General features: G+C 40.0%; 9 protein-coding genes across 18 annotated transcripts; 5 read left to right on the plus strand and 4 right to left on the minus strand.

Moving 5' to 3' along the window:
- The first annotated feature begins 8,662 nt into the window (after positions 1-8,662).
- On the plus strand, positions 8,663-16,234 carry LOC122660561 (tRNA:m(4)X modification enzyme TRM13 homolog). 2 transcript variants are annotated; one of them, XM_043855925.1, is made up of 9 exons: positions 8,663-8,844; positions 8,954-9,019; positions 9,144-9,512; positions 9,589-9,853; positions 10,066-10,123; positions 14,920-15,006; positions 15,189-15,323; positions 15,497-15,635; positions 15,820-16,234. In XM_043855925.1, the coding sequence occupies exons 1-9, from the start codon at positions 8,768-8,770 to the stop codon at positions 16,049-16,051; spliced, it is 1,428 nt and encodes a 475-aa protein (XP_043711860.1). In that variant the 5' UTR covers positions 8,663-8,767; the 3' UTR covers positions 16,052-16,234. The 2 variants fall into 2 exon arrangements, with proteins under 2 accessions (XP_043711860.1, XP_043711861.1); XM_043855926.1 differs by having other exon boundaries at positions 15,823-16,234.
- A 7,220-nt stretch (positions 16,235-23,454) lies between these two features.
- LOC122658908 (probable beta-D-xylosidase 2) lies at positions 23,455-26,667 on the minus strand. The gene is made up of 7 exons (XM_043854060.1): positions 26,344-26,667; positions 25,956-26,261; positions 25,593-25,762; positions 25,385-25,485; positions 24,929-25,276; positions 24,405-24,827; positions 23,455-24,157 (listed from the first exon to the last, which is right to left on the minus strand). The coding sequence occupies exons 1-7, from the start codon at positions 26,644-26,646 to the stop codon at positions 23,541-23,543; spliced, it is 2,268 nt and encodes a 755-aa protein (XP_043709995.1). The 5' UTR covers positions 26,647-26,667; the 3' UTR covers positions 23,455-23,540.
- A 457-nt stretch (positions 26,668-27,124) lies between these two features.
- LOC122658909 (ATP-citrate synthase alpha chain protein 2) lies at positions 27,125-36,246 on the plus strand. 2 transcript variants are annotated; one of them, XM_043854062.1, is made up of 13 exons: positions 27,125-27,144; positions 28,543-28,693; positions 29,221-29,397; positions 29,486-29,647; positions 29,763-29,843; positions 31,076-31,127; positions 31,392-31,506; positions 31,634-31,715; positions 34,852-34,947; positions 35,165-35,266; positions 35,385-35,501; positions 35,588-35,704; positions 36,110-36,246. In XM_043854062.1, the coding sequence occupies exons 2-13, from the start codon at positions 28,595-28,597 to the stop codon at positions 36,173-36,175; spliced, it is 1,266 nt and encodes a 421-aa protein (XP_043709997.1). In that variant the 5' UTR covers positions 27,125-27,144; positions 28,543-28,594; the 3' UTR covers positions 36,176-36,246. The 2 variants fall into 2 exon arrangements, with proteins under 2 accessions (XP_043709997.1, XP_043709996.1); XM_043854061.1 differs by lacking the exon at positions 27,125-27,144 and having other exon boundaries at positions 28,352-28,693.
- Positions 36,247-41,961: 5,715 nt separating this feature from the next.
- Positions 41,962-53,080, plus strand: LOC122658351 (protein GFS12). Of its 5 annotated transcripts, none has more exons than XM_043853270.1 (16): positions 41,962-42,218; positions 42,407-42,492; positions 43,240-45,417; positions 45,494-45,821; positions 45,906-46,121; positions 46,232-46,304; positions 46,395-46,600; positions 46,687-46,749; positions 47,285-47,493; positions 47,605-47,716; positions 47,800-48,336; positions 50,857-51,152; positions 51,265-51,505; positions 51,602-51,675; positions 52,248-52,383; positions 52,753-53,080. In XM_043853270.1, exons 1-16 carry the CDS (start codon positions 42,093-42,095, stop codon positions 52,900-52,902), a joined length of 5,031 nt encoding a protein of 1,676 aa, XP_043709205.1. In that variant the 5' UTR covers positions 41,962-42,092; the 3' UTR covers positions 52,903-53,080. The 5 variants fall into 5 exon arrangements, with proteins under 5 accessions (XP_043709205.1, XP_043709204.1, XP_043709207.1 ...); XM_043853269.1 differs by having other exon boundaries at positions 41,963-42,218; positions 52,750-53,080; XM_043853272.1 differs by having other exon boundaries at positions 41,963-42,218; positions 47,815-48,336.
- Positions 53,081-55,252: 2,172 nt separating this feature from the next.
- LOC122658060 (autophagy-related protein 8i-like) lies at positions 55,253-58,295 on the minus strand. 3 transcript variants are annotated; one of them, XM_043852932.1, is made up of 6 exons: positions 58,228-58,278; positions 58,070-58,125; positions 57,253-57,305; positions 55,616-55,734; positions 55,408-55,496; positions 55,253-55,370 (listed from the first exon to the last, which is right to left on the minus strand). In XM_043852932.1, the coding sequence occupies exons 1-5, from the start codon at positions 58,265-58,267 to the stop codon at positions 55,408-55,410; spliced, it is 357 nt and encodes a 118-aa protein (XP_043708867.1). In that variant the 5' UTR covers positions 58,268-58,278; the 3' UTR covers positions 55,253-55,370. The 3 variants fall into 3 exon arrangements, with proteins under 3 accessions (XP_043708867.1, XP_043708865.1, XP_043708864.1); XM_043852930.1 differs by lacking the exon at positions 55,253-55,370 and having other exon boundaries at positions 55,380-55,496; positions 58,228-58,295; XM_043852929.1 differs by lacking the exon at positions 55,253-55,370 and having other exon boundaries at positions 55,380-55,496; positions 57,253-57,301; positions 58,066-58,125.
- Positions 58,296-69,325: 11,030 nt separating this feature from the next.
- LOC122659546 (WD repeat-containing protein 6-like) lies at positions 69,326-85,121 on the plus strand. The gene is made up of 11 exons (XM_043854649.1): positions 69,326-69,407; positions 69,808-69,890; positions 70,305-70,528; positions 70,638-70,833; positions 73,061-73,143; positions 74,071-74,283; positions 74,820-75,176; positions 75,701-75,872; positions 78,516-78,707; positions 84,439-84,552; positions 85,065-85,121. Exons 1-11 carry the CDS (start codon positions 69,383-69,385, stop codon positions 85,119-85,121), a joined length of 1,716 nt encoding a protein of 571 aa, XP_043710584.1. The 5' UTR covers positions 69,326-69,382.
- A 12,471-nt stretch (positions 85,122-97,592) lies between these two features.
- LOC122658057 (CRS2-associated factor 2, chloroplastic) lies at positions 97,593-116,991 on the minus strand. The gene is made up of 7 exons (XM_043852925.1): positions 116,260-116,991; positions 116,004-116,131; positions 115,281-115,506; positions 114,351-114,478; positions 112,991-113,141; positions 110,401-110,833; positions 97,593-97,602 (listed from the first exon to the last, which is right to left on the minus strand). The coding sequence occupies exons 1-6, from the start codon at positions 116,936-116,938 to the stop codon at positions 110,439-110,441; spliced, it is 1,707 nt and encodes a 568-aa protein (XP_043708860.1). The 5' UTR covers positions 116,939-116,991; the 3' UTR covers positions 97,593-97,602; positions 110,401-110,438.
- On the plus strand, positions 103,914-108,523 carry LOC122658058. Its single transcript, XM_043852926.1, has 7 exons — positions 103,914-104,028; positions 104,137-104,217; positions 104,298-104,383; positions 106,324-107,061; positions 107,925-108,078; positions 108,182-108,255; positions 108,350-108,523. Exons 1-7 carry the CDS (start codon positions 103,934-103,936, stop codon positions 108,370-108,372), a joined length of 1,251 nt encoding a protein of 416 aa, XP_043708861.1. The 5' UTR covers positions 103,914-103,933; the 3' UTR covers positions 108,373-108,523.
- Positions 116,992-117,868: 877 nt separating the features above from the next.
- LOC122658059 lies at positions 117,869-122,102 on the minus strand. 2 transcript variants are annotated; one of them, XM_043852928.1, is made up of 6 exons: positions 121,986-122,102; positions 119,604-119,606; positions 118,582-119,406; positions 118,270-118,506; positions 118,080-118,181; positions 117,869-117,970 (listed from the first exon to the last, which is right to left on the minus strand). In XM_043852928.1, exons 3-6 carry the CDS (start codon positions 119,395-119,397, stop codon positions 117,911-117,913), a joined length of 1,215 nt encoding a protein of 404 aa, XP_043708863.1. In that variant the 5' UTR covers positions 119,398-119,406; positions 119,604-119,606; positions 121,986-122,102; the 3' UTR covers positions 117,869-117,910. The 2 variants fall into 2 exon arrangements, with proteins under 2 accessions (XP_043708863.1, XP_043708862.1); XM_043852927.1 differs by lacking the exon at positions 119,604-119,606 and having other exon boundaries at positions 118,582-119,403; positions 121,972-122,057.
- Positions 122,103-129,131: the final 7,029 nt, after the last annotated feature.

A 129,131-nucleotide genomic window follows, 5' to 3' on the forward strand; every position in this document is an offset into this window, starting at 1 on the left:
CGTACTTTCAACCATTAGATGAGCATGACCGTGTACGATACACTGCTTCTCATCCCCATCCAATGATTGATAGTAGGGTTGTGCACCATACACAACCGTGTACGAAACCTGTTGCTTATTTATAATTATATTTTGTGTAGTTATATGATGGTCATTGGGGTAAATTTGTAATTACAATATTACTATCACTTAGATCAGATGAACATCTTGTAACTATTGATTTAAACGCTTCTGCAATTTATGATTTTACTTTATGGAAATGTATATTTTCTTGGTTTTCAAACTCTAATATTGATATGACATTGTATTAGTTTGACTGTGATTCGAAGCCATAACATCGAGATCCTAGTGATGTTGATTGGATGACACATGTCGTCCTAACCATACCCGAGTTTATTGTTATTTTATCCCTTGTTGGGATGAGAATGTGACACACGGAGTCAAGACACGGAATTAATTCCCACTTAAGAAGATGCCTCAGACGATGCCATCTAAAAAGAGTCTTAGACTAGAGCAGCGTAGGTCGTGACCCAAAGCAAAAATGATGGAAGAAAGCTCCATGGCGTTTGCAACGGCACAGATTAGCAATTAAGAATGAAAAGCAGGTTTAGCAGACGAGAAGCCATCCTTATATAAAAGAAAGAACGGTCAAGATAGAGCATCCTGGAACGGTCTGGATTAAAAGATAGTCAAGCACCTGGTGAAATCCTAGAGGGCATAACTGCCGCAGATGACATGACAATTTCCCATTGGAAATCTACTTAGTCCAACGCCCGGAAACCTACAAGTACAGCGGCATTTTCGAATAAAGGCATTGATGGCATTGATGAAGATTCACTGAAAAAGAAGGCCGCCCCACGTGAAACACCAAATTCTCATGGATTCAACGCCTGGGAACCCGCAAACATATATAGAGGAGATAGAGACCGTCCCGCCTACTGAGGTCTTAATGACATGACGGTTACACATCACACGAAGGGTCATCGTAAACTCCACCACCACTCGAACCCCAAAAAGAGAATCCTACTCGGCCTAATAAAGGGGATCCTAAGCATGGAATTATACCAGCCTCCGTAAGGTGGTTGCCCAGCGATCGGCTAAAAGGGAACGAACATTCTTACTCTACTCCAACGCAACCCGAATCGACTCCATTGGAGCGGGGGTCTCTATGTTATACCATAAAATGGTCACCTAATAATGACATTATAAGTGACCCTTAAGGAGAGATCCACACGACAAGAATCATCGAGTCTAGCACATGCCAAAACCGACCGGTGAGACAAATACGCAAACCTACTCTGACCTAGTAAGCAAACACGCCCATGCCTAGGCATATTGTCACTAGCTGGTATGGTTATCCGGTAAGGAAGCTATACCCCACACTACGACAACATTAATGAGCTATACCTTATCAGATTGGGACTCTCCATACTCTCCATTTGATAAACGGGTACAATCCACCTCCTAACGACCAAGAGGGCCCTTTAACTGTCGGATCAAGATCTTCTCCATCAAACCAATCCTACAATTAGGAAAGTAATACCCCTTGCAAAGGGTTCACATTCGAGAAACTCTAATTGTTTCATCTGTCTCGCCAGAACCCACTGGCCTTTATCTCCCTTATCTGTTTGTTTTTTTGAGCAGGTCCACATCACGAAAGACGCCTGGAGATTTCTTGACGCAATACGATCATCGAACACGAGAGAGAGAGCTGACATTGCTCTCCAACTCCAGTACCAGTAAGCTCTCTGCCATCTCCATCTCTGCCTACATTGCCTCCCCAGATGCCAGTGCCATCACTAACAATCCCGACCAGCACCCATGCCAAGCAAGGAGCACTGTTTTATACCAGCCTCCGTAAGCTGGTTGCCCAGATAATAACGAATGGAGAGGGATCGGTGCTATTCGGGGGATAAAATTATCCAAATAGAATAGGATTAAGTACAGGAGCACTGTTTTGTCTATTTTGTAACACCTATCGTTGTTTAAGGTATATTTGTTAAACAAAAGATTTAAGTTGTTAGTTTTGTAAGATGAAACCCGATTCAAGATAATCTGATAATTTTCCCAAAAAATTAAAAATCAGATTTTACTTTTTTTTTTTTACCCTTGGTCCATACGGATCCACCAATATGAGATCTCCTTGGAATCTGTATTGCCATCTGACGATTCCGATTTATACAAATCGCCCAAATTCAGGCGATCCAATATCAACTCAAATCATGGGAAGCAGGCCACAAAGAAATCTATCAAAATCGCATACTTCAAAATTAAAAATAAAACTTTCCAAATCTATTGAAACTTCTACAGGTCTCAAGATTTTTCGTTGACTAAATCAAAATAAGTAAGAAGTATCAAAGAATATCGGCTTCACATCGCAAGAAAGCCATCTGTTTCCTAATGGAAATGAGCTTAATATTCTATACAGCCGTCGTCACCCACAATATAATGAGCCTTCCCATAGTACCGATTTATGAAGGGGCTCTGCTCCGTAATATCATTGACAGAATTGCTCAAAATTAGTATTATCTCCACAGCATACAATACAAGATCTCAATCAAAAATGCAACACAAACTCTTATCAATATATACAATATATAATGCAAGAATTAAGTACTAAAAAGCAAAACTAAATACTTCCATTCCATTCCATTCCTATATCCCAAAGAGAATACCTTCTGCAAGGTAAGCTCGCTTATTTTCCAGAGTATCTAAATCTCGACCACTGACCATACACTAGACGAACCTTTCTGCTCAAAGGGTTCTCAGGGTTTAATTCACGGTATCAGTCTCCACAGATATCGATACCAATACCGATACGTATCAGGATGTATCAGTACAGATTCCATATCAAAACAGCATTGTTCATCAAAAAAATACATCCGTCCCATATCGACCAAATCGTATCGGTCAGGCAGCCAACACTGAATACGGATCGGTGGATCTGATACCGATTCGCAAAACCGTACTCGACCAGTTCCACAATTATAATAGTAAAGCATATGATCATATTCACTGAAAGTAAATGTTGAAGGGCATGGTCATGTTTTAGCCTCAAACCAGAACAGAGAGGAATCATAATTAATAACATGTATTATAAAGAAACAATACATGTATACATGCATGAAATGTATGGTTGGGATTGGTTTCACCTCAAAAAGAAAGTTAAATATCTGTACAGATTCTTCAAACCTAAATCCAACTGAATATTCAAATACAGTTTACATATGCAAGTAAAGTAAAATAAATAACAGTCACTGGAAGTCTGGAAGAACAATTAAATAAGAACAAAGAGACTGGACCTCCTAGTTTACATCCAGAACGGCATTAGAGATACAAGTACCCTGATTGGTGGTCCCCCAGAGGGTATGCCAAATCTTTGCCAGAAACTCTCTGGGAAATCAAGCCCATCAAAAGTCAAAGATTCTACTAGATTGAGCCATTGAAGATGGATCAGTAGCTGGAGCATATTAAGGTCTTACTGGGGGGGAGGTGACACTAATTGTGAAGAATTACTACCTTTGAGATTCGGATATTTTAGCTAACTGAAGATTTGCAAAGGCAATAATGGAGGGGACTCAGCCAAATATCATCAATCAGACGATAATACCACCTATTGACATGTGTAGGTTATCCCATTTCATTAGACATATAACATTGCAGCTGAACTTGTACTAATGAAACCCTAAATCAACAAAGATGGCACATGACTTGGGGAAGCAAGTCCTTCGGCCTCAAATTTGTTTTGGGGACTATTTTATAGTGATAATTTGTCTGTGATATATCTTTTTATTATTGACAATTTTTTTCTATTGATGTGGTCTTGAAAGTGGATTTGATTGACCATTACTTCTTTAGAGGATTGTGACACCTACAATTTTTTTAAAAAGAGGATGTTTATTGTCAAGTGTTATTAGGTGTTACAATTATTCTAAGGGTATCTTTCATAGTATATGGTGAACTATGGGTAGTATTACAATACTACCCATAGTTCACCATATACTACCAAAGATACCCTTAATTGGACTTGCACATCTAATTTTCTATTGGGAGTGTCTGAATGCCACCTTTATAGGTGTATTTAGAACATGGCACATTGGCACCTTCTTTTAGTTCCTCCTTATCTTATTCCCAAAAGTTCTTTAAGCTAGGGATATAAAAGGGTTTTCAAAAATAATTGTAAAGTGATGAATCACTTGTCATTATCGAAAGAGGTCATTGTCGTGCACATTTTTCGAGTATACATGTGAAATGGCTCTATTGCCCTCATTAGACGAAAAAAATTGTATCATACTAAAAGGGTAAAAAAGTAAGGTTACAAATTATTCGACACCTTTAGGGGTGTCAATAAGAAAATCCTTTTTAAAACAATTTGGGTTTCGGCTAGAGGATTATTCTAGCTGAGACACTTCTTTTCTCTCTGTCTCTCGGTTTCCTTCTTCTCTCCTCTTTCTTTGGTTCTTCTCTTCTTCTTTCTCCTTTGGTTTTTTTTTTTTTTTTTTTTTTTTTTTTTTTTGATGAAACAACAAAGTGAAGTGCAATCACACAAACCACACACCAATCCCAAAAGATTAACCGACTCTTGGAACCGTGGAATGGCGGATATACACAACACATACACCACACACACACCCGATTTCTCCTTTGGTTGTTGTTTTATTAGGGTTTGATACTATTACATGGTATCAGAGCCTAATTAATCAGCCCTTCTTCTCTTCAATTACTGTTTTGTTTGTCTACTAAGGATCCTTCCTTTGTGGTTTGCAGCAACCCATGCTGCCATACCTATTTATGAAACCCTAGTTTGATAATATTGAAATAAATTGGAGTTTCCTACGTATATACTGACGGCAACAGTGATTTCATGGGTTAATCTGGTTGCAAGAATCAAATCACTTCAATATAGCTGCTGGCAGTACTCTGTTTTCGGGGCTTCTTCAACAGAATTTTGATCTGGCCAAATCTTTGCATCTAACCAGCAAATTGCTCTGAAGTTTTAGGGCATTATTGGCCCCTCTGGTAAGAACCTTTGACCCTTACTTGAGGCTGACCTTAGCCTCCAATCTATTGAAGAATGCCCATCCAAAATACTACAGATACCTCTGTCTCTTAAGGTTTTTTGTCTGCTTGGGATTCCCTTTATCTGGGAATCAAACTGTTGGGTACTGATGATATTTTGGGGATTATTTCTCCTATCAAAGATGCTTCTTCGATTCTAGTTTGGTGTCAATCTAACACCTTGATAGTCTGATTTCTTAAATCACCCAAATTTTGGGGGTGTGATTTCAGAATTGATCTATACTACTGCTACATCAGAAAAGGTTATCCTAGAATTCTGTTGACTAATGTTTCTTCCCAGAATTTGATTCTTATTGGCTCTCCAGTGTGGTTGTCTATTGGTAATTGGCTGCTGGTATATTCTGTTGCCTATATCGGGTATCCTTCATCTCTAATGGGTGCTTCAACCCCCCCCCCCGGTCGACTTTGTCAATGTCCAAATCACTTCTATTAAACTTAATGGTGTATCAAATTATTTACTTCAAGAACAGGCTTGATAGAATTTATATCAATGCCAAATGGAAGATGGATTATTTGACTCTACCACCCCCTACTATGACTTCTGCTGAATATAAGGAGTAGACAACAGAGACTGCCACCGTACTTCGTTGGTTGTGGAATAGTATGGAACCTTTAGTGGCTGCCAATGTGATGTTTCATACCACAGCTAAGGCTGCCTAGGATAACCTCAAAGAAATCTATTCTCAGGGTAAACATGTCCAAGGTATATGATTTATATGAAAAAATATTCTCTTTTAAGCAGAATCGCAAATCTGTCGACGACTACTAAAGTTCTTTAAAAAACATGTGGGAGGAACTCAATGTGTACCAACTTCTCTTTACTGATATTAAAGTTCTTTATTCTCAATGTGCAGAATTCTTGGTTGCTAATTTTTTGTCCGGTTTAGACTTTGATCTTCAATCCGTCAAAATCCAGAAACCTGCAGGCGAAAAGATACCATTTATGAATGAGGACCTTTGTTGGATTCAACGGTATCGTGTCTCCCTCCACTACAAAATCCGACTCGACCTTATCTAAGGATAATTCAGCTCTTGTTTAAACTAATGGAGGACGTGGCCATGGTGCTGGTTTTCCTGATAGAGGTCAAGATTCCATGGGAGGCTATGGGGGTGGTGGAGGCCGATCCTAGGTAGGTAGGAGACCTACTAGGAGCCAAGCAACCAAGACCTAATGAGCTGCTGGCTCGATGGGGGCAGAATTAGGGTTTTAGGTCAAATTCTAGGGTTAGGGTTAGGGTAATGTGTATGAGTCTTATATGGTAAAGCTAGGCAGGTGTAGGGGAGTCTAATGAAATAGGTTTTATAAGTTTTGGATGGTTAGAAGTAGGTTAGATGTGTTTGGGCAACAACTAGGATTAGGGTTTTGAAAGGTGGAAGATCGATGGAATTTAAGGTTTATAATAACAGGAAATCAGGGGGTTGAATGTGCTTAATATTTAGGATGAGTGTGGGTAGGGTGGAGGTGAATATATGCTAAATTTACAGCTAAATCAGATGGTTAAATCTGGAGTTATGGAGGTTTCCTGGTAGAGATAGGAGAGAAGGGTAAAAGTGTAATTTTAAACAATTAGCTGGGTGGATTGTACATAAATTTGGATCGAGTCTCTCTTAGGGTTTGAGGAAGACTTGATCAAAACTTTAGCAAGTTCTAACGGTTAGATTTGGCTGGGCAGAATTCTCGCGAAAAATCACCTTGTATGTGACCTTTTAGAAGGGAAGAAAAATAGTTGCAGGTTTTAGGGTTTTAATGGATCTATGGTTTTACTTACCAAAAAAAAAAAATCGTAAATGATTTTCACCCAATGATGCCAATTTGTATTATTCGGTTCTTATGGATGAGCTTTGAGGGTCAATATTAAAGGTTAGGATCGACTCCAAACTCACCTCTCTTAAGACGGTGACGGAACTAAAATTAGGTACTAACACTTTTATTGAAGGGTCAATGCAATTGGATGGTTTGTAACACTATTTGTCGGCTGTGGTTGTACACATCAAAATGGATTCCTATGATACTCCATTATCTACATGGTACAAGTAAAACCTGAAAATTTTCTAAAAAACTAAATCCTATTATAATTGGTTGAGGAATATGGGGAATAAAATGATTGCATTTGGTCCTAATGCCATCTTTTATGTGGCATGTTAGTGTTTAGATAATATGGGTAATTATCACCTCCAATTCCTCTAATATGGGGGAGTGGATCCCACCTTGGACAGTCTTTTTGAACAAGGGATAGGGTGGTCATTTCTGCCCCCATATGAGCAATTGGAGGAATTGGAGGGGATAACGATTTGTATTATAAGTTGTTTGAGGAGTTATAGACATGTGTAAGTAGGTCTTAAGTGTGTGTAAATTGGCCTTGAGTGTTTTTGTAAGGGAGGGTGATTTGATTCAGATCAAATGAGCTAAAATAATAAGGGCAAGAGATTGTTGTTTGGCCGTGTGGCCCTTGTATCAATGCAAGGTCAATGAGAGCATGTGCATGGGTATCAACATGGATGTGATATTTGATTTCATGTGAGGTGGGGTTGTAATTTTGCACGCTACTATGTCGGAGAGTGGGTTCCATGCGGCCAACAACATTCTTTTTTCCCTAGAGAAATTCTAGAAATAGCTTCGAATAGAACTGATTGACATTGTTATAGGCGATCATTGGTCGACTCATATATCGGTCGTGACTGATAGTGATTCTTGATTGATACAGATCAATTGATATGATACAAATGTGATATTTTTTCAAAGAAAAGTATTTATTTTTTATATGAAATCAGAATGGATACAACTCGATATGATCGATATGTATTGGTATCAGCGGCTGCATACCGTTGTAGAGATTGAACTAAATCCATGTTGATAAGCTAACTGGAGAAAAGGATCCATGTTCTTGAGCCCAGATACAAGGGTGGTCACTATGCGCATATGTCTGGGCACAGAGGTTGCATGCGCTACGCGAGAGGGTGGTGCTCTTTCTCCTGTAGTCAAGATATTGACAATTGAGTTCAGTTGAATTACGTAGGTCATATAGGAAGGTGTGCGCAAAGAAGTGACAGAACCGAGACATCCGCTTCAGCAGTGGCCAGATAATGTGTGGCCAAAGTTGGAACTCTTCTCTCATACGTTCTATCTTTCTACCCACAATAGCCCTTCAAATCCTTAAAATCCTCCAATTTCCCTTGACAACCCACTCCCATGAGGATTTTCTTTTTTGTCCTTTCACAAAATAAGAGATCCTCACTACTAAAGTAGCAACTAGGGTTTTATCCTCCCCTTCTTTCACTTCTTCTTTTCCTTCCACATACACTTATAAGGGACTTTGGCGTATGATGTGGAATCTCAAAGTATGAAAAATTATTGTCCCCAGTACTGGGGGTGGCACGATGGGCACCCCTCAAAGTACACCCAAAGTTTAAGCTGTTCCTTTGAAAGGCACGCGTAATATCTCAAGTCATTTCCTAAATATTTCGGATCAATGTGTTTTTTGTGGATGGCACAGTGAAACCCCATGGCACTTATTCCTTTCATGCGACATCTGAAAACATACATTTCCTCAAAATGACGGTATTGGGACAGGGAAGCAATACATATGATATGACCAAGTACAGACTAGAGACTGCGGAGGCGTCGTTGTGAGAGTGAAAGGGAAGCGCTGCTTACCAGCGTCGGTTTCTCAGTAAGCCGTCATTGAGAATGGAGGAGGGACGCTGCAAGTTCTGGCTCCCCAAGAAAAATCGATTCTGTTCGAACAGACGTCTCAGCGATTCCCTGTAACTCCTCCACTTTTATCGCTCCTCTTTTTTTTTCAAATTCAAATTCCTTGATCGTAATGTTTGCTTATGCTTCTTCTTTTTCTCTTTTTTGGATCAATCTGTGTAGGTTCTGCGGAAACCACAACCCTAAGTCTGAAGAACAGAGGGTTACATGTCCACTAGACCCCTCTCAGTAAGCTTTCTTTTGAAAAATATTTTTTTCCCTCTAGTTCTTCGACCTTAAGTCCTTTTTTTCCGACTTTCTTATGCTTTCCGCAATTATTAATTTTTCACCCCCCCTTGTTCATCTGCTGAAGTTCTGTACTGCAAGAAAATTTAGAATCACATCTGAGAAGATGCCCGTTTCTGAAACAACTCCAATCCTTGAAACAACAACCTTTCTACAAAAAGGGAATCAATGGCGGAAGAGATGATGACGTTGATGATGTGAAAGTCAATTCGAAAGATGCCGAAAACTTCACCTTTTCAAATAAAGAGCTGCCTCTTCCCTCGGATGACATTACCTCAAACATGAAGAGGAATGCAGTATATAACATGACCGTCCCAGAATTTTCCCAACTGATGAGAAAGATAGAATCGATTCACAGTTCTATCAGTTCGGAGATTCACGAGTTGTATAACATACCTGAAGTTTGTGGCATATGGATTAATAAAGGAATAGATCGGTACGAGGATTTCCTTTCTGCTAAGTTTTCGTTTGATTGGAAGTGTCCTACGGATTAAATGATTTCCCATTTGCAGGAAGTTGCCGTTCCAAGAGAAACATGTTCTGCAACAGGCGTCGATTCTCGGGAACTTGGCAGACTTTGGAATATTGGAAAATCCTGTTGGGAACATAGTTTGTCCAAACATTGCAGAACCTTTGTACTCCAATGGGTCGTCCGGGGATAAGGTCCCAGCCGTCGTTGAGTTTGGGGCAGGGAGAGGATACCTAACACAAATACTTGCAGACTGTTACGGTATCAAGAAAGTGTTTTTAGTCGAACGGAAGTCTTACAAGCTCAAGGTTAGTGACTCACAATTATAATAACGGCTTTGATTACTGATGTAATACCAGTTCTTCCAATTGGCTATTTGGGAAAATTTGGACTCGTCTTTGATTAGATAAACATATGCGAGCTGTTGACAAAGTATGAAGTACTTATTATGGGTTTCACCAGAACTTAGATTAATGTATAATAAAATTTTTCATTACTGATCTACTAATGTAACTTCTAGGCTGATCGAAGTCTACGACAAACAGAGAACTTGACTTTAGAGCGTTTGAGAATTGACAGTAAGCCATTCAAAATCCTGTGGTTTGGATCTTTTGTATGATACTGATTATAATGATTTACTGTGGAACTTTCTTTTATACATATCTCAAAGCTGTAAAACTGCAGCGATGCAGTAATGTAGTTGAAAAGCTTATACAGGACTCATGCATGCGAAGGTTCTTTCCTACATTAAGCATTACCACATCTTACTATGTGTCGTAGACATCAGTGCCATGCTTAGAAGCTTGGCAGATGCAACTGCACTAGTTGCAAGCACCCATGTGGTACTACATGTCATAGACATCACCACCATGTTTAGAAGCTTGGCAGATGCAACCAAACCAGGTGCAAGCACCCATGCGTTGCTACATGTCATAGACTTCAGTGCCATGTCTAGAAGCTTGATGCAACTGAACTAGGTGCAAGCACCCATGCGTTGCTACATGTCATAGACTTCAGTGCCATGTCTAGAAGCTTGATGCAACTGAACTAGATGCAAGCACCCATGCGTTGCTGGTTCCTTTTGTGCAGACATCAAGCATCTACCCTCAATCATTTGTACATCTTTTGTGCGGACATCACCTTCCTGATCAGGAATATCATTGCACACTAAGTACAGCTTGCGAAAGCTCGGGTTGAGGTGACCAGAGCTATTGAACTTTCAAGAATGAGACAAGTTCAAAGGAATATTGAGGCCACTTAGCCGGGTTGTGAAAACTCCAGCTATCAATGTCCAATTCACAGCTCCTAGAATCTGGTCTATTTTTGACATTGGACATTTGAGTATACCACCAGTGCACTGGTGACTCTTGAGAATAACAAAGTAGAACCTGTTTATGCATCTTCTGAACTAACATTTGCAGTTCACTTTACAAAAGATCTCTCCAGTGAAAACAATGGCTTCTAGGAGCACTTATCCTCTCCTATTTTTATTTTTTTGCAGTCTATAAAAACAAAGAATTCATCGGGATAGCTATAATTTTTTATTTGTTTCTTGCTTCTTACATTGGCATCCCAAATGGCGGTAGCCTCTATGGGTTTTCGGTATGGGTGTGTTAGCTTTAAAAATACTTATGTCTGTCTCCTTCTGCTTTCTTGTTTGCGTGTATCCATCTGCATCATTGAGATTCCCATTAAAACTCTCCAAGCATAAAACAATAATGAGATTGGTTATTGTGGTGGACAGGGGGTAAAATGTCTTTAGTCCTGACACCTTTTGTTTCTCTACAACAACAACAACAAACTCAGCCTTATCCCAACTTAATGGGGTCGGCTACATGGATCTAAACAAAACAAATTAGAGAAGATAGAGGTCAGCACCAAAAAAAGGATGGAAAAAGAGATGACAAATGACAAATGAAATATAGAAAATAAAAGAAAAAGAATAAAAGATGAAAGATGTAAGTTAGAGGAAAGAGGCACAACCCAATAAGTTAGGATAATCTCAGCTAAATGGGGTCTACTACATGGATCTTTACCCTCCAATAGGCTCTATCTGAGGTCATACTTGGTACAAGATCTAGACTGTGCATATCCGTCCTCACAACTTCCCCTATGATCATTTTAGGCCTACCCCTAGCTCTTTTAGCTCATTCAACCGGGATCATATCACTCCTCCTTATTGGGGTGTCCTTAGGCCTCCGTTGAACATGACCATACCACCTCAAATGACTCTCTCAGAGCTTGTCATTGATTGAGGCAATTCCCAAGTCAACTCTAATACACTCATTCCTTACTTTATCCTTCCTAGTTTTTCCGCACATCCATCTTAACATCCTCATCTGTGCTACACGTAGCTTATCAATACGACACTTCTTAACTGCCCAACATTCTGCCCCATACATTATAGCCGGTCGTACAACAGTCCTGTAGGACTTTCCTTTAAACTTTAAAGGAATACGTCGGTCACATAGCACACTGGACACACCTCTCCGCTTCATCCATCCCACTTTAATTCTCTGTGAAACATCATCCTCTATGTCACCTTCTTTATTTATGATTGATCCCAGCTATCTAATGTCACTTTGTGGTATCTCTTTTTGCCCAATTCGAACTATGTCGGTATCCATTATAGTGTGACTAAAATTACATATTATATACTTCGTCTTCGATCTACTGATCTTAAAACCTCTTGTTTCCAAGGTTGATCTCTATAGCTCAAACTTAGCATTGATCCCCGCTTTTGTCTCATCCACCAAAACGATATCATCGGCGAAGAGCATACACCACGAGACCTCATCTTGGATGCTCTTAGTTAGGTAATCCATGATAAGCACAAAAAGATAAGGGCTTAAGGTTGATCCTTGATGTAATCCTATCGTAATTGGGAATTCCTTGCCTTGACCTTGTATCCGTAATAGTGTGACTAAAATTACACATCATATACTCTGTCTTTGATGTACTGATCTTAAAACCTCTTGTTTCCAAGGTTGGATCTCCATAGCTCTAACTTGGCATTGATCCCAACTTTTGTTTCATCCACCAAAACAATATCATCGGCGAATAGCATAAACCACATAACCTCATCTTGGATGCTCTTAGTTAGGTCGTCCTTGATAAGCGCAAAATGATAAGGGCTTAAGGCTGATCCCTGATGTAACCCTATTGTAATTGGGAATTCCTTGCCCTTACTTTCCCACAGATCTCACACTAGTCACCACTCTCATACATATTTTTAATTACAACAACAACAACCATAGCCTTATCCCAACTAAATGGGGTCGGCTACATGGATCCAATAGATGCTAAGCCAATAAAGGATGCAAGAGAGATAAAAAGTGAAAAAGGAAAATAAGTAAAGGTAGGAGTCAAAGCAATAGTCAAAGCAACATCCTAGGAACATCCCCCTACAAAGGGTCGGCCATACGGATCCTTGTCCTCCAAACAACTCTATTCGCATTCATTCTAGGGTTGAGCCCTACCACATGCATATCCTTTCTTACCACTTCACCAATAGTCATCTTAGGCCTGCCCCTACCCCTTTTAGCTCCATTAAGCTGAATCTGGTCACTTTTCCTTACTGGTGCATTCATGGGTCTCCGTTGGACATGACCATACCACCGCAGGCGGCTCTCCCGGAGCTTGTCTTGGATTGGTGCAACTCCCAAACCAGTTCTAATTCAATCGTTCCTTACTCTATCTCTCATGGTCTTGCCGCACATCCACCTCAACGTCCTCATCTCCACTACACTATCTTATTTATATTATTCTTCTTAACTGCTCAACATTCCGCCCCATAAGTCATAGCTAGTTTTATTATTGTCTTGTTGAATTTTCCTTTAAGTTTAACAGGCATGCGTTTGTCACATAACACCCCCGATGCGCCTCTCCACTTCATCCATCCTACTTTAATTCTGTGGGAAACATCATCCTCTATATCACCCTCTTTGTTAATGATTGACCCCAGGTATCGAAAGCGTTCACTTTGTGGTAGCTCTTGCTCCTCAAGTTTCACCACTTCATCCCCCCTCCTGGTCTGACTGAAGTTACACATCATATATTCTGTCTTTGTTCTGCTTAACTTAAACCCTCTTGATTCCAAGCTTGATCTCCATAATTCCAATTTTGCATTAATCCCTTTCACTGTCTCGTCTATCAAAACAATATCATCAGCGAAAAGCATACACCAAGGAACCTCATCTTGAATGTGTCTGGTTAAGTCATCCATGATGAGTGCAAACAGATAAGGGCTTAGAGCTGATCCTTGGTGTAACCCAATTGTAATTGGGAATTCACTACTTTGGCCCTCTGCAGTTCTGATACTCGTCATCACGCCCTCATACATGTCCTTAATTAAACTTACATAGCTACTTGAGCTCATTCTCTTGTTTAGGACATGCCAAATAAGCTCTCTAGGGACTCTGTCATAGGCCTTTTCTAGGTCTATACATCCCACATAGATACACGATACCCCTCTCTGCACCTTTTGTTTCTCTATGTCCCAGAAATAAAACTCCTTTTTAAGGATATGGAGATGTTGTATAGTATATCACCTCAAAGTTGCTGGCATTGAAGGATTTTGAATCTGGAGGATGCCTTTAACATGATTTGAATAATTTTAGGGGGGATATATCTGTAAAAACTGGAAAAAAACGAAGAGAAAATATATCAAAATCCAGAAGCCTCCAGATAAACACACAAAATAGGTTAAATTACATCCAGTGAAAAGGTAAAATACCTGTGAAAAGTTAATTTTTTTGAGGATCACTGAATTATATGATGGATTTATCAATTTTACCTATGATAATCCTGACATTTATTTCAGTTTGAGATTCATATTTCCGAATTCTAATGTAAATTATCTAAGACTTGTTAGATACAATATGTTGTTCAGTTTATTCTATATTTGATTTTACAATGATTGAAAATCTTTCTGTAATACTGAAGCATGGCCTCAAATTATATTGCATCTTACTTTTGGTACAACCCATACTTTTCTGCTGCTGTGGTATAATCTACGAGCCAGGATTGCCTGCCTCTATTGACTGTATGAGCCTCTTGGTTCCAGTATTGTTTCAGAAAGAATGTGCACTGTAAATATTTCTGTCCTTTGACTTCAGCAAGAGGTGCCTGGTTCTGCCAAAATAAATTGCATGTCTTGAGTGAAAGACCCCTCCATGCCCTCCACAAAGTTCCTTTGGCCTTCTTGTTTTCTTGTGTATTGTAAAAAACTCACAGAAATTAGGTCTGTCAGCTCCATTGTTTAACATATGTTTACAATTATTAGTTGTGTAGTAATATTTTTGTGATGCAAGTGTATTTTACTTAATTCATGCAATTAAAATTCCTTTTCACTCTCCAACACCAATCTCTGCAGTAGAGGATTTGAATTTGGATGCTGTTGAATCTTTGAGGGGAGTTCCTTACCTGGCGATTGGGAAACATCTCTGTGGGCCTGCAACAGGTGCTCAAGCTACTATAGTATTAACTTGATGTAAAACTGAAATTACATAGCAATTGTAGTCATTTTCTGAAATATTTATATCCTTCAACAGACAAATTGTCTTTTATGGACAATCTTGTGGATATATGATTGATGACATAAGGATTTATTGCAAGTTTTCAACGTCTCAAGTATGGCTGCAGATTTGACCTTAAGGTGTTGCCTTCCTAAACAAAGTCAAGAAGATAAAGCTACACATTCAACTTGTAGTCGTTACCTGAGAGGCCTTGCTATTGCGACATGTTGTCATCATCTTTGTCAATGGAAACACTACATAAGTTGTCTCTTGATCCCTTTCCGTACCAAAAATATAAATTATTGTTTCATATAATGTTTATCTGATATGTTTTATTTAGGTTTAATATTCTCAAGGTTGTCTGACTGGTCATTGTCCGGCAATGTTATTATTTGGTATGCGCTGAGAAATTTGATTGCTTTGGCTGTCCTGCAGATAAAAGATATTTTTTAAATCTGGGGATCAGAAAGGATGATTTTCATGCAATCACGTGGTTTACCAGCTGGGCAGTAGATGCAGATCATGGCTCAGATCTTTCTAATTCATTAGACCATGGATTACACCCACTTTCCATGTAATAATACTTCACCCTTTCCATATGGATTTACACTTATTATAGATTCAAGGAAAGAGTATAAGAAAACTCAGAACCCTAATTGGAAAATCCTTTGAAATTTGTTTTAAATGAGTCAAATTTGGTGCTGTTATTATCGATGCAATGATGCTTATTTAACAAGTGTATTTTGCTCACCACGTAGCTGCGTGAAGAAATATTGTGGCGTTGGTGCTCAGGGAGTTGAAGAGATTGTGAAAAATATGGAGGCGATGGACAGGGCAGTGTTGGGTTTGATGTGCAAGGAGATCATTGACATGGGGCGGATAATGTGGCTTAAGGAGCAGGGCCTTGCAACGAAGCTTACCAAGTATGTACCATCCAATATCTCACCAGAAAACCATCTACTTATTGCCAAGAACAGATATTGCTTGTAAGATATGGAGGCGATTCTTCTTTCTTTTGCTAGTTTTATAAGCTCATCCATGTTGTCATGAAATTAAATAACTACAATGATTCGAATTTGAGAAGGAACTAACCATTCATATTTTGAGAGAAGTAAATGAAAGTGTTGAACAGAGCTTTCTGTGTTGGTTAGAATTAAAACATTCATTTCTCGTGTCTCATTCTTTTTTGAATTTTATTCAGCATGGGAAATGGTGCAACTTATCAAATAAAGTGACTTAAATAAAAAGTTAAAAACCATCAGGCAAATGGCAGGTTTGGAAATAGTAGAGGCACGAGTCAGAACTCTTTGATGCCAATAATGGACAGGGTCACAGGAGAACAAACTAAACTATCCTATGAAAATTAGGATTTGTCAATTATGAATGTCAAAAACATATTTTTGAAGATGTAACAGGTTCTCTAAGTGGGGAGCCATTTCTTTTTGGTGAAGCGAGCAGGTATTTCTGGCATGTTTGGGGGGGGGGGTGGCTAACTGGCTATTGTACCCAGTTACACTGTTGGATAAATGGAATACCTCATTGTTGGTCTGCATGTCGGATTTCATGCCTACCACAATTGTATTGCCACCATCAAATGGATTTTGTCTTCTAATTTTAGTCATAACAATAGGATGGTTGATGGAGAGGAAAGCTAGTCAATTGTGGAGCTATCTACCATGTCTGGATGGAGAGGACTATGAGAAGATGGACATAGCTCAACAAATTTTGGATTACCTCTCGTTGAAATTCAGGACAAGCTTGTCTTCATGCTTTGATTCCCTAAAACCTTTATTTAATATTCCCAATTAGAAAAACTTGCTGGAAACATAGGAATTACCTTACAGCCATTAAATTATTTTCAAGCCCCAAGTAGTGAGTTCACTAGTTTCCCATTTCCTTTTCTTGGTCTCTCTCCGGTATGATCTAGACTGTGACTTTTCAAAGCTTGAAGTCTCTCCCTCTCAATGAAAGTGGCAATCTGCTGCCACACGTGAGTAGCTAGACTAGAACACCTGACTAATAGACAGGCCATTATCATATTTGGCCTGTTAACATAGTTGTTAAGTGGGTTGGGCTTGGTTATGGCTTCTAAGTCAGCAGTACCGACCCTACAAACCCACCTAATCCATCTGATTGCCCTTGCACATTCTATAAACTAAGCTCCTTTTACCTTGTTTTGATGGCAATCTTTCTCTAATATTGTTAGTAGAGTGCAGAAAAGGCTATCTAACTTGAAGATTAATCTTGGAAGCTAGGCTGGTAGAACAATTCTTAGAAAGTCTATTGTATGTTCTATTCCTATTTATCTGATGTCTTGTTTTTCATTCTCATCTAAGACTTGTAAACAATTGGATGCTATTTGCTCTCATTTCTGGCATGGTCATTTTGGTACTAAGAAGAAACCTTCATTATCTCTTGGTCTACTACTGTATGTCAACCTAAGAGTACCGGGGGGGGGGGGGGGTGGTGTTTGGGGATTAGACCTAGTCATGTCCACAATAAAGTTCTTCTAATCAAACTGGGGTGGAGATTGCTTGTAAATCCCAACCAAATATGAGCAAGAGTGTTCAAAGCAAAATATTTTAAGTCTGATAGTTTGCTCCATGCTACACATAGGGGAGGTTCTTGGATTTGGTATAGTTTGCGGACTATTCTTCCAGATCTAAGAAAAATGGTGTGCTGGCATATTGGGGATGGTTGTCAAGTTAATATATAACATGATCCTTGGATCACTAGCTTACATAATTACTGTACCCCATCTACCATTGTTCGCCATCCCCAGTTCAGTCATGTTGACTCCTTGATATTTAATTGGGATTGGGACCTTCTGTTCCTTTTATATATTTTTTCCTCAGCATATTGTTTCTCATATCATTAAAGTTCCCATTAGTAGGAGGCATTGTGTGGATCAATTTATTTTTGTTAAAAATAAAACAGGTTTGTTTTCTACTTAAACTGCAGCCTTTTTCCTTTTCCAACAAAGTTCAGATCTTCTGTCTTCTCCACAACACTGTAAACTTTGGAAGTCTTTATGGAAGTTAAAAATCTATCCAATATTTAAGATGTTTCTTTGGAAGATTTTTCAGGATGGGCTTTAAACTAGAATGAAACTTAATTGAATTTTCCAGTTGGATTATACATGTGCTCTGTGTCAAGTTGAACCTGATTCTACTTGGCATATTCTATTTTCTTGTAGCTTTTCTAAAGGAATATGGGCTGCAGATCCTTTAGGGCTAAGAACTGAAACTATAGAAGCATCTGGTTTCCTTGAACTCTTTTCTGACTGGTTATCTAATCCCTCCATTGATAAATGTGTTTTTGAACGGATACTATCAATATTTGCTATTACAACTAACTTCTTATGGAAAGCTAGAAATGATTTTTTTTTTCTGATCCCTGAATCCAGATCCAAACAAAATCATGTACAATTTTTCCAGGTGAATTTTGGATCTTAACCTCATGTTCTCACCTCAACCTCAATGAGATAATGTGGTCTCCCCATCCCCCCCCCCCTCACTGTCCTATGCATTCGGTTGTAACTTGTAAGTACTAACGATCATCCACTTATAATTTATGATGGTAGTTTTAACCCTGATTTTGAGGAGGTAGGATGAACTTAAATAAATTATCTTAAAAATAAGGTTGTTTCTACAAATTTAGACTTCAGGTTCACAGGTTGTCCACAAGAAGCAGAGACAAGAGGAGTATTTCAAGGACTCAGGGGTGTAGTGTTGCTAGGAAACAACACCATAGAGGTCTGGACTGCTTCTAAAGAGTTGGACATGTGATTGGCAGTGGTCAGGAAGGATGTGATTACAAAAAGGGATGCATGGCCATGGGAATGCTTTCTAATTTTGCTGGAGATTACTAGTTGTAATAAACAGTTTAAGCTTGTGTATATTTTAAAACATGATCGGTTGGATGTTAGTATCGTGCATCCTTTGGCAAATTATGCCAGAGTTTACAAGTTTAGTGGTGCTATATCAGGTTGTATGCTTGACTCTGCTTAATTAATTTTCTCCTTTTCATCAAACAAATTTTTTTGATGAAAATAACAGATGTAGAGTCCAGCATACTGTCTGTTACAGACCGATGAAATTGTTCGTTTTGGCATAGTTGGCTAGATAACGAGCTCTACTAATAAAAGGCCTATCCTGTTTCATAATTACAACATGCTTAAATTGTTTCGAGGATGAAAATACATTGAACAGGAAAGAAAAGAGTTCCCAAGGTCATGTATTATGCATGTCCCTCGATGGTCATTTCACAAACTCCATAGAATCTATCCATGTTTCTACGGATTCACTTCCCATCAACATTGCTCTTATGATTCTTGAAGTCCCCTTGCCTCGGCTTCTTGTAGACTTCCTGTATTCCCATAGTCTACATAAACAGCAATAATCTTGTTTTTATAGAAAAAGATGTAAGCCTATCCTTCCTCTTTAGAAGTAGAGTTAAAACTACCATCAGATATGATGAGTGGATGATCCATGGTATATAATGTAGGATGCAATGGGTACTGAATTGCTGTGGGTTCTTCGTGAATATACATTGTGTGATGGTGATAGAATATTATGATTAGAAACCATGTGGAAATATTAGTCATTGTAGTATTGGCGTTTGGTTTTTGGGACTTAAAAATAACTTAATTTGTACCTGTCTTGCCATATATAATAAGCAGTGATAAAAAAAAAAAGGCGTAAACATACTTAATTCAACTTTTCTGAGTAATGATGTATGAGGTCAATAAAAAAATTAGGGTAAATTATACGTCATCCCTTGGTTTTTTAAAATATTCATCCGTCCCCCTCTACAGTAACGGTGTTAGTCTGTTGTTGTTGTTAGTTATTGGTGTGAAAGGATTATTTTACCCTTGTACTAAAACATTAGAATTAAATTTATAATACTACATTTCCTTCATCTTCAAGGGTAGTTTAAGGATTTAAATTTATTTAACTGGCTGACATCATCACTTAACAGCATAAAATTAACGATAGGGACTAATTTGTTATATTGGGGTCTTATATAGGGGGTGATTTGAATTTTGTTTGAAAATCAAGGGGTGACGTGTAAGTTACCCAAAAAAATAAAGAAAGCTAAGATGCTTGGATTTTCTCAGTTTTTAAGCCCATTGACTCTGCTGTCCATATCCTTTTGAAGAAAGAACAAGAGAATAAGATGTGCCGTATAGTCTCATGTTATTGTTTACAAAAAACACATGTGGTGTTTTGGGTAAGAATGTGGCTAAGTTTCATCCTAGTGGAGAGACCATCATGTAGAGCTTTTGCTTCATTGTAATTTAAAGTTTCTTTTCATCTGTATTTTTTTACCTTATAGTAAACTTTGGCTTATATATATCAGTTGTCTTTGCATGTAAATGTCTTTTGAACACATGGGTGTTTTATTTATTGACATGATGTATATATTTCTAGTTTTAAAGTCTTAAAGAATGTGTTAACCTTAAGCAAAGGCCGGGGTAGGGCATTAAGTTATTAGCCTAAAGATATGTCTTGTAACAAATAAAGTATAACTCGAGTTATTCAAGATGAGACATACAGATTCGTTGGAATCAAAGATTATTTCTCTAGTGAGCCCATGCCACTTAAAGAAGAGAAATTTTAGACTGACAAATAAATAGTACATAAAACATCACTATGTGAATATTATCTTGTTGCCACATTATCACATTACATCCATGTTAGTAGAGTTGAAGGCTCTCGTGATCATGGAAGGTTCTATGTCGCTTGATCATAGATGCAGTTACCGCCATGATTTGGTGTCTAAAACTTTATGGGACAGGATTGATTTTCTAATACGACCTCTAGACCAATTTGTTTTTTAATAATTATTACCGCAAATTGCTAAATGAATCAGATAATAATCGATCGGATAGGGGGATTATCATATTCGTATTCAATTAGTTTTCGAACGGATTCGAACACGGATCGAGTACAAATTTTCGAATATCCATTGACATCCTTAGTAGAAGGGAACTTACAGAGGATAAAAATCTAGATCACCTACTTGTATGTGAAGAGTAACGATTCTTTGCATAAATTGACCAGCAAGGAATCAGAATCAGACGAGATAATGGAATTTTCACATAAATTAACTGAAAAAACACTTCACCTTGCATGACAAGTGTAAGTGAAAAAGATCCTGTGCATCCAAGCAGCCGGATTGCATGTGTAGTGCAAAACTCAAGGCGTTGCGCTTTGACTGCCTTGGATTCACATCCTCTACTTCCAGTAATTGTACTTCTATCTTACTTCTAAGCCCTATGAGAGTGCCACCTGTCTTTATGAGCATCCAATGGCTGACAGTAGCCAAATTCAAAATTTTTTGAATTTCACCATGTCATGATTGAACCACCTTAAATCCCCATTCAAACCGGTTTATCCTCATTCAAACCAAACCCCAAATAGATTTGCCTATTCTTGTCTTCTTCCCAAAAAACGCAGATTAGGTCAAGCTTCTCCATCGTCTTCGTCCCAAAAAAAGGGGGAGCAGAGCAGAAGAAGGATTTCATTGAGGTGTTCTTCATTCGTCTTCTTCCCAAAAAAGCAGAGCAAAAGAAGGATTTCACTGAGGTGCTCTCAGACCTCTCAGACCTTTCTTCTCCCATGAACATCAAACCGCCGTTGCCTTTCGGACTATTCTTCTTCTTACCCATAAGAACACTAATCACTGGGAAAGCTAAAAAATTCCCAAAAAAGGAAAGATTGTAAATGAAAGAGAAAATTTTGTTAACGGAAAGGGAGTATAAAGAGAAAACCCAATTCAATTTTTTTCATTCTGTCCTCTGCATCGTCTCTTAGTTTTTGTTTTTTTTTTTTTTCATTTCTTTTGTTGAACAAACACTGTACATCCAACACAGATATAATACAATTCAGTTATTCTCGGCCTCTCTTTCATCGTAAATCTCAGATATTTCTTTCAAGGGTTTAACGCTTACAAGTTCAGATTCGTAAATTATGTCCTTCAGTTTATAAAAATTGAGAAGAGGGTTGTTCAGAATCAGCTCTGAATGTGTCAAATTGAGAGCTACTCCGTTCCTCTCTGTCAATGGAGAGGTCTTCACTGGGTTTTCTCTAATGGGTCTCTTCTTCGATGCGAATCCTTTCTCATGGTCAACATACTCACAGACTCAGAGTCTACTGCTTTCTTCTCTTCTCTTCTCCAAAACACACTAAAGTCTCTCATGCAATGGCCAGCATTATCTTAGCCAAGATGTACGCTAACACTTCTCTCTTTCAGACCTTCTGCCTCTCCTCTCTCTTTCTCTGATTCCTTCATTCATGGCGTCTCTGCAGCTTTGCTCACTCTGCATTGGCCTCTGCTACTCCCTTTTCTCTACCGCTCTCTCGCTCTCTTTGCGTCCTCTTCGGACGTTCGCTTGTCTTGAGAAAGATCAAACCTTCACTACAGGGTAATATGGAGAATATAATGCTCTCTTCTTGGAGCTACTCCGTTCCTCTCTGTAAATGGAGAGGTCTTCACTGGGTTTTCACTAATGAGTCACCTCATTTTGTAAACCTGTGGGTTTTTCACACAAATAAGGGGAACGGAAGAACACAAAGCTGAACCTCTGCCTTTATGGGAAGAAGAAGAGAAGGAGGCAAATCTATTTGGGGATTTTGGGTTTGAATTGTTTAAACCCTAGATTGGTTTAAGGGTAAGTTGGGTTTGGTTTGGTTTGAGTGAGGATGAATCGGTTTGAATGGAGGTTTAAGGTGGTTCAATCATGCCATAGGTGATATTCAAAAATTTTTGAAATTGTCTGATGTCAGCCGTTGGGTGCTCGTAAAGACATGTGACGTTCTTATAGGGCTTGGAAGTAGGATGGAAGTACAAGCAATGGAAGTAGAGGATGTGAATCCGACCGCTTTACCCCTGCTCGGGCAAGGCACTTGGGCAGGGGTAAGGCGGTCAAAGCGCATTGCCTTGAGTCTGGCACTGCACATACAGCCCGGATGCACAGGAGCCAGGTCCCATGTGTAAGGGGATGAATAAAAGATTAACAAATTAATAATTAATCCCACATCCTTTTGACACATGTTGTGTAAACAAGAGAGATTCCCTGTACTCGAATCTGACTTTTTTTTTTTAATATATATAATAATACAGGTCCCGGCACATATGACTAGAGCGTTCGACTGGTATTTCTAGGGTTTAAGTTGATTTTGGATGGATAAGAAATTAAGAATTAGCATCGGTGGAGGCCGATTCTGCTTCCCAGAACCTCATTGCCACCAAACAGCTTGGGCTGCTTCATCTCTCTATAATATACGTATGACATACAACAAATATAGAATTTGAGATTAAAAGACTACACGAGCTGAAGAAAAGATAATTGGTGCCATGAGATGAATTTCTTCATTGGAAGTATTAGCACAAAAAATTACATTAATAGATCAATAACATTGAAAGAAGTGGTAGAAGGGACCCCAAAGAATAAAGTTACACATATTGAAACTAGCTAATTGTGGTTAAAACCAACAGTAATTTGAGCTGAAACTGCATCTTTTCCATCTCCCACAATAATCGTATGTTGTCCAGACGGCAATAACTCATAAGCATCATCGGTGACAATACTGAAATCACGACAAGCATTCAACTTGAACGACACTACCTGTGACTTTCCTGCTACTACAAACACTCTCTTGAATGCAACAAGTCTCTTGATGGGTGCTCTGACGATGCCTGAGGGTGGGACGGAGTATATGAACACAACGTGTGCTCCATTTCTTTTTCCGGTGTTGGTCACCACTGCTTTTACGGTCACCACTCGAGTGCAACGTGTCTCATCCACTAGGACGGCTGGGCAATCTGTCTTCCTACCATCCAAGAATTGGAGTTGCTTGCATTGTTGGAACTGTGCCAGATTCAACGTGACCGGATTTGTTGCAGACTTAATGGCATACCTAAAGGTGGTGTAGCTCAATCCGTAACCGAAGGGATAAATGGTTGATCCATTATAGAACTTGTATGTCCTTCCTGGGTAATTAGACTCAGGGACTGGTCGCAGTGGCATTGATGTCATCGGTAATTGATCTACATAGTTTGCCGGGTACCATGTAATCGGAAGACGACCAGCTGTAGAGCAACATCCAGGTCATTCTTAAATTCTAATCCAGAATGTAATAAGAAAATCAACTAATCCACAATTCCACAACATTTATAAAGTTATAGTTGTTTTGATTCTATAAATAGTGTTGGATTCAATTATCTCACATTGGATGTGACTAGCTTCTCCTTAATGGCTAACTTTTAAGGATAAGTTCTAAGCCAAGTCTAACGGTATTTTCTTCATGAATTCTTCATAATTTAACTAGATTCTCACCTGGATTGTACTTGCCAAAAATGACATCTGCGATGGCACGGCCACCCTCGGCACCGGGGTAACCTGCCCAAACTATGGCTTGAACCTTGGGGTCTTGCTGCAAGAAGGAGATATCGATGCCTCCTGCAGAGAAAATGACGACAATGACTGGCTTGGTGGCAGCTTCACTGATTTGGGTGATGAGTTCCTTCTGAGAGCCAGGGAAGTTGAGATCATTTCGATCCAAGCTCTCCGCCTCAATTGAGAGGTCCAGTCCAACAAAGATGAAGGTTGCATCGGCTTGCTTTGAGACCTGGACTGCTTCACCGATCCCATCACCATTTGGGCATTTCACGCCTTGGCATCCAGCTGCATAGACCACATCTCCATACTCGGCTATCGCGTCCATTGGTGTTGAATAATGGCATGTTACACCATTCTTTACTGTGGTGGTGGTGGAGGATAATTAGGAATTATCCATCAGCAAGAAGATTCATTCAGAAATTATATATAGATTTGTAATTATAGAAATTGGAAAAACTTACTTGCATAGTTACCGATCATTGCTTTAGTGGCATTTGCATGGGGTCCAATAACCGCAAACTTGGGCTTTCCCGTTCCAATGGTCAATGGCAAAGTGTTGTTATCATTCTTGAGCAAGACAATGCCCTGCCTTGCCGCCTCGGCCGAGAGCTCAAGATGTGCTGGAGAACATATGTCGTTCTTCCCAAGTCCTGAGTACCCACCAGGGTTACCATCGAACCATCCAAGCCTCATTAGAACAATGAAAAGGTTCTTCAGAGACGCATCGATTTCAGACTCCATCACCTTCCCTTGCCTCACTGCTGCTGTCGCATAATTTGGATAGTATTTCCCGCAATCCAGATCCATTCCTGGTAATAATAATAATAATAATAATAATAATTAAAATTAAGCATTGTCAACTTAATTATGTGAGAGAAAAAGATAGGGTGGAGTGGTTTATGTATCGAAGAACTTACCAGCTTTGAGTGCTTGCCCAACAGCCTCAACTGGTGTATCGCCGAGGAATTTATGGCCATTAACCATAACATCAATGGAATCGCAATCAGCGACAATGTAACTATTTATGTATATATTTAAGAGTCAAGTTAGTCGTAGTAGTAGTAGTAGTAGTAGTTGAGAATAATGTGATGGAAGTTGGGAGAGAATGAGGAGATCCGAACTCACCCATTGAGATTCCAGTGCTGCCTGATTGTCCCATTCAAGAGCTTAGGATCAGCACAGACTGGTATGCCATTGACTCGATTATATGAACACATTACACTGGCTACGTCTCCGTCCTTTACGCACATCCTAAATGGTTCAAGAAATGTCTCCACCATATCCCTCTCCGTCACCTAATAATTAATTCACAAGATCATCATTAATTAATTACTATTTGTGTTTATTGCTACTGTAATAACTTGTTGGGGTTTTATGGCGTGGAAATAATAATCTCATATCAGATGTGAGTAGCCCGATGTGAAAACTTATAGGTACTTGCAGTGACATCTTGTAATTTCTTCTAAGTATATATAATTAATTAATTACCTTGGCATCGAAATGGTAGCGATCAACACCCTTCCAATTATCAACATCATAAGCTGCAAAATGTTTGCAACATGCAGCAACCTTGAGAGGCCTTGAGTTTGGATTCCTAGTTTTCTCATAGCCTTTCACATCTTGGAGACCTCTCACGTAATTGACGGCATAACGCCCAACCACAAAGGGATCTTCCCCAGGTGTTTCTGTAATTCTTCCCCACCTTGGATCTCTAACAACGTTAATGGTTGGGCTCCAAAACGTCAATCCAGCCAATCCTAGATTGTACATAGCTCTTGCTTCATCCGACACCACCTGATCGAAAGAGAAATTAAGAAAATTAAAACTAAGTAATTGAAAGAAAGAAAGAAAGAAAGATGAATTAATTATGACCAACCTCGCCTATGGTTTTCCACAAAGTCTCATTGAAAGAAGAGGTGGTGAGGATAACAGTAGGAAAGCTAGTAGCAGAAGGCACGGTTTGATCGAAACGAGTGCCCGGACCGACATCGGAGACACCATGGAGTGCCTCCGACCACCACTCGTATCCTGGTAGGTTTAGGCGCTGCACTCCCATGGCTTTGTCTCCAAGCTGTGCCACTTTCTCTTCCAGTGTCATTCGATCTATCAAGTCCTTGGCTCGCACCTCGTAAGCCAGGCTCTTGTCACAAAACCGTAAGCTGCCCATTTCAATTTTCATTTGCTCAAATGTAGTACTATCGCAGACAATGAATTCTGCTTTTACGCCAAAGTAATTATACGTTGACAGAAGCAAAAGTATCCCCAATCCGATTTGAACTGCCACCATGGTTGCCTTTATCTCTAGCTAGTTGAACTGCTTAATTTTCTTTTTCTGTTCTTTTTGCTAATAGAATGCAATGGAATGGAATGGGTAAGGAGTGGATAATTTATAGGTAAATGGGATGTTCTCTTATCTTACACGAGTAACAGAGACAGCAATTACCACTTATCTTAGCTCTATATTTGGTTATAGACAGTTCTTTTTTAACCAAAAATACTGAATTTTGATCTATTCCTACATCCTCTCCACTGAAATGTGAAAGTTGTTACTTTGCTTCCATCTGTTCTTACCTTTAGGGAAGACGCTGGCATGCATTATCTCTTTTTTTCCATCCCTCTTTCTTTTTTTTGTTAACGAAATTTAAGGAATGGGTATAAAAGGAGAGAGAGAGAGAGTTTAAAATTGTTCTCTTCCCAACAATGAAACTTATCCATTATCTATTTTTTAATTCAATGTAGGGATCACTAGGTAAGAAGTTTGGAGCGACTACTATTTATAATCACCCTACATTTACTCAAAGTCCACTATCAATAACTTCTTTTCTTATTTCACATAAAAGCAAAGTCCCACCTCTCATTCTCTTCTGGTTTTTTAAAATTCCAATATTACACCTCTATTCAGATAAATTGTTGTCTCTAATTGGCTGTCCTATCACACCTCCTTCCTTGGGATTATTATCTTCTCCAATTCCTTAAGTTTGACAGCACTAGGTAGAGATAAGGGTGTCAAAATCAAACCGAAATCGAATCGAACCATTTAAATTGAAACCGGCAGACCGTTTAGTTAAATGATCCGATTATGGTTTTAGAAATGACACCATTTATTTAATCGATTTTGTTTGGTTTAGATCGATTAATTCAACGGTTTCAAACCGTATAATCCAATTAAAATCGATTATTACCAAACCATCTAATTGTTTAAAAACCTAACAAAATTTTTTTTTTTCATAAACAAAAAATCAAAACCTAACAAGTAGCAACTATTAAGTAATCATATTTCTTCATTAATGATTTCATTCCTCAAAAAAAAAAAAAAAACTAATAACTTAGTATGTAATAAGTAATAACTAGTATTAATAAATAGAGTAGTAAATGTGTATAGAACTGTCTAACTGAAACCATATAAAATCGTATAAAATCATTTAACTGAAACCATTTAAAAATCGTTTAATCGAAACCGTTTACTAAACGATTTAGGTTTTGATTATGAGATTGTTTAGTTAAATGGTCTGATTATAATTTCTATCCTCAAACAAATCAAAATCAAATTGAACCAAACCGTTTAACACCCTTAGAGATGCCGACATGACAACAGGCTGATGATTTTTTTTATTCAACAACTACGATTAAAAAGTGAAAAAATAAACGACTCCCATTAAGCTGTTGCGTTTAACAAAAATACCAGTGACTCTAATTTCTTAACTTTCAACTGTTTCAATTCAGACCAATGATCGGGATTCGGGAGAGGGCAAATCTAATAAGCGGGACCCACTTCCTGGGGCCGGCATTTCATCGAGAATAGCGATTACTCCTTCGCTCGCCTCCTCCGATGCAAGTTCCAACTTCCAACTACTCAAATCATAATAAGATCGATGTAACAAAGCAAGTTCACCAACCCACCCCTCTCTACCTTTCTATCTCTTCCTCCACCCCCTCGTTCAGCGCCGGAGTTTGGTGAGCCTAATCGTCTCTCAATTGCCACTTCCCAAATCAGCAAATCAGCCTTCTTTTTTAATTCTCCCCAGACCTCCTTACCTCCGCCTTCTCACTTCCTATATTCAGATTCCGTGAGAGAATCAGAATTCGGATTGAAATTGAGGGGAATTGAGGGGAATTGAGTGTCAGTCATGGCGAGGAAGAAGATTAGAGAGTACGATTCGAAGAGGATTCTCAAGGAGCACTTGAAGAAACTTGCTGGGATCCAGCTCGAGATCTGTTCTGCTCAGGTAATGCTTCTTTTAATCCCCTCGACGGCTCGAGCTTTGAGTTTCATACTTGCTGGACTTGCTTTTCCCATTTTCGGTCAGAAATGGCCGTGTAGTAGTAGTAGTTTCCAGTAACGGGAAGATCGGTGTTTTCTTAAATTTTCGTTTTATCTAAATTTTGAATCTGCTTTATGTCTCGGGCTTAATTTATCCATTGACCTGTTCTGTCGTCTTTGCTTTCGAATGATTAATTTTGTGAAGAGAACGAGAATTCGTACTTCTTCGCCGAGAATCGTGTCCCGATGGAACGCTTACGAATTTATGCTTCTCAAGCCACTGTGTTTTCTTCTAGTTATTACTGTCTTCTTTATTGTTTCTCCAGTGCAAATGTCTTCCTCTAGGTGTTCTGATTGTAAAAGAGAAGGAAGCCTCCCTTGATTACAGCTGTTACTCAATTTTATTCTGTAGAGACTTTATTGATCTGAAGAATTTTCACCTATTGTCTTTCTGTGAAAGATTTGTTAAAAATTGTGTGTTTTTTATTTTAGGTGACGGAATCCACAGACTTCGCTGAGCTAACGAACAAAGAGCCATGGCTTTCGTCCACAAGATTAGTTGTGAAGCCTGACATGTTGTTCGGGAAGCGTGGAAAGAGTGGTCTGGTAGCTCTGAATTTAGATATGGCCCAAGTTGCATGTTTCGTGAAAGAACGCCTTGGCGTGGAGGTGATTCCTGAATTAACATTACCTGCACTTGCTCATTTCTGTTTCTGTAATTGCACTCGCTTTACATCTAAATTGGTTACTTCTTTAGGTTGAGATGGGCGGATGCAAGGCTCCAATAACCACATTCATTGTTGAACCATTTGTTCCCCATGAGCAAGAATATTACCTCTCTATTGTATCTGAGAGGCTTGGCTGCACCATTAGCTTCTCAGAGTGTGGTGGTATTGAAATTGAGGAAAACTGGGACAAGGTAAGTTGGTCATCAAAAGGATATTTGAAGTTGGGATTTTCCCTATTTTTCATTCATTTGTTGCTCCAGTTATGTGATCCCATGTTGACTTTTGTTTCCATGTTGGACTGTATAGGTTAAGACAATATTCCTCCCCTCTGAGAAGCCTATGACATCTGAGGCATGTGCTCCACTAATAGCCACACTTCCCTTGGAGGTATATTTTATTTCTCTCATGGCCTATTGCATTGTTCATATTGTTCGTGTTATGGTATCTAGATTGTATCATGCATTATACATTTGCTCAAATATTTGACAATCCAAACTGCTGTGAAAGTTGATAATTAAATTGGATCAGATAGGGAGGTTTAATTGGGTAACATGGGAATTGCTTCTGTTTATCTCCCGTGTAATTCCCATGGGTAGTAGGAAACATCCATCTAAAACTGTGGTGTTGAGTTCAAATGAAACATAAAAACAAAAATTTTATTGTCATCGCAAGAATCCAATCTGACTACTCGTGTTAAGCATTCTCATTATTTATTTTTAAGCTACCCTGAACTGATAGGAGTTTTTACTCCCACAATCTAAGCATAATGTAATATGAATTTAGAGTTTATTTATGTATTCTTATTATAAGCATGACTTTGTGTCTTATTCTACATGGGATGGGTGTGGGTGTGGGCATGTGTGTAGGAGTAAGATCCATCTGAATATTAAATCTTTGATTTGGGAGATTCGGCTAATATGGATTGAACTGGATTTATACACACAGCAATCTTTTTTCATATAATTTTCAATTAAGAAAGCAAATAAATAATTTGGATGCACTCATGATTCATATCTGAAATTGTGAACATGTAGCAATAAAAATATGCAATTATGAACTAGCAAGATAGCAATAAGAACTCTTAACGATACTATTTAAGCCGAATGAGCATGGATTTTCATAATTCAAATCCACAGTTTATGTTGACTGCATGTGCATATAATAGTTATATACTCCATCCAGAAGAAAGTAAAATTCAAACTGGTATGGATTTGGAAGACCATACTCATGCATCTGGAAACTTGTTTTAATGGTTCATTACCTCTGAAAATTTTTCTTATGTTTAATATTTTAACCACCCATGTAGATCAGCGAGCAGATATTTGAGGCACCAAAAAGGAAGATAAGTGAAAAAAGGCTTTAAGGAAAAATTCAATTGTTTTAACAGGTCAAAATCTTTTATTTTGACTTCTAGCCTTCCTCCCATCCTGCTATCCAAGAGTTTCCCATTGTTATTAGGTGTCCAGATACTGTACAAAATGGATGCCAACAAAAACAATTTTTAACAGAACAATAGAACCGTCGCTTTATTATTGTTAACTCATGCTTTTTCTTTTTATCACACATATGGCTAGGTTAATGCTATTTGATTGCATCATCGTGTTGTTTACCTGACATAGGTGCGAGGGAAAATTGGAGACTTTATAAAGGGTGTATTTGCTGTCTTTCAAGGTAAGCTTAACTTTGCGATGAATAACTTAGTTTAGGATATTTTCTTGTGCATTTTGCATTTCAAAACAGATAATTGACATTTCATATCTTTTTTGAAAGGGAGGTTTTACTCTTGATCTTTCTTCTTTCATCTTTTTTACTTGAAATTATTACATTATAGTTCACATATTTTTCTGGGCCCTTGTGTTATTTTTACGGGAATTTCTTGCTGAGTTTCAATGTTGACATTGTCAGCTTCAATCTTACTGATTATTCTCTGCACAGATCTGGACTTCTCTTTCCTAGAGATGAATCCCTTCACATTGGTGAATGGGGAGCCATACCCATTGGATATGAGAGGAGAATTGGATGATACTGCTGCCTTTAAGAACTTTAAAAAGTATGCATATATTACTTTTTTAAGATTTACTAGATACAGATTGTATTGTACAATTTTTTTTTTGGAGGGGGGGGGGATTAATAGAGTGTATTGTACATTCATAATTAACAAACGTGTCTCTTTGCAGGTGGGGAAACATAGAGTTCCCATTGCCTTTTGGTAGAGTTCTGAGCCCTACAGAAAGCTTTATTCATTCATTGGATGAAAAGGTAGCCATGTTCACATGCTAACTCATATTTTGAATATTTGCTAAAATTTTATCTTACTAGGTGCTCTTGATGCTATTACTTACATCCTTAACTATCACCAATGAAATATTAAGGGAGAAGGCTTGGATAGAAAACATTGTGGCAAGCCCTCCCCCAGATCCACATGGAAACAGCCTACAAAAGAGGGAGGATTAAGTCTTTTTTTTTTTTTTTGGTAATAGAGGTTAATTCTCAGGCATCAACGCAAAATGAACATGGTCTTTCTGCCATATCTCCGGAGACAGTTCTTTCATTATTTTCAACATGTCCAATTCGATTCCAAATGATTATTTGTTCGTGGGTGGGGTAATGAGTGGGCATGCTTGATCACTCATTTTTGATCTTGCTTATTTGAATGTCTTCTATATCCTAATGTTGGAAGACTCATTAACAGAGTCATGTTGACATGGAGATGAAGAAATTCCTTAATTTGGAAGATAGGAAGGCTTGATTATATTGTAATATCTTAGCTACTGCTAGGGATGTAAGGGGGTTGGATATGGAGTGAATATACCTATATCCATACTCAGCCCGAATATTTAACCACATATCTGTTATTCAGCTAAGTATCTGATGGATGTGAAACCACTTGATCTATATTGGTCTTGTTGAGTATCCAAATGCAGATCTGGTTAACAGTTATCTGATTAAACTGACTGGACTCAACTAAGTGTTATCCCAGTTAGATGAAGCCAGCTACATGAACTCATGGTTCACCTTTCAGCGTTATTCAGCGTCATATTTCTTGTCAATCCTAAGTCATGCATGTCTTTTCTCACCACTTCTCCCAGATTCATTAGTCATGCATGTCTTTTCTTACCACTTCGCTCAGATTCATTTTAGGTTTTTCGTTCACTTCTTGTTCTTTTATCTCTGCTAAACTGCCCAGAGATTTTATCAGCAAATATTATGCGCAAAATATTATATTCCTGCATAAATAACTCTTATCCGCATGCGGAATTTGACAGCAGAACAAAACCAAGAAAATAACAATTACTTCTTATGTGCACATTAATGCGAAAATCTTAGATCCAACAGTGCTTCTTCTTCCACTGAATCCTCCAGATCCACTATGATCCTTGACCAACAAAGCCAGTCCGGTAATGCACATCCAAACCCACTGTGGGTTTGCAGCACAAAACCCCTATGAGGGAAAAGGAAGAAAAGAATATTGCCTTTAGTTCCAAGTGAAATAAATATTTCTAACTGGAAACAAGGTAGAAAGTATAGAGGGAACAAGGGCTTTAATAAACAACAGCAGATCAGAGAAAAAGGAGCAAATGAATGATGAATCTAATGAGGAGCAGTGATGCAGGGCATCCTATTGGCCCACAATGCCCAGCCCAACTGAGAATTAATGTGTGCAGGCCTAAGCCTGGCCAGCAATAGTAGGCCTAGCCGATGGCTAGTCCTCCTGGGGCTAGGACTAGATCAGACCACTCTTAATCCACCTTTCTTAGCCTTCCTTATTCCCGTCTTTTGAGTTTTCCTAAAGTGGCCTTATTATATTGTGGCTAAGTCCTATGACTTCCCCCTCCCTAGATTGTATTTAAGACCATGTAAGGCTGATCTATAAAGCCACAACAGAATTTAGGCATTTATGGTTGTAACCTAAAGTCAATTATGGTTATAACCTAAAGTCATTTGTGGCATTTATGGTTGTAACCTAAAATCATTTGTGACATTTATGGTTGTAACCACCTAAAGTCAATTGTGGTTATAACCATAAATGCCTAAATACTGATGTGGTTTTATAGATCAGCCTTACATGGTATTAAATGCAATTTAGGGAGGTGGGAAGTCATAGGACTTAGCCACAATATAATAAAGCCACTTTAGGGGAAACTCAATAGACAGGAATAAAGAAGGCTAGGGAAGGTGGATTAAGAGTGGTCTGATCTAGTCCTAGCCCTTGGAGGGCTAGCCGATGGCTAGGCCTGCTGTTGCTGACCAGGCTTAGACCTGCGCACATAAGTTCTCAATTGGGCTGGGCTTTGTGGGCCTATAGGTGCCCTGCATCAAGCAGCACAACTAACACAAGAGTAACCGGAAGCACCTGACTGGGAAGAGGACATCCATGAATTGCAGCCAGCCCTCCTGTTCCATACCTACCATTGGACCATGCCGGCACTGGTGATCCTTTTAATGGATGGAATCAGAGTTGTTTGAGCAGCGGGCTTCCATGGAGCAATCTCTACTGTTCCATGCCATCCCTTTCTGCTCAGTTCTAGTGAGGAACTGTAGCACTCAGAGATAAGAAGAGGGTTTCACATGTTGCGCCGGCTGCTGTGGTTGAGTTTCAGCGAAAGCCCTCCTCTCCTAAGCTTCTCCTTTTTAGTCAACTTAGGGTTTTGCAATAGCCAAGAGAGAAAAGGGAATCTCTATGTATTTGATTTGTTCTAATTACTTGATTCCCCAATTACCATTAATAAACTACTAAAATTATACTATGGTAAATGAGTAAAAATTGGGGCAGTAGAAGAAATCTACATATGATTTATTGCTACACATTTGTTAATATATAAGAAAATAATTGAGTTGGATGTTAGCTGGATCAGCGATGGGTGTATTGGATATTTGACTGATTAATGAGGACATCTTTAATAATCGACCTGGATTTTAAGCAGATTGGATATTAATGTATCCAAATCCAAGTTAATCAGAAGGAATATGAATTCAGACCTGGATAAGCTTCAGCTCATTGAGAGCCCAAGCTACCACAAGCCTGTATTTTGCGATATAAGAACTGTAATAGTTATTAAGAAACTTGACGCATGAAGCATGCCATTTCAAGTTAAGATTGGATGTTAAGACATAAAAGTTCTTTATCAGCTACCATCCTTTCCCCTCCTACCTCAGGCACCACAAGCTATCAGGAATTAGTAAGTTAAGATTTGAATCATAAACGTGCCCATTTTCAAGACACTCTCAGGTCTGCCTTAATGATGATGAATATATTTTCTTATGTTAACCATTTTCTTACAAACACATCATTCTGGTATTGTCAATCTAATCTAGGTTCAATTTTAGAAGCTGGAGCCTGCCTCCACTACTGCAGGAGCAAATTGCTTATTAATAAATCTGTGTTATATTCCAGACAAGTGCATCCTTGAAGTTCACTGTTTTGAACCCTAAGGGGCGTATTTGGACTATGGTAGCCGGTGGTGGAGCAAGTGTTATTTATGCTGACACTGTAAGTATAACTGCTTCTAAAAATTTGCTGTGCTTCTTTCTACGAGTATGCTTGCTTACTGTAACCGTGTTCTAAGCTTGTAACCGTGTTCTAAGCTTCAGTGCAATGTATTGGCGTTCTGATTTTTTTATCTTGCTCATAGTGCTTGGAGATCAAATCTCTTGTTGCTAAACCTCAAATTTTTGGGGTTTTTTTTTTAATTTTTTATGTTTATTAGGTTGGAGACTTGGGTTATGCATCAGAGCTTGGCAACTATGCAGAGTATAGTGGAGCTCCAAATGAGGAGGAGGTATTACAGTATGCCAGAGTTGTTATCGATGTAAGAACTTGTCAATTTTGGCTTACTAGAAACTTTGTAGCTTCTTTCTTGAATGACTTGTCAATAATTACTCTTTGAATTTACTGTAGAACCAAGTTGTTATTTTATGATGTTGCAGTGTGCGACTGCAGACCCTGATGGTCGTAAGAGAGCCCTTCTTATCGGAGGTGGCATAGCTAACTTCACTGATGTGGCTGCTACTTTCAATGGTATCATTCGGGCCCTTCGGGAGAAGGTGGAGTAGAATGATTTTTTCCAACTGCAGATTTGATGATAACCATTTCTTTTATCCATATTGAAGCGTGTGTTCCTCTGATTTAGGAATCCAAGCTGAAAGCAGCAAGAATGCACATCTATGTTCGAAGAGGAGGTCCAAACTATGAGACTGGTTTAGTGAAAATGCGAGCCCTGGGTGAGGAACTCGGGGTTCCCCTTGAGGTATGGTGTTTTAGTCTGTTTTTGGGTATGTAACCACTTTAAGTCAGATGCATTCATTGAAGTTGGACTGTAATTGGGTGAGAGTTCTAAAATTTATGAACAGACACTATGTTGGTGCTGCTAAGCCTAAAGCTAAAAATGAAAAACTCCTAAGTTGCTTCTTTTCCTCAAAATTTGGAAGTACAAAGCCCTGCTCATGTTTCACTTCCCTTCCTCTCCCCACTGCCATGGAGCTGAACAAAAGAAGGGAACGAGAGACAGAAATCTTGCTTGTGGGAATAAAAAGCTGGTTTTTTCATACTAATGCCTGAAGTTTTACCTCCAGTTTGTCTTATTCGTTTTCTAATAATAAGGATTTCAATTTTCCTGACTATGGCTTGACTGTTTACTGATTCATTGTTGCAGGTTTATGGCCCGGAGGCCACAATGACTGGAATTTGCAAGCAAGCAATCAACTGCATCATGTCATAAATCTCATTCCCTGTTCAGTGACCTTTGAACAATGTTTGTCAACCAAGTAATCTCAAGGCTTGGTTTTAAAAGGGCAATCTGGATATAGTTGCTGCGGAATTAGCACTATATATTTCCGAGTTTTGACCATTTACTCCAAGGGGGTTTGTTTTTTTTGGCTTTTAAAGAGTTGATTTCTGTGCACTAGTGGCTATCATGATGTTTACCTCTTGAACTTAGCATATGCAATATGGTGACAGTAACTACAAAACCTTATGCTCTCCAACTTGGTCATGGTGACACCAAAAAACAAGTTAATAACATGGACTTCAGGTCCAGAATTTGTATAATTCGGGAATTAAATTGCTCTTATTGGTTTCTTGATATTTTTTGTGCCAAATGTAGTTTGACATGAATCTTTTGTTTGCACTAATGGTATTGAAAGGTAGAGTAATAGTGAGAAACTGAGAATATAATATAAGGGACGATGTTCTCTGTACTGCAGCGCAGCCTGTGCCCAGGCACATGGGGTGGGTGCAATGACCATCCTGCCCCCTGCACAGACTGCCCATGTGCCTGGGCACAGGCTGCGTTGTGGCACAGAGAACATTCTCCCATAATATAATAAGCCAAGATGATGGTCATACCAAAGGATGTCCATAGATAGGCTAATTAGTTGATGCAGACTTGCACGTTAGTAAAATGATGAAGCTGAGGCTACTGAAGTGTTAAAAGCATAGCCTTGGGGAAAATCACTGAAGGGGCGAGATCTATTGTCCTATCCCAAGTCATTACCATTTGCAAGTACTGCACAATGAACCTTAACGGTAGGGCTATCCATCAAACCTGCCCCTCTGTAGTTACATTTGGCCTTCAAGGTTTCCTCCTTCGTTGCTCTGTTTTCATGGTCCATGTTGGTTTATTATGGGAACTGGCAATTTGGTTGACCTCATTAGTGTTTGGGAAGCTACAATCAAAGATTAAGACACTGGTGCTCTTACTATGAACTATGGAGTGTAAGGATGTCAAACGGTCGGTTTGGTCCGGTTTCGATCAGTTTTTTCACATATCAGTTCAGTCTGGTTTTGGGCCCGATAAAGAATCCGATCTACAAAATCCAATCTGAAATCAAGAACTTCGGTACAGTTGATTTCAGGCTGTTGTCGGTTTCTTCTATCAATCCCTTATTGGTGTGATTTGTTTTATTGTGTTTTCGGTCTTTGCTGATTTTGGTCTATTGGTCTATCAGGTCGGTTTTGGTCTTTTAACAATTTCTAAAAATCAAAACTAAGATTGAACTAATAAGAAATTTGGTCAGTTGAGTCGGATCGGTCTTATTTCTGACCCCCTTAATTGGAGTTGAATGAATTTGGTTCATTCAAATGTGAAGGAAATTCATTGTAAAGACCTTTGTGGGGGGGGGGGGGGGGGGGCCTTCCACCTTTATTGATCTCTTTTTTGGCCACATGTTAGTCCCAACAACCAATTGCAAACATTTTATCTTTGTCATCATCCAACATCACATGAATCTTTCTAGGAGTCATGCTTCACTAGAATGTTTATACGGAACCAATTTGCTCTTCTTCTTTTTTCAAGTCCCTCAAGCTTCCAATGCATCAAAGGATTGGTAGGGTGGGCCTTGATTGGGGGCCATCAGTCATGGCATGCAAACATCTGCTTCAATGGCATAAAAGTAAATATAAATACAATTTCTCAGACCTAGACAGGACATCCAAATGAACCAGTTGACCCAAACACCTAGGAGACTTATATTGTCCCCACTCAACTCCATTTTTTTTTAGATGGAAACCAAAAAAAAAAATCAAAAGGAAAAATAATGTTACTTGGTCGTGTGGCTCGTGTGACACAGAAGTACATATGAAATTCTATGATATAACATCCACACTTTCATTGCGGAATCATACCAACATTCTTCTACATCCTAGCTTTGATACCAATGAAGTGTCACAGTCCACGGTAAGCCCCACATGCCATGATACTGTCCGTTTTGGTTAAGATTTGCCACACAACTTTAAAATGCGACGTATCATGTGAAGATTGGCTGCCACTTATATAGACATTTCCATGACTAAGGCACTACCGATGTGGGATTAAATTCCATGGCACAACAAAAGTATCGTGTGGCCCCATGGAAAGGCAAAAATCGCACCTAGGGCGATGCTTGCGTGCGCACTCCCATTGGCCAACACATGTGTGTTGGCTCTAGAGGCCCAGCCAGTGATCTCTTTCTCAAAATAAAAATAGAAAGGTGCATACGACATCCTATCATGTATAACAATACCTAAGTTCAAAGAGCGGGCTTTCATCACAGTCCTACATGCAACAAACATAACCAAATTATCTTTAACCTCCTATATGCAACAAACATAACCAAGTTATCTTTAACCTAAATATGGACATCCATAAGTTTAAACAAAAATGACACATCCAAAAGAAACTTAAATAACTCCATTAGCCACCCATTCTACAATCCCTGAGTCAGCCATCTAACCAAAACCTTATCTAATCCACACTTCTACTTGATGGAATCCTTGTCTCAGTGCTTGTTGTATCCTTTGCAAAGTGATTGTGACCTTTGGTACCGATAGGTTCCCTTAATTTCCACAATGTATCATAATAGAGTGAAATTTAAATTTATAAAGAACAATTGAAGCTCATCCAATTATAGATGTACTGGAGGGAAAAACAACATCACATATCCATATGGGCGTAACCTCTAAAGGCACAATCAAGTAACCTTTTAGAGACATGCTCCCCACACCCCATAATAAGGGCTAGAGTTGGCACTTAAACAGAGAAACAAGGGAAAGATGAAACCCACTGATTAACAGTGCTGATCACCACATAAGGAGAAATGGGGAGATTTTATGCACACAATTATTCTAAAATAATCATAAATAATAGAGCGTAATGATAATCACATACATTATATGAATTTTATCAAAGTAAGACAGAGCAGGATCATAAATCAAAGATACAACAATATCAATAATAGAAGCAACTTGAAAGTATTTGGTAGTAACCCTAATGGCCCAGCAAACCAAATAAGCATAGAAAAATGACAAGAAAAAAACAAGTGCCACAATGATTCATTAGGTTGTCTACATAATGGACAACAAGAAGTTAAAGGAAGAAAATTCTTAAGTTTGTCACCCATCGCAATACCATAACACAAAACTTTCTAAAAGAATACTTTATATCTAAGGAGGACCTTAAGTTTCCAAAAAACCGACTTTGTTGAGATATATTAGAACCAAACTCAAACACCCCTTGAGTAGTAGTGACTTCAATCCTGAAAAAGGGACAAAACCAACTGGAAGAGTTCAATAATTGATTAAATAGGAATTTGATCAATGGCCTTAGCAAGGTGGGAGAGACAAATTGAAAAGATCAACCTATGATTCCATTCCGCTTTCCACAATAACTAATTCACTTTGACTAAAACACTGAATTCGATAATAAGAATGAGGACTTTACCAAAAAAAAAAAAAACAGATAATAAGAATGAAGAAACATAAATCCCTTAAGAGAAAACACCTAATAATCATCCCAAATAGACAGTGTGGAGCCTTTGACTACCTTAAGACACACTAAGTTTTTCAACAAAAGAAGGGTTAAGACAATACTTGGCCAAATAAGAGAATCTTTTTTCTTCAAAGTACGAGGATCAAGAAGAGATAAACTATTAAAATATCTAACTTTTAAGATTTGAGGCCTTAAATCATTAGTATTAATTAACAGCCTCCAAGCTAACTTAACCAATAAAAGTTTGTTGTGGAGCTCACTACCGCTAAATCCCAACCCTCCATAATCCCTAAGTTGACACAATCGACCTCATGAGATAAACGACCCATCTATACGGTGATCCTAGAACTGACTTTGTCTCTCGATCAACGGGGAACCAAAAATAAAATCAAAAGCTTAGATGCTGGTGGGTATATAACCATAAGCCGGTAGAAAGGCAACAAAGAAGACAACACTGACTTTTCAACAGAGGCTAGAATTTCCATAAGAACCGTATGTCGGGTAATTTCTTTGATAGACTCGAAGGCTCAAAAAGGGGTTGTGAGATTTAGACGAAGGGGAGGGTAATTAAATACTGCCTTATACCTTATAACATGTGGGCATGCCCTCATTTACAACTATGGTGGGTCCTTTGAGAAGGAAACTTGCTAATTTATCTCAATCGCACTTACCCTCGCTCTATAGTCTCATAATCCTGTGTAGAAGGAACTAGATGATGGAAACAATGTTTGTCATGCAGACTTGTATTCAGCTAATCCTTATGCATCAGATCCAAATGACAACTCGAACATCCCTCTTGCTGCATTAGCGGACTGATTGATTGGTGAATTCTGCGAAAGAAAGACAAGATAGTCCAGTTAGAAACAATCATATTCATGCCTACTAAGGAAGGCAACTTTGGGAATTCAGATTATGGTGGGGTCATAAGATGGGAATGGCGTTATCATGTGAAAATTTTCTGGTCTGCTCTAGGTACCAAAGATCCAACTACTCTATCTGAAGCCGTCTTCCCCCACCAAAAATGAGCACACAATGAATCAAATGTCCTACAACCTAAACTGCTAGTTTTCCCATTCCGAAGGAAGGTATGAGTAACGTTTTGGTTCTTTGGGATTTCTCCAATGAGACTTAACACTTGATGACCATGAGAAATAGTCAACCCAAGACTTGAGGCTAGTTGAGGGCCAGATCAGTTTTCATATAATTGGATGAGTAGCACGAGAAGGGAGATGGTTCTTTGAGCAAGTGACGTAGAGGAGTGCACCAACAAGATGTGGCAAAACAATATCCTATGGTTTAGAGAACATTTCCCATAAAAGAAATAAGAAGTTGTCCTGTAAAAGGAGATTAAAGAGTATCATAAATGGTGTATCTGTTTTCCAAATCTCAACCCATTGGAAATTTGAAACACCTTCCATTCTTCCCATTAAAAGGGAGGTAGGTAGGAAATGAAAAAGAAAATAGCGAATCTATAATCCATTTTCACGTGTATAGGGTACTAGCTAGCCACGCGGTTTCTTTTTTTTTTTTTGGAGAAATTACACCTAGGTACTCAATGTATATAGAAACTCTTACCCCAAAAAAAAATGTATATAGAAACTACATTTAATATATTATGTTTGTGGTAACTTTGCTCATACGGTGACCTTTAGAAACTTTTTCTCACCAATGGGGAGATGGTTTGACCTATACAAGGGTTACATTTAGATTTGATTTGGTTTATTCTATTTTCCTTATTTATTCCTTTTTTTTCATTTTTTTTTTGTTTTTTTGGTATAACTGAGTACTCCTCTTTTTTGTATTCCTCTCTTTTTCCTACTGTAGGTGTGGCTGATTTGTCAGAGACTGAGGGGATACAAATTATCGTTAAACATAAGTAAAATTAAAAATATGAAAAAAGGAGAATGAATGTCACTCGACCACATCACACGCCACCCCTACACCCTGACACAAGGGTGCATGAAATGACCACCACACCCAATGAACAGGGGTGCGGCGTGTCTAGCACGACCGGATGGCGTTCTCTTTCCTCATGAAAAATGTGAGATAACCCCTAAATATCAGGGACCCTAGGTGTAATTAACTCCTTTTTATTCATTAAAGTCGCATCTCAAATGCGCGACATTCTTTTGTTAAGGAATAAACCTCACTCCAAGGATGCCGGAATCCTGAGTGCCGTGGTTTAGATGCTTCAACGGTTAGCAGTAGTCGGAGCTCGGAACGCTGGGTCAGCTAACTCTAGAAGAAAATCTAATAGCTACTCTCTCCTCCAGTCCTCCTTACCAAGGTCGAACTGCTCAACCTGTAGGCCCGACCAAGCTAAAGGTTCGAGACGAAAATTGTCGGCTATAATGGAGGGAAAATGAACGATTGAAGTTTCGATTCTCGAAAAATGGAAAATCAACTGTGCTTCGAGTGCTTGCAACGTCATATCCTGACTGATTTCTCAGATAAATTGATCTTTTGTTATGGGTTATCGGATTCAGCTCTCCCCTTAGGCTCCAGGGCTGTTATTCAGGTACCGATTCGCACTCTCTCTTTGAATCTCCATATTGCATCCACTATTGCTTCTTCTTTCGTTGAGTTTGATACTGATAAAAATCACACATAACACTTGAATCCCAAAACCATCTAGTTTGCTCTACTTTCTGTGTTTATTTTAAGATGGTTTTTAAATTTTAATGTATTTGAGCTTCAACAATGCAGCTGCCGAATTCCAATGGGGAGATTCCGGCTCAGTTTGAATTGGTGTGCGTGCCAAGACATGAAGACGAGTGTTTCACAAGATATGTGTAAGAGCTATTAGTACAACTTGTTATTTATTTATTTATTTTCCCTCCTTTTTGGGGCTCTCCTACAAAATTGTGATTTAGTGGAGCTAAACGGTACAATTTCTAATAATTAACACTTTCTTCTAATAATTAATGTTTGTAGGGACAATAAATTTAATGTGCAAGAGTGTAATAAGGTCAGATGCTTAATTTACTGGCATTGCAATAGAAGAATGAGAGATCCTGGAAAGTTGCATGAACTCTAATTCACTTTTTGAAAATATACAAAGTAGTACCATCTGGAAAGGGTTCAAAATTAAGATATGCCCAGAGCAGGAAGGAAAAGTACTGGAGGTTCCTAGAAGTGGTTCTGTATTTCTTTCAGATGATTAAAAAAAAGGGGAAAGGGGGTTCCCTTCATTTAATTTATTGGGAAAATCGGCCTTACTTCATCAAGATCACTGTATTCGATTCAAATTCATCCAAGAGCATCATAACCACTCGAAATCCTGCTCCTTAAATTTTGCTTTATATGTCAACAAAGTGGTAAAACTGTTCCTTTGAAGCATTTTCATTTTGCAGTATAATCAATAATGCTTGAGTGCCTCACCTTAAAGGTGGGGAAGTGACGAAAGAAAGATTAAACTATTAGTTCACATTTTTTAAAAGAAAATAATTTGATTTTATGAAATTAACCATGAATATGTGTTATATATCTTTGGAGGCCTGTTTCTGTGATATAAATAGATCTTATTTTATTGTATGCAGTGATGAGTATTCTTTGGAAAACTTGGAGGCCAGTATCATATTTGGGTTAAGTGATATTGCTTCAGCTAATGTTGGTCAAGATCCAGAAAATGTCAATGATGGAGCTGTTGGCAGCAAAACTGTTACATTACATTCTGTCGGGAACATGTCTGAATGTTCGCTGAACTTTGCCAGAAGAGATGCCCTGGCTGGAGAACAGTCCAATGGTTCTGGCAGTAGCTATTTAGGAAGATTTTCATGCTTAAGGACAATTACTGCACTGGCCCCCATTGCTCATGTTGGTTTGGGTTCATACTCTATGATCGAAGACCTTGCTTGCAATTTCTTATCTGGATCAGTAGAAGGTCACATTCTGTCCTCACTCATTCTCTTTATAGAAGGAAAACCAACAGGACGAGATGGTGTAAATTTTCTTAGTTTAGTGGGGTTACCATCATTTGATGAGAACAATATTCCAGGTTGTGTTAGGCATCCTAATATTACTCCTGTTCTAGGGATGCTAAAAACACCCGGTTATGTAAATTTGTTGCTTCCAAAAAGTCCTTATACCTTGGAAAACATTCTGCATTATTGCCCTGATGTGTTAAGGACTGAGTGGCACATTAGGTTTTTAATCTACCAAATTCTCTCTGCCCTAGCTTACATTCATGGCTTAGGGGTTGCTCATGGTGATATTTGCCCTTCCAGTGTGATGTTGTCCAATTCATGCTGGTCTTGGCTGAGCATGTGCGATAAGCCCCTGTTAAGAGGTAAATTAAGCTCAGGGAAGTGGAACATGGAAATGTCCTGTCTTAATTATTCCTCAAGCATGAGTAGCTGTACCAAGAATTGTGCCTGTCAGGCTCTTTACGCTGATTTGAAGCTTTCCCCCACTATAGATTGGTTCTCAGATTGTTTCAAGCGGTGGTGGCAGGGTGATTTAAGTAACTACGAGTACCTCCTTGTCTTGAACAGATTAGCTGGGAGACGTTGGGGTGACCATACATTCCACACAGTAATGCCATGGGTAATAGATTTTAGTGTGAAGCCTGATGAGAATACTGATGCTGGTTGGCGGGATTTGTGCAAGAGCAAGTGGCGGTTGGCAAAAGGCGATGAACAGTTGGATTTCACATATTCAACATCTGAAATCCCACATCATGTCTCCGACGAATGCCTTTCAGAATTAGCTGTCTGCAGTTACAAAGCCAGGAGGTTGCCTTTAAGTGTATTGCGCATGGCTGTTCGTTCAGTCTATGAGCCTAATGAGTATCCTTCTAATATGCAAAGAGTTTATCAGTGGACCCCTGATGAGTGCATCCCAGAATTCTATAGTGACCCCCGAATTTTCACTTCCCTTCATTCAGGTATGAGCGATCTTGCAGTACCTTCCTGGGCAAATAGTCCCGAAGACTTTATCAAATTGCATCGAGATGCTTTAGAAAGCAACCGGGTTTCACGGGAAATTCATCACTGGATTGATATCACTTTTGGCTATAAGATGTCAGGCCAAGCAGCTCTTGCTGCAAAGAATGTTATGCTGACCGCAATAGAACCTACATTGCCAAGGTCAATGGGACGTCGACAGCTTTTTACTCGATCACATCCTAGACGTCGAGCAGCTCTGGAACCGTGTGATGTCTCTGAACAACAGGCATTGTTAAAATGTCAAACAAATGGAACAGACAAATCTATCCTTTCAACAACTGCTTATTTGCAAGAATTAGAAGAAGCAACTTCATTTTGTGAACATGCTTGGCATTTGAGTCCACATTATCATTACCATCAAAGAGATCTCGTGAAGAATGTCTCTTCTGTTAAAGAGTCACAGTGTGAGAATTCCAGAACTGAGATGCTTGGAACAGTCAGAATCACTGGTGATTACATGGAGTCACTCAATATTGATATAAACAGTCTTCTTGAATATTTTGAGTCAGATGATGGAGATTCCATGGGGTTTCAGGAGTTGTTGCTTTGGAAGCACAAATTATCTTCTATGGGCCGCTGTTCCCTAGATGTTGCAGATGACATTTTTTCTGTTGGCTGCATCCTTGCAGAACTTTACTTAAAGAGGCCTCTTTTCAGTTCATCCTCATTAGCTGCGTATGTTGAGAGTGGTATTTTGCCACAATTGATGCAGGAACTTCCTCCTCATGCTGCTGTACTAGTTGAAGCATGTATCCAGAGGGATTGGCAATGGTACGGGGTTCCAGTTTCAGTAAAAGTTTTCACAACTGTTAAACCTGTTACTGATATTCTTCCTCTTCTTTATTAGGAGGCCATCAGCTAAATGTCTTCTGCAATCGCCATATTTTCCTTCGACGGTCAGATCCTCGTATTTGTTTCTTGCCCCACTTCATCTCTTGGCTAAAGATGAGTACTGTCTTCAATATGCTGCAAATTTTGCAAGACAAGGAGCCTTGAAGGCTATGGGGTCATTTGCTGCTGAAATGTGTGCTCCCTACTGCCTATCACATGTCTTACCTTCTTTATCGGATACTGAAGCTGAGTGGGCGTTTTCCTTACTGAAAGAATTTTTGCAGTGCTTGAAACCTCAAGCTGTAAAGACATTGATTGTCCCCGCCATCCAAAAGATTCTTCAGGCTAGTTATGAATTTAATACAAATTTATTAATTGTACTTATTTATATAAATTGCTTTCTTAACTTTCTACTTTCTCATTTATAGGCTACAGATTATTCACATTTGAAGGTTTCTTTCCTCCAAGACTCATTTGTGAGGGAGCTATGGAAACGAATTGGTAAACAAACATATTTGGAGACAATACACCCATTAGTCATCTCAAATCTGTGCATTTCACCTCATAAGAATTCTGCTTCAGCTGCCTCTGTGTTGCTTATTGGCTCTAGCGAGGAGCTTGGCGTACCTGTTACAGTTCATCAGGTTAATTTTATTGAGTGATTCCCTAATTATTGATTCAATAGCATGGTCAATTTATAAAAGAAACAGAACATGTCTTTAATCATAGCTTACTAACATTTGAATCTCTCCAGACAATCTTGCCTCTAATTCACTGTTTTGGGAAAGGACTCTGTCCTGACGGAATTGATGTCCTGGTTAGAATTGGTATCTTCAGTTCATTGGGTTGTGGAATTGATACACTGCTTTGTAATGCTTTCTTCAGCATGTGAGCAGTTTCTTCTTTGACTTCTCCAGGTGGACTTTTCGGCGAGAATTTTGTTGTCAAGCAACTTCTACCATTACTGAGGAATGTTATTTTGTCTTGTGTTGATGTTTCAAATGTGGATAAGCCTGAGCCCATGCAAAGCTGGAACACTTTAGCCCTTATTGATAGTCTTGTGACACTAGATGGTCTGGTTGCGCTTTTGCCAAGGGACGTGATCATCAAGGAGCTGATTCAAGTATGGATTTGATTTGATTTTCATACACTATACTTGTTAGCTGAATACTTAAAACTGATGAGAGGACATACACTATAATCTTACAGGACAAAAGTTGTCTCCATGTTAAGGTTCTTATGCAGACCCATTTGGACCTTCCAGTGCTTCAGGTATTTACATCTCTCTGTTTTGGTTGTTTCTTTTGCTTATGCTTTTTTTTATTCTAGTTTGATGTAGTAGTATACCATCTTATTGTAGTCTTTATAGACCATCGTTCTGTCAGTTTAAATTTAAATCCTTGTAATGCAGTTGTTTAAAGAAGACAAGACTATTCAACTTCATAGTGTAAGATACAGAATATAGATAAAAGTAACATTAGTTGTACTTATCCATCCAATTTAACTAAACGTAAATGAAAAGATAAGCCATTTCCATCTTGTTTAGAATCAACAAAAAGCTATTAGCTCGTGTTTCCTCACTCCATGGTTGGAAAGGGTGAACTATCCTAGCAAGACTATTAATTGAAGAATAAATTATGCCAAACTTCATTACACTGCTAACTGATTCTTTTTTAATTGCACAGGCAACTGCACCCATTATATGAGAAATTTGCATCATATTTATGCCATAGATCCTGCTGACTCTCTTTCACTTTAGTGCACAGTACATGCTGGCTAAAACATCTTGAATCCCCTTGTCTGTTAGGTTGCAGCTACTGCTCTTGTTGCAGTTTGTCAGAGGATTGGACCAGATCTCACTGCATTACATGTCCTGCCACAACTCAAAGAGCTATTTGATGAACTTGCTTTTTCTCAGGAAAGAGCCTATGGGTCCAGTTCTGTTGGCAGAAGCTTAAAAGTTTCTAGGCCAAAGCAAAATGAGGATGCTCAGATCGAAAGCCGCATGGACCTTGTGTGGGTGCTAGTTTTATTAGTTTTCGTATGCTCTCCCGTTTTGTGTTGAATAAGTTAGCACTGTAATCATTCTTGTCATGCTGTAGTGTGAGTTTGCTAGAGTTTATGCAGGCTGCTTTTATATCCTCCGTTCGCTTCCCTTCTTGGAATAGAGAAACTTCGTCAGTGCTGTGCCACATGGTTGCTTCTAGAACAATTCCTTCAACGGTCTCATAACTGGAAGGTATTATTTTCTCTCCCATTCCATCTAGAGTATGCCTGCATTATTACTTTGTCAAGATCCCCATCTTCTTTACTTTTTCTCAGACTGTTGTGGTTCAGTGGGAATATATAGGTGAAACATCCAGAAGTAGTTCAGAATATGTAAATGCTCAAAGGCCTGTATTCCGCAATATCTCAACATCTGAGTACAATCCAGCTAAACTGTTGCTCAATGGTGTCGGGTGGTCAATACCACAATCACAAGGTGTTCGAGGTTCCAAGAACTTGTTTTCTTATAAACAGTCAGATGATCTTCAAAAGACTCCAGATATGAGGCAATCAGCAGCATTGAATCTTGGCAAGCGTGAACCTTGGTTTTGGTTCCCTAGCCCTGCTGCTAGTTGGAATGGGCCTGATTTTCTTGGTCGTATTGGAGGCCTAAAAGATGAACTTCCATGGAAGATCAGAGCATCAATTATTTATTCTGTCCGTGCCCATCCTGGAGCATTGAGATCTTTGGCTGTTACCAATGATGAGTACACTGTTTTCACCGGCGGAGTTGGTCCAGGATTCAAGGGGACTGTTCAGAAGTGGGAATTGTCAAGAATGGATCGTGTTTCTGGTTATTATGGCCATGAGGAGGTTTGTTTCTTCTGACCTTAATCCTCCTAGGTAGGAGCACCGAGCAAGTCTATATATTGTAGTTTACGGAAATTCATTTCTTTTGATTTCAGGAAAGTTTTCGTATATTTCTAAAATTAAAGTTGCGTTTAAAAGTTATATGGTGAAAACCATAATGGGGCTTGCATGGTTTCTTTTCAGTTTTTAGGGGGAAAAAAAGCTTTCCCATATTACCTGGTAATAGAGAAATTAAAATTTACAGTAATTTCGCTGCCCTTTACAATTCTGCTTGATCTCCTGATAAATGATTGCCTCTCTGGAACTTAACCAAGATTTATTGGGTGTACTCATTATATTTGAAACCGAGTGATCCCAAATCAATTAAATTGAAAATTGTTTTAAATTCTGATTGCTTTCTAATTTAGTTGAATCTTATTAGCTATCTACTTTTACTCTGGTGGCTGTCTATTCCTCTTGAAGGTGAGCCAGTCTGTAAAGAATTTGGTTTTAAGTAGGAAGTAGTAGCAGCTTATCAGCCATATTTTTACTGCTATCCTAAAGTACTGGTTCACTGGTTGCATTTAAAAATATAGACTTCATGCTTTAAAGCATAATCAACAATGACCTCTCTCCTAAAACAGTTTTAAAGAGATCCGCTAACAGAAGTAATTACTTACCCCTAAAGAGTGTCTAATGTAGAGCTATAACCTGGAGGACAGATTAAAGGCTCCAAACCTACACAGGATCACAGTGAACAGAATAATGAACCAAACAGAACAGAGTACAAGAGTATCCAATAACTTACATCCAGCAATAGGATGGGGCTGGAAATCAAGTCGAGTAGGTTTTATGCCCTGCTAAGTAAGTTCTCCAAGATGTGAATAACCCAATGGATAGATCTGTCGAAGAAGGTAAAGAATCAACAAATTAGAAGCTAAGAGATATTTAATGTAACTGCAGATCCTCAAGGCTCAAGTCTTGGTCGAGTGTAGGGACATTAGGGAGGATTGAGACCCCAAAATCTGAGCCCAATCCAACGGCTGGATAGGCCATAAACTATGGCTGAAGTCTGAGTTCAGAATGGTGGACTTGCTGAAGTTGAAGACTGGAAAAACCTGAAGAGAACTCTGTAAGAACAATAGGAGTCAGTATCATTGATGGACAGAACACCAGAAACAAGGGCAGGGGTTTAGACACGTGCGTGGCCCTTCAACAGGACCAACAGATCAAGGAAACTCAGACCTGCAGAACCGAGAGTGACTGGCAGTGAGAGAAACCTGCAGGAACTTGTATGGTAATATAGCAGCAATAACAGGACACCAAAACTAATGAAATATAGTAGAACTTAAGGAAAACAGTATCGGTTTACCAAGCTGGAGTTGGTTGACTGAGAGACAGAGATGTTCAAGTCTCCCACTTGAATTGCAGAGCAGGCCTCCCACCTGACTCCAACCTAGTCTCCCACCAGGATTCTGCATCTCACAGACAGCTGCTGCATCCACAGGTTAAAGCAAAGCTTATTTTTTCTTAAACTCAAACAACTAAACTTTCCATGTGCATCCCATAGGAAGGCTGCCAATCCAAATCAAATCCCACCTTTTACAAAATAGAAACTCCTACTTTTTAAAACTGAAAACTGAATTAGAAACCACTTAACTAACTATTAATTACAAGTAAATAGAAGATAATCAAAATAGAAAGTAGATAATGATCTAAAAGATCTCAACAGAAGGCTCCATTCTCCCCCTCGCAAGCTGTATCTGGGTCCCACAAGATCTTCTAAGAGTATTCCACTGCAAGTAACAAATACTCCGACAAAACCTCCACGCAAGCTGTCCATATGGGCCCGCACCGGTGCTGTTCATGTGAACAGCAACACATGAACAGTAATTTTCCTGAATTATATTTTGGTCCTTTTCTTCTTCATGCTTCGATCTACAGCACTGTCATCTTATTTCCTATTCCTTAGCAGAATTCTATATGTCATCTTATTCATTTATTCTTCCATAACCTTCTGTATATTGTAGATTTGACAATTTCATATTTTGATACCCATTTTCTGTTGCTTGTTAGAAAAATGCACATACATTAAGAAGGAATAAACATTCCCCAAAACCCTTCCCCCCCCCCTCCCCCTCCAGACAAAAAAATAAAAATAAAAGATTGTGTGAAAAATGCCTCATATTCAACATTTATGTACTCTGGTTTAGTGGTGTATCATATGATTTTAACCTTGTATGATTGTATTTTATTCTTGGGATTGAATTCCGCTTTCACCTTTTTTTGGGGGGTTAAAATCCCCCCCCCCCCTTCACCCTTGAAATGCCACAGCAGTGGTAACACACCCCCCCCCCCAAAAAAAAGTGAAGTTTTATTTGCAGCATAATGTCTGAATGTGTTTCTTTATAATGTGTTGAGTTGTGTAGTTGTCTAATTGATAATGTATTCTAATTATTTTGTGCATACTTGATGTGTATATGCATTTAATCATTATTTTTGCTGATGCCTATGGCATTTTCTTCAATTGTGTCCAAATTTCAGGTTGTAAATGACATTTGCATCCTGTCTTCAAGTGGAAGGGTGGCTTCTTGTGATGGAACAATACATGTCTGGAATAGCCAAACAGGGAAGTTGATATCAGCTTATGCTGAACCATCAGCAAATTCCTCACATCTTGTGGGATCGAGGATTGGTGCTGATCAGGCCAACATGCTTAACTCCAATACATTATCTGGTGGAATATTGACCAGTGCATTTGGTGGGAGCTTGTACACCTGCATGCATTATTTAGAATCTGTTGATAAGCTTGTTGCTGGTACTGGAAATGGTTCGTTAAGGTACATTGCACCTGTGAAATAATGACTATTTCTGGAGTGAATTTTTGCATTTGTATGATGGGAAAAAGATTGCCTTATTCTGATGCAGTAGTCATGTTATTATATCATGCAGATTCATTGATGTTGCTCGAGATCAGAAACTTCACCTGTGGAAGAGTGAATCAGTTGAATCCTCTTTTTCTTCTCTAGTATCTGCCATTTCCTCATGTGGTTCTGACAAAATACAAGATAGAACTCCTGCTTCAACATCATGGATTGCAGCTGGACTAAGTTCTGGTCATTGCAGGCTGTTGGATGCAAGGAGTGGAAGCGTTGTTGCTTTTTGGCAGGCTCATGATGGATATATCACTAAAGTATGTTCAAGTTTCCATAGTTTATACTGTTCAATGGAAGTGTGGTTTTATTTTTCCCCATTGGATGTAGTTGCATTAATCCTTTCATTTGTGTAGTTGTCTGCACCGGAGGACCATTTGCTTGTTTCCAGCTCTCTTGATAAAACTTTGCGAGTTTGGGACCTGAGAAGGTATTCCTAGGACTAGTCCCAATTTAATGTCCATCTAATATTGCCGTTCACTTGGTTTTGCTAACTTGATTTGAGTACTTTAAGAACTATGAACATAAAATTAGAATGCAGCTCATAATAATGGAAGATTTCAGTGTTCTTGGTTTTGAAAGCAAGAATACTGAAATAAAAACTGAATGGCACTTGGATGTTTATGAAAGACATGAATAAAACTTGAGCTGGCAACTTGAAGATGCTGGTTCTGAATCAGAGGGTGGTCACTTTGTGCTAAAAAATGACGAAGATTAAGGCTGTCTTCTGTTCCACCCCTCTTGGGAGCCTGCACAGGTGGGAATTGTATGGGCTTGCTTTTTTCTCATCTTGAATAATCTGCATTACAAAATGTAGTAAAAGTAAAGTAAAAAAGTAGTTCTCTCTCTCTCCCTCCTCTTACAAACACACACACACACACACATACACAAAGAGCCAGGATAACCCTCTTAAGACTTAGTGGGCATGTACAAATTCCAAATTTTCAGGAGGATTTGTGTCTCTTCCATTGGAACCAGGTCCTGATGGTATTTGCATTGCAGGAACTGGCCATCTCAGTCAAACGTCTACAACGGTCATTCAGATGGTGTATCTGGCTTCTGTGTATGGGGCCAGGATGTGATTTCAATTGCCAGAAATAAGATTGGTCTTTTCTCTTTATCAAGATGTGGAGATGAAGTAAGTAAACTGAAGTGATCTTTATAATATGGATGAGTTTCAGCTAGATACTTGCATCCAAGGATGGGAATCTGTCTTCCATGCATGTTGCCTAAATTGGTCTGATATATTAGCATCAAACGATGAAATTGACCTGATCAGAAAATCCTAGCAATCTGATCTGATGTGGTCTGTTGAACATCAAGAAAATATTATAATAAAACGTACAACTCTGTTAAGGCTCATGCAGGGAGGGGCAAGTTTCTAGTTGTTTATCTTCCTCCTGCTAATTCCATCTGTTCTAATAATTTGGATTACTTTCTGTTTTAACTACTTTTGTTGCGGTGCTTGTATTTCTATTTATCTTACTGCATTTGGGTTATGCAGCAGGGTGGGCAGCAACGCATTCTGTCCCAGAAATTGTACACAGCAGATCGTGGGACAAGAAACCTTTCAGTATTGTCAAGTATAAATATTCTACCATTCTCGCGATTGTTCCTTGTCGGGACTGAAGATGGTTATCTTAAGATCTGTTGCTAGATCTCATTTTAGTTTAGTTTATTATTGTTTTATAGCCATCCATGTTTTTTGTTATTGATCCATTATGCATATGCAGTCACCCCAAATAACCCTGCGGCCCGAGAGAGAGATCCAGTGCGTATATGCTTGTCTGGACTCCCTCAATTGAAATAATTGCTTGGTTCATTGCTTGTTTTCATCATAGTTGTATTATATGTATTTAATAAATGACCTTCAAAATGATTTTTTTTCCTTCTCAGATTTAGTTTTCCCTCCCACAGCTTGCTCTTTTGTTCCAAGCTTTCAGGCGGGCATTAGGTTTTCCATATCTGAGAAACCAAGAGTGTTGAATTTTGATAGAATTCAGCACGTCAAGGACTGGCTCAGACTGATTGAAGTAGAAGAAATGAAAGAAGGGAGACTGCAGGTTTCAATAATTTAAATTAATTGAGACAGCCAGACACTTGAGAGTCTTACAAAGTTCTTTTCTACCTGGAAAATAAAAGAGCCCAGGTCCCTTTTGTTTTATTGTACGATCTTCTTTGAAAACGTAAAAATTATTCTTATTCAACAATGTCATTTCTTTTTTACATTTGGTTACATTTGTTTCCAAATAAGACCCATTAAAAATTGCACTTTTTGTACCAATTTTTATCTGAAAATTTTTCCTTTTACATGGATTTTACCTAAAAATAAAGGATACTTGACAACGAAAGGACCAGTGGAAAATCCTATTTTATAAAAAGAAAAAATCCTTTTGTATCTCTTTTATATTGAAACAACAGTTTAGCCTTAGTCCAATTAAATGGGATAGGTTACATGGATCCTTGCAAAGAGAAATATTAATAATAAAAGTAAAAAAAGAAAGGAACACAACAATTACAACTATACTCGGACACAAACACATTAATTGTGGTCTACTACACCGATCTTTGTCCTCCAGTTAGCTCTATTCGACGTTATACTTGAGATAAGGCTTAGTCTATGCATGTCTTTCCTCACCACTTCACCAATGGTCATTTTAGGTTGCCCCTAGCTCTTTTAGTACCTTTAACCTGAATCAAATCACTCTTTCAAACTGAGGCATCCGAAGGCCTCCATTGAACATGGTCATGCCATCTCAAACGACTTTCACAAAGCTTATCTTGAATCGGGGTTACTCCTAAATCAGCTCTAATATAATCATTGCTTGTTTTATCCTTCCTGATATTATGACTCATTAATCTCAACATCCTCATCCTCATTACACTTAGCTTATCATGAATAAGGACTACTCCTTTATCAGCTCTAATATGATCATTCCTTATTTTATCCTTTTTGGTTTTGCCACTCATCCATCTTAACATCTTGATCTCCACTACACTTAGCTTATCTATATGATGTTTTTTAATTGTACAACATTCTGCATCATACATCATACCCGCTTATGGATGTCCTATAAAATTTTTCTTTAAAATTTAAAGGATACAGCGATCACATAACACTCTGGATGCCTCACTCCACTTCATCCATCCTACTTCAATTCTTTGAGAAGCATCCTCTTCTATATCACATTCCATATTGATGATAGATCCTAGATACCTAAACAGATTGCTTTGTGGAATCTACATCATCTTTTATATCGAAACAAATGGAGCTAAAGTACATTTATTTTACTTCAATTTTTTTTTCATTGGGCGTTGTTCTCTGTACCGCAGCGCAGGCTGTGCCCAGACACATGGGGGTGGGCACAATGACCACCCTACCCCCTGAGTGGCAGGCCCATGTGCCTGGGCACAGCCTGTACTGCGGCACAAAGAACATTCTCCCTTGTTTCATTTACGTGTTTTTTTAGCACGAAGAAACAAAACCTAAAGAATATCCCTTATTTCAAAAGTGGAATGTTTCTATTGCTCTTTCATCCACATCTATGGCCTGAGACAGGAGTCGATCTGTAAATATAAAACTTCCTTTTTGGCCTTGCAGGATAGAAAGGGGTAATCAGCCAAAGAACTAGTGCGACATGAGGGAAGAATGTTTGGAAAACATACAGTACATGTCCAGCTTCTTAACTCAACCACCCCTACCAGAAAAAAAATTAAGGAACCAGTAGTCTATGCCAGATAGGCAATGCAGAGATGTCAAATATCAAAACATGGATATTAGTAAATAGGGACGCTTCTACATAGATCTTATGACTTGAAGATTTCATGACTACATTTGGGTCTAAACATTTGCACCCGCAAAGATCATTTTTGGCTTGACAGATTTCGTGACTGTATCAGGGCTGACACTGTGAGTTATGTTTCATTCATAATAAACATTATGAGAATTGCGAGACCACCATATATTTATAGCATTTGCACAGATGACTTCACATACTTGATCTATATGAATAAAGAATCAAGTTGCATAGCTCAGATAGCATTGAGAACAAGGGGATCACAGGGATTTTACAACAATATACACTGTCCAAGTTTGTGCTTGGTATACACAGTATCTGCAGTTTTTTTTTTTTTGGATATGTTACACATCTCTGCAGTCGATTTAACCAAAGGTTTTCTCACTACTGTAAGACATGTATAGAAACCCATCTTCATCCTTGAAAGATTGATAAACAGATTCCATGAGACTGCCTGCACGTAATAGTTTCATACAAACACTTAAAACAGCTCCTTTCTTCTACTAAGAATAAGAATGTGCCACTAGAGAAGATGTAGAAAAGATGTTCTGCATAAAAGAAAGCGAACAATACCTGTTTGAGGTAATGTATTTTTCACAAACACAAAGAGAGCTTTCCCAGGAGTCAGATGGAGCCTAAAGCTTAAAATGTGTATGAATTGCCCAATAGACATATCTCGCGGGACCAGGTATCTGAGAAATTATAATGTAGCCAAATTAAATAAGAAGACATTTCTAATCCTTTATGCTAACGGTTCACAATAACTAGTAAAATAGGGGCAAAATGGATCATCCACTAGACATAGCAAACTAGTAATTCATAGCCTGGTCTAGCTTTCTAATGAACTAGATATACTGGTACTGGACTCCAAAACTGGTCAAGACATTGATGCTTTTCCTCCCCTTTAATTTTTTTGTTCTTGTTGTTGGGGTGGGGGTGGTTGCTGGTGGGGTTGGGTTACAAACATTGCCAAAAACTATCTATTAGTGCAGGTTGAATGAGTGATTGGTCCCACCCCTCATCAATCAGGGCAGGATTATTACAACAACAAATGAAAAGTGGAATGTTTTGTTTGTTTAAGAGGCACTTTCTCTGCCTCCATTTTAACCTCACCTTCTTTTTAATTTTGGTATCAGCCAATTCACTCAGGATTGGTGCCTCATCTAGTTAACTTATCCAAAATGTCAGTTTTCCAACTCAGCGGATCAACCAAGTGGATTGGAAAATTGACCAATCTACTTGGAGAAGCCATCATTTGTCCGAGCTCCCATATACCTTGTTTTTGCAAACTGTAATCATTTCATTTTCCCTATTTTTACCACTAACTCCTGAAATTCAATCTTTTCGCCTTTGTCCTCACCATGCCATTGGCCTGCATCTCTGTTTTCTCACCCAAGCAAAGTGCAGTTGCCCCTGCGATCTTCGACAACCTGCACCCATCGCCATAAAGTGCTGTTGCCCCTACAAACTTCAGCATGGAACCCATACGAATTGCATCATGGTGGCTGTGATCATTGCTACATCTTTCCCATTGGAAGAGAAGCACCTTCCTTAACAAAAATGAAAATCAACATAGAGGAAATCAGCAATAGAATCGCCACGTCGCTGCAATTTTCCTCTGATGGTTGGTTATCGGCTGTCATCCATCACTCCTCTAATGTCCGGTGGCTTTCCCATATACTGATTCTAAAAAAGAGAATACGAGTTATGGGATTTAATTTTCACCTTGCCAGGCGGCTCTCCCTGAAGGCTTGAACAGGGATGAATTTGTAAAACCCACAGGAAGATGAATATCTCTGCTTCCCCTTCTCTCCCTCTTCACCATCTCTCATTGCCTCTGCACACCCTCCAACCAGAAGAACAAAACCCATTTTCTGTATTTTTTACCATTGTTTCCTTCGTTCCTGTTTTTATAATTGAAACTATTTTAGTCTTATCTTGGCGATTCACTCAGATCAGCTAGCCAAATTGTGGTTCTCTCTCTCCAATTTTTTTTTGTTACTTTCCAAACCAGTACAGATATCTTTGCATATTCCTATCGAGACACTAGATGCAATTTCTGAGTTTTATGGCTTGGTCAACTTAAATATAAAAAAAAAAAGAGGAAAAAACTTAAATTCCATCCGATAGCATTCTCTGTTGAGACCTACAGACTTCCTAATATTCATGAATTATGTGTAAAATAATATAAAGAAAGAGGTGAGACTTACTTTTTCTTTTCCATATGAGGAAGGTCAGTCCTTGAATATTTTTCAACTACTACCTACAAAACCAATATTCAGAAACAAAAATTGGGACAGTTAAAAACAGGACAAATAAACTTAAGACTCATATTTTCTTCCCCAAAAATATGAGAGAAATTAGAGCTATACTATAAACATAAAAAGGTGGTCTTTGGGGAAATCAATTCTACTTCTGTACAAAGGTGCTGTTTTATAACTTCATTTATGGTTAAATCAAGACAAGGACCTGAAAAAATCATGTATACCCCAAAAGCCCTAGCTCCAAACATGGATAATGAGGGAAACAATATCACCCTTCTAACATTCAAATAGAAGCTATTTAATTGAGGCATTCAATTAATGAATTCTAATCAGAACATCAGCCTAGCTAGCATTAAGCAAGAAAAATTGCATAACCCAGAGATATTATCTTTTCCTGTATAGTGAAATAGGGGACAATTCCCTGGAGCATCAGCGAGATGAATATCATGTCATCATAACTAATTCACGTGGTGTAACTATCAAATAGGGAAACCACTATTCATTCAAAAAAAAATAGGGAAACCACTGAAAAATCTTTGAGACCCCTTTTATTTGAAAATCAAATGAAGAAATGAGAATTCCAACCCTGAATTCTGTTTTCACTAGCATTTTCTTATTTGAAGATATATACTTTAAATTCGATAAAAGAATTGAATCACGAATAGAACAGAAAGACGAGAGTTCAAGGACAAAGAAGAAGTGTAAAACAACCCGAGAGAAAGATGTGATGATGTCAAATAAGTAGGATATTTTGTATACTTACGGGCACTCGATCGGGATATTTGGAAAGGATATCTCGTGATTCTTTAGAGCGTTCCTCTGCAACAAATCAAACAACCCAATGAAATAAATGAAATTCCAAGAGAGATGAATTCAGAGAAAATGAAAAATGGAAAATTGAATGTAAGAAACAGAACGAACCGAATGAGAATTCTTTTTTGAAAGCTCTCATCTTGCCCATTGTTGCGTGTATGTGTCTCAGTGCGAGGAATCTCAGCAGCAGCAGCAGAGGGAGAGCGTAAAGCCGTAAAGGCGCAAGGGTAGAAGAACGTAGAAGAACAGAAGCTGTTGAGCTGATGAGGTTGAGTTGTAAGAAGAAGATAGCGTACGATTCCAAAAGCTGGAAAGCTTTCAAGTCTAGCACTCTAGCTACGCCTCAATACACAAGTAATGGTTTCTTACGTTTTACGTATTCTCCTTCTTTATTTTTATTTTTTGGTAAACGGTTTCTTACGTACACATTTACTCAACTACTAACCATGTATTTGGCCTTCTACCAAAAAACCATGTATTTGACCTTCTACCATAAAAAAAAACATGTATTTGATCAATAGAATCTCAGCGATTATATACGTTATTGTAAATCTAACTTCATTGCAATAATACACCAATGAGATGCGACAAAACGGTATCATGCATAGGAGTACATGGGACAAGATGAGAGAGAGACACAAAGGTGCTAGCATATGTGGTATCTTTTGCCTACTCCTAATTTTTTTTTTATTATTATTAAATAAAGATTTTTTGTCACATGGATGTTAAATAAAGTGGGATAACCCACGGAATACTACTTGGGCTCCAATCCAAAACCTTCATGCAAGATCCTAGATAATTGATGTGGGACTGTATGTCCATAATTCTCTATATCTCAGCATTGTTCCTCATGTATAGCTTTAGCATACACGTGGATATACTTGAAGAGGACAACAAACGAACTTAGCTCTGATTCCATGTTGAAGTGTCCAAAGCTTAAGGCTCCACCTGTTAGTTGTGGTAGTCGTTGTGATATTCGGTAATATTCTCTTTCCATGTTTTCTATTGGTCTCTCTTCTCTTGCTTAGTCCTTTCATGTATACGTATGCAGACTTGACTATATATATTCTCTTCTCTATAATGGAATATACAATGTATTCTTACCATCTTCACATGGTACCAAAGCCAGTCATCCACAACCATTGTTTGTTATCTCCCCTACTACCCTTGTGGTTGTTGGTGATTGATTAACTGTCGACGTGCACTTGTGATGATCCCTTAGCAATCTTCCCTATTGTCGCGCTCGCGCTTCTTTGCTGCTATTCTGCTCTATTACCCTCCTGTTCCTACCCAAAGGCCTCTGCCGTCTGAGATCAATCCCACTGCCCAAGCATTTTTTGCTACCCCTACTCTACTATTGACATGCACCTCCCACAAGCCCCCTTTCACACGAGCTTCCCCTTGTGTTACACCCTTGCAAGCATTGCCCTTTGCTACATCCATCCCCCCCCCCCTTCTGCCATATTCAACCCCACAAACCCACTCACCCCCAAGCTCCCCTGTGCATTGCATCCCTCACCCTCCTTGCTCTCCCTCCTTTGATCATACTCTCTTCTTTTTCTTTATTTAGTTATTTTCTCCACTTAAACTGACCCCCTTTTTATTTTTTGGAGGGGGGTGTTGAGGATTGGTCCCAGGCCAATGCGATTGCACACGGGGCATGCAAGGGGGGGGTGCATTTGGTCATTTCACTGGCCCTTGTTAGAGGGTATAAGGGAATGCGTCCGGGCAACATTATTTTGCCCTTTAAAAAAAAAATTCGTAATTCTTCTTTACAAACTTATCATGTTCCTTTAGCAACTCAGGCCATCCAACCATGGATCGAGCTCCCTCTATGGCACAAGGGTGCGTTGGAAGATGCCCGACGCATCCTCAAAGATGGACACATGGTTGAGGTGTCCTTCGAACGACGAGGATGGATGCGCACATCAGAGCCTGATGCACATGCGATGGAGAGAACAATTTCCATCTCGGGTGTACGCATCCATCCTCGTCGTTCGAAGGGCAACTCAATCACGTGTTGACCTCTGGGGTGCGCCATAGAGGACCTTGATCCATCCAACCACACCCTAGTAACTGGCCGGCTCACCCATCATCTAATTTGTCACCCATCACCCTTCACTTGACGTTGTCACCCATCCGTCACATGACACCATCACCTGCTTTCTTAAGGCAATCTCTGTTGTTACTCTTGGCTTACTTTGCACTCTCATTGGTCATATCTATTAAACCAATGCCGACCTGCCTTGGACTCTCACTAGCCATGTCTATTTGACCAATGCCACGGTAACTATTGTCATGCAATGGGTCATCTGAAGTTTCATTGTCCTAACAAGAGAAATAAAGGACAATTGCCAATTCCCAGACAATCCAAAAAACACAGCTCCATGGCCTATAGTGGATTTGGGTCCTCTTTAACGTGACATGGTGTGTAGCGTACCATTCGACAGCCCGCCGTGTTTGGGCACGCAGCCCAACACCCCGCCTATGTGTTGGACTGCATGCCTAAACACTACAGGCCGTCGGATGGTGCGCTACACACCATATCGCACTACAGAGGAGCCCAATGCGCCTACAGTAGCACCTACTTCATCCGACTATGGTTTCAATATTGTTTCTCAATCTGGCTACTAGGTCTCAGTACAAAGAATATGTTTTTAGCTTAACTAGTGTGTGGCTGTGGGGTCTACTATCACAATGATTTTCATGCATTGAAATTATTTATGGTCCAAAGCAAGAAACAAACATAACCTTACAGTTCCCATGTGTACGATAGTCTAGTTTCACACTTTCACTTTCACCCTTTGAACAATAGTTTTTTAGGCTCTTTTGGTATGGCTTTTAGAAATATTTCATGGTGATAAATTGGAATATTTGCATTATTCAAATGAAGTGACGCCGACTCCGAACGCCTGAAGAAGAAGACGGAGTACAAGAGCTCCGGGGGTGAAGTGTGAACGAAGAGTTCTGTAGAGTGTAGACTGTAGACTGCTAGTTGCAATGGAGAAACAGAGCCCATGGCTTCTGCGGAGCCGTCAATACCTTGGAGAGATATCTGCTATTTGTTTTCTCCCCCTTCCCTCTCACGTATCTACCCTTCCTTTCCTCCTCGCTGGTAAATAATTCCTTTCTTGATGAATCTCTGTTGTTCATATATATGTCTTTTTCTACTTACGGTCCATTGAAGTTCCTCTGGTGAAGATGTTCTTCATTCTATCTGTGTTCTGATTTGCCATTTGCTTTTATCGTGGAGTTTTGGAATCGTGAATGCAAATCGAGTAAAGGAAGAGATAAATCTGTCTAGTCTATCATTGTAAATGCTATTGGACTTTAAGAATCCTAAGATCATATTTACATATACTCATGTTAGGAACACTTTTACTGAATCATTTTCACGCCAGCTTTGCTTTGGTTATCCTTGACTTTGGAAGGTGCTCAATTTTCATAATTTGTTTCAACCCTCGGAAAATTGCGGTCCCACTTGGTAAATAAGCACAGCTATCTTTTAACTCAAATGCGCCCATTAACACACTTTCAGTGGAATAAAGCATGAAATTTTGTTGAGGTAGAATTGGATGATACCAATTCCAAGGTATTCCATTAATAATCAAACTTTTAATGATAGCCAATCTGTATATGCAGTTGTAATGAAAATAATGGATTATTGAGGAAATGTGGCTATTGAGAGAATCGTGAGTGGAAGAGTATAGCTCAAGAAACTCACACTACCATACCATAAATGGGGTTTTCATTTATTTCATTGGATTAATAGCTGAGATTGTATGTAATGGATTTCTGGCACCATTAGCTACTGGAAACACTTGTATCTTTCTTCTTTTGTTTATTATCTGGAAACAGATAGTTGAGGTACTTGAGATAAGGATCTCTGACGCACATTGGTTTTCTCCTCCAACTCGATTGATTACTTATTTTATTCAATGAAAAGAGTGGTATGCAAAGCCAGAAGTCACATGATCTGAGGGAAAAATGCACACATGCTCATGCTTATGGATTGAGTATCTGGCCAGGCAATGACAATCTGGCCTTGAAGTTTCTTAGAATTGTCCTTAAAAGGGAAGCTTGGTATGCTTGAGGTCCCAGGAGTACTTAGGTATAAGTATGTGCATTAAGGGTGGGAAATTTTTTTGTGTATTTTCTTCCCCAATTTCCCTATTGATTGGCCCCAGTGACTCTTCACGAATTATCATCCTAATCAGAACTCGTCGTGAACATAAAGAACGTGTTGGATAAAGGTTTGCCTTGTCACATGGTGAAATTCCTTACCAATGGCTCTGCTCAAAAGTACTGTTAAAAAGAGGCTGTTTCAAGTAAAGATTTATAAATCAGCACCAGTACCCTGATCAATCCTCAGCAATACTGTTCCAGATCAATATTGATTAGATAATTTAAATAAAGGATTGGCTGATCTAGTAAGCGGAAGCCCAATATTGCTACTGGTCAGCTGATTGACAGAATGTGATAGATTGGATCAGACCTCTGATTAACACTTGCAGTTGACATGGTCATAGGTCTTTGCCATTCCCTTACAAATCAGAAATTCCCTTCACTTTATAATTTGATCCATAAATTATTAAATTTACATGCAGTAAGAAGATCTTCCAAAAGATGTATCCTTGGATATTTAAATAGCCTTGTCGCGTAGGCAATCAAAAAATGAGTGGCCATGATGACTAGATATGGTTGGACCAAATGCACTAGAATGAGTTGGAGCAGAGAAGTTTGGATGCTCATGGCTGCACCACTAGTTTTCTATGAGCTAGGAGGGGTATACTTCCCATAAAAATGATTTTTGGAGAGGGTGCCGCTTTAGGGATATTTCTCCCAGCCTTATAGGGTTATAGGTTGTTGGCGGAGTTAGATGTAGTCAGAGGATACCCAGTTATGCCTATTTGTGAAAGCCTCCTTATATCTCCTGGCCAGCACCTTAGGAACAATCTTTCTAAGATTAGCAAGTAGGCTGATAGGAGGTCAAGTCTTTGATGTTTGTGACAGTATTAGACAAGGTAAGATCAGTACCTATACAAATGAAGAAGGAAGGAGGAAGAAAATAAGAGAAGAAGAAGAAAGAGAGAGATAACCGTAGGAGAGGTAAAACCCAACCCACGACTTTGCTTGACAGTTCTATCATGGGTAGGGCAGCTCTTTATTAATAAGGTTATGACTCTACAGAGTCATAACAGAATACAACTACAAGTTAATTAATATTTAATCCCACACTTACCAAGACTACTAAATATCACCAAATATGGTGAAGTGTCACCATATATACCATATGTCACCACACACATAAATGAAGTCTTAACAATATTCACAACACATTTTTTTTTGGGTGAATAAAAAATTCATTACCGAAGAAGGGAGAAAACAATACAATTTACAAAGCCCTGCCTTTACAGGGAGGAGGCATGTGCTTGCAAAATAGAAGGGGAAAGACCCCAATAATCTACAATCAACCAATTTATAGGGGTGTCAACACACTGGGAGGGGGCGGCAACAATCTTTGATCTGATATAAAATAGGATGGTGTCCTAAGTTTCCTGGAAGGTTCTAGACCTAGAGGTCCATCTTATGAGGTTACGCTCCAACTAGATATGGTAAATGGCGGCTCCAAAGGACATGTCCACCCAGATCCATTCTCTATCGAAGGGCAAAATCCTTTTTCGCTGAGGCCAATATTTGGCAAGAAGGCCTTTCAAAAGAGAGGAAGCGAAGGGGAATTCAAAGTAGAGGTGGTCTATATCTTCTGAGGCATTCCAATAGAGGCAACGGGGAAGAGATTCCGGATTCTACCTTTGGAGAAGAAAAGACTATGTCTGTAAGCAGTGGGAGAAGACCCTCCATACGGTGAAGCTATGCTAGGGGATATGTCTCTTGAACCAGACCATCTTGCGCTGGGTTTTGACGGAGCCACGAGCCTTGATGAGATCCCAAGCTGACTTGGAACTGAAGAGGTCCTATGAGGAGGTAGACCAAGTGATAATATCACCACTACCAATAGGCCTTTTGGGAATGCTTGGGAGCATAGTTATCAAGGCGTTGCCAAGGCGTCCAAGCTCCTTGGTTGCCTTGGGCGCCTAGACGCCTTGCCACCTTGATTTTAGACCCTCTCCAACGCCATGGTCACCTTGCCACCTTGACAACTATGCTTGGGAGGACATTCTAAATGGTAGATAAGGCGGGAGGGAGGGAGGGAGGGGGAGGCCAACCATCAAGCCGGATGATGTCTGAGATCATGTCCATTCTGCTATAGCCTGGATTATAGATGGCTTTATCACCAATCGAGTGAAGGAGGACTCTATGCGGGTGCCAGTGGTCCAACCAGAATCTAGTTGAGGCGCCATCATCAATTAGTGAAATGATAACCCCTTATACAAGGGGCATGGTCATGAGGATATTTCTCTAGACCCAAGAGGCGTCGGAGATAGATGGAGCAATCCAAATGGAGTCATTACAGAGAAGGTGAGAATAGACCCAATCAACCCAAATACTTTCCCTCTTAGTTGCTAACTTCCAAACCAGTTTAAGGATACCAACATTATTGACATTTTTAATTCTTCTTAAACCGAGACCCCCTCATCTTTTGGGAGTCAGATAAAGGCCCAATTGATAGGGTGAAGGAACCTGGTGATGTCACAACCCTTACAAAGAAAGGCACACATGAGGGACGCCAATTTCATAATGATGGACTGACGAAGCCCAAAGATGCCGGACCAGTATATGTAAGAGGATTGAAGAACAGATCTAATCAACTCAAGATGCTCGACATAGGAGAGAAGTTTGTCCTGCCATAGTTGCAACTGCTTATGCAAGAGATCAACGATAGGGGAGCAACGGTGTGCAGTCAACCTTGAGGGGATCAAAGGCAAACCCAAATACTTAACCAGAAGATAGCCAAAGGAGAACCCAGACCTCTCAACCAGGTGAGACTTTTCAATCTCAGAGACTCCAGACAAGATAATGAGAGATTTGGAGTGGTTGGTGCGAAGATTAGACATATCATGGAAGTTACTCAGACATGACATAATGGCCTCCACCGAAGGGATGTTAGCTTTGGAGAAGATCATGAGATCATTAGCAAAGGCAAGATGGAAGATCTTAAGGGCCTTGCATTTGGACACAGGAGAGATGAGCTGAAGGTCCATACTAGATTGGAGTCTTCTGGAATGGACTCTAAGAGCTAATATGAAATTGAAGGGAGAAAGGGGGAACCCTTGATGAATGCCAGCAGAGGAGGCAAAGAAGCCAGCGGGGCTCCCATTAATAAGCACTGAGAAAAGGTTGGAAGGACATCTTTTGCAAGACATTAATGATGTATCCCAAGATAAACAGTCAAAGGCTTTATGGATGTCAATCTTCATAAGAGCAGCAGGGGAATGATTTTTTCGGTTGAAACTTCTGACATGCTCATTACAGAGGAGAATGTTGTCAGAGATACTTTTGCCCGAAATGAAGGCAGATTGATTGGCACTGACGAGGGAGTCAACCATTCACAACATCTTTAATCTTAGGGATCAATGAAATAAAAGTTGTCTTTGAACCCACTTTCCATCTTAACCTTAGATGAAATTCCTGGAGTATGCCCAACAAATAAGGGTTCAGCATATTCTAACACTTTCAAGTTTCAACAAATATCCAAGGTAAAGCACATCCAATTCCAGGCCTTCCACCTTATACCGCTTTGACTTTTAAACACAGTTTCAATTTACCCTTTGTCAAAAGGTTTTCCCACATTGCTTCTTTGCACTTTGGTCATGAATCCAGGCCACTATGATTCATATGAATTCTTACAGAAATTAAACAAGCCCTTTCTGTTTTCTCAGTCTCACAAACTGCCCCCATAAACTCTACTATTGCAAATATGACTTGCCCTTTTCTGAATGCCAGCACAAGGCTGAAAACAAAGTGTTGAGTTTTACCTTGATTTTATTGAGACATGGAAGGAAGTATTTTATCGGCGACTCTAACACCGCCTTCTTCCTCCGCTTTCTCAAAGCCCACTCCAACTCCAACTCCAACTCCATCCTCTCTTTTACTTCCTCTGATGGCACTGTCCTCTCCTCTGTGGATACCATCAAAGCCGAAGCTGTGAGCTACTTCACTGATATCTTTTGCACCCCCTCCTCCCATACCCCCCTCCCTGCAGACCTTATCAACAAATTCATCCCCCCCCTCCTCAACTCCCTCAGCTCCATCCCCTCCGACTCTGAGATCACCTCCGCTGTGCGCTCCCACAAAGCTAGTAAAGCTCCTGGCCCCGATGGATTCAGCATGGGTTTTTTCACCACTTGCTGGGACATCATCGGTGTCGGGCTTATCAGTGCCATTAAGAGCTTCTTCTTCAACCCTCAGCAGATCCAAAATATCAACCACACCTTCCTCTGTCTCATCCCCAAATCCTCTAGAGCTTCTTCCATGTCTGACTTCAGACCCATCTCCCTTTGTAATCTCCTCTACAAGTTCATTGCTAAAATCCTTTCCAACCGGCTCAGCCTTGTCATTGATTTCCTTGTCAGCCCCAACCAATCTGCCTTCATTGCTGGGAGAAGCATCTCGGACAACATCATCCTCTGCCAGGAAATTGTCCGAGGCTTTGACTGCAAGTCCCACTCTCCTGCTGCTCTTCTAAAAATCGACATCCACAAGGCTTTTGACTCCATCCTCTGGGATTTCATCTCCCAAGTCCTCCTCAGGATGTCCTTCCCCCCCCATTTTTGTCAACTGGATCCACTTCTGCATCTCCACTCCCCGCTTCTCTGTTCTCCTGAATGGCAGTCCTGCTGGGTTTTTCCCCTCCTCGGTTGGTATTCGCCAAGGTTGCCCCCTCTCTCTTTTTCTCTTTTGCCTGTCCCTTGAGGTTCTCTCTCGAAGTATCCAGTCCAAAATTGACCTCCACCTCATCTCCCCTATCCCTGAGTGTAAGCCTACCAACCTGACCCACCTAGCCTTCGCGGATGATCTCATGATCTTCTCTAAGACTGACCCTCTCTCCATTGCTTCCATCATGTCCTCCCTCAACCTTTTTCAAGGCCTCTCAGGTCTCCTCATTAACCTATTAAAGTCCCAGATTTTCCTGGCCGGAGTTTCGGACACCACCAAAGCCTCCCTCTCCTCCCTCACCGGCTTTACCATTGGCACCCTCCCTGTCCGCTACCTAGGCCTTCCCCTCATCCCTGCCAGGCTTTCAGCCCACCACTGCTCCCCCATCCTGGACCTTCTTCGCAAGAGGGTGCAGCTTTGGAAAGCCAAGCTTTTATCTTATGCAGGTCGCCTCGAGCTTATCAGATCGGTGCTCCAGTCTTGCTACATTTATTGGAGTGGAGTTTTTGGCCTCCCAAAGGCTACCGTCAAGGCGGCTGAATCTATTATGTGTGCCTTCCTTTGGAAAGGTGTGGACTCTACCAGGTTCCTTCATCCTATGAGCTAGGCCTCCCTTTGTGTCCCCAAATCTGAAGGAGGCCTGGGGCTAAGGAGAATAAAAGATGTCAACATTGCTGGGTCCATCAAACTTATTTGGAAGATCCTCACCAACAGAACCTCCATCTAGACTTCTTGGTTGTATGCTGGGCCCCTCCGTAGAGATTCCATTTGGACCATTAGTCCAAGGACTGACTCCTCTTGGGTTTGGCGCAGAATTCTGCAGATGAGACATTTAGCCAGGGACGCCATTTCGTGTTCGATAGAAGATGGTACGTCCACCTTTCTTTGGCTGGACAAGTGGCACCCTTCTGGTGTACTCTCTTCTATTGTGAGCCCCAGAGATATCTACTCCTCCGGATTGGACAGATTCGCACATGTTGCTGCTACCATCTCTAGAGGCTCTTGGTCCCCTCCCACCTCCCCTCCCCCTCTCGCTGACCTTTGGAGCTCCCTTCCCCCCATCCCCCCTGGGCATCGAGGTAGAGGTGACACCATCTTATGGCTTCCCTCCCAATCGGGCAGATTCAGCTCTCACTCCGCTTGGGATTTGGTTAGACACAGAGGGACCCCTTGTCCTTGGTATAGAGTTGTTTGGTTCCGTGGTCACATACCTCGCCATAGCTTCACCGCTTGGCGCGCCCTTGCTAGCTGCCTTCCTTATTTATCGGCATATTCAGGTCCCTCCCAACTGCTGTCTCTGTTGGAATGGGACTGAAGATGTCGATCACCTTTTCTTTTCTTGCCCTTTTGCTGCCTCCATCTGGACCCGTGTTCTCCGCCATTGTGGGCTCGGTCGACGCACTCCTCTTCCTCTCAGTAGGGAATGGATTTGGATTGACATGACATTCGGAGGTCGCAGATCTCGGTTGGCAAGATTGCCTTTTGTGCCACTATCTCTCACATTTGGATGGAACGCAACCTTAGAAGATGGACATCCAACTCCCTCTCTTTCGACACGATTTGGAAGGCCATCTTTTTTTATGTTTCATCTAAAGCTAGATCCCTCCCCCTCCGTGATGTGAAGGATTCCCCAAGGAACAGGCCCATTGTTGTCTCCTGGGGCCTCCTTACATCCATTTTACGCCCTAACTAGTCCCTAGTTTCGGCTTGCTGCCCTTGGGCTTGTATATTCCCTCTTTTTCTTCGTAATTAAATTTTTATTCATCCAAAAAAAAAAACTAGCTGGAATTGACTATATTCTTTTTATAGTAACTTCATGATCAATTGTTTTTTATAGAATTTATCCTAATCACTGTTTTTCATGGTCCTACCATCTGCTAAACAGGGACTGGATCGCAAATACTGTTATATGACGTGGAAGCAGGAAAACTTCTTAATTCATTTCATGTGTTTGAAGGCATCCGTGTGCATGGAATTTCCTGTGATCTTCTTGATTGCACAGAATTTAGGTTGCCTTTGAGACTAGCTTTCAAAATTGCTGTTTTTGGAGAAAGGAGAGTTAAGCTATTTGGTTTACATTTGGAATTGGCATTCGGATGTCAAAATTCTTTGAAAGTATGTGCAGAGTTGAATCTGATGCGTTCACTACCAAAATTTAGGCACTGGGTTTTGGATGTTTGCTTCTTTAAGGTACCAATTATATGCTCTCTACTGGTGCATACCTTTTCTTGTTTTTGGTTGTTTTCTAGTTGGTCACTTCAAAATAAAATCCTTTTTAAACTATTTTTACTCCCCCCCCCCCCCCCCCGGTGTTGTGGTTGTCCGTTTGTTGGAGGATGACGTGTCTGAGCAAGAGGCCAACAGCTATCTTGCTGTAGGACTTAGCGACAACTCCATTTGTGTATGCAATACTTCAATCCCAAATATGGCCCTTGAAGTAAGATGCCCAGGTTAGTTTTCATCGACTCTGAAATTTCAGGAATGTCTTACTTGGTTACTCCTCTTTCTTCCTATTGGTAAGGCCTACTTTTGCTGATGAATTGAGAAAGTAGGCGCAAAATGATGTAGATCTATAGGAAGGGAAATGTTTTTTTATTTATTTATTTTTTGTATAATTGGGACGGGAGGGGTAATGGCCATCCTGCCATCCCAAAAGCCCAAAAGTACTGGGACGGGTGACCTTGCTGGTAGATGTTCGGCCATCCCAGACGCCATCTGATATCCCTTTAAAACACTGATCAGAAGTGAAAGATTTGTTTTTTGAAAGTAAAAGTTAGAGCCTAAAATTTATTATATTCTTTGCCTTTGGCATTTCAGATTTAATTATTGTTATTATTTTTTTAATTGTAGAAAGGTGCCTTCTGTATTCAATGCGGTTATGGGGCAACAACCTAAGAACTCTCCATGTGGCATCTGGTACTATCTATAATGAGGTGGATTGTTTCTGAATTATAAATTATAAATTTATTTTTCTTTCACCATTTCATTTTACTAAAAGTTCTTGAGTATAACACATACAGAACTTCTATTTTATTGAGGAGAACTTTGAAGAATCTATTTGATGAGAATTTATTCAGGAGTTCTACTAGATGGAACCATAATATGGTGGTATCTGCACCACATGTAGTCTGCATGGCCATGCCATTGATGGATTGTATATGAGTTCCACACTTCCACCTGGTTGTAGCTTGGATTTCCTCTTCATTTTTGTTGGTATTATTAACCATTAGCATTTTTATTTGTGATGTACCTTATGTTTTTTAAGTTATAGTGGCTTAGTATGTACTCATTCTTGAAATAGAACTCTTTTCTCGTAATTTTAATTCAGACATATTGGATTGTGGCAGATTATTGTTTGGAAGCTGGTTCCTCAGGGCCATTGTCCCTCTTCAGGAAGTGCAGTGCAGGACTACAATGATCATAGTGGTCCATTATCCGACAATATCCAGTTTAACGATCAACAGTATGAAGCTATTTGTCTGAGTAGACTTATTGGGCATGAAGGTTCAATCTTCCGCATAGCATGGTCATCAGATGGATCAAAGCTGATGTCAGTTTCTGACGATCGTAGGTGGATAGGCTACTTAGCTCCTCCGCCTCCTCTTTTGTTTTGTTTTATATCTAAGTTTTTATTTGGGTGTACTTCTATCTGATGCTTTGTGGATTCATCGGTGGTGCAGTGCTCGTTTCTGGACTGTTAATGCTTCAGGGAAAAATTCTGATGATTTGAGGGAGGTTGTTCACCCTGGTTCAATTGATCTTGGTGAAAGGAAAGATTCTTTTGATAAAAAACGAGGGGCTGCTGTGCCTGGCTCAGTTGGCCTTGTCCTATTTGGCCACAATGCTAGGATTTGGGACTGCTGTATCTCTGATTCTGTAAGCTTTACATTTATTCCAATGCACAGTTTGTTGGGGCTCGTACTGTTTCTCTAATTATTCAATGGGAGAGGGTTCTCTGAGCAAGCAGCATAGGGGAATGCACCAATGAGGTGCGGCAAAATGGTATCGCATATTAGAGGGCAGCAAGGTCATTTCATGTGAGGATAAAAGAGATAGACACAAAGGTGCTAGCATACCCTGCCCCAGAGGCTCAGAGAACCTTTCCTCTTATTCAATAATGTATGATAGGAGATTGTCTTAATGTCTTGTTAATAGCTGAAAAAGTGGATTTTATTTTCATGATATCCGCCTCCTGAAGTTTATCATCTGAGCCAAGTGTTCTCCATGATCAGTGGTTATTATAAATGGGCTCTCTGAGCCAAGTGTTTTCCATGATCAGTGGTTATTATAAATGGGCTAGGTCGATGATTAGCATTATAATTTATAATGAATGAAATAAATTGGTAATGTCCACCTACACATACATATGGCTATGAATGAGGAAGCTGTTCCATGATTAACAGTTTTGTGCAAATTAAAATGTGTTGAGTATGTCTTGAATTCCAAGGATTCGAGTGTGATGCGGATCTGACCCGACCCGACATATTTTGTGGCGCGACCCGAAGGGAGAAAAAGTTGAGACTTAGTTCGAGACGCGGAGGGTTGTAGCCTTATATATAAGACACTTTTCTCTCATTCTAGGGTTAGACGAAATAACCTGTATCTTCATTTTGTTTTAGTGAAAAGTTTTGCCGCTGCTCTTCCCGTGGGCGTAGGTTTCTCGTGAAACCGAACCACGTAAATCTTGTGTGATTCCGTTTTAATAAAATGGTTAATATGTTTTAGGCATGAAAAACAGATAGTTGTTGAATATATACTTTAGTGGTCAGATGTTTTTGGTTTAGTTTTAGCTTATTGCCTGGTTAGAAGAATGGAGATTCAATGTTGTATTACCCTTTCTGTGGATGTGACTGGCTGTGGTTTGTATGCACTGAAGATGCCTTGTGTTTGAGTGTCCAACTTTGATATGTAGTTCATTCAAGGAGCTCCCTGGAAGCTGTCTACAGCATGGTGTGGGACTTGGGTTTGGAATTGTATCCTTAAAATCTAAGTCCAGAAATTGAATGCATAATAATGTCTAGGAATTTGGTCGATCCAGGAATCACGCAAATGCTCAAATCACACCAAAATGGCTTTTCAAAACAACCAGGGGGGGGGTGAACTTCAAAATATCCAGTATTGGAGTTGAGAGTTCTCTTCCAAAGAATACCATCCCTCCCATCCCAATGCTTTGATGACTCTCTTCTTAACAAAAATAAGATGTGGCAGACCACCAAATTCTGGATATGCCAATATGGTAAAGAGATTGCACTGTAGGCAAGAGCATGAGTTTCTCAGACAGCCACCCAATGGCTGAAAGAAAAGTGTACCTCTCTGCACTCAGTCTTTATGGAGTAATTGTCACGAATCCTTGAAGAGATCTTCCAATTATAGTTTTATAGTCAGTGTTATTTTGATTTGCACTTTTTAACCAGCCCAAATCAATACAAGAAAACATGAAACTATAGGCAAATGCAAACTGCAAGCAAGGACCAAAAACAGGGCTTTTTCTCTCCTCTATATCCTTTTTTCTTTTTCTTATGATACAGTAAATATTTATGATCAATTAATTGATTCTATTTTTGTAGATTAATTTGATACATCAGTATTCAGAATTGTACGATAGACATGATGTGTAAGACTCTGGTCATCAAACATTTGAGCTTCTGTAGTACCAGGGAGGAAAAAAAGATTTCAAATTTGGGGTCAATTCCCATTGATTTTTTTTTTCTTTTCACCCAATCAACAGAATTGTGAAATTCTCAGCTTCTATGTACACAAATTCTGGATCTGGGAATTCTTTAGAGAAATCCAAATCCACAGTTGAAACATAGCCTAACTGCAATTACTGAGACTGTGCAACAGCATTTGGTAAGGAAGGGGTTCTGTTGTCAATGAAATTGATTCCTTAGATGGAAAACTGGACTACCCTATAAATTGAGGGGATCTCTTGGCTCCAATTTCCAAATAATTTCTTTGTTTATTTATTTATACTGTTTGTTGTAATACATAAAGTTCTGCTTCCAGTGCAGTTCCATGCCTGTTGTATGTTTATTCTTTCAAATCAGAAGTTATCCATGGTTTTGGAACTGACACTGTCTTCCTCATATGTTACACCTTGTAGTTAATTGTCACTGCTAGTGAGGATTGTACTTGTCGTGTGTGGGGAATGGATGGAAACCAGATCAAGATGATAAAAGAACACACGTAAGTTGAAGTTTCAGTAATACTTGTAGTCAGCCTTAAACAAAAGCCTTGATGCTTCCCAGCATTTAGGATCCATTTAGTTTTAACGACCTTCTAATTAAGGTATTATTGATGTCTGAGTTTTATGAGCTACATAACATGGGAAGTCAGGGACACCTCTTGTATTGGTTACTTCTAGCATGAATTGTCCATTCTGTACCAAATGTGTGAGGGATGCCTTATGTCCGCAAACCAATATATCGTGGATGCTAACTGTTCTTCATGCAGGATCAAACTTAATCTTACTAATGAGTAATGATTATCAGACAAGTCCAACATTGCTTCTGGGCCACATTGGTATTTGGTTTAATAATTGCTATCCCTGCCACTGTAATTGGGTACAAATTTGAACCCACTGATCTACAGAATTTCTTCATTTAGAATGCAATGCAGAACATTGTCAGAGCCATCTAATCTGCATTGATTCTGCAGAATAATATTGTGGTGGGGCCCTAGGTAGAATGTGCTGGAGAAATTTGCATGTCCCTGCTATGGTAGAGTCTGTAGAAATATTATTATTAGAACTCATCATTTTTTTCCTGTATGAATCTTTGTTCTTTACTCATCAGTTGTAGCTCTGCTGGATCAGGGTAAGAGTTAGGTTTTGATGCAATACTAGGTGGCGTTGTTAGTCTGTTACTAATAGGCATGCCTGCTCAATCCACAAGTCTCAGGGTACAGGGACAAAGTTGTATCTAGTTAATGCTTATAAAGACTGTCATGTTGGTATTTTTCTTTGGGAACATATTATCTAATGTAAATAGTGAGGTTAGTGGACCATTTCAATCATTGTGTCATAAAACATGTGTTGGTATCTATACCTTTTAATTGGAGGTGGGGTGTAGGAGTTGCTTTTGGAGCTACTATCCTATATTTGATGTTTTACAGAGGTAGAGGCATATGGAGATGTTTATACGATCCAAACTCTTCACTTCTTGTTACTGCTGGGTTTGACTCGTCAATCAAAGTGCATCAGCTGCACCCTTCTTTTTGTGGGGGCTCAATTAAACAGAATGGGGAACTGGAACGGTTCAAGGACATGACAGAGGTCTTTACCATTTTTATCCCAAATTTGTCAGAGCAGCTTGAACTTATGGACAGGTATACCTTATTTTTCTAGTCTGGAATTGAGAAAGATAATTTTGTTATGGTGTAATATGATATTGGCTTTACAGTTTACATGCATTTAGAGAAATTTATGACAAAAGCCATTGTGTTATATTTTCAAAGATTTTTCAGTTTATACGCATGTAGAAGAAATTTAAGTACCCATCAGTAAGTCTGTAAGGTTGTTCTACCAAAGAATATTGGTAGTAAATAGGGTTTACTCCCATTAAAAGCATTCTATGACCAAAATATACGTTGTCCAAGAATCCTAACATTCAAAACAAAGTTTTGGTTCATAAAAAGTTTGATATATTGGATGATTCTGTTCATTCAATTGCACGAATTGTTGGAGCATCACCCTGGTGGGCCAGTGGCCCCCAGGATATCTTGGTCACAGCTATCTACACATTCATATCGTACAAATATGCCCTCCTCTTGATCTGCCAAATGGTGATTATCTATTAACCAACTGTGTTACAACATTCTGTGCTAACTGGTTCTTCTTGTTTGATTGTTGGGACTTGTTGCAGCAAAAGCGAGTATGTACGTTGCCTGAATTTCACTCGGGAGGATACACTTTATGTTGCCACTAACCATGGTTATCTGCACCATGTTAAACTATCTGATTCTGGGGATGTAAAGTGGACTGAACTTGCTCGTGTGGGTGAAGTGCCAATTGTTTGTATGGACATACTATCTATGAACCCACCCAATCTTCTCATGGGTATTGAGGATTGGATTGCTGTGGGAGATGGTAAAGGAAACGTGACAGTTGTTAGAGTTTCTGATGATGATTGTGCCTTTAATGTGTCCCCTGCCTTTACTTGGTCAGCTGGAATAGAGAGGCAACTCTTAGGAACCTATTGGTGCAAGTCATTGAAACATAGGTAATAACCTATGCGCACTCTTTTACAATGATAATTTTGGGATTTTCGTCTTAGGTAGACTGAGGATGTTTTATGAAGGCCATTTTTGTGGCCTGTGGGACTCCATTTCATGGGCCCAGCGAAGATCTTGGAGATCAGTATTTGACCTGCTCAGCGATTGTTTCTTCTTATACTTATCAAAATAATGATTGTTCCTGCAACAATAAAATCCTTTTGCCTTTCTTATCTTTTTTCTTTTCAATTTCTTCTTCATCTTTTCCCCTGGAGGAGGGGTTGATTTTTTATTTTATTCTACTGGGAAAATTATATTTCACATCAGATGATTGTGGTCATCCAGTTGCTGTTTAGGTAGGGTCCCCCCAAATGAAGGATCTGACACTACCTGTGCAATTTTACAACCATTAAAAATTTGACCATCCTTATCGTATATCTGATAGGGTACCTTAAAATTCATGTTTTATGGTTTGGCATGGTAAATGGCTGTGAAGCTTGTAATCAGTCATAATGATGTTTCCATTCTGCAGGCACATCTTCACTGCTGATCCTAGAGGGATGTTGAAGTTATGGAGAATAACTGATCCTTCAGAATATGGCTCTGACATGTCTGTTAGGAAGCATATGGTGTCTCTAATTGCAGAGTTCTCCTCGTGTTTTGGAACACGAATTATGTGTTTGAATGCCTTGCTTGATAAAAAGGTATCATTTTTTCTTTTTTTGCATTTCTTTGTGATATTGCCGAACATGTTCATGATGAAGCGTTGTTTCTGACTTTATTGGTTGAACATTCTCTCTATGCAACCTCTTATGTTGTCAATGTTGATGGATACATTGTATTGTTGAGGACATTTCTGTCGTACATTTGGGTTTGGGATGATATTGCTGTATTTTCTAATTATCAGGGGTATCTTAGTGAAACCCACATAATTACATAAGTAGCTGCATGGAGCATTCCCCTCTGATGCCCAACATTGGCTCTCAGTGGGAACTCAGAATACAACAACAACTAATCCATATCCCAACTAAATGGGGTCGGCTACATGGGTCCAAGAAAAGCCAAAGACAATAATAAAACAAGTACAGAAAAAGGAGCACAGCAACATCAACACCAACTCAGCGATAACCCACCTAAATGGGGTCGGCTAGAATGAGAGTAATAATCCCCAGGTTACAATTGTGAACTTATGTGATATCACCTATCTTGCTTGGCCTGAGTCAACTAGGTTCTTCATCGAAGAGGAACTTGACTGGAAAAGTAGTAGTGGAATCCAGTTGGTTAGACCCTTCTCATGAGAAATGGGATACAGAGCATTCTGCTATAATGATTTGCCTTCTTCATTGTATTCCACCTGGTGTTGCTTGAATTGCAAAGAGGCTCCAATTGATTACTGAATATAATAGAGGTGAGGTGTTAGTGAAGGAGGTACTTCCTTGTACTGAAACAGATGTATTTTTACCTCTAGAGTGAAGATAGGCAGAAAACTGCTTTCAGCCCTCCTCTTTTCAAAGTTTTGCCTTATCCTTCTCGGGGAGATTTGGGAGGCAGAAATTGTGGTAGAAACAGAGGTGGAGGAAGTGGTGGTGCTATGATGGCTGATGATCATGGTTTTAGTTCGGGATCAGATCAGCTAACCCCGAGATCCAAGATTTAGTCCGAGACTTCACTGTAAATGTGAGATCACTTGTATCGGAGTTATATTGGTCATATCGGCTGGATTGGCTGGATCTGCTGATTTGATCCAGTCAAGATCGAGCTTTATGAACACAGGGTAAAGCCACTGCAGGACTCATTTTGCTCATATCTTCCAGATCTCGGCTCCCCAAGCTGCTAAACTCTAAGGTTTAATCATGTTGCATAGATCTAACAAAATCCCTGCAAAAAAATCAGAGGAGAACAAGTTCTGGAAGAGAACTAAACCGAAATCCATAAATCTGGAAAACTGCAGAAACAAAGTTGGGAAGAGGAGCAGCTTCTTTACAAGTTCTGTTACTATCCATTTTCCTCTCTCCCCTGCTCTTCACGCAGTCTCCTAAAAGGTCCTTTCTTCCAATCGTTCTTCTTTTAATTTAATTACTAATATGCTGCATAAGATGGTGCATATGGGTTTTATGGGTAATGGGAAAGAGGCTTTCCCATGCTACCTTATGAATTGTTAAGTTTTTTTTTTTTTTTGGGTGAATAGTGAATTGTTAAGTTATGTACACAGGTACCGCAGGGGTATTTATGTCTAATCCCCCTGCAGTACTGTTGGTGGCCAAGTCTTTGTTAGTGATCACAATAGGGGGAGTGACCCTATCATGATATGTTATGGTTGTTTTTGTCTTATTTTAGTTTCCTTCTTTGTTTTGTAATCAGTGGTGTATTCTTAGTATGGTTCCTACTAGGAATACAATACCTATTGGACAAGTTTTATAGATAAAGGCAGACCATGATAGACAATCACATTGAGTCTATCCTCACTCAGTAATATTCTTCCATCGTCTCTCTCTCTCTCTCTCTCACTTGATTGACTGATTGTTGATTTGTCTGAAGTTACATGAATGTAAGGTTCATTTTTGAGATACTTCATATTTGTAATGAAGTAGAATTTTAAGCGGAAATTTGATTCAATCCCTCCTCATCCTATGCTCTAAAACCCCAGTTAGGAAAATGTCATAATTTGTGGGAAATTTTAAAAAAGCAGATCCCAATTTAGATTTGAGAGTTGGTCAACGAGGCCGATCTGGATGAATTTTGGCTGGTCTGGATTGAGATTGGATTGATACTGCCGGCTGCCTTTCTAGCCTCTGATTCTGGTCATTAAATCCTTGCTGATGATAGCAACAATCTACAGTTTGAATGTCGTGGTCATTCCTGGAACACGAGGGGAGCATGTTGGCACCATTCTGGTCATCCACAGCAATCCACAGTAAAGAACCTGGGAGGGCTGGTTGAGGGTTTTGCTAAGAAGGTGTTGGATTTTTTAATGTCCATTCTGATATTTCATTTGCCTGCACTTAGGGGATAAAGTGGAATGGCTAAGATTCGAGATTTTAATTCATGCCTATTTATCATTCTAAAATGTTTCTTCCTCATTGTTTTGCTTTCTTTTATAATACTGGAATTTTTTTCTGTTCCTGAAATGGCCTCAGGGGGGGGGGTTATTATTTGTTGCTGAGAAGGAAAAGTCAATAAACTGATTTTCTTCGTGATTATTCTGGCGGATTTAGGGGAATATTAATTAAAATTACAAAACTCAAGTAAGGGACCCCCCCTCCCCTTCTCTGTTGCACTAGTTTTAGAAAATGGACTTTGATCTATTCTATTGCTTTATGGCTGATCAGGTATTTAATTTCTTGCAGGTGCTGGTATGTGGGGATCAACGTGGTAATCTAGTTGTCTTCCCTTTACTGAAGGACTTGTTACTGGCCAAATCCATTATATCAGAAGTGAAGATTCCTCCATTAAATTATTTTAAAGGAGCCCATGGGATATCAAGTGTTGCCAGTATTACCTTAGCTACATTAAATATTAATCAAGTTGAAATTCGCTCGGTAAGATCTGAATCCAACGATCTTATTCTTTTTTTGGGGGGATGGGGGGAATTTGGGGACAATGTTTGTAAAGTATGTTTGTAAAGTAATTAGTTTCTTGTTGTCAGTGGGAAGTCGTAGTAACAGAAAAAGATATTGTATACATGTGAAGCCTTTCTGAAAATGGCTTTTTCTATATTTTAAACTAACAAATCTGATGGATGATTAATTAAATTATGATCATCAGCATTTCCAATAAAAGTGTTAGAAGAATGAGAGAAGAATGGGAGAATGGCTTGAGTGAATTATTTCCTTCACTCACAGCCCCTTCATTTATATCTTTCACTTATAAGCAGAATTACAATACTGCCCCTGTATAGCCGACTATGCTTATAACAGGGAATAAACAAGAGAAAACGTAAAAACCCCAAAATACCCTTATCGGGTTACATAACTCAGCACTCCCCCTCAAGTTGGTGCATAGATATCACACATGCCCAACTTGACTAGACTAGGATGAAATAACTTTCCACTTAACCCTTTAGTGAATACATTTGCAAGTTGATCATCAGATTTCACAAAGGGTATATGTTGAGAGATTAAGAATTAGAGAATAATGCTTGGATGATTATGATCACCCCAAGCTCATCTATTTATAATATTGAAAACATAGGACAGAATTACAATAGGCAATGTGGGACTAAAACCAACATACAAAAGCAACATAATAAAAGAAGAAAATGTCCAGAATACCCCCACGATATTCTGGCCCATACAATCCAACACTCCCCCTCAAGTTGGAGCATATATGTCATCCATGCCCAACTTGACTAAGAAAGGAAGAAACACTTTGCCACTTAGTCCCTTAGTGAACACATCAGCTAACTAATCAACAAACTTCACAAAGGGAACACAGATGAGTCTAGCTTCGAGCTTCTCCTTGATGAAATGTCGGTCAACCTCCACATGCTTAGTACGATCATGCTGGACAGGGTTATGAGCAATGCCAATGGCTGCTTTATTGTCACAATAACAATAAAGCATCATGGGAAGGTGGACAGCAATACCAATATCCTGCAACAATCTTCTAAGCTATAGGAGTTCACAAATTCCTTGGGCCATCGCACGAAATTTTGCTTCAGCACTAGACCTTGCCACAACATTCTACTTCTTGCTGCGCCATGTGACAATGTTCCCACCCACAAAGGAACAATAGCCAGAAATTGATTTTCTGTCAGTGGAGCCAGCCCAATCGGCATCAGTATAGGCTTCAATCTTCAGGTGACCATTGGGAGAGAGAAGGATTCCTTTTCCTAGAGCAGACTTCAAATACCGCAAAATACGACGAACTGCCTCCATGTGAGAGGAATAGGGATCATGCATAAACTGGCTCACCAAACTTACAGCAATGGCTATGTCAGGTCGTGTGTGAGAGAGATAGATTAGTTTGCCAACTAATCGCTGATAACAATCTTTGTCAACAGGTTCACCCTCTTTCTCCTTAAGTTTTGTAGTAGCTTCCATAGGAGTATCGGAAGGATGACAACCTAGCAGCCCAGTCTCAGACAATAGATCAAGAATATATTTTCTTTGAGAAAGAAAGATGCCCTTCGAAGATCGAGCAACTTCTATCCCTAGAAAGTATTTTAAAGGTCCAAGATCCTTTACCTCAAATTCACGGCCAAGGAAGAGCTTCAAATTCTTGATAGCATCACCATCATTACCAGTGACCACAATATCATCCACATAGACTATGAGAAGGGTTACTTTGTCACCAACTCGTCTGATGAACAATGTGTGATCAGCATTGCTTTGCTTGTAGCTTGTTGAAATCATAGCCTTGTGAAATCTACCAAACCAGACTCTAGGTGACTGCTTCAACCCATACAAGGCACGCTTCAATTTACAGACCCTGCCCTTGGTCCTGTCATCGGAGAAGCCTGGTGGAATGTCCATATATACCTCCTCCTCAAACTCCCCATGGAGGAAGGCATTCTTTACATCCAACTGCTGAAGATCCCAGCCAAGATTTGCAGCACAAGATAATAACACCCTAACAGTGTTGAGTTTTGCCACTGGTGCAAAGGTCTCCTGATAGTCAACTCCATAAGTTTGAGTGAACCCCTTTGCAAGCAGACATGCCTTATATCGATCCACTGAACCATCAGCCTTCTGTTTGACCACAAAGACCCATTTACATCCAACTGGTTTTTTTCCTGGAGGAAGAGCCACAAGATCCCACGTATTATTTTTGTGTAGTGCTCTCATTTCTTCCAACATTGCTGCCTTCCACTTTCCATATGTAGATGCTTCCTGCCAATTTTTAGGAATCGAAGCAGAAGAAAGAGAAGATATAAATGCACGAAAAGAAGGAGAAAGAGAACTATAAGAAACAAAACAAGATATTGGATGCAGAGTGCAAGTCCTAGTACCTTCGCGATGAGCAATAGGTAGATCGGAAGAAGAGGGCTCACCAAAAGAGGGAGGATCTGGATCGTGAGCCGGCAACTGGATGGGTATTGGTTCTGTAGTGGATTGAAGCTGCCCTCTGTGGATCCCACCCCTTTTATAGGTGAGTATATTGGAGTTGTCAATCCTCTTCTGAAATTCACCAATAGTTCTCTGGACTGGAGTCAGCTCCCCCTGAATAGGAACATTAACAATACTCTTTTCTATGGTCTCCCCCTGTAAAGGATTCCCTTCAGATGAGGGGGGAACAGCCAGAGGAGGTTGGGCATCAATTAAAGAAGGTTGGGCAGCATTCAAAGGAGGCTGGACAGCAGCCATGGGGGGCTGGGCAGCAGCCGTAGGTGGCTGGGCAGCTGCCAGAGGAACCTTAAGAGGAGGAATCTCAAAAGGCAGCACATCTTCACTAGAACTCTCCCCCTGAAGAGGTAGTGAAGAATAATAGGAAAGTGTCTCATGAAAGACAACATCCATACTAACCAAAGTACGGCGGGAAGGGGGATGGTAACACTTATAACCTTTCTGGGTTGGAGAATAACCCAAGAAAATGCAACGTAACCCCCTAGGTTCAAGTTTGCCTGGAGATCTTGTATCTCTAGCATAACACACAACCAAACACCTTGGGAGGTACAATAAAAGAGGAGTTCCCCAGTAAAACATCAGATGGGCTATGGGAGTCAAGAACCCGAGAAGGTAATCTATTGATGAGATAGGCAGCAGTGAGAACGGCATCTCCCCAATATGGAGATGGGACATGCCTAGCAAACATCAAAACCCTGGCCATCTCTAACAAGTGGCGGTTTTTTCGTTCTGCCACACCATTCCGGGTAGGGGTATCAACACAACTAGTATAGTGAATAATGCCATGATCAGCCAAATATTTTTGAAATTGAGATTCTTTATACTCGGTTCCATTATCACTTCTGAATATTTTGAGAGTAGCCTGGAACTGAGTTTGGACCATTTTATAAAAGTGCTGAAAACATGAAAAAACATGATTTTGTGTGTGCAAGAGATACACCCATGTATTCCTAAAATGACAATCAATGAAAGAGACAAACCAACGATAACCAGAAATAGATGTTTTACGACTAAGGCCCCAAACATCAGAATGCACCAATTGAAAATAAGAACTCCTTTTATTTGAAAATGGATAATGAAAGGTAAGGAACCTATTGGAACGTGGGAGAAAATGAAGTTTGAACGTGTTTGTTTGGCCAGAACACAAGCCTCACAAAAAAAGTCATCTGTGATATGTTGGGTGACCAAACTAGGAAACAAATGTGCTAAAATTCCTAATGGGGGGTGACCTAATCTAGAGTGCCATTGGTAAAGTTCAGAAGATGCCAAGGACTTCTGGTGGAATGGAGAAGGTAATGGTGGTGGAGTGAAACGACCATCATCAAGCCGGTACAATCCACCATGTACTTTACCCAATCCAATCGTCTTCCCAGAGCCCAGATCCTGAAAGACACAATGAAAAGGAAAAAATGTTACTTTGCAATTAAGATCACGAGTAATACTACTAATAGAAAGAAGGTTAGTAGTAAAATTAGGAATATGTAACACAGAGGACAATGGAAGGGAGGAAGTGCAATTGATGATTTCTTTTCCCGATATAGAAGAAAGGGAACCATCAGCTGCTTTGACCTTATCTTTCCCAGAAGTGGGAGAATAACGATGAAACAGGCTAGAGGAACCGGTCATGTGGTCTGTAGCTCCAGAATCTATGATCCAAGAATGGGAAGCTACAGAAGCACAGTGACCACTAAAGGGAATACCTGACCGGGCAAAGTGTGAACCTGAAGGAGCAGAAGAGTTGGCAGTAGCAGCGGATGTAGTAGAGGCAGCAGTAGCGGAAGTCCTTAGCACACGAAGGAATGCCTGTAAATCGTCCTGGGATAGACCAATGTCGAGTAAGGGCGTGTAATGCACTCAGTATGGTTTGCTTTGTTCTTTGGCTTTTTCTTGGCAGCTCTCTTAGCTTCAAAGTCAGCCGGCTTCCCATGAAGTTTCTAGCACTTTTCTTTGGTGTGGTAAGGTTTGTAACAGTGCTCACAAACAATAGTACCAGTAGTAGACTCAACAGAAGTAGTGCCTGTAGGTGCAAGAGCAGCCGGGGCAGCAGTCTGGAGGGCTGACCTGTCAGTAATTGGAGGGTGCAACATGGCAGCCCTATGATTTTCTTCAAAGGAGACCAATGCATAGGACTGTTCAAGTGTGGGAAAAGGTTTGTGACCCAACACCTGAACCCGAATCTGATCATACTCCACATTCAACCCAGCCAGAAAATCATAAACCTTGATCTTGTCCACATGTTTCTTGTATGAAGTAATGTCAGCAGCTGTACTTGGGTGAAAATCAGAAAAATGGTCCAATTGCTGCCAAAGGCTATGCAAAGTAGCATAGTATTTGGAGAGTATCAATTCTCCCTGAGTAGTATGAAGGACCTTCTTCCTGATTTCATATACCTAGGCATCATTGCCAAGCTGCCCGTAGGTTTCCTTGCAAGCAGCCCAAATTTCAGAGGCGGTGTCAAGGAGAAGAAAATTATGCTGCAGATCCGTAGTCATAGAACCAATCAGATAGGACATGAGAACTCCATTGTTGGCAAGCCACTTGTCTTGAGCAGCTCCAATCTCAGTTGGCATAACACTGGTGCCATTAACATGGCCAGTAAGGCCACGGCCAGCAATGGCAAAGGAAGCAGACCTAGACCAAAGCAAGTAATTAGTGCCATCCAACTTGATTGGATTAGGAGGAAAGGTATGATAATCTGATTTGCCTTGTCCATCTCCAACAGAAGTCGCAGTCGAATCCACTGAGTCACCCATGAAGACAGTAGAGAAGCCCAAATCGCAGAGAGGGGCTGTTGTGATGAGAAAACCAAGAAATCCTTCAAGTTAAGGGCTGAAAATTGGAGGAGAATCACCTTTTAATGTGAGAGGATACGTCTCCAAAAATCAGCAGCATCAGACAAGTATAACCCTAAGATCGATATTTGCAGGGTTTTTTGAGCTTGGCTGAATTCGATGTAGGGTATAAGAGGCCCAAAAACTGAAGTGTTGCAGCTCCAACCAAGGTCGAGTGTGCCTTTATAAGTAGAGAACCAGCCTTCAAAAAATCAGAACCAATAGAAGTCACCAGCCCCTAGATCGATAGTTGTCAGGGTTTTGAAAAAAACCCTGTTTTTGTGAAAAATCGATCTTAGGAGGTCTTGAACAGATCTGAAGATAGGAACAGATGTAAAGGAGATGGCCTGCTGCAGTTCTTGGTCTTCAAATAGGAGGAGTGGTCCCTTGTAGCAGAGATGGAAGCAGTCCCCGAAAAACTGAAGATCCAAATATTGCAGACAGGTAGTGGTGTCCCTATCGAGCAGAAAATTGCACCATGGAAAGAGGTAATTGATGGCAGCAACTGGATCTGTAGATCACCTCATCAGTGCTGCCCTAGTGGAAGAATGGAAGCAAGGGGATCAAGACAGAAGAAGAAGAAAGAAGGAAGAAAGAAAAAAAATCGAAGGGAAGGGAAGGGGAACAAAAATCGAGAATGGAGGGAGAAGAATGTCCCTAATTCATAACCTGCTCTGATACCATGTTGAGAGATTAAGAATTAGAGAATAATGCTTGGATGATTATGATCACCCAAGCTCATCTATTTATAATATTGAAAACATAGGACAGAATTACAATAGGCGATGTGGGACTAAAACCCACATACAAAAGCAACATAATAAAAGAAGAAAATGTCCAGAATACCCCCACGGTATTCTAGCCCATACAATCCAACATTATACAAATCTGCTCACTTTCTAACTTATCCTTGATAAAGTGTCTGTCGATCTCCACATGCTTGGTACAATCATGTTGCATTGGATTGTGAGCAATGCTGATTGCTGCTTTGTTCTCACAGTACAACATTGATGAACAGAACCACCAATATCCTGGAGTAACTCTGAAGCCACAATAGCTCACATATGCCCTGGGCCATGGCATGGAATTCTGCTTCAGCACTGGACCTAGCCACCACATTTTGTTTTTTTACTTCGCCATGTGACAAGGTTACCTCCTACAAAGGTACAATATAGCATGAAGTGGACTTTCTGTCAGGGTTACCACCCTACTCAGCATCTGTGTAAGCTTCAATGCGAAGATGATCATGTGGGGATAGGAGAGTCCCTTTCCTTAGAGCTGACTTCAAGTAGTGGAGAATACGAAGAACAACAGCCATATGGGTGGAGTAGGGATCATGCATAAACTAACTGACCAAACTAACAGCAAATGCAATGTCTGGTCTAGTGTGGTAGAGATAGATTAGTTTACCCACCAACCTCTGATAGCGCCCCTTATCAAGAGGATCACCATCCTTCTCTTGTAGACGAGTAGTAGCCTCCAAAGGGGTGTCACATGGGTGACATCCTAACAAACTAGTCTCTAAGAGTAAGTCTAGAACATATTTTCCTTGGGAGAGAAAGATGCATTTGGGAGAACGGGCAACTTCAATCCCTAGGTCTTTTATTTTAAAATCTCGTCCCAAGAAAGTCTTTAGATGAGAGACTTCATCTGTATCATTGCCAGTCACCATTATGTCATCGACATAAACTATGCGAAGAGTAACCTTATCTCCATTCCGCTTGATGAACAAGGTGTGATCAGCATTGCTCTGTTTAATCCTACAAAGATCATTGCTTTATGGAACCTGCCAAACCAAGCCCGAGGCGATTGTTTTAGCCCATATAATGCTCTCTTCAGTCTGCAAACCTTCCCATGAGTCTTGTCACAAGAAAAACCTGGAGGGACTTCCATATAGACTTCCTCCTCCTGCTCTCCATGAAGGAATGCATTTTCACATCCAAATGCTGCAAATCCCAGTCAAGATTGACAACATATGATAGCAGAACCCGAACAGTATTCAACTTTGCCACTGGGGCAAATGTCTCCTGATAATCAATCCCATAGGTCTGGGTAAAGCCTTTGGCCACCAGCCGGCCTTATATTTGTCCATTGTTCCATCAGGCTTTTGCTTGACAACAAACACCCATTTGCATCCCACTGTTTTCTTGCCCGAAGGAAGAGCCACCAGCTCCTTTGGATAAGGCCATCATCTCTTCCGACATGGCTGCTTTCCACTTTGGATCTACCATTGCCTCCTACCATTTTTGAGGAATAGAAACAAAGTGATGCAGATTCATCACCAAATAGGGCTTGTTTCATTAGGAATAAGTCTAGGGTTGGGTTACATACATGTTGGGCCTTTGATCCTATGGGTTTCTAATGTAATAGGCCACTTTTATGGGCCTAAAATATGGGTATATAGGTTGCATACGGGATTAGCCCAATACTTAGTTTATTTTTATGTTTTCTAATTGAACCGGTTCAAATTGGTTGCATCCAATTGGTTCAATTTAAGTGATCATGTGACTTGGTTAAGTGGTCATGTGACAACTTAATTGGTCATGTGATGTAAGTTGGGCTGATTAGGACTCTATAAGTCCAGCCATGTTTTGAGTCTATTTCCTTTAGTATTCTAGTTTCCTAGTCAGTTTAAGTTACCTAATAGGTTAGGGATAGGGTTAGGCCATTCCTTTTTAGTGTCTAAGTCTATTTTTGAGTCTTCTATATAAGTTTGTAAGGGAGACCAGCATTACATACGAATTTGATTAATAAAAATTAGTTTTATGCTTGCTGCCATTGCTGCTGCTCTTTGTAAGTGTATAGCCTTGTGGATCTCAAGGTGGTAAAGGGTAGGTGGACTCCTGCGACTCCTTGCATTGTGAAGATCGAGAGGCTCTTTCAAATCATCAAGTTGCTGCCATTGTCCTGCAATACAGTGAGTTTGAACCTGTTTTCTTATTTTAAACCTTCTTCTATCATCCTTCATCTTCCCTTAGACCTAATCCACAGTCCCCTCCATCCATCAAACCCTAATTCTCCATTAAACCTGTACTCCTACCTCCACTAGGATTCCCCCATAACTCCAGTTTTAACCATCACTTTCGAACCCTACTTCCAGCTTATATTCCCCACACCAATCCCCACATTCGACCTTAACCCTAGCCCTTAGTCTCCACTTTAACCCCTCCATTTCCCCACTCCATTAAACCTTCAAAACCTGCAACTCAATTCTGTCTAGAATTGCAGAATTTTAAAACCTTCCCAAATCCAATTATTTTTATCCTATAATAACCCCCTAGACCTGCATATTAAAGTCATATAAGACCCATTCCCAAATTCCCATCCTAAACCCTAGAATTAACCTAAATCCTAGTGCGGTCCATTCGAACCAGCAACCCCTTTTGCGATTGATCCTATTGTCTGGCTCCTAGTAGGTCTCCTACCTACCTAGGACTACATTAATTGGTATCAGAGCCATGGAAGAACATGGCAACCCTGTTGTTGATCCAACACTACCACCCCCACCTGATCCCATGGCTGCAATCATGGATACGCTCCATAAGATCAGTGATCAGTTACAGATTGTAGAACAAAGGCAAGTTGTGCCTCTTGTAAGCAACATTCCCCTAGAAAAGGACAGATATCAAGTTAATTCGGTAGTACAAAGAGCCCCAAGGAGAGATCAATACAGAGAAGACAGAGAAAGGTACAGAGATCATAGTGAAGACAGGAACAGAGGATACAGGAAACGCCATAGACCTCCAGAGGCGTATGAGTTGAGAGACTGTGATGGCAAACCAAATCCACAGGTATTTTGTGATTGGTTAGCTGCTTTAGATGATTATTTTAATTGGTATGATTTGCTTGAGCATAGGAAAATGAGACTAGCACATACCAAGCTAGTGGTACTAGCACATAATTGGTGGAGAACCCAGATGGATTATCCTAACTACAGTGGTAGAGAACCTGTTACATGGGTAGAGATGAAAGCAGATCTGAGTAAGAAATATTTCCCACGAACGTTCAGAGCTCTACAACAAGGTAACTTAAATTCCCATCGACAACATCACCACCAAAAGACCTTCAAATCTGAAGACAACTTGAAACCTCCATCAATGAGATTCCGTTTGCAAGTTGAAGAGTGTGGGAAATCTAACTTCACCAGTATTAAAACAACGGCTGAATACAAATTTCCATTACCAAAGGAAGTTGAGAGAGCACAAGTTGAAGATAAAGCTGAAGTGGCAGTGAATTGTGATGAAAGGAAAGAGACAGTCCCCTATAGCTTCAAAGATGGAAAGTCGACATGTAGAAGACCCTACTGAAGTGGTCAATGTCGAAGAAACCAAAGTAGAAAAAGATGAAACAGCAGAAAATGAAGAGGTGGTTGAGAGCACTCCCCAAGAAATTATTGGCATTCAAGATGCTGTTTTTGAGGAGGTGGAGCTTGTGTCTCAACTATTAAATGCGAAGGTTGCTAACACTGAAGACTCTATGGACAGGACATTCACAGTTGCTGCTGATTCAGAAAACGAACACATAGAGTTTGTTATGCCACCATGGTTCTTCGAAGAGAAAGCTCCACGCCTTGGAGATTTTATCCCCAATGTTCCTGCTTCACCGGAATTCTGTTTGGGGATGGTCAAAGCTGCTGATCACATGTTGATTCCCTCTCATCACTACAAAATTTGAGGACGAATTTTTTCAAGTTGGGGAGAGTTGATGTAGATTCATCACCAAATAGGGCTTGTTTCATTGGGAATAAGTCTAGGGTTGGGTTACATACATGTTGGGCCTTTGATCCCATGGGTTTCTAATGTAATAGGCCACTTTTATGGGCCTAAAATATGGGTATATAGGTTGCATACGGGATTACCCAAATACTTAGTTTATTTTTATGTTTTTTAATTGAACCGGTTCAAATTGGTTGCATCCAATTGGTTCAATTTAAGTAATCATTTGACTTGGTTAAGTGGTCATGTGACAACTTAATTGGTCATGTGATGTAAGTTGGGCTGGATTAGGACTCTATAAGTCCAGCCATGTTTTGAGTCAATTTCCTTTAGTATTCTAGTTTCCTAGTCAGTTTAAGTTACCTAATAGGTTAGGGATAGGGTTAGGCCATTCCTTTTTAGTGTCTAAGTCTATTTTTGAGTCTTCTATATAAGTTTGTAAGGGAGGCCAGCATTACATACGAATTTGATTAATAAAAATTAGCTTTATGCTTGCTGCCATTGCTGCTGCTCTTTGTAAGTGTATATCCTTGTGGATCTCAAGGTGGTAAAGGGTTGGTGGACTCCTGCGACTCCTTGCATTGTGAAGATCGGGAGGCTCTTTCAAATCATCAAGCTGCTTCCATTGTCCTGCAATATAGTGAGTTTGTACCTGTTTTCTTATTTTAAACCTTCTTCTATCATCCTTTATCTTCCCTTAGACCTAATCCACAGTCCCCTCCATCCATCAAACCCTAATTCTCCATTAAACCTGCACTCCTACCTCCACTAGGATTCCCCCATAACTCCAATTTTAGCCATTACTTTCGAACTCTACTTCCAGCTTATATTCCCCACACCAATCCCCACATTCGACCTTAACCCTAGCCCTTAGTTTTCACTTTAACCACTCCATTCCCCCACTCCATTAAACCTTCAAAACCTGCAACTCAATTCTGTCCAGAATTGCAGAATTTTAAAACCTTCCCAAATCCAATTATTTTTATCCCATAATAACCCCCTAGACTTGCATATTAAAGTTATATAAGACCCATTCCCAAATTCCCATCCTAAACCCTAGAATTAACCTAAATCCTAGTGCTGTCCATTCGAACCAGCAACCCCTTTTGCGATTGATCCTGTTGTTTGGCTCTTAGTAGGTCTTCTACCTTCCTAGGACTACATTACAAAGGAAAGAGAGGACACAAAAGCACGATAGAAAGGAGACAAAGCATCATAGGAAACAAAATTGGTGATAGGATGTTGGGTGCAAGATCTAATGCCTTTACGGAAAGCAATGGGTAAATCAAGAGAGGGATCCTTACCAGGTAATGTAGCAGAATCTGGATCTGGATCAAGCTCTAACGGTTGGAGAAGTGGTACAGTAGTGGTAGTCTCAACTTGCTCTTTGTGCTTCTGGGTGTAGACTTGATGAACAGGAATTTGACTCACAAGTCTGCGCTCCCCCTGAATAGGAAGCAAACTAGAAACAGAAGTTGGCTCACCCTGAATAGGAGCCAGAAGGATAGAAGAGGGCTCCCCCTTAATAGAAGATGGTAGAGGCAGGCACATCTTCAAATACTGGATCATGCTCCCCCTGAAGAGGTGGCTAAGAATAATATGTCAGGGATTCATGGAAGACAATGTCCATGGTAACAAATGTACGTCGAGAAGGTGGATGATAACATTTGTATCCTTTCTGGGTGGCGGAGTAGCCCAAAAATATACACTGGATTCTCCGAGGATCGGGCTTACCATGAAGATGATGATTGCGAGCATAGCAGACACAACCAAAGATTTTTGGGGGAACCACAAAGGAGGAAGAACCTTGAAGGAGGTCAACAGGAGTACGACCATCAAGTACAAGGGTAGGCATACAGTTGATAAGGTAGGCAGTGGTGAGGATAGCATCACTCCAATATTGAGGAGGAACCTACTGTGCAAACATAATGGCCCGAGCCACTTCCAAAAGGTGCCCATTTTCCTTTTGGCGACTCCATTCTGGGCAGGGGTGTCTACACAGTTGGTCTGATGGAGGATGTCATTCTTAGCCAAATAGGTTTGGAACTGACCTTCCATGTATTCTTTGCCATTATCACTGATGGAAGTGCTGGAAACATCGAAAAACCTCACTCTTGTGCTGCATCATATACACCCAAGTGGTCCTAGTAAAGCAATCAATGAAGGAAACAAACCATCTATGGCCAGAAATAGAAACACAATGGGCAGGGCCCCACACATCAGTTGAACTAAAGCAAATGGAGAAGTACTTTTATTGATTGAAGAGTAAGTAGAACGAGTCTAAAACTCATCCTTGTTACAACTTTTAACTAACTAAGGAAACAAAAAAGCTAAGGTTCGAAGAGGAGGGTGACCAAGCCGACAATGCCATAGATGGAGATCCGAAGAAGTTGCTAAATGTAACTGATGAGCCGAAGAAGAAATTGATGGTGGACTAGTCTGACCTGTGTCAAGGATGTAGAGACTACCATGTACCTTACCACCCCCAGTCGTGTGGCCTTGCACCAGACCCTGTATGACACAATGAGAGGGAAAGAAGGTTATTTTGCAGTTCAAATCTCTGGTTAAACTACTAATGAAAAGAAGATTAGTAGGAAATGAAGGAACATGCAAAACAGAATTTAAGGTAATGGTAGGAGAGCAGTGAATGGATCCCTTTCCATGAATGGGAGAAAGGGAACCATTAGTTGCTCGAACAGTATCCTTTCCAGAACAAGGAGAATAATGATGAAAAACATGAGAGGAACCAGTCATGTGGTCAGTGGCTCGGAGTCTATGATCCAAGGACTGGAGACCGCCGATGCACAATGACTACCGATCAGAATACCTGAGGCAAAGTAAGAACCAAGAGAGGCAGCAGGTGCAGGTGTAGGTGCAGTAGAAGGTGCAGCGGAAGATGGCTGGAGCATGCGACAGAGGGCTAGTAGTGCATCCTGAGTGAAACCAATGTCAGTGGAGGGGACTATAGCAGTAGGAGCAGTAGCTTCAATCAGATTTGCCCTCGGTTTGAGCTTCCCCTTGCCTCGTATCGCCTCAAAATCAGCAGGCTTCCCATCTTACTTCCAACATTGAGCCTTTGTATGATAGGGCTTGTGACAATGCTCATACTTGACAGGCTCTTTGGAGGCAACATTACCACTGTCAGTAGTGGCAATAGGAGCAAGACTGGAAGTAGTCTATAGGGCAGACCTATCAACAGTAGGAGCATGTAACATACTAACATCGCAGCCTGACAAGTCTCCTCTGTATGAATCATGGCAAAAGATTGCTTTAGTGGGAAAGGGAGACTGGTTCAACACTTGCATTCTAATGGGGTCATACTCCACATTCAGGCCGGCCAAGAAGTCGTACACACGGATACTGTTGATGTATTTACGGTAGGCAGCAACATCAGTAGGTGTAGAGGGCTGATACGTGGAGTAATGATCCAATTGCTGCCACAAGCTTTTGAGGGCAGCATAGTAGGTAGAGACAGACAACTCCTTCTGAGTGAGGTCATGAGCCTTTTTGCGAATCTCATACACCTGGGCAGCATTCCCAATACGCCCATAAGTCTCCTTGGCGGCACTCCAGATCTGATTGGCCGTTTCCAGAAGCATGAAATTGTCGGACAGATCTGGTTGTATAGATTGCAACAAGTAGGACATCACCATGGCATCATTGGACAGCCACTTCTCTTGCGGAGTTCCAATGGTGGCTGGCATGGGGTTAGTCCTAAGTATATGGCCAGCCAGCCCTCGACCAGCAATGGTCAAGTAAGTGGTCCAAGAACACTTGAGGTAATTTGTCCCATCGAGCTTGATAGGAGCAGAAAGTGGAAGGAGGTCTATCCGGGGCTGTCCATCTTGCCCAGAGGTTGTAGAAGAGGCATCTGAGCCAGTCATGATGATTCAAAGAAATGCTCCAATAAACAAGGCAGCAACACAGTAACTTACTTGCTGAAAAAAGGCAACAGAAAAATCCCCAAGAAATCTCCAATAAGATAGGCTGAAATATTGATTGAGTACTCTTCAATGATGATGGAAGAAATCCTCAAAAATTCACACAAAACTGAGGAGGAGAACTATACAGGGCAATTCATCAAACACCTGGCGAGCACACTTGTATGCTGAGATCGATGAGTGTTGATATCTTGATCAATGCTTGGAGGAAGCGCCTCAAATTTGGATCAAACACTCCTCTAGAATGAGGGAAGCTTCCCTAAAAAAAACAGCGGCAACAGATAAGAGAAACTCCAAATCAATTTGAGTGTCAGGGTTTTGAAAAACCTGACAATGGAGATATCGATTTGCTGGCAGACGGGCTGAGGCTGCTGTTGAAGAATGCTGATTGGTGTAGAAAGACTATTGATAGTAGCTGGCCAAGGGTGCTGATGTGGATCTTCAAGGATGGAAGACTCGATCTCCAATGTTTGGGCAGATTCGATCTTCAAGAGATGAAGACTCTAAAAATCGCAGAAAGTGGCCGCATCAATCCAACAACATCTTCTAAATCATAATCTGATTGAGGTAGGTAGAGTACAGCACAAGATCAATCGATCACCTCATTTGTGCTGTCCGTAGTGCAGATTTCAGACCAAGAAGAAAGGGAGAAGAAGAAGGTGGAGAAGGTAAAGAAGGTTGAAGGTGAAGGGAGGGCAGTTAGAGAGAGGAAGAAGCGATGGGGTTAAAGCTGGTTCTAACCCTAGATCAGATTAGCTCTGATACCATGTTAGAAGAATGAGAGAAGAATGGGAGAATGGCTTGAGTGAATTATTTCCTTCACTCACAGCCCCTTCATTTATATCTTTCACTTATAAGCAGAATTACAATACTGCTCCTGTATAGCCGACTATGCTTATAACAAGGAATAAACAAGAGTGTAAATAAAACCAGATTTAATGGAGAAGATGGAGAGGAAGAAGATGATGAAGAAGAGAAGCGGCTGTAATCCTTTGGGGGAGAACTATCGAATGAAATTGTTCTCCCCTCTTCACCAATATTATTAATAATAGAGTAGATAACACATAAGAAATTCCCAAACTGCCCCTGACTAACAACTCTCATCTCTAGTTACTGTTCACGTGAACAGTGTATGGTACTGTTTATGACACTGTTCACGTGAGCATTAACACTCCCCCTCAAGCTGGAGCATAGATGTTAATCATACCTAGCTTGTTACAAATATAATCAATTCTCACACTTCCCAAGGACTTAGTAAAAATATCAGCAAGTTGCTCCCCTGTACGAACATGTTGTGGAGCAATAAAACCTTCTTGTAGTTTCTCTCGAACAAAATGGCAATCAACCTCTATATGCTTTGTCCTCTCATGAAACACAGGATTGGAAGCTATATGGATAGCAGCTTGATTATCACACCACAACTGTATAGGTAACTCCTTCGTAAATTTCAACTCAGTCAACAACTGCTTCATCTACATCAGCTCGCAAGTAACCTGTGCCATAGCCCGATACTCTACCTCTGCACTAGATCTTGCTACTACTGGCTGTTTCTTGCTCTTCCAGGACACAAAATTTCCCCCCACAAAGACACAATGCCCAGTGGTAGACCTCCTGTCCACAGGAGAACCAGCCCAATCAGCATCACAAAATCCCTCAACACGTCCATGACCATGATCAGTGTAGAGTAGACCACGACCTGGAGTTTTCTTGAGGTATCTCAGAATTCGAATCACAGCATCCCAATGTGACGTCCTAGGAGAGGACAGAATTTGACTTACTACACTAACCGGAAAGGCAATATCCGGTCGAGTCATAGTGAGATAATTTAATTTTCCAACAAGTCTTCTATATTTTTCTGGATCATCAAGAGCATCACCACTATCAGTTGTCAACTTCAAATTTGGGTCCATTGGAGTATCCAAAGGTTTAGACCCAAGCATACCTGTTTCGGAAAGCAGGTCAAGAACATATTTCCTCTGGGAGAGAGAAATACCTTTACTAGACTGAGCTACCTCAACTCCAAGAAAGTACTTCAACTTACCAAGATCCTTGGTCTGAAATTTACACTGCAAATGTAACTTGAGCTGCTTAATGCCTTCAACATCATCACCAGTGATGACTATATCATCTACATATACCACCAAAAATATCCTGCCAGCCTTGCTATGCCGGTAGAACACCGAATGATCACTGCCACACCGAGTCATCCCAAATTCCAGAGCAACATCTGAAAATCTCCCAAACCAGGCCCTGAGAGATTGTTTCAAACCATACAACGACTTCTTAAGTTTGCACACTAAACCAGACTCCCCCTGAGCAACAAACCCAAGAGGTTGCTCCATATAAACCTCCTCATGGAGATCACCATAAAGAAAAGCATTCTTCACGTCCAACTGAAAAAGAGGCCAATGATGGGATGCGGCAAGAGAGATCAAAAGACGAACAGATGCAAGCTTGGCAATAGGGGAAAAGGTATCAAGATAATCAACTCTATAAACCTGTGTATAACCTTTGGCAACTAAGCGTGCCTTCAAACGAGCCAAAGAACCATCAGGGTTCACTTTAACCACATATACCCACTGACAACCAACAACCTTCTTGCCAGCAGGTAACGGTACCAAGTCCCAACTATGATTTTCAGCCAAGGCAGCCAATTCCTCCTCCATAGCTGTCCTCTAACCAGAGTGGGATAATGCCTCTGAAACAGACTTAAGGGTAGGATAAGACTCAACAGTAGAGAGACAAGCAGTAAAGTTAGCAGATAAGCCTGTATAAGAAACAAAATGAGACAAAGGATGTTGAGTACAACTACGAACACCCTTACGAAGAGCAATGGGAATATCAAGATCAAAAGAAGGAATACTTAACTGAGGAGTAGGATCCGCAGGCGAAGTTGAAGTTGGAGGATCAGTAGAGACTGGGGGTGCTGTATCATCTCGAGGACGCCGAACAAATGTAAACCAAAAAAGGAGGACGGGCAGGCCGAACAGGAGGAGGCGGAGGCAGAGGTGACGGAGACAGAGCAGCAGCCAGTTGACCATAGGAAACAGTACGTTGCACCACATATAAAGGAAGATCCTCATCCAACTCCGAGGAAATAAAAGATGTATCATCATAAGCAGTGGACTCAAAAAAGTTAACATCTGCAGAGACAAAGTACTTTCGAAGAACTGGTGAATAATACCGATAACCTTTTTGAGTGCGTGAATAACCTAAGAAAATACATTTAATAGCCCGGGGATCTAATTTGGACAGACCTGGACGATGGTCACGGATAAAGCAAACACACCCAAAAATTCTAGGTGGTAAAAAAAAGAGAGGTTCAGTAGGAATAAAAGAGAATGAGGAATCCCACCCTGTAACATAGAAGATGGCATACGATTTATAAGGAAACAAGCAGTCAAGACAGCATCAGCCCAAAAGATTTTTGGTACTTTCATCTCAAAAAGAATTGAACGGGTCATTTCCATTAAATGTCTATTCTTCCGTTCAGCTACACCATTTTGTTGGGGTGTATCTGAACAAGAAGACTGGTGCAACATGCCACGGTTAGCCATAAAAGAATTAAATGGAGCAGAAAAATATTCAAGGGCATTATCACTACGTAAAACACAAATATTCTTATTAAACTGAGTCTGAATTTCAGTAACAAATGCACAAAAAATGGCAAACAGCTTAGAACGACTTTTCATTAAATAAATCCAGGTGACTCTAGAATAGTCATCAACAAAAGTAACAAAATATTTAAATCCCGTCTTAGAAGTAATAGAGCAAGGCCCCCATACATCAGAATGCACTAAAGAAAAAAGGTACGCAGACCGTTTATTGACTATGGGGGATAATTCTCACGGTGGAGCTTTCCAAACTAACATGACTCACTGATGCAGATCCTAGCCTCCTCGAATTAAAGAAGCCACCCTAAACCTAGGGTTTTAGTAGGAGCCTTAGCTTAGTTTAGTTTATTTCCATACTTAGTTTTTATTTTGTGTTTTTAATTGAACCGGGTTAAATTGGTTGCATCCAATTGGTTCAATTGGTCTAATTTAAGTGAAGTGATCCTATTGGCTAAGAGGTTCTTATATCCTATTGGCTAGTAGGGAATCTTCTTTTATTTTAAGTAGTTTAAGTTGTTTTTAAGTCATTAGGACTCTATTTTGAGTCTATTTCAGTTTCCTAGTCAGTTTAAGTTAGCTAATAGGTTAAGAATTGGGTTAAGCCATTCCTTTTTAGTGTCTAAGTCTAATTTGAGTCTTTTATATAAGGTTCTAAGGGGGCCAAGTATTGAATACGAATTTTAATTAATAAAAACTCAGCTTTATGCTTGCTGCCTTTGTTGCTGCCTTTGCTCCATCGCGAGTGTGCCTTGTGAGTAATATCAAGGTGAAGGGAATGGTGGATCTCCAATCGACTCCTTGCATCTTGTAGATCAGGAGGTCCTTCTTCTTCGTCAATCAAGCTTCCTCAACTTGCTGCTACTGCAGATTTGCAGATCCGGTGAGTTGTTTGTTAATTTAGTTATTCCCTTCTTCCTCTAACCTAATCCACACACCCCTCCTTCCATCAAACCCTAATTCTCCATTAAACCTGCAACTCCTTCCTCAACTAAGACTCCCTTATAATTCCAGATTTAGCCTTCACCCTCAAACCCTACTTCCAGCCCACGTTCCCTACATCACTCCCCACACTCGACCTTAACCCTAGCCTTTAGTATTCACTCTAACCCCTCCATTCCCCCACTCCATTAAACCCTAAAACCTGCAACTCAATTCTGGCCCCAACTGCAGAATTTTAAAACCCCTCCAAACCCTAACCTTTTTCTGTTATTAAGGTCCCCTAAACTTGCATGGTAAAACCCTATAAACCCCTTTCCCAAAATCTATCCCTAAACCCTAGATCTTGCAAACAATCAATTTTCACAAGGCCTCTAACCCGAAACCCTAGATTTCCAACCTTATCCAAATCCATCCAAACCTACACCACTAGACTCCTAAAAACCTGCACATCTTTACCAAATAAAACCCTAGCTCGAAACCCTAACCCTAACCCTAAATTTTGACCTAATTAGCCAAATCTGTCCCATTCGGCCAATCCTATTACTTAACCCTATTCCCCTGGTTCCTGGTGGGAATTGTCCTACCTAGGACTACATTACTCACACTCTAAACTAGAAAGGGAACTAAAACGAGGATCCAACTTTTGAAAACTCTGCAAAGACGGATGGCCCAGCCGACAATGAACTTGGTGTGGAGACAAAACACTGGAATAAGCAACTAAAGGAGAGTCTTCAAGATGATACAACCCCCCTTGCTCACATCCCCTACCAAGCATCTTCTTCGTCATAAGATCCTAAAAAACACAGGAATCAGGATAAAAGGTCACTGAACAATTGTAGGCTTTAGTAATTTTACTAACAGAAAGCAGGTTACAAGGGAAGTCAGGTAAATAGAGAACAGAAGACAAGAACAAGCACTTAGTTGGGTTGACAGTACCCGTGCCAGTGACTTTGGCAAGGGAACCATCAGCCAATGTAACACTAGACTCTGAAGACCGAAAGGAAGAAAAATTACTTGACACACCAGACATATGATCAGAAACACCTGAATCAATGATCCAGGGACGAGAAGTGGAGAAACACGCAGTGGCATTACCTGTCTGGGCAAAAGTAGCCGTGGAGGAAGATGTAGAAGGCCAAGAAATCTGAAACTGTATGAACTGAGCATAATCCTCATCAGATAACCTTACCAACTTACCCTCAGAAGGTGTAGCAGGAGACTCGGTACTAGCTGCTGAATTAGCACACTGCTGTTGCGGTGGCTTCCCATGAAGTTTTCAACAAAAGCGTTGGATGTGTCCTGGTTGACCACAGTGATTACAAGTCTTCACAGAACCAGAATTTTCACCACCATTACCACTACCACTGCCTCTTCCACCTCCACGGCCAGCTATACCACCACTACGGCCCCCATTACGTCCACCATTACCTCTCCCGTGACTAGAAGCAACAAGGGCAGAGCTCTCACCAGGAGCAGCTGCTAGTTCATGGGAACTTTCACGAGAAACACGAAGAACGCGAGAAAAAGTTTCTGCAAGTGAGGCAATTTTATCTCCTCCAAGAATAGTGGAACGTACTAAGTCATATTCCTGGCCCAGTCCTTCCAAAAATCCCATTACCACAAGTTGTTCACGTTGATCTTGCATCTGTTTCACATCCGAACTAATGGGCAGCCATGCATTTAACTCTTCAAACATTCGTTTATAATCGGCAAAATATTGGGTCAACGGACGTCCCTTCCTATCAGCACGATAGAACTCCTGTGACAGCTCATATATACGGGATAGATTATTCTGTCCAGAATACAAAACATGTAAGTAATCCCATAACTCCTTCACATTATCTATGTGAGTCACTAAGTCAACAATCTGTGAATCCATACTATTCAACATCTGTCCTAGAATGCGTACATCTACAATTTCCCACGCTTCATCATCCTTTGGTTTGGCCTTTGTAAGATGTTTCTGTTGGCCAAGACCAGTCAAAACAAAACAACCCACAATTTTCTTCCATTGCTGGAAATTACTTACCCCTTCCAATCTCTTCTCTGTAATAGATTTAGAAGAGCCCGAAACAACCTTAGAGATAACACCTTTAGAATCTTCAGTTGGGTCACCCATCTCGATCAAGCAAACCGATGCAGAAATTCACCAACAACTAATAAAAACTGAGCAAAAGTGATGAACCAGCAAGCAAACACGATCGCCAACAGCCAACGAAAAATTCAGAGATCGATTTTAGAACAAAAATCGATGCAATCTCAATATCCAGCAAGGATCGATTCAGGGAAAACCTTACAAAGAACCCTCAAACCACCAAAAAGAAGAACTAAAATCGAAAAATAATCACCTCCCAAAACCTTGAATCGATATCAAGCAATCACCACAAAATCGAGACTAGGTTCATTTATATAATCATGAACCAGTCTCAGCAAACTCCACCAAAACGCAGCATAGGGTGTTGCAACCCCTTCAAACGTGAAGCCTTCAAAACCACAACACTGTCTTGATCAATTTGAGAGTAATCGAGTAGGTCCTAGGATGTAGAATCGACTCCTAAGATCCTAGCTCTGATACCATGTAAATAAAACCAGATTTAATGGAGAAGATGGAGAGGAAGAAGATGAAGAAGAAGAGAAGTGGTTGTAACCCTTTGGGGAGAACTATCGAATGAAATTGTTCTCCCCTCTTCACCAATATTATTAATAATAGGGTAGAGCTAACACACAAGAGAAATTCCCAAACTGCCCCTGACTAACAACTCTCATCTCTAGCTACTGTTCATGTGAACAGTGTACGGTACTGTTCACAACACTGTTCATGAACAGTACCCAAAGCACATTAACAAAGCGAAAAGTTAAAAACCCCAAAATACCCTTATTGGGTTACATAACTCAACAAAAAGGAAAAGATCTTTTGATTTTTCTTTGTACTGAAAAACAATTGAAATGCAATTTAGACTGATGAAATAAAATTTATGGATTTTGGCGATTCCTGTTAAATATTATAAGATTCACACTTTTGCTTCTAATCCAGACAGGAGGAGATGGTTGCATATGCTACTTTAAATATGACAGGGGATGGCAAAATTTGGAATTTACGGGGATGAAGCAAGTGAAAGAATTAAGTTTGATTCAGTCTGTCTCCACTGATGCCAACACTTGTGACAATCTAGCATGCAGTAACTATGCTGTAGGTTTTGCGTCTGCACATTTTATAATATGGAACTTAACAAATGAGATAAAGGTACTCTTCGCAGCAATGATCTGAATCAAAAGTCTATTTCATTCTTCTTGATAGAATATTTGTATGGCCAATTTACTTTGATGTCACAAAAAAAGGTGAAACATCGGTGCAGATTGTGCAAGTTCCATGTGGTGGATGGCGCCGTCCTCATTCTTACTATCTTGGTGATGTGCCAGAGCTTCAGAACTGCTTTGCCTTCGTTAAGGTTTGCATCTTTGTATTTGTGCTTGTGCATATCTATATGTCCTGATATTGAGATATGGACCATGGGCTTCAAAAAGATGGTTAAACCACAAATCAGTTGTGTGGAATCACAACTTAATGGCCCAACCAGAGAAATCTAAACAAAGAATAACTTAGGCAGATGAGCTTGAACCTCCAAGTTACCTTATTCTCGTGGACCTTGGCAATCTATTCTGAATAGGTAATGGTTAGGAACTTAGGATCATCCAGTCAACTCCAAAGAAAAAATTTGTTGGTTCACTTGATCTGCTTCTATATTGGGAACGTGTGCCTCCAATTTCCAATTTGGTTTCACTGATGATGCCTATTTCTCTTCAAACCCTGGGAAGCTTTTAGTTTCTTTCCTGTGCATTTTCGAAAGCATAGTTTGAGGATGCCCACAGAGATCCAGAAGAGGAAAATAGAGTTATCAGATAGTAGGTTACTGTTATCAGGCCAGCATCATGATTTCTTGAATACTCCCTGTGGTGTGGATGAGCTTGCGTTGACTATCTAATCCACAGTTTTAAGATCAGGACATTCACTGCTTTGTGTGTGTGTGATTCTCCTTATTTAAGTTTAACTACATATCCTTCACTGTCACCTTAAGTAGATTATTGTCAATTTGCTAATTTTAGGTGGATAGTTAAGCCAAATTTCTACTTTTGGCAATCATTTTCTTCTTTAGTCCTATATTTTCTCTTACATCCATATATATATATATATATATTTAAGTTTACTTGAGAAAAGCAGTTTCCATTAAATTTTGTTCTTTATTAATTATTGTCAAAAGTCTTATATATTAGCTGCCTCTCAACATTTTAGAAAGGTATGGTGGCCATACACCCTGAATTCTCCTGTTGGTGCTAATCCTAAGTTACCTTGAATGCTTCTTTTGATTCTATCGTTCCTGATGTTGCTACTCATCCATCTCTACATCTTCATCTGAACTAGACATTGTATGTATGTGGTTCTTTATTGCTCAATTTTTAGCTGCATTTCTGATCTTATAGCACATTTCATCCTTCAGTATAATTGAACTTGTCAATCCACGACACTTCAGAAGCTCCTCTCCCCTTCATCCATCTCGCTCTACGTTTATGGAAAACATCCTCATCTCTCCCTATTTATTGTTATTTATGATTGAACAAGATTGCGAAAATGATCGCTCTAGGTCTCTCTTATCAATGTTATACCATTTCTATACTATTTTCACTGAAATTCTATTTCATGTTCTCTGTTTTAGTCTGGTATAATGTAAACCTTTTGGTTTTAATAATCTCACCGTAATTGTTACTTGGTAGTTTCTTTCTCTCTAGTCTTATTAATCATAACTATGTGGTCAACTCAAACCACTTTCATCCTACATGTATCTAATCATATAAAGGAGTATGCACTCAATGCTTACGCCTGGTGCAGGCCTGCAGTGATTGCAAACATGCTTGTCTCTCTCCTTGTGGTTCGAACACTGGTTAAAGTGCCAAGACACAACCTTTTTAAAATCCACCAAATGATCTCTCTACCCCACCACATGCTTTCTTTAAGCCCATAAGAACCATGTGACAATTGAAAACTGTGTCTCTCTCTCTAAGCTTTTCCGTTATTTATCTAAATAACTTCAACTGTTGATCTTGATAAATTGGTCTACTCTGTAGACACTAAAAACATGTGATTTCAAATCCTAAAGCATGACGTGAGGTATTCTACTCACTTAAGAGGTGAAGATGTAGAAGTGTAAGCTTCATGAGTATGACTTAGGTAATAATTAATTAATACATAAAATTAATGAAATACTCATAGTTCCATGAAAAAAAAGGGCATACTCAGTGCATGAGGCTCCCACCACTACGGGGTCTGGGGAGGGTCATAATGTATGCAGCCTTACCCCTGCTTTCGCAGAGAGGCTGTTTCCAGACTCGAACCCATGACCACTTGGTCACAATGGAGCAACCTTTACCATTGCACCAAGAACCCGTTCCATACTAATAAGAAAAAAAAGAGATGAAGATCAAATGCACAAAAGAAGACAGAAATTGATATTTTTAAAGCAAATGTATGATAAATGAATCATATGCCCTGCAAAATTTCATGGTTTGAGGCATGTCCTTCATGTGTCTCACACAAATATTTTACTTTAGGCCTCATGGTGTTAGTTTGTCTTAAGGTGTGAGCCTGGCATGCACTTTAAAACCCTGATAAGAAGCTATTCTAATTTCTAAGATTTTGATTATTGCTCTGGTCATTTATTTCATTCAATTTCCCACTACATGCATTGCATCTTGTTTTCCTATACATATGCTTTCATACTTAAAAAATTATTTCAGGAGCATGCAATTCATATCCATAGACTTTGGGTACCAGTTGGCCAGAGGAAGTTATTCCCTCAGGTTCTGCGCATGCAATATCATGGGAAAGAGATACACTCTTTGTGTTTTGTTTCTGAATGTTCACATTTGAGTACAAATGTTGCTAAATTTAGCTGGATTGCGACTGGGTGTGAAGATGGAACTGTGAGATTAACAAGGTATGACTGTTCCCATTGTTAAACTGAAATCCGAGATACAATTTTGTTTTCAACAACGTAATAGGGGATGGTCAGTGCAGTCTGTGCTGTTAATCCTTTAGAGTTATGATGCATACTTTCTATACTTCACAGTGATGATTGTAAAGAAAGAGATTTTAAAGATGGCAACTTGGTATGAATATGGTGATACAGGTACTCTTATGAGATTGATGGCTGGTCAGAATCCAAGTTGCTAGGGGAACATGTTGGGGGATCAGCTGTGAGATCATTATGCTTTGTATCAAAGATACACATTATCACAGGAAATCAGACTGAGGTGTCCAATGAGAGAGGTGGGTGCAGTTTTGCCTTGGATAACAGAGACTATCCATTCTTACTAATTTCAGTTGGTGCAAAGCGGGTACTAACTGCTTGGCTTCTCCATGATGGTGGGTCCAACAATAAGGAGGAATCCATTGATGATGGTTCCAAAGAAAATATCTCTACTCCTCCCTCAAGAGCATTGTCATCATCATCATCAATGTTGTTCCAGTGGTTTTCTACTGACATGCCATCAAAGTTCTCTAGTACTTATAGAAGGATAAAAGACATTGAGGAAAAAATTGGGCAAGTAAAAAATGCTTCAAATAAGAACTCAAATCCAGCATCTAGATCTTATTCTGATGAAAGCATGAATGTGGACAAGTCTTGCTTTGATGATAAAAATGAGAATGACTGGAGATACTTGGGTGTTACTGCTTTTCTTGTTAAAGGTGCTAATTGCAGGTAAGATGTGGCGTATACATTTAAATTCTATGTCTCCTTTGTTTTGTTCCCTAATATTGATTCTCCTATTTAGTATTTAGTGAAGACTTTACCATGTCCTCATTTCAGGTTAACTGTCTGTTTCATGGTTGTTGCTTGTTCAAATGCCACACTTATGTTACGGGCTCTCCTTTTGCCCCACCGACTCTGGTTTGTGTACACGCAACCATGATTGTGTAGCTTGTTTCTCCCTTCAATGATTCCATCAATTATAATTATTTTTCTCCCAGGTTTGATGTTGCATTGTTAGTTCCCGTATCATCACCAGTTTTGGCACTGCAGCATGTTGTTGTTCCTATTTGCTCTCCATCTACAGGTACGTTTCATGTATGCTAGACTTTCAAACAGATACAACCTGGTATAAATACTGGAGAAATCTAGAGTTGTGAATTTGTGATACTAGGCCAAAACGCAGCCCACACATGAGATATTATTTTCTTTGTTGTTGCAATAGATTAAATAAACATATCGAAAAGGGCTCACGGATAGGACGCATTCTATGATATTGGACATCTATTTGGTCGTGAAATTCTTTAGTAATGTGAAAGGAAGGCATATTTCTTTTTTAATTTTCTAAGGAAAAAGTGCCATTGTAAGATCAGGTCCTACTATCAGCTGGGCCAACCGACAGAACCTTAGATGAGCTGTAAGGCCTAACATGCTGCAGAGTTGAAGTAGGAGATTTAGTTAAAATTTAGTTTCGATTACGCATATAAGGTGGATATTACAAGTCATGTTTGCATAGACTGTATCTGGTCATATACTCATACCAGATGCATTGTACTAATGGTGGATTTTCTGTTGAAGTCATCAAGAATATTGATATTAGTTAAAACTCTGGGACTTAAACATGGTTGTACGTAGTGATGTTGTGGAAGTACAGCATCAGACAGACAGACACTATGATCTTCCCTACTTCAATGAGGTGCACTAGTTTGACAAGTGTGTCCATGAAGTTATTGAAGACTTGTGGAGGAGGTAAGGGTCATGTTGGGAGAGTCCTGTTGCTTTATGCTCTTAGTTTCTTGTCTTGGGGGGAGCCAGGGATGACCTGGAGTTCCTCTCTTTTCCTTTTTATTCCTCCCCCCGCCCCCCCCACCTTCTGAATGAATAACTAGAAATTTGTTAAACGATTGAAAGGCAGAGGGAGAAAGCAAAATATGACACTTCATTCCCTAACCCCTGCAACTAGGGAGTGGACCTCCATACATCAATCTGTAGATTCTGGTGATCTGCTGGTCCTTGTTCTCCCCTTGTTTCACACAGGTGGCAGTTGGTTAGTAGATGCAGCTTGGAGGTCATAGTTGCAGTTGCCTGTGGTCAGAGTGAGTGTATAGGGTGAGGGACATGTTGTGTACAGGTGGATTGAGTTGAAGGTTTTTTTCTCCTGTTCCCGGGTCTTTCTTTTTCCTGCTCCCCTTTTCGAGCCTGTTGTAAGTTGCTGTGTTCTTGCCCCCTTTTGTCTTTTCTTATTAAAATGTTTTTTCTATTTACCAATAGAAAAGAACTCTAAGTGGATCTAAGGTGTTTGTCGACTGTCAGGTCTGTTTTCTTAGCAAAATTTTCAAATGGAATTTCTCTTATTTTACTTGAATTTCCCAAATAAATCTGATTAAACATGTTTAATACAGATCAAATTTAAAGGTAAAACTTAAGTATATTAGTATATATAATGGGCAAGAGGTCACTGCTTGGTCTTGTAGCCCCTGCACCAGCGCGGGGGGCCAATGAGAGCGCGCACAGGGGCATCACAGATGGGATTTTTTATTCCAGAAGGGGCTGGGAGGTAATTTTGTGCGCTCCTGTGTCTGGGCGCAGGAACCACGCGACCAAGCAGCATTCTTTTCCCATATATGATATATAGAAAGCAAAATGTTTCATGAGGGCAGGCCTCAGTGCAACAGTAAGGTTGCTCCATTGCGACCTGGTGGTCGCGGGTGCAAATCGGGAAACAGCCTCTCCGTAAAGCGGGGTAAAGGCTGTGTACATATCTGCCCCTCCCCAGACTCCGCAGTGGTAGGAGCCTCGTGCACTGTGTATGCGTTTTTTAAAGCAAAATGTTTCATATGTTCTGAAGAGACAGCATATGGGAATTCACTAAATTCAGATACTCACAGCACTCTAAATGCATGATTATTGTCCATTCTGTTGCCATACCTTACTTGCTAGAATTTTGTACAGTTTGCTAGTTGGTGATTCAACGTGAAAATTTGTTCAGCTGAAATTATTTACACTACCATCTACCCTGATTTGCAGATAAAGGCCAGATTGATAGTGCATATATTGTTATTGGTGGATCCACTGATGGAAGTATTACCTACTGGGATCTGACTGGAAGTGTTGAGGGTTTTATGCAACGGACATCAAAGTTTCAACCTGAAAAGTTTATTGATTGTCAGAAACGGCCTCCGACAGGAAGAGGAAGCCAAGGGGGACGATGGTGGAGATCAATAAGCAATCTGTCGTCTAAAACAGATACAAGAAGTACAGAGGTTGACACCAGGGAGGGTATAAATGGCCCTATTACTGATTCTGCAGCTGGTGGAACTTCATCAAAACTTAGTAATATGGTAAACAGTGCAGCTGCCTGTTCTCAAACTATAAATGCTGCTACTTCCCTCAAGTCAGACATGCTTGCAGATAACTCATCTGAAATTTGTGAAGTACAGGCCATGGATGTTCTGAAACATGTCCACCAATCAGGTGTCAATTGTCTTCATGTTTCAAGGTCTAGGGATGGCCAAAATGATCAAGATGGATCTTTTTACTACCTCATAAGTGGGGGGGATGACCAATCAATCCACTGTCTTGCTTTTGATGTAGCACCAGAACCAATGAATTATATTTCTGAGAATGAGAACTCCTCTGATATGGCAAATCATAGCCCTGAATTGAGCAACATGAAGCTCTCTCTTTGCAGTTGGAGCAATACATGTAGGATCAGAGTTCTTTATCGTGAGAGAATTGCCTCGGCTCACAGCTCTGCTGTGAAAGGTAAAAATAAAAATTACTCCTGATTGAACTATTTCATAAGTAATTCATAAACATATTAATTTAGGTTTTAATTAGTTATGAGAAATTGGTCCCTGTTCATTCTAATTCTGGAATGCAGAACTACTTGAGGGTAGGTAGTGTGTCTTTCAACCCTCTTTTTGTCATTTTTTATTCAACTTCTTTTGTTTCCATGGAGGCACATTTTTGCAATGAAATACATGTTTCATTGTTTGTGCTTATTAAACACCTTACCATCCTTTTCTCCTCTTGTTTTGTTGATCCAACCGGTGTTCACTTGTAGGTTTTTAATGATACTGGAATATAGAAATGTGCCCACTATTTTCTGAAAACTGTTGATTAATGACATAGTTTCTAAGTTTTTAGGTTCAATGTTTTTTTCCTCCCAGTTTTGGCTGGATTTCTCCTCAAAACCAGTTTAAAAAAAAGGGGAAAAGGGAACTGGGGCCCTTTTCAGTTTGACTTTCAGTCCGGTTTTAAAAACTATGATTCATGAAAATCCCTTATCTTCATGAATATCTAATTTTTATGGCGTAAGAAAAATGAAACGATTCTTCTTCTTGGCAACCATATAAATTTATCAATAAGACAGCTGGACAAAAATAAACAACACAGTACCCAAAGAAGAAAATCCAAAAATCCAGGAAAAGAAACAAGGGGAAAACATCGCAAGTTCACAACCACATACTCCAGGCCTCCCCTGCCATGAAAAACCAAAATGACAATGCTTTCTTAATCTTTTTGAGATTTTCCCAATGATATTGCAAGAAAAATCAAAATAATTGTCAAGATTTGTAATTATGCTGATAGGTGAATTACGGATGTTTTATTTTTTTGTTATGAAGGCATTTGGACAGATGGGATTTGGGTATTCTCTACTGGACTTGATCAGCGGGTGAGGTGTTGGCATCTTGAAGAACATGGTAAACTTAATGAACATGCTTCTTTGATTATTAGTGTACCCGAACCAGAAGCACTGCATGCCAGGGCCTGTGGGAGGTGAGGTTACACATCTGATAAATTTAATCCTTTATAATCCTGGATAGATCACTGTTGTTATGACCTTACTATTTTGTGTTTCCGTCATCTTGGTTGATCCCAGAAATCAGTATCAAATTGTGGCAGCTGGAAGGGGTATGCAAATGGTTGTGTTCTCAGCATCCCATGATATGGAAGGTAAAGTGAACTTGTTCCTGCTATATTATACTCAGTGTGAGTAATGCATAAGATATATGTAGGATAACTTTTCTTGTGTCCTTCGATATCTTAGGTAATCTTGAAGGGGAAATATAGGGTACTCACTGGTAGGGTTACCAGTAGCCAATCTGATGCAGTATGTACATGAGGAGATGAAATCACCACTTAGCTTGTCATGGAAATGAAATATCTGGCCTGAAATGGTGGTTTGGCCATGTGAGTCCAATAATTTATGCAGCTATATCCACTGGATGATTGACAAAGAAACATTTGGAAAATACAACATAACATAACTTTCTACAGTTGCTTCTGTCATCAGCTATCATGTAGTGGGGCCCATTGGAAGGTTGCTGGCCCCACATCTCTAATGTGGATCTATGTCAATAATCAGCCAATTTGAAGATCTATCCAATGTCTTTGTCAAATATCCAATCCAAACAATCTCAATAGGGAGTGTTCTGTAGGAGCAGAAAGGAGTCTCGTCTCTTGAGGGAGGTATAGAATCAGCTTATGATCTCCGGAGGATTGGTGCTTGCATACTTTGGGAGAATTCAATCCACCAGTGTACCCAGTCTTTGGTTACTGAGAGTGATGAAGGGATTCCTCAGCATTGCAATATTTAGGTGGTTGTTTTGCATTCATCTGGTGTAGTGGGTGCCTCAGAGCCAGGCAATGAATTAAAAGTCAGACCCTTATTTTTTATGGCTCATGTATTAGAGTGAGACAGGCCTCCAGGCATGCAGCTAGAGTTACATATTTTGGTTACCATATGGTGAATTCTAATGCTCAAGTCTTGAAATTATCTAATTTTTGTGGTTCCACTGTACCATGTATGGCAAACAATCTTACAGTTTTATGTCATGGAAAGGAATTGAGGTGCATGCAACCTACTTTTAAAGTAGTAGCGCCTGTTTTGAAGGATCAGAAGAGTGGTTAAATGGGAAAAGGATCTTATCCCGCCGTGGCGGGAGCTGCACCTGTGCAGCACCACTAAACGACAAGAAAAATAGGGGTAAGGTAGTCATTTCATAGGTGGGTCCCACCTGGGCCTTACATGTGAAATGACCACCTCCCCCCTGTATTCAGGGTGGGTTTTGGTGCTGCACAGTGCAGCTCCCGCCACAGCTGCACAAGATCCAAGTCCGGTTAAATGGACCCTATTTTGTGAGGGCAGTCTCTCCTGAAACCTGTGAAAGAATTTTCAATCTTCAGCCTCTTCAGATAACAAGGCCAAAAGAAAAAGAGATTATTGAAGGGTAAAATTGTCACAATTGCATTTTGATCAGGTGACTTCTTATATTGGGTATAAACCCGCAACCCCCAATCGCCCAGAAGAAAAAATCTCGTCTTTTGTAATCAGATAATTTGTCTTTATTTATGAGGCCTTATTGAGAGTAGTTCAATGAAACTAACGAACAGAGAAAGAATAGTAGGAAGGAGATGAACAGACAGAGAGAGAGGGAAAGTCGCGTTTTGAAACTAATCTCCCCTTTCTGCGTTTTTTTTTCCCCTCTGTTTTGGGTTTGGGTGCTACTCGGATTAGGATAACCTGGTTGCCAAATCGGATTGTGGTTCATGAAACCAAGTTTTTAGGTTTACAATCCACTCGGGTTGAGATGATCCATATTCCAAATCGGGTTGGACTTCATGAAATGGTGCAAACTAATCTTCACCACAAATTGACACAGGGAAAGTGGCATCGCCGGGAATTGCCAGATTAAAAAATTGGAGAGGATCTTTATCCCTTTTTGGAGAGGGTTCAAAAGATCTGGTAGTCAGTTTGGAGGTTCCATAGATGCACAACTTGGTAGTTTGGGAGGGTGGGGTGTGGAATATATCTCAACTTAATTCTTCTTTGTTTTTTGGAGACTCTTTAATTGTGTTTGGGCCATTTCAGATACTCTTTTAAATCTTTATATTGCTTGCGGGAAAATGCTTCTGCTTTAGGATTGCAGGAAAACATCTAGGTATCAGGTCAGAGTTTATATGAATGCATGTATGTATATTTTGTACATACCTATTCATGGAGGCAATTGACATAAACAAGTACAAGAACCAACTCACTGTTGAATAATGGAGACAGGAATTGATACTGGAACTTCAGAGCATCAAACATCCAACAACCCCATCGACATGTATGATAAGGAATTCCTCAACCACTTTCATTCTGAACTGAGTTGCTGTTTGATCAGATCCACAGATGATGACTCTATCTCATCAGAGAAGTCACCATCAAATTCCTCGTCTCCACCAATGTCATTTTCGTCATGATCGTTACCTTCTCTGCCCTCAAGCGTAGATCCATCTGTTAGCTCCTTACTTGAATCAGTGGCATCACAAGCGCTTGACACAATCAACGCTGGATATGAGTGTTCTTTGGCTTGTGACATGCCCACAAATGCCTCAACTCTCTCCAAAAGAGCATCAGGACCAAGTCCAGTATCCTCCAACAAAAGTGCCTTCCTGGACTCTATTGCACGTTTCCACAGGGACATCATTCGGGGGTTTGAGATCTCTGTTTTGATGGCCGGTTCGTAACTTGCTTCCTCTGGCTTGCCTGTCACAAACAGAAACAATGAAGCATATAAACTTGAGAGTGGTATCACAAACACAGTTTTTAAAATCAGACCAAACTGGCGGTTGTCCTGGAAAAAACTGGGGCCACCCTATTTTTTGGTTTGCAATTTTTTCCCCTCAAAACTAGTAAAAGCTGGAACCGGGGTTTTTTCAGTTCCACCTCTGGTCAGGTTAAAAAACTTATGATCACAAATCACAACAAAAGCAGACCAAGCACTGGCATCAAACAATATATACACAAAAAATTGGGGCATACTCCCAGGAATATTTTAGGCTCACAAGATATCTCTCATACCAGAAGTCAACATCAGATGATCATGAACACCAATTCCACAATTTCTTTTCTTTTTATTTTAAGAAAATCGGGAGGAAAGCATAATTATTATTCAAGCAACATAAATTCATAGCCTTGCGCATCAAACAATATATACACAGAAAATTGGGGCGTACTCCCAGGAATGTTTTAGGCTCACATGATATGTCTCATACCAGAAGTCAACATCAGATGATCATGAACACCAATTCCACAATTTGTTTTCTTTTTATTTTAAGAAAATCGGGAGGAGGAAAGCATAAATATTAAAGCAACAGACATTCATAGCCTTACACATCAACTTGATATGGCATCACTTTCAGCAGTCCGTAAAAAGATTACCTCAAAAATCTGTAGGTCTAAATTAGTGTCTGCAGTTCGATTACAATAGGAGGCCAAGAGAGTCGACCATCTCATCAGATCAGGTATTATTTCTGAACCAAAAGAATTTGCAGTTCAAATGGTTTGGGTAAACTGATAGGGTCAACTATTTCTTTCCCAGGTGGTATGATCGGGCAGATGGTATGTCCCATTCACCGCATGGTTGTAACTTCTTCCCTACCCTCACCCCCTCCCCCCACTTCTTCTTTTTTTTTTTTTTTTTTTTTTTTGGGGGGGGGGGGGGGGGGGGGGGGGGGGGGAGATGGGTGGGTCTACCCTAGCCAATCCTAGAAAACCCAAAAGGTGGCTGGGTTTATAATGTTCAGGTTATGCTTGGGTTGAGGTCCTCCAGCTTTTCATACTTTTGGAGAACTTCAAGCTATCAAGGAGATGAAAAGCTATGTGAAGTAGAGGCAGCAGTGTGTATCTGTATAACTGCCTTTTAAAGGTTTCAATGTAACAACTAACAAGAAGATATTATTTGTAATAAGTAGTAATTGTTGGTTGGTTAATTTGTCATAGAAACCCAACTCAAATGTCTGAAAGACTCGACAGGTAAAAATAGAATTGTTGACACTTTTCTTGACTTAACCATTTACCCACCGGGTAAAAAAAAATTTACCCTAGGGTGACGACAAAACTTAATACGGTAAGTCTAGAGAATCTCCTCCTCTAAAAGAAAAGACAAAGAAAAACTAAAAGGGTAAGGCCATTTCCAATGCTGTATATCAAGCCTGATCAGAAACAAGTCTGCACATTTTTGGTTACCACCTCGGTTTGCCAAACCCACCTGATCCCACCCTTATATATTTGCAACAGTATGCCTCTGGTTGGTCATCCTACAGTATTTATTACACTATTACCTCTTAGAATGATTGTTCCAGCCAAATAGTTGTAGTGAAAAAGGAGGTAGAATGGCCGTGTTGCTAGGCTTGCACAGCTCACCTGATTTGTGCCATGTGATTGGTCTAATACCATCATATGGCCCATTTGTATTACATTGTTCCTTGGGTATTTTCAACAACCGAACTATTTTGTTCACATCTTTGACTTTTTAGGTAAACTTTGACCCTCTTTTTCTCCGTGTGTAAAATTCGTATTGGGCTAAAATTTTGTAGGAAAATGGGGAAGAGTGGGAGTCGTGGGACCTACCTCTGTATCAAATTGAGCTTTAGATGATCAGCCGATATAAGCTGCTCTGTCGTTTTTGTATGTATACCCATCAAGACAAAGTTATTTACAGGTTTGGTTCTATGGAGATTAAATTGGTAACTAGGTATCACCAGACTTTATTGCTTTTGGGTGAGGATGAGATCGAGATAATACCAAATTGGAAATTGAAGAAGTATCAACTGAATTGTAGAAATCTATAGTTTCAAAGCATCAATTGTTAGCTTCAATATAAATTTGTGGAAGTAATTTATCCTACTACTAAATTCCTACCTGAACCATCCAAGCTAGATGCAGTGCTATTATCAGTTGGGTGAATTTCTGCAACTGAAGGAGCTTCAGGATACATGGGTTTCCAGTCTTTCCCCCTCCACATCAATATCTGTTCTTCATCAAAAGACAATAGAACACAAGGAACTAGTTCCTGCAATCATTGAACCATACAAAGTGAGCAAAGCAATGACAAACAACTGAGAAGTACTCATAATTTAAAGAAAAGGGAAAGAATGGCTGGAAAGAGCCACCACATTAGTTGTACAATTGTAAGGAGCAAGGGTTAGGTACATCCTCACATGGAAATAGAACAGCACGCCTGCAATAACTGTCATGTGGAAGTTCAGGTGGGGCTGAAATTGTGCACAGATGGACCCCAAGGTCCTCTGCTCACCTGTCAAGTTTCAGACCAATCCAAGTCCACCAAGTGGCAAAACAAGATATTGAATAAATTAGGGACTATCAAAGGCTACAGTGGGGTGCATGGACATACACTAGAGGGTGTGCATACATGTGAGAGGATACATTGAATCACGGTCTGAAATTTGACATGTGGCCAATCCACATCATTTTCTAAACAGCCAATGATCAACATTTCCAGATCACCCTTCCATGTGGTATAAATGCAGGACGTGCTGAAATCTTTTTTTTCATAATTGTATATATCACAAAACTAAAGTTACATTTTGTATATCTTGGAAGCAACTGGAGATCCTGTGCCCCAAGGGCCAATTTGGGTGTTCTTTGGGGGAACCTAGGCACTTTGGGAGCACTGGGGGAAGAGGGGGGGGGGGTGGGAGGGGGCATTATCTGGTTCAACCCAGGTGCTACTGAAAGTATTTATTTGAGCTGTACAGGGGAGGAGCATTCCATGCAAGCCAAATTGCTTTTGCTCTGGATGAGCTTCAAGTGTGAAACCAAAGAGGGCTTATTAGTATTATGGTTGAAGGCAAAAGCGTCACGATAATAGCATGGTTCACTTCTTCGGAGGATAGGTCTTGGAGATTTGCCCTAAAGTATCTAGCTTCTCAGGTGAAGTACTAGTTCAGTTGGAAGCTAAAATCACCAAATGATTTGGTGGCTCTACTGGCCAAACAAAAGAGTGGTAAATAGACTTATCTTCATTCAACCAGAGCCAACAAGCCACATGCACGGGTCAACAAAGAAATTTATTTTGATACACAGCATGTAAAATTTAATGTAGAAAGATGAACCATTTCCCACAGGCCTTAAAAATTGAGCAATGATTTCTTTTGTTTCAACAAGGCTGATATGAAGACTGAAGTCTACTGGTAAATAGACTCGAAGATGTAAAACAGAATCAGGTGGCATCCCATACCTACAATGGATTAGAACAAACCTTAAGTTTGGCACCTATCTTTTTATAATCACTTGCATGCATCCCTGTGCAGTTGATCTTCACCATAGGGCTTCCTTCAAAAGCATCCCTGACATCCTTTACTAGGTTAATGTACACTCCATTTTTGGCTGCATCACAAAAATAGAGACCGTAATGATGAATTAAATTCAACTAAAGCTTCTTACTAAAACCATATGCATGAAAAATCGTTGTCATCTGATAGACAGTGAAACTAAAAATAGGATCTGTGAAGAATTTCAAATAGATAAAAGCAACAGCCTCTCAATTAATGCTCATCAAGCCAACCACTGAGAGGATCCCCCAAAAAGTCATTGGCTAAGCTATAATTGGTCAGTAAGTGAACCAAGTTTCAACGGAACAACCAGCCGTCAAGACTGTAACATGTATTCAAATAAGCGAAGATTATCCATATTCAATATTTTAGCATAATAGCATGGATATCACCACAATAACCAAGACAGAAAAGTTATTTTCTGAAATATTTTTTCCTTTGATCCTAAAGTGATTCTTGGCTCTTATAAATTGATTCACATATTTCTTCATCATAAGCACCATAATTAACCAATTAACTCCATAGGTTACACATAAGTACCATGTTTCCATATGAACAATTCTAATGAGCTGTGCCCCTGGTTGCGTTGCAACCAGTCTTGAGCATTTCCCCATAAACTATGGATGGAATATTGGTAATGCCTCTGTGGCCTTCCTCCTAAAAAATGGAAGGCCAATATAATTAGCAGTTCCAATCCATGTACTCTTGACTCAAATTCTGATAGATTCAGATCAAACAATGATTCTTTTGATTATGTCGGGGACCTTGAGGTAAAAGAAATCCTAGAGATGACAAGGCTGGTCAGAGATAGGACAAGGGATGAAATCTTAAGACAGCAACATGGCACTTTTGTTTACCTAGTTTACAAATAGGCAGCAGCTTCTTTCCTTTTGTTCGCAAGGTGTCTGCTTCTTCTTTTGTCAATCCTGCTGGAGCTTCCTGGATAAGTTTTGGATAAACAGGAGCAGCTGGCTTCCAGAGCATTATTGGGTACTGTGGGCGAGTTCGGTAGTTATAGTTTCTGCCACGGAAAAGATAAACAGTACCACCAACTCGATGAATGATTTTGCCCCAAGTTTTTTCCTGGCATTGTAAGTTTGACTTGAGCTCCAAGCAAGCAAGAATCTACCTTCTGTTTCTTACGAATGAAATGAAATTTTTTACTAATTTTGGACTTAACATCAGCAAAGCCACTGACTTCAATATATGTGAAATGGCCGCATCATAAATTTGACAAGTACAAAACAGGGGAAAGAACATATCAGACATTCATGAGTTATGCTACAGAAATGAAGTACTAATTGATACAAATGACATTGTATGGGAGAAACCTGAATAACAAAAATCATTATAAGTTTGGGAGTTCAAACTGTACAGATTAGCTTGCTCTTAGCCATAAGGCCAAGAAAGGTATTTCAGTATTGATACAAGTACAGGATGAGCCACATCCAATCACTTATATATTAGCTCAACTAATCAACATGTCCTAACAAATATTAAAATCCAAGGCGAATGGTTAGTGCTGAAGAATTGAAACTTATTTCTGCTAGGAAAAATCTCGCACAGGTAGAAATAACAACCTCAAGATGGCGGCAAACGTTATCCATATCAATGGTAGGAACACCTTTGCATCGAACCTTACAAACGCGCTGCCGCTTCCAATGCGTATGAATGAGCTCCAGCATGTTATGGGTTAACCCGTCCCGCCCTATACAACAAGAGCAAAAGATAACCTAAGACTAAGAGTAGTACATTCAGAAGAGAAGTACGTAAGCCAGTAGCATTCCTATTAGTACAGACTACAGAGCATCAGTTATATGATAATGAGAATCTTACCAAGATTCACCTGGCGGTTATGAGACAAGTGAGGTTTAACAAGCATTTGAACCTCCGCTCTGGTAAGAGGCTCTCCAACTATCTCCTTCCTCGTCTTGCCTTCTTTGGGTAACTTTTTGAGCGGGAAGGGCCCAGGCATCTCCACATGCTTAACTTCCTTGGTCCCTGGGGGAAGCGGATTAAAGGAATCGAACAACCGGATTTTTTTCGTCTTGGATCTCTTGAGCGGAGCCTTTCCAGTCCAAGGCCTGGGCATGGTGGGAGTAGCAAATGGAAGGAATGCAGGCTCTCGAATGGCCAAGGGCTTATCCTTCGGAGTCTCGGAATAGCTGAATTGGAACTCGAACGGAGCCCCCGGAAGGAGGTAAGATAAACCGGACTCGCCGATGACGACGGAGCGGTCACCTTCCGATGCAATTACTCCATCCTTGACTGGCTTGTAGTATTTTGTGCGGTGATGAACGGATTTAAGAGCGGGATTTGGTTTCTCAGACTGTGGAGGAGGAGGAAGAAGAGTTTTGCTTCGATGGGATTTTTGGGATTTGAGGGTTCTGGAGTATCTGGGTACCGGGATGGGAGGTGATGGGGGTAGAGATGGATTGGGTTCATTAACAATGCGACGGTTTGAAGAAGGAGAAGAGAAGAGATTGAGGCCCGGGAGGGTCGCCACGATAGCCATTTTTCTAAGCTCAGAAAGATATAAGGACAATATCAGGCAAATGAGTAAAGGAGCTTAAGCCATACTCTCCCCACTGGACACTTCTCATGGAAGAAAAGCGCCAGACCCAGTGAGGAACGAAGACTGGAAGAGAAAATGACGATTTGAAAGAAAAAACTTCCTCAGTTATTTGTTTCTGTGGCAGCCGAGTCCCAGTGAAGCAAGCGTATGTGGTAGACTACTGTGACATATAATAAGGTATAAGGATTGGGCAAATCAAAATATCAAATCAGAGAAATGATCCGGGTTACGATTAAACCGAATCAAACCACAGAAAAATGATCCTGGTTTGATTTCATGAGTTGCCTTCCTAGTTCAGTTTTGATTTACACCGCAAAGTTGTCGACTCTAAACCGAATAGAAACCAATACCTCTAACTCAAATGCTAGCACACACATCAATTGGGTATTGCATCATACTTTTTTTTCCCACCGACACATCAACGGTATTGGACCATATCAGTCCTAATCCGATACAAGGTCAAAACATCATTTTTTTCATCAAAATACTGATATCCAAATCAAATCGATCGTTCTGTATCAATTACGTAATGGTATCGATCATGGCTGATACCGATACGAATTGGCCGATCCAACACGGATGCCCAAACCTGTGGTTCCACTCTCTTTTTTGCCTTTTAAGAAGTAATGGAAGCATAATTCCAAAAAAACATAAAAAAGGGAGAGGCAAGTGCCAGAATACACCTCACTAAGCAAGGGATAGGATGGCAGTTGTAATAAAAGTTTAAATTAATCTGAGTCAGGGAACTGGCGGGAACCAATTCACATATTTTGCTAAAAAACCATCCCCACTCGTTTTATCTCTACAAGAAATAAGATAGATAGAATGAAAATCTAAAACTACTGGTTTTTGAGTCACTATCTACTTTAGGCAAATCTTTCATTGATTTCCCTTCACTGGTTTCCGCAGAGTTTACAATCCATCTTGAAGGCCTTCTTTCTCTTGATTCTCAGCAACATGTTCTTTACTCATCTGCATCATGTTGGATAAACAAACCAAATAATGCATATGCCACAACAACAAAAAAAATCTCACGGAAAGAAAACCAGAGTATGCTCCAGAACCAGAATAATCATCTCACCCTGCAATCTGTCTCTTCCTCTCTATATGCCCCTTTCATTTCAACAGTTTCACTCATAAGCTCCTTTTGATGAAGTTCTTCGTCTTTCTTTGAACCCGCCTGCAATGAATAACATCAAAGGACAAGCAATGCATAATCTTAACTTGTAAGTGAACATGTCATCATTTCACACTTGTCTGACCTGGCTGTCAGAGTCTACAACTTTGCCTTGAAAATCTTCCTTTTGGACACCAATGCTGTGGTCCTCTGAATCCAGCTCCCCATCATCATCATCATCTTCATCATTGTCATCATCATTGCCATTGTCATCGTCATCGTCATCTTCATCAGCATCATCATAGACATAATCATCATCATCATCATCGACAAGGTCTACAAATTTCTCGTGAAGATCTCCCTTTTGAGCACTATTCTCCTTTAAACCCACCTGCTTTGTCCAACTTCACGTGATCAATGAGCCACAGAATTAAACAACACACAGAGGCAACAGTATAGCAATTACCTCAGATTCTGCTTTGACCATGGAGTGACCAAGAGGCCCATCCAAGGACAGAACAATGCTCGGAAGTCGATGAATTTCCCAACCAAGAACCCGACAAATAGTCTTCCCAAATGCTCGGTGTGCTGCCCTCCTCTTAGTCTTTGATATTGCTGTTGAGTGTTGAACAAGTGCAACGCAATTCTTGAACCTCTTCCAGACCTTCTTCCCAGATCCACCACAAACCAAACAACAAAACTCCCCACTTTCCCAATTCTTCTCATAATAACTCCTCAAATCGCTGTCATCTGTAAAAAGCCCCAGAAAAAACTTGAATTCTTCAGATTCAGCAACATCATCATCCATCAATTCCTCCTCTTCATCATCTGAACAAACCTTGCTTGAGAAAAAATCTTGGCAAGCTTTCAAGCCCTTCTGTTGCAAGTGAAGTGCAGTGAATTTGGCCTGTTCTTCTGCAGTAGCAGGCCTGGTGGCTTGATCAGATTTGGGAGTTAATTCAGGCCAGCCAGTCTCCTGGCATGGCTCGGGATCTGGTCCACATGGCCACTCAACCTCCGAAACTAAAGGTTTAAGATCTTTCTTTTTCTTTGCAACCCTTTGTTTGCTTTTACACTTCTTGAATGTGGTGGAATTGGAGGCACCAAGATTATTTGACTTGATTTTATGTGTAATAGAATTGGAAGAACCAAGATTATTTGAAATGGGTTTAAGGTTAGGATTTCTAGGAGGTCCCTTGTGCCATAGAGAGTGGAGGTAAAGAACCTCTTCCCTCCATTGCTGCTCTAAAAAGGGAGAGACACCATACGGATATGAACCCATCCAAATCTGCAAAAGCAACAAAGACAAAAAATAGTTAAGATGCAGCCAACAAGTGAAACTTTTGTAGTCTACAAGTCAGACTAATGACCTTCAAAATGACAATTGCATCATTCGCTAGTATGAACACTTCATGCATATCAGAACTATTAGAAATGAAAAAAAAAAAAACAAAAAAAAACACATACCCAGTGCACGAGGCTCCTGCCACTGTGGGGTCTGGGGGGCAAAATGTATGCAGCCTTACCCCTGCTTTTGCAGAGAAGCTGTTTCCAGACTCGAACCCATGACCTCTTGGTGAAATCTACAGCATTTTTAAAGCCAATGAGAAACTGAACCTTTAGAACTCAGCATTGGCAGTAAAACAGATTGGTTTAACTGGTGGTGCAAGAGTCTCTCAAATGTCATATAATTCATAGAGAGAGTAAACCTTTTGTTCTTTGGGAGCAGCACCAAAGATTTTTGACCATTCATTTGATGGCCATATTATTTTTTTCGATTGCAACTCTTGGGATTTCAATCTTCGCCCTATGCCTCGGAGATATGAAAGAGCCTAAGACATTGAAGATCCAGGGCTCTAACACTACTAGGAAAGGATGGTGGGAAAGGGTTATGGTTTTATAATAAATAGTAAAATGGTAATAATTGATGGATCTTCAAATGAGGTTTATTATAGTTAAAGAAGGTCGGACATAGGAATTTAGGAGAAAAGTTTCAAATTCAGTATAATAAAATAGGCAAAATATATTGAAATTTTATTTTTTTTTAAAGAAGGAAATGAGGATAAAGACCATATAAGAATAATAGTAAGGAATAAGAAAGGAGACAAGAGAACGTTGGTCCCATCAATTCGATCAGCCAATCATCAAAATCACCCAACCTCCCTGAAACCAGTCATTTGGTGCGAGCCAATAAATCTTTTATAAAACACAAGAAACAGGGTTGATGAGACAATCTGCCCTACTTTGGGAACCAGATGACAGGTGAATTGATTCAATTGGCTGGGCCAAGTCTCAAAACACCGATTTGTGCAGGTGCCTCATTCCCAAACCAACCCCTCCCCCGGCAACAAACCGGAAAAAAAGAAGAAGATGAAAAAGCACATATAACTATAAAAACTAAACGACTTAAGCTAACAAGCACTCTAACATAAAAAGGCAGAATTATCCAACACTCAGAAATTAAAACTTCTGTGTCCATTTTTATGGGCTGTTGCTAGTACTATGAAAGGTAATCGTTGATGCAGAGTAAAGATAGGATCTTAAACTCTTCAGTCTATCAATTGGGAAAGAGTAAAGTTTACTAATAGACAAATATTTAAATGTCACAATTCGGCCCTGCATAGGTACTGGCCGATAGCAATCTGATCGAGGGTGGAATTGACTGGTTTAGTCTGCAAAAACTGATATTGCCAGTGGATAAGAGATCCAATGGATAGGCCAAAACATGAACTATGCTATGAAAACCAAAACCAAATATTACCACTATCTAGTCAATTAAACGCCCAAATTGAGTAACAAAAACTCACAATTAGGCTCAGAAGATTCAGTGCGTTGTTGCAAACTTTTAGAAAGCTGAGTCCAGCAGAGCTCAAGACTCCACAGTCCATTCAGGACTTAAGACTAGCAGAGACTTAACTCATTCACGGCCCTAGCTCTTATTACTACAAGATTACTCCTCTAAAAAATCCTCGACCCAGTGTTCCACCTTCATGGAATAACGAAATTACAAAAAAAAAGGATCTTCTAATGGAATTCAAGCAATAACTTAATTTCATCCCCACCCCACAGTCTGAGGCGAACTGATTCCAAAGATATAAATTTAATTTGAACCTGTTAAAGCTCCAGCTGTAGATTTGTGTGGGTTCTATCCCCTTTCTGATATACCTCTATTACTCAGGCTTGTTAATTCTTACTTCTTGATAGGAATGACTTTTCTTCAGCAAATAACCAAATCTTCTTTGCAATTGGTGGGCGCCATTACATTGTAATGAGTGTCAGATCAAAGTGCTCTACCACCCCCCTCAAGTTTTATTTCCTCTTGGTCTTCTGAGTTTCCGGCATCTTTTCTCGTCCAATATTTTAGTAAATTTTTTATTTTCTTTAGTTATGTCATTGACTGAGCGAGTCGACAGTTCGAGTTTCAAGAAGGAAGTAGGGAAGATAAGCGTTTATGTATTCACAGAACCTATATAGTTCCAGACAGAGGAGGCAGAGGAAAACCCGTTGCAGCGAGGAAACTATAGAGATGAGGTTGAGAATTTTTTTTTAATCAATAATGTACTAGACTTTCCAAGAACGAGGTAGGCGAGTGGGAGAGATTGAAATACAGCACAAAAAAATTTCTTCTCAAGAAACAATAACAAATTATTAAAGCAGAATGCAATGCGTGTAAGAAATTGACACAGAAAAATCTCATCTTGTGAAAACTTAAAGCCACACCAACTGATCACAGAGAAGAGTATGATCGGAGCCCATATACAGTCCTCCAAAAGAGAAGGTAAAGAGAACAAAAAGGGTAGCATTGTTAACATACATATGAAGCAGAAACTTGAAAGGGAAAGAAGGGAACCCTAACCTGACTTGGTTGAGTGGTTCTCCCGAAGCGCTGGATGTTCCGCCGTCAAGCGGTCTCTCTCTCTGGAGCGATTTCGCTTTGTTCCTTTCGGCCCTTAGCCCTGAGGGTTGTTGGAGTTACTCTTGAACATAAGTAAGTTCAAGAGTACAGGATAACCAAAAAAGACGAAGCAGAATTGCAGGTTTTGTGAGTGATAACGGTCTCACTTTCTTTACCAAAAAATTAAAAAATGAAACGGTTTCACACTTGCACTGCCCAGTTATGTGTTCTGTCCAAGGCTCCGGAGTCCAGTTAAGTTCTGGTGCCCCCTCCCTGCCTCACTGTGGCGTTTCTGATGCGCACGAGAGGGTATCATAGGGTATTTTGGGGAACATGTTAAAGCCCTATATGGTTTTTTTTTGTTTTTAATTTTCCAATGTGGTGAAGGAAAACTTGTCCTATATAGGTTTTTGGGGCCCGGTTTTCATGCACGGTCGTGAATAAAAGGAATCTTTTACACTGAATTTTAATAACCGTCAGATTAAAGCATTTTAATCTGGACCGTCGAAGGATAACTTCTCTTATACGGTTATCTTTTAGTTACTTTTTTAAATACAAGTAAAAGATTTTGTTTTCATCAACAATAATTTAAAAAAAAAATACAAAACACGTCTCTGCAACTCCCTTTTTCATTCAACGCCCTCTCCTCTCTTCTCTCACGATGATCAAACCCTTGCGCCAACAGTACAACGGCTCTCTCACGCCGGCGACGGTCTCACGTGATGGAGCACCCTCACGTCGGCACATTATCCAACAGTCCAGGGCGAATCGAACTTCTTGGTTTTAAAACCCCTACTCCCTCTTTGCGAAAATAGTGTTGCAGTAGAGTTCCTCTTCTTCGCAACACTAATCTAGAGAGAAATCCATATTTCAATCCATAATATATATAGATAGAGAGAGAGAGGAAGAGATCTCAACAGCGTAGATTGGAAGAACCTTCACCTTCCCAAATAGCAGCCGTATTTCTCTTCTAGCCGCGGGGAAAAAAGCTTCCACGGCAGTTCGAGAGGGAGGAGTGGAGATTGCCAGGGAGAAGAGGAAAAGAAAGAAAAAATAGAGAGCATAAAAGGAGAGCAGAGAGAGTGAACCAGAAGGAGGGAATGAAAAGGATCTGAGACAGTGAAGCCGAGGCTTCTCTGAGCCGGGGGAGGCGACCAGCCAGTGTGGTTCATCATCTTCTTCCCGTTTTTTGTTTTTATTTTCTTCTCTTTGCTTGAATTCCAGCTATGGTTCTCCATCTTCCTTCCATTTTATGAATTTCTTTCACTCATCACTGAACCCATTACTCCCTAAACCCATCTGTTCACCACCATCAACGAATCTCACTCACACCCCAGTCAAACCCATTTTCGTTTTTCCTTCTCTTCTTTACTTCTTCACTTCTACCTAAGAGTTAGCCAAATTTGGTTTCTGGAAGGGAACAGCCGATGCCTCTCCTCGATGGAACCAAGCAAACAGGGTTGTTCTTGGAGAAATAGGGAGTGGAAAATGATAGCTTACCTGGACCGTGAGAAAGCCCTAAGCAATGGTTTCTTTTGCAAGAGAACGTATTTGAGAGAGGGAGTTGCAGAGAAGGAAACCAAAAGGAAATTATTTCGTTTTTTATCTTTTGCAAGAGAAAAGGAAGTTGCAGAGAACTGGAAAAAATGGATTTTTTATGTTTGGCATGAGAAAAGGGAGTTGCAGAGAAAAAAATGGAAGTTGTTTCGTTTTTTTTTGTTAATTATTATTGATAAATATAAAAGGCAGTATTTTATACGTATTTAAAAATGTAACCATATAAGAGTATATACCCTACTTTATCTTTGAACGGTTCAAATTAAAACTCTTGAATCTAGCGGTTAATAAAATCCAGTATAAAAGATTCATCTTATACACGACTGTGTATTAAATTTTTTGCCTAGGTTTTTTTCTTAAAACTTTCCAATGTGGTGAAGGAAAACTTTGTCTTTGTTTTCCTTTTATGGATATAGAAAAATGAATCTACATCTCCACAATCTCTTTCATTGGATCTCTAGAATCATTCTCAAAATCCAAATTTATTAATAGGGTGGATCAGTTTGTTGTCAAAAGATTACAATTTTATAACTTTACTTTCTTTGCCCTCCATACAATAAAGTGCCAATATGAAGAGGATCTATTGATGTAATTTCGTAACATGTGGTCCCACCTCCATCTCTATTTTCCTTCTCATTCAAGGGAGTGTGGGATGACACTACTGACAACCCCGGTACTTAGCCCAATTACACTCGAAATCAACTATTAAGGCCATGTTTGTTTGTTGGGGCTTTGATGGGGTGGGGTTTAAGCCCACAGTCCCACCCCATAGACCGCGTTAAACAAACGGGGCCTAACTACTCAAAATCACGAAAAAGAGTAGAGTGATAAGTTTCTATTGTTGAAATTCCTTCACTATGAGCATTAGTGGGATTGGAATTTGTTTCATAAATGAGGGAGGAAATGTTTGGACCTTCAACTAGTAGAGAGAGTATCAGAGTAATAATGGCGCTTCAATTAAGGGTTTTCCTTCTCCCATGGTAGAAGAAAACTTTCTCCATAATAGTAGTGCTAACTTTTACTCCTTTCACTATCAATTGATTAATAATCCCCAACCTCTTCTTATATCCCCCCCCCCTAATTGTATGAAGTACAACTTTGCCCCTAGAGTCACATTCAATGGTAATGTAAACAGAGAATCTCTTCACCATAGGTGACCATCTGGGTGAAGAGAAATTTGGTCCAAATTACAATTACAACTTTGTCAAGAGATACTTGTAGCAAACGGATCATAGTTGGGTAGATTACTAGTTGCAACTTCTAACCGAGTTTAATTATAAGAAGGATGCATGGGCCCACTCTTACCAAGTTGGAAGTGCAACTTTCTATTCTAGCCCCACGTTCCTGACACTCTCTCTCTCCTCTACTCCATGATGACAAAACCAATCAACACCAGCCCATTTGTGACATGGGGAACCTTCTCACTCTGGCATTATGGGAAACCCCTTCCCTTGTATGTATTAGTGTATTACAAATTTAAGGGAGAAGGATCTACATACCACCCATATATATGAGCATCTCATGTCAAGTCAATGGGTGCATTGGAGAGAGTGTCTCAAGATTCGTATACATAAGACCCACATTGTCAAGGAGGAGATAATAAGAGGACGTGTACATCATTTTCCCCACATTTAATTGCACAACCTCATTCTGTGCTATGCATGAATTATGATTTGAGGAACATAGTTCCATCCAGATGACAGGAAAAAAAAATCTTCGCTGACACACTTGTAGTAGTTTAGTCCCAAATCCTAGTTGGGTTTGTATTTATCATATCGATAGTCCAATTCATCCATCAACGAAACTGGTTTTTGTTGTGCTAGTAAGCTATATATATTAGGTACATACATTGGTGGAAGAAATGATGTAAATATTTGTGTTCCCTTTAACAAACAATAGTAGACAAAGATGGGTAGCCTCCACTCAGCTTTCAGTGCTTGCTAACGGCAGCCCTGCGGGCTTCTTATCCTCTTCAGTGGGAATGAGACAAGGCTGCCCCCTTTTTCCTCTTATATTTACTCTAGCCTTGGAAGTCCTATCTAGAGAGATTCAAAGCAAGATAAGTCTTCAACTCATTACTCTTATGCCCAAGTGTAAGAAGCTCAAGATCATTCATTTAGTTTTTGCAGATGACCTCGTGATCTTCTCCAAAGCAAATATTGTATCAGTTGAGACTTTAAAACTTGCTTAAATAAGTTTGAGGACTATTCTAACCTTAGAATCAATCCCCAAAATTCCCAAATTTCTTTGGCGGGTCTCTCAGATATTGAAGAAAGGCTCCTTCAAGCAAAAACTTCTTTCCATCTAGGTCATCTTCTAGTCAAATACCTTGGGTTGCCCCTTATTCTAGCTAGGCTGACAGCTCATCATTACACTCAAATTCTTTTATTTTTTTGGTACTCAAATTCATGACCTCATACATAAGAGACTTTCAATTATGGAAAGGTAAGATTCTCTCATCTGCTGCCGAATGGAGCTTATCAGATTGGTCCTCCAATCCTCATATATATAGAGGTCTGGTATCTTTGGGTTGTCTCAAGCCATCATTAAAGATATTAAAGCTCTTATGTGCTCCTTCCTTTGGAAAGGCAAAGAAACTTCTCAATTCCTCCATCCAATCAGTTGGGCATCAATTTGCCTTTCCAAATCAGAGGGAGGTCTTGGATTGCTAGAATTAAAGAGATCTATTTAGCAAGCATTTTAAAATTGATTTGAAAGCTTATAGATAAGAAGGAAAATATTTGGGTTAATTGGATTGATTTGGGTCAACTCAAGAATGATACTATTTGGATAGCCGTCCCATGCTTAGATGTTTCTTGGGTGTGGAGAAAAATCCTCAAACACAGGCTTTTAGCCCTTGAGGCTCTTATTTGCAAAATTGATGATGGTGTTTGTACTAAGCTTTGATTAGATCACTGGCACCCATTGGGAGTCCTAACTCCCCCTTTTTAGCTCCAGAGAAATCCACAGATTGGGCCTCCATCGACACTCCCTTATTGCGGATATTATTTGTCAAGATGATTGGATCCCCGTCCCTTCCCTCCTCCTTGCAGCAATATGGTCCGACCTCTCCTCCATCCCTAAAAGACCTTTTGGTTTTGAAGACAGAATTTGTTCGTCTCCTAAATCTTGAGGCATGTTCAACTCTAATCAGCTTGGGACCTTATCAAATCAAGAGGTCCAATTTCTCTTTAGAGAAAGATTGTTTGGTTCAAAGGTCACATTCCCCGTCACAACTTCTATGTATGGAGAGCTTTCTCCAATTGTCTTCCCATGCAATCGTTCCTTCTTCGTCGGCATATCCTTGTTTCCCCCATTTGTTGCCTCTGCCAATCTGCCTCGGAAGATGTTGATCATCTCTTTTTTTATTTTCCTGTCGCATCCTCAATTTGGATAGGAGTTTTGAGCGTTGTTGGCCTAGAAGACGAAAAATCCTCCCTTTCAACAAAGAGTGGATTTGGGTGGACATGACATTTTCTGGAAGTTCTATCTATGATATGATTGGGAAGCTGGCTTTTAGTGCGACCATCTCTTCTATTTGGATGGAACACAATCTTAGAAGATGGACCTCTAACTCGAGATCTCTCTTTCAGATTTAGGATTCCATCTTTTTTTATGTCATAAGCAAAAAAAAAAAAAACCAAAATTCCTAAGCCCCCTCTTATTGTATTACATCCCCAAGGAACAGACCTATTGTTATATCTTGGAGTCTTCCTTCTAATCTCCTTTCCCCCACCCCTTTTGAGGTCTATCCTCCCTGTATGTACCATTGTTTTTTCCCCCTCTGCCCCCTTTGGGAGATTCCTTATTTTTTTCTTTCCTTATGGTAATGATTATATTATTCACCCAAAAAAAAAAAAAAAAAAAAGTATTCTCAGGTATTTCCAAATCTCACCAGCCAAATAGGCAAAGCTCCCCACCACCATATGGAAGAGATCAACGTTAGCATTGTAAAACCTAACACGATGCAGAAACGAATGGAAAAACGTAAACACAGTCACACAATGCACACAAGGATTTACGTGGTTCGTCAAAGTTGCCTACGTCCATGGTGAGATGAGATCTGTTTCACTATCAATGGAGAATAGGGTTACAGTCGCTCGTTCCTCACGCCTCTCTCCGATTTTGCATTACAGAGAAAGAAACTCTCGCTACAGGTTTATAGCGAAACCCTATACAGAAAATTTACCAAAATACTCATATAGTCCTTAAAAAAATTTCCCCCGAACCCCCTCCATACCCAGCAATAGTCCGAAGCAAGTCCAACACGTGAATCACACAAGAGCCTCTGGCCCACTCCGCAGCCCATGGAGGCTGCACACTGCAATCCAAATCATCAGAAGTCAAGACACCAATCCTCAACAATCATAGTCATAAATAAGGCAGCAGAAAGTCTTGGAGTCAAGATTTCATCCTCTCTGCACCGGTCAGATGTATAAACTCCATGGGTTTTGCATCCCCAAAATATGCTAGGGTCTCAATCACATTGTTGCAAGTCAAGGTTGTCCATGGAAAGGACAGCTTGAGCATGTAATCCATCATAGATGACATCTTACCATGCATCTTTTCTTCCCACAAACACCGACCAGAATATCAAATGTGTCTCTGGCTCAATTCCATAGCTGCAGAACTTCTCACACCATCTCTCTCCATCATCTCAACCTTACCCTTGTTGCAGAATAAGCTAAGAATAGTGTTAATTGTCCAGACATGAGGACTTTCCCCATCTAGTCATATTCACTCACTGGCTCTTCTTCCATAGCCCGCTTGATAACCTTACGAGAAATAGTTTTTGGTGTTTTTCCGTTCTGAGAAACGGGAAAACACCCTAAAAGCGCTTGATAACGAAGTGTTTTTTGTGAGTGTTTTTTGAAACATAAATCAAAATTTATGCTCCCTGAAAGACTTTTGACAGAACATGTCCAACATGTTCTGTCGTTCTATGCTGAAAATTAAAAGCTGTGCCCGATAATTTCGACAAGTCTACATGCCTTTTCATTTTCACAACCACAAGCCTGCTGTCCCCTTCACCAAGGTCCGAGAAGAAAACCCTAACGGCTGAGGTCGAGTTGATGCTGCCATCGTCGAAGCCAGCACAGGTACCCTCTCTCTGTCTTTCTCTCTCGTTCTCTCGCTCTCTCACTCTCAAGCTCGACCTCCGAGCGACTCCCTGAGGGATATCTCTCTCAGTTGAAGATCATCGTTGCAAAGAGAAGGTCTAGAGAATCTCTCTCTCTCTCTCTCTCTCTCTCTCTCTCTCTCTCTCTCTCTCTCTCTCTCTCTCTCTCTCTCTCTTGTTGGCGTCGTTGCAAATTGGACTCATGGATTTTCATTTGCCAAGTCAATTGCAAGGCCATTAACGACCATCTACTGCCATATCGCAGGCTCTCCACTACCAAAATGATTGCATCATTCATTCTCTACAACTCTTCTAGAAAAAAAAAAAAAAAAAAAAAAAAAAAACTTCTCTTTTCTCCTTCTCGTTTGGACTGTCTCGAAGCTTCGAATTGTTGAAATTGTTCTGAGTTTGAGGTGAATCGTGAGAGAGAGGATAGTGCTAGTCT

The sequence above is a fragment of the Telopea speciosissima genome, chromosome 4 (genome assembly GCF_018873765.1).
Source record: "Telopea speciosissima isolate NSW1024214 ecotype Mountain lineage chromosome 4, Tspe_v1, whole genome shotgun sequence".
NCBI lineage: Eukaryota > Viridiplantae > Streptophyta > Magnoliopsida > Proteales > Proteaceae > Telopea > Telopea speciosissima.

Bases quoted from the DNA above. Each gene is read 5' to 3' on its own strand.
- LOC122658059 (XM_043852928.1), bottom strand. From the start codon at position 119,397: ATGGGTTCATATCCGTATGGTGTCTCTCCCTTTTTAGAGCAGCAATGG. The intron at 118,182-118,269 runs GACAGCCAGGTC...TGTTATTCATTG, and splicing joins AAGGCAAAGTTGTAGACTCT to CAGGCGGGTTCAAAGAAAGA. The intron at 117,971-118,079 runs GTGAGATGATTA...AACATGATGCAG, and splicing joins AGGAAGAGACAGATTGCAGG to ATGAGTAAAGAACATGTTGC.
- LOC122658057 (XM_043852925.1), bottom strand. From the start codon at position 116,938: ATGGCTATCGTGGCGACCCTCCCGGGCCTCAATCTCTTCTCTTCTCCT. The intron at 114,479-115,280 runs GTAAACAAAAGT...TTTGTGATGCAG, and splicing joins GCTGCCTATTTGTAAACTAG to CCAAAAATGGAGTGTACATT. The intron at 110,834-112,990 runs GTAGGAATTTAG...TGTTTGTGACAG, and splicing joins ATCTAGCTTGGATGGTTCAG to GCAAGCCAGAGGAAGCAAGT.
- LOC122658909 (XM_043854062.1), top strand. From the start codon at position 28,595: ATGGCGAGGAAGAAGATTAGAGAGTACGATTCGAAGAGGATTCTCAAG. The intron at 29,844-31,075 runs GTATATTTTATT...TACCTGACATAG, and splicing joins TAGCCACACTTCCCTTGGAG to GTGCGAGGGAAAATTGGAGA. The intron at 35,267-35,384 runs GTAAGAACTTGT...ATGATGTTGCAG, and splicing joins ATGCCAGAGTTGTTATCGAT to TGTGCGACTGCAGACCCTGA.
- LOC122658058 (XM_043852926.1), top strand. From the start codon at position 103,934: ATGAATGTGGACAAGTCTTGCTTTGATGATAAAAATGAGAATGACTGG. The intron at 104,029-104,136 runs GTAAGATGTGGC...TCCTCATTTCAG, and splicing joins GTTAAAGGTGCTAATTGCAG to GTTAACTGTCTGTTTCATGG. The intron at 104,218-104,297 runs GTTTGTGTACAC...TTTTTCTCCCAG, and splicing joins CTTTTGCCCCACCGACTCTG to GTTTGATGTTGCATTGTTAG.
- LOC122658060 (XM_043852932.1), bottom strand. From the start codon at position 58,267: ATGGGCAAGATGAGAGCTTTCAAAAAAGAATTCTCATTCG. The intron at 58,126-58,227 runs GTTCGTTCTGTT...GATTTGTTGCAG, and splicing joins CAAAAAAGAATTCTCATTCG to AGGAACGCTCTAAAGAATCA. The intron at 57,306-58,069 runs GTAAGTATACAA...TTGGTTTTGTAG, and splicing joins AATATCCCGATCGAGTGCCC to GTAGTAGTTGAAAAATATTC.
- LOC122658908 (XM_043854060.1), bottom strand. From the start codon at position 26,646: ATGAAAATTGAAATGGGCAGCTTACGGTTTTGTGACAAGAGCCTGGCT. The intron at 25,763-25,955 runs GTAATTAATTAA...ATTAATTATTAG, and splicing joins GCTACCATTTCGATGCCAAG to GTGACGGAGAGGGATATGGT. The intron at 24,158-24,404 runs GTGAGAATCTAG...GTTGCTCTACAG, and splicing joins TTTTGGCAAGTACAATCCAG to CTGGTCGTCTTCCGATTACA.
- LOC122660561 (XM_043855925.1), top strand. From the start codon at position 8,768: ATGGAGGAGGGACGCTGCAAGTTCTGGCTCCCCAAGAAAAATCGATTC. The intron at 8,845-8,953 runs GTAACTCCTCCA...CAATCTGTGTAG, and splicing joins AGACGTCTCAGCGATTCCCT to GTTCTGCGGAAACCACAACC. The intron at 9,854-10,065 runs GTTAGTGACTCA...TGTAACTTCTAG, and splicing joins GGAAGTCTTACAAGCTCAAG to GCTGATCGAAGTCTACGACA.
- LOC122658351 (XM_043853269.1), top strand. From the start codon at position 42,093: ATGGAAAATCAACTGTGCTTCGAGTGCTTGCAACGTCATATCCTGACT. The intron at 46,601-46,686 runs GTATGGATTTGA...ATAATCTTACAG, and splicing joins TCATCAAGGAGCTGATTCAA to GACAAAAGTTGTCTCCATGT. The intron at 47,717-47,799 runs GTATTATTTTCT...ACTTTTTCTCAG, and splicing joins AACGGTCTCATAACTGGAAG to ACTGTTGTGGTTCAGTGGGA.
- LOC122659546 (XM_043854649.1), top strand. From the start codon at position 69,383: ATGGCCCTTGAAGTAAGATGCCCAG. The intron at 69,408-69,807 runs GTTAGTTTTCAT...TTTTAATTGTAG, and splicing joins CCTTGAAGTAAGATGCCCAG to AAAGGTGCCTTCTGTATTCA. The intron at 84,553-85,064 runs GTAATTGATGGC...TTGTTCTCACAG, and splicing joins AAATTGCACCATGGAAAGAG to TACAACATTGATGAACAGAA.